Source organism: Thermochaetoides thermophila, assembly GCF_000221225.1.
Source record: "Thermochaetoides thermophila DSM 1495 unplaced genomic scaffold scf7180000011820, whole genome shotgun sequence".
In the NCBI taxonomy this organism is placed as follows: domain Eukaryota; kingdom Fungi; phylum Ascomycota; class Sordariomycetes; order Sordariales; family Chaetomiaceae; genus Thermochaetoides; species Thermochaetoides thermophila.
Genome location: NW_006383036.1, coordinates 2,240,119 through 2,345,662, shown reverse-complemented (window position 1 = coordinate 2,345,662; position 105,544 = coordinate 2,240,119). Strand labels below are relative to the sequence as shown.

At 52.1% G+C, this 105,544-nt stretch overlaps 21 protein-coding genes and 1 pseudogene across 22 annotated transcripts in view; 16 read left to right on the top strand and 6 right to left on the bottom strand.

The window, feature by feature from the left end:
* CTHT_0056280 (uncharacterized protein) overlaps window positions 1-1,774 on the top strand; it is a gene marked incomplete at both ends in the record, with an annotated part of 2,290 nt that extends 516 nt beyond the window's left edge. The window contains one exon of the mRNA XM_006695890.1: window positions 54-1,774. Coding sequence (XP_006695953.1) covers window positions 54-1,774 — 1,721 coding nt within the window. The remainder of the gene's footprint in view (window positions 1-53) is intronic.
* A 5,004-nt stretch (window positions 1,775-6,778) lies between these two features.
* Window positions 6,779-7,339, top strand: CTHT_0056270 (uncharacterized protein; the record flags this gene model as incomplete). The annotated part of the gene is made up of 1 exon (XM_006695889.1): window positions 6,779-7,339. The coding sequence occupies one exon, from the start codon at window positions 6,779-6,781 to the stop codon at window positions 7,337-7,339; it is 561 nt and encodes a 186-aa protein (XP_006695952.1).
* Window positions 7,340-12,752: 5,413 nt separating this feature from the next.
* On the top strand, window positions 12,753-14,630 carry CTHT_0056260 (uncharacterized protein; the record flags this gene model as incomplete). Its single annotated transcript, XM_006695888.1, has 1 exon — window positions 12,753-14,630. One exon carries the CDS (start codon window positions 12,753-12,755, stop codon window positions 14,628-14,630), a length of 1,878 nt encoding a protein of 625 aa, XP_006695951.1.
* Window positions 14,631-15,046: 416 nt separating this feature from the next.
* On the bottom strand, window positions 15,047-16,834 carry CTHT_0056250 (uncharacterized protein; the record flags this gene model as incomplete). The annotated part of the gene is made up of 1 exon (XM_006695887.1): window positions 15,047-16,834. One exon carries the CDS (start codon window positions 16,832-16,834, stop codon window positions 15,047-15,049), a length of 1,788 nt encoding a protein of 595 aa, XP_006695950.1.
* A 7,842-nt stretch (window positions 16,835-24,676) lies between these two features.
* CTHT_0056240 (uncharacterized protein) lies at window positions 24,677-27,251 on the top strand (the record flags this gene model as incomplete). Its single annotated transcript, XM_006695886.1, has 6 exons — window positions 24,677-24,741; window positions 24,805-25,169; window positions 25,255-25,898; window positions 25,954-26,829; window positions 26,893-27,091; window positions 27,148-27,251. 6 exons carry the CDS (start codon window positions 24,677-24,679, stop codon window positions 27,249-27,251), a joined length of 2,253 nt encoding a protein of 750 aa, XP_006695949.1.
* Window positions 27,252-31,015: 3,764 nt separating this feature from the next.
* CTHT_0056230 (uncharacterized protein) lies at window positions 31,016-32,436 on the top strand (the record flags this gene model as incomplete). The annotated part of the gene is made up of 5 exons (XM_006695885.1): window positions 31,016-31,262; window positions 31,338-31,568; window positions 31,623-31,690; window positions 31,756-31,925; window positions 31,992-32,436. 5 exons carry the CDS (start codon window positions 31,016-31,018, stop codon window positions 32,434-32,436), a joined length of 1,161 nt encoding a protein of 386 aa, XP_006695948.1.
* Window positions 32,437-48,779: 16,343 nt separating this feature from the next.
* On the top strand, window positions 48,780-50,535 carry CTHT_0056220 (uncharacterized protein; the record flags this gene model as incomplete). Its single annotated transcript, XM_006695884.1, has 4 exons — window positions 48,780-48,831; window positions 48,898-49,136; window positions 49,199-49,969; window positions 50,029-50,535. 4 exons carry the CDS (start codon window positions 48,780-48,782, stop codon window positions 50,533-50,535), a joined length of 1,569 nt encoding a protein of 522 aa, XP_006695947.1.
* Window positions 50,536-52,328: 1,793 nt separating this feature from the next.
* CTHT_0056210 (uncharacterized protein) lies at window positions 52,329-53,609 on the top strand (the record flags this gene model as incomplete). The annotated part of the gene is made up of 1 exon (XM_006695883.1): window positions 52,329-53,609. One exon carries the CDS (start codon window positions 52,329-52,331, stop codon window positions 53,607-53,609), a length of 1,281 nt encoding a protein of 426 aa, XP_006695946.1.
* A 591-nt stretch (window positions 53,610-54,200) lies between these two features.
* CTHT_0056200 (uncharacterized protein) lies at window positions 54,201-56,742 on the top strand (the record flags this gene model as incomplete). Its single annotated transcript, XM_006695882.1, has 5 exons — window positions 54,201-54,287; window positions 54,373-54,645; window positions 54,698-55,455; window positions 55,522-55,679; window positions 55,847-56,742. 5 exons carry the CDS (start codon window positions 54,201-54,203, stop codon window positions 56,740-56,742), a joined length of 2,172 nt encoding a protein of 723 aa, XP_006695945.1.
* A 1,575-nt stretch (window positions 56,743-58,317) lies between these two features.
* CTHT_0056190 (uncharacterized protein) lies at window positions 58,318-58,824 on the bottom strand (the record flags this gene model as incomplete). Its single annotated transcript, XM_006695881.1, has 1 exon — window positions 58,318-58,824. The coding sequence occupies one exon, from the start codon at window positions 58,822-58,824 to the stop codon at window positions 58,318-58,320; it is 507 nt and encodes a 168-aa protein (XP_006695944.1).
* Window positions 58,825-60,886: 2,062 nt separating this feature from the next.
* Window positions 60,887-61,754, bottom strand: CTHT_0056180 (uncharacterized protein; the record flags this gene model as incomplete). The annotated part of the gene is made up of 3 exons (XM_006695880.1): window positions 60,887-61,330; window positions 61,418-61,467; window positions 61,526-61,754. 3 exons carry the CDS (start codon window positions 61,752-61,754, stop codon window positions 60,887-60,889), a joined length of 723 nt encoding a protein of 240 aa, XP_006695943.1.
* A 406-nt stretch (window positions 61,755-62,160) lies between these two features.
* Window positions 62,161-63,871, top strand: CTHT_0056170 (uncharacterized protein; the record flags this gene model as incomplete). The annotated part of the gene is made up of 4 exons (XM_006695879.1): window positions 62,161-62,197; window positions 62,304-62,635; window positions 62,694-63,632; window positions 63,695-63,871. 4 exons carry the CDS (start codon window positions 62,161-62,163, stop codon window positions 63,869-63,871), a joined length of 1,485 nt encoding a protein of 494 aa, XP_006695942.1.
* A 1,962-nt stretch (window positions 63,872-65,833) lies between these two features.
* Window positions 65,834-67,833, bottom strand: CTHT_0056160 (annotated as a pseudogene; the record flags this gene model as incomplete). The annotated part of the gene is made up of 8 exons: window positions 65,834-66,155; window positions 66,211-66,524; window positions 66,577-66,778; window positions 66,880-67,158; window positions 67,210-67,320; window positions 67,376-67,481; window positions 67,556-67,627; window positions 67,797-67,833. Coding segments are annotated over 8 exons (1,443 nt in total).
* Window positions 67,834-70,774: 2,941 nt separating this feature from the next.
* CTHT_0056150 (uncharacterized protein) lies at window positions 70,775-74,282 on the top strand (the record flags this gene model as incomplete). Its single annotated transcript, XM_006695878.1, has 2 exons — window positions 70,775-74,123; window positions 74,188-74,282. 2 exons carry the CDS (start codon window positions 70,775-70,777, stop codon window positions 74,280-74,282), a joined length of 3,444 nt encoding a protein of 1,147 aa, XP_006695941.1.
* Window positions 74,283-74,905: 623 nt separating this feature from the next.
* CTHT_0056140 (putative splicing factor) lies at window positions 74,906-75,535 on the bottom strand (the record flags this gene model as incomplete). The annotated part of the gene is made up of 1 exon (XM_006695877.1): window positions 74,906-75,535. The coding sequence occupies one exon, from the start codon at window positions 75,533-75,535 to the stop codon at window positions 74,906-74,908; it is 630 nt and encodes a 209-aa protein (XP_006695940.1).
* Window positions 75,536-78,309: 2,774 nt separating this feature from the next.
* CTHT_0056130 (putative lipid-binding protein) lies at window positions 78,310-85,375 on the top strand (the record flags this gene model as incomplete). Its single annotated transcript, XM_006695876.1, has 8 exons — window positions 78,310-78,474; window positions 78,538-78,838; window positions 78,901-81,596; window positions 81,648-82,868; window positions 83,324-83,387; window positions 83,679-84,637; window positions 84,704-84,918; window positions 85,015-85,375. 8 exons carry the CDS (start codon window positions 78,310-78,312, stop codon window positions 85,373-85,375), a joined length of 5,982 nt encoding a protein of 1,993 aa, XP_006695939.1.
* A 662-nt stretch (window positions 85,376-86,037) lies between these two features.
* On the top strand, window positions 86,038-88,407 carry CTHT_0056120 (uncharacterized protein; the record flags this gene model as incomplete). Its single annotated transcript, XM_006695875.1, has 1 exon — window positions 86,038-88,407. One exon carries the CDS (start codon window positions 86,038-86,040, stop codon window positions 88,405-88,407), a length of 2,370 nt encoding a protein of 789 aa, XP_006695938.1.
* A 1,511-nt stretch (window positions 88,408-89,918) lies between these two features.
* On the top strand, window positions 89,919-90,662 carry CTHT_0056110 (uncharacterized protein; the record flags this gene model as incomplete). The annotated part of the gene is made up of 1 exon (XM_006695874.1): window positions 89,919-90,662. The coding sequence occupies one exon, from the start codon at window positions 89,919-89,921 to the stop codon at window positions 90,660-90,662; it is 744 nt and encodes a 247-aa protein (XP_006695937.1).
* Window positions 90,663-92,724: 2,062 nt separating this feature from the next.
* CTHT_0056100 (putative sugar:hydrogen symporter protein) lies at window positions 92,725-94,543 on the top strand (the record flags this gene model as incomplete). Its single annotated transcript, XM_006695873.1, has 3 exons — window positions 92,725-93,743; window positions 93,947-94,343; window positions 94,415-94,543. 3 exons carry the CDS (start codon window positions 92,725-92,727, stop codon window positions 94,541-94,543), a joined length of 1,545 nt encoding a protein of 514 aa, XP_006695936.1.
* Window positions 94,544-95,046: 503 nt separating this feature from the next.
* CTHT_0056090 (uncharacterized protein) lies at window positions 95,047-95,604 on the top strand (the record flags this gene model as incomplete). The annotated part of the gene is made up of 1 exon (XM_006695872.1): window positions 95,047-95,604. One exon carries the CDS (start codon window positions 95,047-95,049, stop codon window positions 95,602-95,604), a length of 558 nt encoding a protein of 185 aa, XP_006695935.1.
* A 2,632-nt stretch (window positions 95,605-98,236) lies between these two features.
* On the top strand, window positions 98,237-99,197 carry CTHT_0056080 (uncharacterized protein; the record flags this gene model as incomplete). The annotated part of the gene is made up of 2 exons (XM_006695871.1): window positions 98,237-98,904; window positions 98,969-99,197. 2 exons carry the CDS (start codon window positions 98,237-98,239, stop codon window positions 99,195-99,197), a joined length of 897 nt encoding a protein of 298 aa, XP_006695934.1.
* A 381-nt stretch (window positions 99,198-99,578) lies between these two features.
* CTHT_0056070 (uncharacterized protein) lies at window positions 99,579-99,886 on the bottom strand (the record flags this gene model as incomplete). Its single annotated transcript, XM_006695870.1, has 2 exons — window positions 99,579-99,799; window positions 99,856-99,886. The coding sequence occupies 2 exons, from the start codon at window positions 99,884-99,886 to the stop codon at window positions 99,579-99,581; spliced, it is 252 nt and encodes an 83-aa protein (XP_006695933.1).
* Window positions 99,887-105,544: the final 5,658 nt, after the last annotated feature.

Sequence of the window (105,544 nt, the reverse complement as noted above, 5' to 3'; positions counted from 1 at the left end):
AAAAAAAAAAAAAACAAACCCATCTCTTGAGATGACAAGTACTGACCATCTAGGCCGCGCAAATGCTTCGTGCTTGCTCGCGTGCTACATGGTCCTGATCCAGTCATGGCCGCCGCACCTTGCCCTAGCCCCAGTGGCGCAGGTTGACCCGCCGCTTATGCCGTTCCGCGACGCTGGCTATAGCCAGGCTGACTACGGCATCACTGTCCAGGATGTCGTCTACGGCGTCTGGAAGGCAAAAGAGGAAGGCTGCTGCATTCTCGAGAACTTCGACCTCGACGAGTACGAGCGCTTTGAGCGTGTAGACGAGGGCGACTTCAACTGGATTACCTCCGACTTTGTTGCCTTTGCTTCTCCCCAGACGACTCCCTCGGCCCGGACGCCAGAGGGCACTGACGGCTGGGAGCTGCTCCCCAAGACGCTCGACGCGGTTGACGCCGATCCGAACATTAACCAGCCGTTCAAGAACGTCTTGAGGCACTTCGTCGAGCGCAAGGTTGGTCTCGTCGTCCGGCTGAACTCGGTTCTGTACAACGCTTCGTACTTCGAGGCCCTTGGCATCCAGCACGTCGACATGATCTTCGAGGACGGCACCTGCCCGCCCTTGTCGATGGTCCGCAAGTTCATCCGCATGGCTCACGACATGATTACGGTCAAGAAGAAGGCCGTTGCCGTTCACTGCAAGGCCGGTCTTGGTCGCACAGGCTGCCTGATTGGCGCCTACCTCATCTACCGCTATGGCTTCACCGCCAACGAGGTCATTTCCTTCATGCGCTTCATGCGCCCCGGCATGGTCGTCGGCCCGCAACAACACTGGCTACATCTCAACCAGGGCGTCTTCCGCGAGTGGTGGGTCGAGGAGAAGATCGAGCGCAAATTGCGCAAGGAACTCCAAGCCGCCCAGGCCGCTGGCCTTGCCAACGTTCCGAGCACCCCGGTCCGCGGCGTCAAGACTCGCAGCAGCAAGCACGCCGCCGCCACGCCGAGCCGGGCCGCCCGGACCCCTCTTAGTGAGATCGACCAGGACACCCGTGATAACGGCATCGGCGTCCAGGAGGACTACTTACCCGCCCCGACACCGGGTCAACCACGCAAGCGAGCCGGCGACAGGCATCACCCGTACGGTCGGCGCACTAGTGTTGTGCAGACCGTTGAAGAGGAAGCCCTCGACGAGCAGATCCAGGCCGAGATCATGGCATCCCAGCAACAACAGCAGCAACCTGCCCAGGCGCAAGCGCAACAACCCCAAGGAGCGGATTCCGACGAGGAGTGGAACCTCCGCATGAGGGCTGTGCGCAAGGCCTCTGCGCCCGCCTCCCCGGACCGCCGCGACCGCGCCGTGAGCTCCCAGTACCGCGTCATCGACCACGACGACGCTTCTAACGACATCGAAAACATCGGTGCTGCTGTGGCGCGTACAAAGTCGTACGACCAAGTCCAGCGCGCCACTGCCAACACCCACAGCAACTCCGGTTCGGCATCCGGCACGCCGTCCGCCCCGAACTCCTCTGGTAGTGTTGGAGGAGGAGGAGGTGGAGGTAGTGGTGGTGGTGGATCATCGGCCGTGTTGACCAAGGTTAGGGGGGCTAGCACTAGTCCGTCGTCTAGGAGGGGCGCTGCGGCCGGAGAAAAGCCTGTTGCCGGAGGGCCCGGGGTTAGGGAGGCTGGTGTTAGGAAGACGAGTGGACGGATTGGGAGTGCCGGGCATCATGGCCATGGACATGCCTCGGGGGCGGTAGCACAGGCGGTTAGGAAGTTGAGTGGGGTTTCGTAAGGGACGGCGGGGTGTGGAAGAGAGGAGGGGGGGGGGGGGAGGCGTCTTGGAGGAGAAAGATGGGGAATGGCTCCGCACCCTCGACGGCGGTTCGCCTGGGGAGGGGCAGCATTGCCGGCTGGTTTTGGTGATATAGTACCTTGCTGGTACTACTACCTTGTGTTGTGTTATGTTGTGTTGCTTGTGGGTTTGTCAGTGTATCCAGGGCTTACTGCTGCTGCTGCTATTGCTATATTAGGCGTTATGGGTCTGGGTTGGTTTTGGTCTTGGTTTGGTCTGGCTTGATGGTGGCTGGATTGATTCACACATCATAATGGAATGAAATGAACCAAAATGCGAAGCAGGTTTCGTGATGGACTTGGGTTACTTGTTTACTGCATTAAGTGACTGGGATGAGCAAGAGAAGGTCTTTAGTCTGCCAGGTTTTGAGCCAGATTCTGTTCCTTCTTTTTGGGGAAGATGGCTTTTGAGCTTCCTGCCAAGTGACTCTTGACCAGGCGTGAACCGGCTGAAGAGAGCTGCGCGGTGGTCTTTTTTGCTTGACTAAGGTGCATAGACACATAATTACATTGCGTTTGATGAAGTGCATGTTCCATTTGGAAATAAATGCAAAAGATATACAATCCTTTCCGTAGTCATGACGTTGAAAATCTGGCCCCCTATTTTGTGGAGGATCTAGGTTGTCCTCTGCCACCAAACTGTATACCTGATCATGTACGTTTTGACTTTTGCATGGCAAAAAATTCCAATGTTTTATTGCTGTGATTCTATTTCTTTGCCTTTTTTTTTTTTTTGTCAAGTGCACACATTCATTCAGCCATTACAATTACAACTGATGGTTCCTATCACATCTTGCAACATCCAAGGCTTGAATGGCTTGCATAGAGATGACTACCACAGGTTCTTCTGAGTCAGGGACACTAACACCACTCACTAGGGCTGTTATCTCCCGCCATCTGTTTTGGATTGTAATTGGTCAAGTTTCCCCGAACTATGTAGCATAGTTCTCAACACAGAGTGAGACATGGAAAAGAGTGTTCGACCTAACAGTTTTGGGGGCTAAATTTTCCTCTGTATAACCTCTTTTGCAGGTTATGCCATGGGAAGAAACGCTTTTCAGCTGATGTTCGATTGTACGCTGAGCCATATCCGATCTATCGAAGTGCACTACCTTCCTCTTTTTCAGACACGTATTCTATCATCATGTCTGCTTCTTTTCCGTTTCATGCTGGTTTTAATCTTTGCTTACCCGTGATGAGCTGTCAATATAGTGCATAGCCTAGGTAGCTAGCAAACACATGGTGACTCTTAAATCCCATGGAAAACACATAAAAAATCAAAGAGCACCCTGGCTTTTCAAGGGCTCAGCTCGTATTCCATCACAGAACCAAAACACCCTTGATCAACATCATTGAATCAGCCACGCTTCGGTTGAACAAGTTCCAGTGAGCCAAAATGTGCTTGCTTCTTTTTCATATTTTCTTTTATGGCTATCCCTCTTGTTTGGCAGTGCTTTCACCCCGAGCATTCCTCATTGGGATCAGTCACTATCCATGATTGAAAACACCGCGAGGTTCCCAAATTCTCAGCTTCCAGGCTCTATTGAAGGCCACTTTATCGTAGATCTTCTGGAGCAAAACATAAGCAAGAATCACATCCTGCAGTCTTGTGGACAGGATTCATGCGTGTCACCAATCTTCGTCAAGCATGGAAGTGAAGTACCCCCTTTGCTGAGCACTTCCTGCAGGTCATCCGCAATATCCGGGGTGACCCAAGCACGAGCTGGCGAGTCTACACAGTTTCGGGCCAACACACCATTACGCAGCATCTAGTGCCACACAGGAAGTGTTATGAGGCATCTCTTGAACTACTTGGGAATATAACACTGCTTCTGGGGTATGATATATAGCGAACAGACTCTCCCACGAAGCTCAGTTGTCGATCTAGTCTTCATTATCTTTCTTTTCATCTTTTGTGTTTCTTGTCCTTATTTTCGTCGCCGTTCACTTATCACCAAACTGGAGTTATTGAGAACATCTCGGTTGGAATTGTGAGGATCTCGGACAGGACAATATTGTGTGTGTGAATGCATCACTCACTAGCTTTTGCTTGTTCAACCCTCCGGTATCCAAGAGTGCCCCGACACCGCTTCAAGGTCGGAGCCAATTGTAATATGCCAGGCCTGAGACTGTGACGATATGTCCGAGTCGATGATAAGCAATAGTTCAGGTTCTGAATGTCTTCCGTGCTACATAGAGGCCTGATAAATTTGGAAGGTATATAAAGCTTACATACCTACCCATCTACTTGAAATCTATTTAAGAAATTCGCGATCAGTAATAGGTCCTCATATCCCTAGGCGGAACACAGAACGAGTTAACTGCGGTCATCTAAATACAATCGAGATGTGAGTGTGCTTTTTTCCGAAAAAAAAGTCTGCGGTTTAGCTGTCTTGGATCGAAGTTATGGTCCGTCATTCCAAGAGGTAAAGCATCTGTTTCAGTGTCTCAAAGCCACGAGACAGATAAGTTCGGTGCCCTGTTACCAGGTAACATGCCCTTACATACCTAAGTGCAACAATATTGGCAACTTCGGAGCTGATATAAGGTGGCCTTTGACCATGGAAAAAAGTATATAATGACTCGATAACTTCTCTACAGACTACAGACCAAGTGGACACACAACTCACCACAACCAACTCAAAAAGCCACTTCGTTAACATTTCAGCTTTCAGATTGAGTAAAAGTGGCCATCTAGGACAGCCAACATGCCGCTATTTTTGTTCCAGATCTTCCTTTGGGTTCTTTGGTTGTCGTTTGGCAATACTTTTGCCATGACCATCCACCCTCGGGCCCAGTTGCACTCTACAAGCAAAGAACGAGCCACGGATCTTATTGCCCAGCTTCCGCAACCCAACAATGATCACAGTGTCTTCAATGAATCCGCAGCTTGGAATGTCAGCAACTGGGTTCCAACTGAACACGATGCCTTGCGTCCCCTTGTGAATCATTGCGGTCCTTCTACCTTCATTGACCAGACTAGCAATGCATCGCCTTTCGCCAACCATTGTTTGCAAATCGTACGAAACATTCAGGGTGACAAAAAAACAAGTTGGCGAATTGCGACGGGCCGCCACCGCACAATTGCATCGCATGCAACCTGTCATTTTGGTGTGGAATCCAATGGCGGAGGGAACAATATTTTCTTTGACGTTGGAGGAGAAGATGTTGAGGACCTCATCAGGGATTCAGTTAGAAAGTTCCGCAGATCGAACGGCAGGATTGGTGCTAAAGGCGTCATGTCTTGCTCGGGAAGTTTTGGTAGAGAAGAGGTGCTCTGGGGCATCTTCTGAGCAGTCGAATGCAGGACCAATCCTGCTCATTTTCTATACTGTTAAGGTCGATACGTGGTAGTTCAAGGAGGATGGCGACACCTCATGCGACATGGAGCTGGTGCTGTGTTTGCATGTCTAACAACTTTTACACATTCTCAAGTACCTAAAAAAATGCTCCAGCGTTCATTCAAGGTCAAAATATACCTGACAGAGTCGCGAAAATATCACCACTCGCATCATGAGATCTGTCCTTGCTTACCAAAGGATGTTAGTCAGATCTCTGTGGTATAGACTACACCAGCTCCTGGCAGGATTCGTTACTAACCACAGCTATTAACATGTACACTTGAGCAGTACTCCTCTCCTATCTATTACTTTTTTCTGCAGCGTTGTTCTTCAAGTTTCAAGATTATTCATCATCACAATTGTGGTTCACATCCTTATTGTCAGAAATGCTTGGAAGGGGGATGGAGATAGGGCTTGCGTCCATTGCACGAAGTGCAACTTGCTCAATTATATTCTGCATTTGACAAACTTGAATGCTATGTCTCGCAGTTTTCTACCGAGGACATGTGGCTTGAGTCCTCCAAGTAGAGCCCCTGTTGCCAGAATGCTGCAAGTCAAGTGATCAGGATCCTACTGACATGCCTTTGATATTTCCATGTCTCCTTACACAGTCGGATTTAGCCAAATTGGCCCACTTTAACCGATCCATCACAATTGGCATCTTGCATTTAGAAAATCCTGAGCTGTGTCTGTAAGATCCCGGTGAACAGGATTTCGCGCCGCAAAATGGGAACATAACCTCGTTTTTAGGTGAGGAGCTCGTTGAGGTTTTTCAATATAGCCGATACGTTGTGTCTGTATAGAAATCTTTCAATGCCACTCTCCTCTGTAGATCTTGGTGGTAATGGAATGCTCGGGTAATACTGAATTCCAGAGGATCGGGTGCCTGGAAACTTTCTGACTCAAAAATGGACTATCAGAACATTGATTCTTTTTGTTGCGGGCTGTTCTGTGGGTCACCGCCAAGATATCAACTCATCAAGGTTAGAGTCCTCCATGGTATCACAGGGGATGTACCTCATGATGACTCGTACTGCTTATGTGTGTTTATATTCAGATACAATGTATTAAGGCCTAAACACCTGAGTAACAACGTTACATAAAGCTGTATATAACTCCTTGGCCTCTTCTACCAGTTACTTAGGGGGTTTACTAGCTTCCTCCGTTGAAGCCTCGTTCTATCCTGATCTCAGTTTCCGGAATATACTTACATGGAGTCGTCACTTCGAGCAAGAATAGAAGTAACAACGATTCTTGGATGCAGATTTTCTGTGGGCTAGAGTGTACTTTCCAGGAAAAAAGTGTTACCCCGCTTACTGAAATAGCATGCGAAGATCCTTCATTTCTTCCTTTGAGAAGGATTTTTCCCAAGGAGGATTCAATCCTTCAAGTGATGATTTTGCTCAGAGCCATTGAGTTGACCTCGCAGTCGGCAGTTCTCACACCTGACTGGTGGTGGCTATAAGAGGATTGAAAAAGGGATATAAGGATGAAGAGAATCCTCTACAGCTGGGATCAACACACAGCTCGTCACGCCGATCTCAAATAACCATTTTGTTTCAAAATTCTGACTGAGAAAACTTGGCCTAGCGAGGAGAACCAAAATGAAGCTGCCCCTGTTCCAAATCGGCCTCTGGGCTTTCTACCCCTTGTTCACCAGCACCCTCGGAATGTCTATCCCCGTTAGCGACAAGTCCCTCCCTGCCAGAGAGAATTCGGTTCAGGGTCATGCTGATCACGTTATCCGTGACGATTCAGCAGCTTGGAATGTCACAGAATGGGGACCGACTCGTCGTGACGCCTTGAGTCCTCGTGCTGTGAACCATTGTGGTGCCTCGACCTTTGTTGACCAGACCAGCAATGCGTCACCTCTCGTCGACCACTGCTTGCAGATCATCCGCAATATCCAAGGTGACCCAACCACTAGCTGGAGAACTTCGACAGGCAGACACCGTACCATTGCATCACATGCAACCTGCCGTTTTGGCGTTGAATCCACTGGCTCTGGATCCAATATATGGTTCGATGTTGGAGGAGAAGATGTTCAGGATCTCATCAGGGATTCGGTCAGGAAGTTTGCCAGAAATGGCAAAGTTGGTGCCAAGGGCGTCATGTCCTGCTATGCGAACAACGGTAGACAACAAGTGCTCTGGGGCATCTTCTGAGGACCTCAAAGACACAAGACATGGGGGGGAGAGGAGGGAGGAAAGAGGGTGAAACGTCTTAGGAACTCGGTTGTCAACCTTGCCCTTGCTTTCTTTCTTCTTGATAACCTGATTATTCAGGAGTTATCTGTTTCCTATATCGTTGTGTGTGGTAGCTCGGGGAAGACTGTACATCTTTGAGCAAGCTAACGTTGTGTTTGGAATGAACATCTATGGCTGCTCAACATTCAAAGGAACACCGATGTTCATTCATTGTCAGCAAAATTGACAGGATTATCCAGGCTACAAAGTGTTTACTGTGCATGCTGTACATCGCTTGCTTTTGCAGCAGCTGTGACCATGGATGCACTTCGCATATGCTCTCCCCCCTCCTTCCCCCCCCCCTCCCCCTTACCCAGGAAATGATCAAGTGTAGAAAAAGATGGTAGCTCACTGGACTCCATGTTTAACCAAGAGTTTCTGCACAAGAGCATCAGCTAGCCCGCCATGACAGTTCTGAAAGAGAGTACTTAGAGAGAACCCAGGAGATAATGCCGACTCATGCCTTGGTTACACGGCTGTGTGAGCCACATTCTCCAAATTCTCAGGCCCTTAGGATTATTGTGTCAACTGTTGGAACGATCTCAGTCATTCAGGATGCAAAGCAGATGCTGGATAGAGGAAACTGTCTGTCCCTCACCAATTCAGGCATTATCCCTGGCCAAGTGATGCTCGGTCAAGATCCGGGAAGGGGTTGCCTAAAGAAGAGCGATATAAATGGCAAACAGGAGGTTAAGAACCTCAGCGATTCAGGTTTCATGCATGAATTGAATGCGCAGGTTGGCAGGAAAAACGTGTGTGGTCTCTCGTCCTTTCTTGACCTGATATCAAAGGTATCAATTCTTGTTCAGGACTGCCTACAGACTATCACAAACTTTAAAGATAACCAATCCATGAAGTGGTAATGTTTTGCTTGACTGACTAAACGATGTCACACGATTGTGAAGCATGCGTATTGCAGTTTTGGTGTCAAACCAGTCGGTCTGGTGACACGAAACTCGTTCTTCTGGGTTGTGGCAAGATGTCTAGATGTCTAGCATATTCGTAATGACGTGTTGGAGAGGTTTTGGCAAGACTGGCCAGATTGGTGCTTTAGGCATCACGGATTGCATGGGAGATGTGCAAAAGCAACTGGCAAAATGGGGACTCTACGAGCAGCTCAAAAGCTAGGAGATGGAGAAGCCAAACATTGACCAGCTAATCCCGTCCAGTGTCTCCTCTGGGCGCTCAACTGCTGACCTGTTCCATCCTTTCTTCCTACGGCTTTTTGCAGGTTTCCACTTCCTTACGTACTTACAAATCATCTGCGAGCCTATATGTAGTCAGAGCAATTTGTAAAGATTTCAGCTCCCAGGTCCTTTCACGGTTTCTTAGATATTCTTGAAGGAATCTACATGAACGTGCAATCTAAAGTTGTGCCTACATATTCCCTGAGACCTCTTGCTATTGAACTCCAATGATTACGAGTAATTGGTGGCTTGACCAATTCTAAGACGGATTGGCCACGTGCAGGTATGCTCCAATGAACGATAGGGCCGCTGTTCACCAAGTTAGAAATAAGAAATGTCTCTCCACGGAGGTTGGACTGTCAGAGCAAACATTATACTTGCCAACGGCTATTAACTGGCATTTTCAGCCATGTTCAACTTGCCGTAGAGAGGGGAAAAGATCATCGAGGCTGATAGCCATAGTTCTGCAGATACACCCCCAGTGAAAAGGTGTAGATGAATCATGATGATTGGGATGCCTGTTTCGGTACCGACTACTCGGCTTGCGGACCTGGGCCTTGCTGTTGGTTTGTTGGCTATGGATTAGGTATGTTTACTGCCGGGTATCCTTCTAGACCTGGCAAAGGAGGGCTCACCTGCCTGCCTAGCTTGCATAAGCACGAAGCTTGGGACGCACCAAGACTCGATCTAACGGTCCCGCAGCCGTGGTCAGGAGCCGTTGGAACACTCAAGCTAATCTTAACCTAATCTTTTAACACTCGACTCTCCTCGTCATGCAGCGAATCACCACTGCGCAATGGCTCGGAAACTGATGAGATGCAACTGACTAGTCTGCTGTTGGTTCCATGTTAGCGGAGGCAGCTTCTTTCTCCAGAATTGTGCGTACTTGGGGTCGCGTATATATTCAGCCCCTTAACTTCCCAGCAGGTCGATGTTGGTGCTCTTCTCCGGTCAAGCTCTCGAACGGATGGTCAGTCCAGTTCACCCAATCCTCATACTCATACAGCCAGCCTCACTGTTAAACTATCTTGTCACCTTCGTCGATCATAGGTGCTTGAGCTCTGACCGGACTTCGAGCCAGCCTCCTCTCCTCACACTACACCGATGTTTGCTTGACTCGGACACAAACCTCGAACCGAGCCTTTCTCCCTACCTCGAGGCCCTTCCTCTCATAGCCTTTTCACCGCTTCTTTCGGCAGACAGGCTAAAGGAGAGAAGGAAGACATGGGCAGGTCTGGCTTACAAGTACGGAAATGTCCTCATGCATATGCACGGTGTGCTCGCCGTCGTCCTTCTCGAGGAATCTGTTGATGTCTTTGGCCAGTCTTCTCCCCGACTCGCCCATCGTCAACCGCGTCTTGCCTATTAACCCCTGGGTACAGGTCAAGAACGTGTATGTGAGGATTAGGGTGTAGACCACGCAATGATCTGCGTTTCAACCCTCCAGTCCCTGACGTCCGACGCCCGCGGCGCCATGTGGCATTGCCTCGAACTTGCATGCACGGGCCCCTCCCAAATTTCCCCTCGCCCACCCCCATTGTCCCCTCTCTCCCCCTGGCATCCGCTACCGATCCAAGCCAACCAAACAGAATGCTGATTCTAGAAATGGAAGGTGGGGCTTGCAGCCAGGAAGGCCAGAAAAACATCATGCGCGTGGCTTGATGACAGGTGTGTTAGCCATAACCGTAGCATGTCCGGCACATCCATATCCACTTTCTCCCACATCGTCGGCACAAACTTGCGACTGTCTCCCTCTGACGGTTGAAATGGTTGCATTGTGGTCGAATATTGCTGTTTGATAAACCAGATATCTTCCTGAGAAGGCATTTTGACGAGAGCAGGTGTTGCGAGAAGACACTGGCTAGTTGCCTAACTTGGATATGACAGTTTGTGATGGAAGTCCTGCTGAGTGAGATGGGCGCTTATGCGCTTTATGGAAATACCGGATATGAAGAGAAATCGAGGTGCAGAGCTGCCAGCCACATAGACACCTACTCACTTTCACAGAGACTACCGACATCACCTATCTAAGGACCTATGACAAGATCGACGGATGCCGGCCCGAGAATTGTTGCTTGCACCCATCTAGCCGATAGCTTGCGCGACGGCTTGATATTCTTGGAAAGCCAGGATGAGCTGGATGTTCGAATGGAAACATAGCCTCGGCCTCGACAACCGGCTGCTCGCCCAGCAACGTGCATCTCTCTCAGTGCGAGCCAGCCAGACAAACAATCCTAAGTGGATGAGCCGACACCAATCAGTCATCTTTTGTCTTTGTTGGAGTTTGTCCAGCCAGTCTGGCCGTCCGAGCTGAGTCGGGAAGCCATGCCGCGGACAGAAAATCATTGTGTGAGAATATGCCAAATCATCACACGGGCCGATGGCACCGATGCGTCCAAGTCATACTGTGCACATTGACTGCAAGTCCCAAGCGCTTCAGCTATTGTGAGAAGCATGCGTCTAATGTCCAAACAGAAGAATTGACAAGCTTCACCTTGAAAGACATTTCGGTCTGGCGCGGAGCAGTCTCCCTCGCTATGCGGGGCGACGGCCAGGCCGGGTCAGCGAGAATATGAAATCCTTGGACAACTGTGACTGGGACGGGACCACGAAGCTGCTGCCGTCTCTTTCGGTAAAGATGCTGGTACCAAGACTGGGTACAATATGTACATCTGTGACATTCTCGAGCGGGGCGCAAGGCTGAGGTAGCGTCACAAACCAGCCAGACTGTGCCAACACAACAGAAAGACCTTCTCTTTTGTTCAATTGACGGGAATATAAGTGCAAATGGTTATACGACTGTTGGATATTGTCAGTTGGCCTGGGAGAAGCCAGAGGCAGTGCCTTGGTTAACAGAATTGAGCTGGACTCAGGATCAATTGACAACAAGCAGATGATGGAGCACTCACCCGGGCCGCAGATGTGGCCGCATCGAGTTTTAAAAATTCATGACGAGGCGGAGCCGTTTGAGCAGTACTGTTGGCAAGGCACAAAATCAAATTGAAAGGCGTGTGGACATTTTGAGTGGGAGATGTTCGAGAACCCGCAGGGCTGTGGCTGAACCAGCCAATCACAGCACATGCCTTCTGTGGCGCAGATGAAGCCCACAAAAATGGGCCTCCCTGGCAGTGAATCCGCATCCTGGCTCCAGGCCAGTGAACAACGGCCAAAGGTTGGTCCAAGCCACAAATCCACTGCTGTCGAACTTTGCCAGTGGGTCCATTGTCTGTGGGGTTGTGTGTGGTGGATCCGTTTGGCGATTATACCTCTCAATCGCGGTCCAGACTCCGGATGAAGCTGCGGCGGACACAGTAAGAAGGACAGTCATTGGACAACACCCGGCGCGCGCTGCTCTCTGATCGTGAATCTGAGCTTCATACATGAACCGCAGCCGGGCAGACGTTTCCCTTCCCGGATGATCGGCCAACAAAGGGTCCCGCACCTGGGCAACGGGCACCAATCCGTATGGACCGTGTGCCACTAGTCGCTATCGGGGTTGACCGTTGAGATTTATCGTGCTGATCGAGTGACACGTTGGCCGGCGCGAGGACCGCAAACGGATAACGCATGAGTCTATTACTACACTTCGTCTCGGTTTTTGCTCACCAATGCACATGCCCAAGTTCTGTGAAGTCCCAAAATAGAGGGCCGCATCGTGTACTAGTCGTGCTCGCTGCTCAGCGCTCAGCGGCATGCCGTCTCTTGTCTATTTTGCAGGTACTGTCCTCTTATTCTCTACTTACGGTAAGCTAGGCAGGACTGCACTTGCGTCCCCGTGCCTTTCCTCGCCTCCCCCATTCTGAGTCCCTCCCTATTGCTATCATGGCTCCCATGGACCATGGCTGTGGCTCGCTGGCCAAACAATGAGGCCCGCATCTAATTTCTGATGGCGTCCCCCTCCGCCATCCCCTGGACCTCCAGACTGCCTGATGGATTTCCCGCCTCGATTTCGCCCATTCCTCTGCCTTTCGGCATGCAGGGCCTTCCACGATGCCGGGGACGGGCTGCCGAGTCGGTAAGTGGTATATATACTTGCTGGTAGACGTTTCTCATCATGCCACGGTCCTCTCATCTCAACCCACGTACTACCCATTCCACCTCTACCCATATCATCCTCCTCAATGCCAGCCCTCCCGACAGCAGACATGAGCAGACTTTCTCTCGAGTCGGATTCTGACAGCATTCGGGAGCATTCCTGGGTGCCATCACAACGCTCCAGTCCATCCGAGTGGCAGCAAGATCCAAGCGACTGGGAGAGTGGTGAGGACGATGACGAGGAGGAGGACACAGACATCGTGACTTCTCCATCCGGCTTCCGCTACAACATCTCGCGGCTTTCTCCAAGGACCAAGAAGGTGGTCAAGAGCCTATTCAGAGAATCCCCCTCACGAGACCCCCCGCAAATCTCTCTCGAGCTCTGCGGCATCCGACAAGAAGACCCACACGGCAACGGCTACTTTTACGCCTTCCAACTACACGAAACAGTGCCTTGTTCCGTCCGCATCGGTGCTAAAAGCAGTGGGCGCTTTGCGATCCCCCGTTGCGAGTGTCCCGACGCGCGTTATCGGCGCGTCCGGCCCTGTAAACACCTCATCTGGCTGTTTGACCGTATCGCCAAACAGACCCTCTTCGATCATGACCCAGACTCAGAGCTCACTCTGACCGAGTACGGCTACCCACAAGAGCTGGGCGACCCTTTCGATCAGATCTCCCAGCTCCGTCTCGACGTGCTCGCCGATGCCCTGCGCTGCAACATCTCGGACCCAGACAGCGACTCCTCTCCGCCTAGCCTGTCCCGCCTCCGCGAAGCTGCCGACATTGTCGCCTCCTTAGCTGGCATCCCCCCTCACGAGGTGCCTACCCCCCAACCCCCTCCCTCTTCCGACAGGTCCCTCATCCACCGCGGCGACCTCGCCTCGACCCTTATCTCCCTCCTCCTAGCATCCCACTCCCTAACCGAATGGCTCCGCTCAGCTCTCGACCCCCTTCTCGACCCAGCCGTAGACCCCTTCCGCCAAATCCAGCACCGCGTGGACCGCGTCCTATTCGAACTATCCTCTTACCCATCATCATCCCAGCGCAACCCTCTTAAACAAGCCGAAGGCCCTCGCAACGCCCCCTGGGCAGCAACTCAAATCCAGCGCTGCGTCAAACGCATTGAGACACTCCTCACTCGCTCGACAGCCCCGTTACCCCCCGTCTCACGAGCGTCAGCCGCCCAGGCGTTGGTGCATATCCTTCGCAGTGTGGCGACGCACTCAGACCCGGAGTTATACCGTCTCCTGATCGGCGATGCAAAGGATACAAGTTTCGCCGTGAACGCGCTTGCACTTTTGCCTGAGCAAAGCCAGTTCGCCGAGGACCTAGCCGGGGTCATGGAGGTTATCGGTAAGCGCGGGGCAGGGGGAAAGTGGGCTGAAGAAATGAGCGCTCTGGTCGCGAGGATGAGGCGGTACCGGCCTCCGGAGCCCGAGCCGGGGACAGTCGGGTCAGCCAGCACGGTCAGCGCCCCATCCATGGGTCAAACTCCGCCCTTGAACATCTCTCCGACCGCTCAGTCATCCCCAGCACCCGTCCAACTTACCCCCTCAGCCTCCTCCACCCAACCACAACTCCATCCCCACCCTTCACAGCCCCAAAAGAAGCCCTCCCCCCCACCTAAATTCACCACCCGTACCTCAACCTCCTCTTCCTCCGGAGGGAACTTCCACTTCCTAGCCCCCATAACCCCCAAGACCTCGCTCACCCGCGGCCGGGGAGGCCGCGGTCTACGAGGCCGAGGACGGGGCAGTACAGGGACCAGCAGAAGCAGTAAGACATCTGGTCCGCGGGGGGGGAAACGGCCTGCTCCAGGGTCAGCTAATGATGAGACACGAATTTGGGATACGCCTTCGGTTGGAGCCGGTTCAGGGGTTGTGGCTGGAGGGCGACGAGGGAGTGCCGAGTTTGCAGGCGGCGGGACGGTGGAGAGGATTGAGGCTGAGAGTGGGAGGACGTCGCCTAAGAGGCCTAGGGGGAGTTGATGTCTATGAGGGAGCTTATCGGTTGGGGTGGAAATGTCTGAAGGGTTCAATAATTAAGAGATTTATACTTGGAGAGTTAACAATGGGAAGCGACTGGCTCGCACACTCATCAACTCATTTTGGGGAAGATGTAAAATTCAAACAGATTTTGTTTCTTTCTTCTTCGAGAATACCATATTTTGGACGGCCATAGTTGGGTGAACAGGAGCTCATTCCTCGTCTGAGTCACGATTGGTCACATTTGCATACAGGCGCTCAGAACTCCCACAACAGAATGATGAATAGTTATTATTCGATATTTTACCTCCTTGAGTTCCCAGTGAATGCTTTTGACTTGATCCACAGCTCTACAATACCAGCTCGTCGTTAAGATTCTCGTGGTTACATGCACGTCATCCAGTCGCTATAATGCAACGTCAGCTGTACGCATCACGAAATGCCTGCAACTCACGAAGCACCTCCCGAAGTCGTGGCCGTCCAAAATGATTACCGTCCCATGCCCCCTGCCGCTTTCGCTCCTCCCTCAACCACACGAAGCGCTCTGCCTCCTCCACCTCCGCGCGCCAGTACTCCCTCGCAGCCTTCATGACTTCCTCTGGGCTGCTCTCCCCCACTGTCCCACGCAGCACCAGTTTGCTTTTTTGTCGGACAATTAGACTTGACAGTCCCGGTCGCCTACCCCGTGTGCAGCGATCGATGAGATCCCTCAGCACAACCGGTGTGTACCGATAGGCAGGGAATTCAATATCCGGCTCACGGAGGTACGATTGCCAAGGTGTCACGTGGTGAGGAGCACTCTGTCCTTCAAAAATGCACCACAGAACTCGACCAAGCATAAACACTTCTGCTGCTTCTTGCTCTCGCTCGTCAAGGCACAGCCATGGGATGATATAGCTCTGGTATGCGCCATCTAGTGGGGGATATTCCTCGCAAGATTGAAGTTTCTCCCAGTCGGGCATGAGCTTGCTCAGAATCGAAGCATAATACTTGCGGGTATCTTCGGGGATGCCTGTCTCGTTGCCGTTGTTACCACTGTCACCCACGCTGCGGGTAGCCAGGATGCGGATGAAGTCGATCGCGTTGATTTCAGGCGCGGCAAACTCACACCACACACCGCGCTGCTCAAAGTCAACCATAATAAGGTCGCCGGTTTCCGATAGGATAATATTGTCGAGCCGAAGATCGGGATAAAACATGCGTCCTTCCTCCCTTACATGTAACACAGCTGAGGTTAGCTGTATCGCCCATTTGAGCCGCATATCCATGGTCAAGCGGCCATTGATCCGCAACAGAGGGAGCATATCACGCAGACCTCCGCCAGAATGGTAAGGGAGCATAAACCCGACCACTGCTCTCTTTCCTCCAAAGCTGCAGATCTTGGTGACAAGGTAGTCGGGCCTCGAAATCACATTCGGATGCGGCTTCATCAGCAGCAAATTGCGCAGCTCAACGTACATATACTTGACACCGCTTGTCAAGGCCTTTAGAATCCATAACTTGTCATTGCCATGCGCTGTGCCGTCGTCGGTCTTCCCTGGAGACAATCGCACGATACACACACTGTCGGAAAGCTGCTGGACAATAACAAGGTTCTTAATATCCACAGCCTGTGGGAGCTGCTCAGAGGGGACCCCAAGAGCCTTGTCTAGCTTCGCCAACGCGAGCAACTGTTTCTCGAGATAGTATGTGGGGGCGACGGTTATGCGCATTTTGCTCAGGTCCAGATCCAGGTTTTCGAGAATAATGCGAGAGCCGAACGGCAGATTCTCGTACAACGACTTCAGCTCTCCCTCTCCTGCCATCCAGGTTTGAAGCCGACGTAGGATGTGGTTGGTAATGCCAAGCCTTCTTACTCTGTCTGCATCTTTGGTATGAAAGGCAGCGTTCAGGCTTAAGATCTCCCGGAGCCGTGGCGATAGGCCTGCCTCTTCGGGGATAAACACGTCGAAGCGCATTGGCGGCAGGGGGCCAGCATTGAGGGGCAAGGCGTAAAACTGGGTCCCCAGCCCTGTAGAGCCGTCGATCCGCCATCGCGGGTTCTGGGGCGGGTCGAGACTGTTGACACGATTCTTCGGGTTCAGCTGGGACTCTGACCAGGGAACCTCCTCGGGCGGGTCTGTGGGGTGATTAGCCGGCGGTGAATTCTGCGAGAAGGCAGCTGTGGGGTGGATGACGTCGTGGATTGATGCTGAATTGAGGTCCATGGTTGACACACTGAAGAGGAAAGGGGGCTGTAATATGCAGCAGAAGCGGACAAGGCAAATGTCGCCGGTAAACTACAAGTAGACACAGTGCTTCGAAGAAAACAAGACACAGGGTCAGGCTTCAGAAAAAGCAAGACCATGGGGGAGCTTTTGGAATCGGGGAGTTCACTGTCGCCACTAGTTAACAAAACCAGACTGCTACCCTTCTGCTTGCCAGCACGTTGCCTGTCAACAGTAGCCGCACAAAAGAGGACTCTGTTCTCCCAAGCACTTGACGCTTGACGCTTGACGCTTGACGCTTGACGCTTGACGCTTGACAACAAACCCAGCAAAACCTTTCATGTGCGGCTGCAGATCCATCCATTGTTTTACTTTGGAGCGAGATTCGATGTATGTACTCACCGGCTGCAAGCTCCCGCTCGCCTGGATCTACGTCATTCAGCGGGGACACTAGATTGAACCAGGAGCCAATGTCCGTGGCGGTCAGCTGGTGTCAAGATGGTGCTGTTGACTTCCAGATTGTTGAGATGACTGGCTGCTCGAGCGTCCAGGAAAATCGAGAAGACGAAGGACCGTAGGATGATCCGAATGACAGCTCCGACGCAGAACAGTCGGGAAGCGCGCTTGCTGGACCATTCCTCTTCCTGCAAGAACAACTTTCTGGCAGGTTGGAGGACGACTTGCTTTCCCTGATTGGCTCGTCTCTTTTCCTCCATCCAAGGGAAACCACAGTCTCTCGGTTGATCTGGCTCATCAGTCCAAACCGAAGCTGTCGAGAAAGCGGGAGCGCCTGGAGCGGGCCTGAGACGGACGACTGGATTGTTCCTGAACTCCTGCTGCTCTCCTCCACTCTAGCCTGGGCTTTGATCACGAGACATTGCATTCGTGGTTGCCCGCGATCGGAATTGATGACTTGTCCGCAGACGCTGGCGAGACGAAGATGACATTTGGGCGATCGACTCGAAGCTATCCGCCGATAACAAGTTGAGCGTCCTGGAAGTTGAAGTGCTGATTAGACGTTGGACCTCGGAAGACGCCAAGAGGATGGAGCTCCCGGCATTTGGATGGAGACGTGGAACGTAGGCTCTCCACCAGTCTAGCTTACCCTCATCTGTCCTTTGGGATCAGTGTGGCCCAGTTTGGGCACCCAAATTCTGGGGCCAACGCATCTGCTGCATCTTTCTTGCAGGTTCCGTCGCGTCCGCTGTGGGCTGAACTGGACACGGGGCTTCAGCTCTGTGGTAGAGGCTACACAGGAAAGGCCCGGGGAACTTAGAGAGATATTCCGGTCTCCTCGAGCGACAGGGCCGCCGATAAAAGGACAAGGATTATCCTTGTGAATGTCTCCAAGCTCCGGGAAAGTGATGGGTTGCATCTCCGCTAGCGGAGTGGATGGACTGTGTTTGCTCCCTTGTTTCAAAACCCGAACTATAGGTCCCGCCAACATCTCGCGTGTGTAGGTTAAGGATATACTGCAATCGAGTCAGTGGACAAATGAGTCTTGTCATGCATGTACACAAGTATATCTTAGATTGTGCTTGCTGTAGACGTGACCTGCTTGGCTGGCTCGATCATTCATAAATTAACAAAGGAATTTGGGAGGACGTGATCGGTGAAATGGCAACAGCTCAGGGTTGCCTGATGAAGCGATGGACACCCTCTTGTGGTTGTTTCCATCCACTCTGGTATTACCGAAATCACACAGTTCATGTTTTGATCGGTTCAGCCGCAAGCTGCCGACCTAGTGCAACGTTTGAGGGGCTCGATAACCCAAAGGGACCCAGGTGACTAATGGCCTAGGAGGATAACCAAAGAATAATCTATAGGGAATGTCGAGACTATTTCTTGGTCCACGATGTCACCCTCCTCATCTTCCGTCTCTGGGCATAGATCGGTGCAAGGTGAGGGGTAAGAAGCTTAATTCATGCACAAGGGGCCCGAGTCCATATTGCTTTTCCATCCTGTTCTGGGTTGGACCCAGCCAATGGTAGCATGGGCGGCAGCATGGTGCAGGCGGGGCATTATATTGAGCCGAAGCAGCAGAGGTTTATCAATCTCACATCTCTTCTAACCTTATCCATCACCGTCATGCTGTATAGTATCAATCAGGTAAGCTGAAGTGTCAACTGATCTAGGCGCAGTCGGTCACTTGCGATTCGTAAACTTGCATTCAGTAAATCCGATAGAGGGATAAATCTGCACGAATGATAAGGTCTATCTGCCAGCTTCCAGAAAAGGTCACCTGACACATGGCTGATGTTCTACTGGAGAGAACTGTGGGCATTTATTGCGCTACCTTTGCTGACGTCTTGGAACAGCCTGTAGAGAACACGTATCGACATCATACGACGTGAACGGCAAAATATTGCTTGGGAATATTGATGATGTGGCAAATGCTAAGCATCGGTAGTTGGTTTATTTCAGTGAAAATACGTGTTGTTTTCGCCGAAGTTCAGGGAATAGGATTAGCACATGCCTCGGTGATGTTGGACATGGCACTGTGTACAAGGAGAGGGGCGTGCTCGCAGGAGCATCCAGGCATGGTACCACAAGACTGGTCAGAGGACTTGTTGTTCATTGCTTGACATTTAGCTCACAAACCATAGGCAGCATGTCGAAGATTAGCATGAGAAAATAGCAATCTGTTTTCGCTTCTTGTGTTGCGGTTCCGAGCTTCATGCCCACAGTGCCATAGAAGTAATGGTCTGCATGGTGGTGTAAACAGAAACCAAACACTATAAGCATTTCACAAACCAGGGACTACCAGATAACTGTATTGGCGTGCTTAGAAAGTAGGTTGTGCTCACAGTCCATTCGAGTTCAGATACCTATGTTGAGATGGAACTCCAGTGGGCTCTGAATTAACGGATCCAGGATTATTGGAGCTAGCCAAGAACCTTGGAATTCGTGACGCATGTGCCAGCGGCTAGATCTGCAAGATATTGACCGGTGAAAAGGGGAATTTTGAGTTAAAGTAGGCTAGTCGCCTCGAAGGCATCTCGGCATGTCAAAAATGAACCATGAAGCAGTCTACCTAGAAATAATATCATGTCATAGCAGAATTGCCACTCAGGAGTGAGTGTGAAGACTATAGCCACTAAGGAGGGTACTGCTGTGGGAAAACAAGGTCGAATTCATTCCTTGGAACGCGAGGTGTTCCGGTGCTGTAATCAACTGTGCTCTGATCAGTGTCGTAATAGGTCTATTGATGACTATTGTGAAGGTGCTGAGGTAAAATTGCATCAAACATTTGGGTGCGCTGTCCAGACCTGACCAACTGTCCGCCGGACATCTAGGGGGCAGATATACTGCAACAGCAGCGATGCTGAATCGGGAAGAGGACAAGGCTCGTACCCATGTTGAGGCTGAAATCTATCATGATGGGTGTACAAAGGGACCAAGAGCCTACGAATAAACCTGCCAACCAATCACCGCTCCGTTACGATTGGGAGATATAGCTGGTTTCATACGTTTGACTTATCGCTGGACGCTACTTACGATTTTGGCATGTATTTGCAGGGTAACGCGGTGTAAGTTTTGGGGAAATCACAAAGTGCGGCAGCTCAACAAGCTTGAAAGATTTAAGCAGAGGTGCATGTGCGGTCTTGCATTTCCGCTGTAATGGAATTTCGCGCTGACACCTACCTGTCCCAGGAATCAGAGTACCTCAACATAGCTGGGAAATGATCCGCTCTGATCGACGACAATGTTGAGCCTCAGCTGACAACTAGCAGAACAAGTACGCCGTGGATAATGTATAATTGACTACTACTAGAGTCTTTGAAGAGCTAGACTTAACCATTAACCTGCCATAAGGACTTCTGATTGTATCGGTATCCTGCTCAGTTTTGGTCTATCGGGCAGATCGTTGCTAGTTGGATGCGATGATAGGTCATATAGCTACGATTGTACAACCACATAATCGAGTAACATACTCTAGCGCGCAGTCTTTTTGTTTGGCCTTTAAGAGGCCGGCACAGAATGTCTACAGTCATGAGATGTATGGACATTGTCGAATGATCAAATCGTGGGGTCGCCAAACTTGCATCTTGTGCATGACGATCTTCTGCCGGCTTCGGAACCAGATGTTAAAATATCGATAGTGCCGACGACAGCTCTAAGGCTTATTGCTTATTGGCACTTTTCCAGTTTTTTTTTTTTCTTGTAGCAGATACCTAATGTGGAAGGCACATAGGTAGGCACCTAGATAACTTAGGAAGACAGGAAGACGCAACCTGATCTGTATAAATGTGGGGTGGTGTATCGCAGGGGTGATGACCACGTCTGCAAAGACTTGGAGATGATGACCCCCACGAAACTCGGGAGGGTCCCCTGCGTTAGGACAAACGCACCTTCCAGAAGCCGGACATTAGAGCCTGAAAGTTGTTGGCAGATGAAATTGCTCCACTTCTAGAAGCCAATCGACCTGGCTCCAGCTCCTCTCTAACGTGAAATGCAAACCTGTATCATCACAGCGCTACTTTCTCACCTCTCGAGAGCAGCTACGCTCTTGAAAATCTCATCAATTGGTCGCTTACATATGGCTAAGATCTAGCTGGGTCATGAGGGATCAAAGGGGATCTGGCTGGATAGATCAGAACCGAGCGATCATCTTTTAACTGCGCCGGGACGCGGATCAATGGAGCTGCGAGGTACGGATCCATACACCAGGCTAGCGAGGGGTGCTACACAGCCCCCAAGACCCTGAGCACCTTCTCGTTCAACCACAACCTCAGGCAGCAAGCTGGCTTCAGAGCAAGAGCAAGCTGATGAAGGAACAACAGGACATTATGCACACAAGTCAGTTGTCCACAGTCGTGTCTCATTGCAATTTCCCATCAGCGGCTCGGAGATTAGGCCCTTTTTGTATTTTGTGTCGGGAGAACTTAAACACATCATAACATTTGCATGATAAGCTGCTGCCAGCCAGGTGTCTGGTCGGTCACTTGACTCTGTAACAACCCACGACCAGACGGTACCAAGGCTCACATGGCGAAAGTGGGGTTCCTCGTTCGAACGTGGAGACCCAGGGAGCATTGGCCTTTTGTCACAGCTCTCATCTTGTTCCATGCATGTCTGTTGCCCAGCAGCCTACCTAAGCAAATCAAGCACAACAGATTCTCATTGACATCAACCGAGCGAACCACATCGCAGAACCGTTGGAGCCCAACTTTCGAGCAGCGTTTCGGCAGCAAGTTACCGAATGTTCTCCATGGTCGTTCCGAAGCCAAGCACACCCTGTTTGCCTGCTGCGGATCACAGCCAATGACGCGCCGCAGCCCATGATATTGCTGACATACCATTGGCTGCGAGGACGGAAAGGCCGCAGCCTCTATGCAATCATCATGTCCCCGTGGATGAACCGTCCAGCTTGGCGGTGCGAGCGGATTGTCACCCTGCCTATTTGCCGGCTCAGAGCTTCGGAAGACGGCATGCTGAAGGAACTGTGTGAGCGAGCCTGGGGAAGAAATCAATCGTGGACTCGACTCGAGCAGCACTTCAAGCAATCGCTGCGTTGCTACAATGACGTTGACAGTACTGTTCGCGTACATACCCACTGCCCGTTACCTGGTGGTCCAGGCTCCAGGCTCCACAGAGCGACGACGCTAGTGCAGCTTGCTACCTATCCAGCCGGGCGGATTGTGGGGAGGTGCCGTTTGATGAGAGCCAAGTATGACATGCGCGGCTGGGAAGGGTGAAAGAAAAGCCAAAGAAGCTTCTGCTGAGCTTTGACAGCGCACTAGCCACGGATGGCCTGATGGCCGACATTTTCGCACCTCATCAGCCTTGTCAGGTCGCATTTTCACATTTTCCCACACGCTCTTTTGCCCATTTGCATTGCAGCGATTAATCCGTACCACGTCTTCCCACGGCGTTGGCATGCTGGTGCTCATGCTCCGCTTGTTCCAGAACTTCCAACAAGGCTTCAGGGTTTCTAGCGCTTCCCTGGTCCCCGCAGCCCTGTCCCTGTCCCACGGATTACCCGGCTAACCCGCAGCAGCAAGGAGGCAGCAGGGTCCTTGGGGCCAGCCCACGCCTTTCCCCCGCGACCGGTGAACCTGGAAACTCTCACTCTTCACTTCGCATCTCCTCCTGCTTCTTCACCGATTCCTTACTTTAGCGGCAAACGAGACAATACTATTCTTCACCGGCTCTCCTAGACTCCACCGAGCAACAACCACAAGCCTGATCTTGGTCTGTACCGTGAAGCAGCACCACGCGTGTTACCAGAGAACCAACCCTGCCCTCCCAGGACGCCGAGCCTCTATTTTCCCCGGGCCTGGGCAGTACAGCACAAGACCTGCGATCCATCGCCCCCGCCCGCAGCACCGCGACAGTGTCGCGCTGAAGAGGGCGTCGACAGTTGTCGCATTCTGATATTTGTTAGCCACTGTTGACGATACGGTGCGTTCGCGCATCAGCCAGGCGCAGCCCATCGATTTGCCCTGAGGTGTGTTGGCGCGTTCGAAGTGCCTGCTTTTTTTCGGCACCCCGCTGGATGCTTGTGTCGCATCAACTTATCCCTCCAGCGTGCCTAGCTGCTCCTCACTCTGGCCGAGAAGCTACAAGTTCTGGCAGAGTGAAAAAGCTTCGGAAGCAGCCGCTTTTTTCAGAGCTTGTCTATCTGAGTCTCTGGCGCCACAGCTCCTGCGAAGAGACGGCGGAGATCCGACTTGTACTAGTTTCCTTCACTGCTCCTGCAGGTCGAGCGAGCTAGCGAGCAACCACTCAAGCAAGCGAGAAAACAGGCGCCTGAATCCGGCAGACTTTGGGTTCTCCGACACAAGCCAGAAGAGGGATGGTAGCAGTCTGAATCTGTACCTTGTGCTACCTTATCCTGTCTGCCGATCTTGTCCTTAGCCCCATCTGCCCGCCCCTTGCTCGCCGTCTCCTCACTCACCCGTTTCGGGGCTTTTTGCTCTCACACGCCTGCTCACCTCGCACCGTCACGGCCCTTCAGTGAACATCCGCCCCGGAGACTATTGTCTCTTGAAGCAGACAGGTCTCCACAACGTCTCGTTCTTCGGCCTGCCAGCATAGCGATGGCAACGGCGCACTCGTGAGATGCTTACGTCTCCCCATCACACCCCTCCCTACCCTCCAACAATACTGGTATCACTGTTGAGCCTCTCCACAAAAAAAAAGGCTCTGTGTGTTGAGTCGGTCCTGCTGCTTGGAGACTTCCGACTGCTTGCCTAAGTACTTGTCTACTACCCCTTGCATTCCGGGGTGGACCTCTCGAGCTGCCGGCCAAAGTGCCATACTGGTCTGCCAGTCTCTCCCTTCTGATTCCCCAGACGGGCCCTGGGAGGGAGTTCGTCTGCGCTTGCTTCTGGGTCTTGGCCTGGACATTCCATCCCAATTCTCGTCAATATGGTAAGAGTTCCCCCGTTCTTCCCTCTACACTTGCGGCAGCCTGCATATTGGACATGGCATGCCTCTTCCTTCTGGTTACCTTCTTTTCCTTTTTTATACATCTGCTTCTTGACAATTTCCCTGGCCTCAGTCCTGCTTCTCTTATTACCCCACCAACTCTCAGACAATGCACCCCGTGACCCTCTCTCCTCCCACCCCCTTCGTGTCACTTAGACACAAGCACTCTACACCATTTCAGCCCTTCTCGGGGAACAACATCAATCCCCTGTCAAATCTTTGCGCTACCCCATTCCCCATCATGGGCCATCTTTCACCGGTGTTTTTAACTTTTTGCCACCGCCCCGTCCTCCAATTGTCTCTCCTTGTGCTCATAAATGTGCGGTGAAATTGATGATGTATGTCTAGAATAATATCAATATCAGGAAACGGCGGGGGTACCCGGCCGAGGACAGCTCCTCGGATCCAATGTTCCAAAACTTTCCTCCTCCGTCCCAATTCGCCTTCAACTCGGTCCCATTGTTCCCTAATCAGTCCGAGTATATACCGATTCCGGATCCCTCGACACAGGTAACCATCACGATATCTTTGGACAGGCTCTTGAACCTGGGTGACCAACAGAACCAGCAGTATATTTTGCAGCAAGTTGCCAACGGGGTTCACCAGCCGCTCCCCGACCTTCTGGGTCTCACCAATGCTCCAGGTCCCGTACACAAGAGGCCGCGTCTGAACACAGACTTCTCCATGCCAATGTCATACTCAAATGGACGGTCAGGGCAAGATACGAAGGAGAAAGCCCCTTTTGCCAGTTCGTCAAATGTCGGTTCCCATACTGGACGGAAGGCGTTTGGCTTTTTCCCTGACGACGGCATCCCATCCGGATGGACCAGCTCGCGTCTGGCCGAGTGCTTTGCTAGTTTCACTATGTGTCAGCCATGTTCTCCGTTTGATTCCTCGCCTGGTATGTGTTTCCATCCTTTGCCCTGTTATCTCCTGATGGGGATGTAAACAAACCAGATGTTGACCAAATTGGCTGTGCTGCCCAGCATACCAACCCATTCTGACACCACCGTCCTATGACTTTGACGATGCCGGGTCGGCCTCCACAAACGCAGTGACCGCGGCGCTGACGTCTCAGAATCCAGCATCGCTGGCATCTGCACCACTCACTATTGCTGCCAGCCCGGCCCAGCTGTACCCATGTGATACCTCGCTCCTTCTTGACGCATATTTGCCCAACTATCCTCCAATGCGACCAACCTCTGTGACTGGAATCCAGCCACCTACTGGCAGAGAAGAGATGATCTACCCGGTCACGTCTCCTGTCACTGTCACAGATGGTAGCAACGGGGGAAGTCCCCAAGCATCTAGCCTGGAAAGTGTGTCGTTACAATCGAGCAGTCTTGGGAATGGCTATGCTGCCAGCGCACTGCCGACAAACTATGACGAGGAGAAAGCCCTCATGAGTCTCGCTCCTCCTGGATTCCCAATTCTGAATCTTGAACTGGAACAGCGCAGCGCTGGAGCTCTTCCAGATAACCAGGACAGAATCCCATCCCTCAACTTCTGTCCACCACAAAGGTCAACGCCCGTCAAGCGTGGGCCTTTTAAGGACCAAGATCAGCGAGAAAAGACTGCTCTCACCAGAAAGATTGGCAGTTGTATTCGGTGCCGAATGCAGCGAATTCGGGTAAGCATCGTGTTCACTACTCTGGGGAAGGGCTTCTTGCTAACACTGCTGTAAGTGTAACTTGGACCCGGAGAATAAAAGGGGTCCTTGTCTGTCATGCAAGAAGATAGCCATGAACACAAGGGTATACCGACTAAACTGCCTGCGCTGGAAGATCACTGATGTCCGGCTTTTCAAGCCCGGCCAAGTCAAGGGGCAAGAGTGGACCCGACGCTGGCAAGACAATGTCATGGAAGAGATTGCCACTTGGGAGTCATCTGAGATCAGGACAATCCACGTCACCGAAGGCTACACGGGTCAGTCTGTTAGGTTGCGGGTGCGGCAATTCAAGCCACTGCCAGGTGACAGTCTCGAGAGGTCGTGGGTGTCAAATGGTGTGAAGAAACGCGTCAAAATTCCCCCATACGCGATCGTCAACATGGAGGAAGCCCGCGCAGCGTTTGATCGGTACATCAAGAATCATATGTACGAATGCTGCAACAATCTTGTGGCTTCGAGAGACCCCTTTCTCTGGAAAACTTATGCTCTGGCGATCGACATGGCCAAGGATCAATCGACTCCACCGGCGGAGAAGAGCTTACTCTCAGCCACGCTAGACCTTTGGATGTCTGTCCGGCTGACGACTAAATCGTTCGAGATTGTGGGCGAAGATACACTTGGCATGCCGCGCAATATTATCGACGATGAGGCCAACCCGCTCTATGGGAAGATTCCGTTGCCACCGGTCATGGGGGCACAGATCGATTCTGTTCTAATTCACCAAATCCAGCCACGACTACGACGCAGAACGTTAGAAGAACTTCAAAAGATGACACAGGAAAAGAAGCAAAAGACATGGCTCACTACTTATCTGGTCACTTTCATTCTCCTACACAACATCGCTCTCATTACCAAGCACGACGCCGAGTACGCGAAAAAACATGACCTGAAGGTTGGTCTTCTGCTTCATAAATGGGCAGCATTAGGCATACTAGTGCTGACATGGTCCCTGTAGCGTCGGTTCGCGCGAGAGGAAACAGTTAAGGAATACAATATTGGAGCGAACACCTTGCTTGCCTATTACCATTACTGTAACAAAGCAGTGTATCCTTTTTCTCCCGAGTGCAAGGATCAGGACCTGCAGAGCCTCGCCGAGTTAGATGACAACGGCCTCGACTTTGTGCGTTATACGCGACGCATTGTTGCAGAACACAGTAAGTTCTTTTCTCACTTTTTTACTATCCAGTTAGTGCTGATACGGGACATTCAGAGAAAGAATGGGCGCAGCTGTGGGAGTCAAATGCCTACGAAAACGAGTATTACTATGTCAGCCAGCTCTACGAGCAAAGCTGGCAGCCCCGGACCATGGTTTAGAATGTCATGAACCGGGGAGTTCCCAGGTTTTCACTACTCGGCATACTGGGCAGGGACCACAGACTATTGACAACACTGTGATAACATCGGCATGGACTGAACATGGACATCGGCGTTGGCGGTTTGGCTCTCGACACTTGCAGATTGTTGGATGCATGCGTACAAAAAGAGGAAGGCGTTGGTTAATCAGGCGCGCGATGGATTATTCTGGGCATACAAAGGTACATACACATCCTTTATGGGTACACCACGGCGTATGACGTCTCATCACACTGGAGGTTAGACTTGGGTATTGTTCGGATGCCTTTCCAAATTTACACTATGCTGATCGGCCTGCAGCGCTAGTTGCATCCTTCCCGGAGATCCCATTGGCGTTGTTACCGGAAGCAGCGGAAGAAACCTCGGTCAGGACTTCCGATAGTAGATTGATGGGCCTTGTCCAGACCAAATTCAGGACAGGTATGCAAGATGTGCCAGGGCTTGTTTTGTTAGCACCTTGGTAAGAATGCTTACCCAAGGGCGTCCAAGAACGCCACAAAACCTCGCCAAGGAGTTAACAAAAACCCGGCATGCCTGTACAGTGCCGCTGTGCTCGTAACACATTCCCCACAGCTCGGAGGGCCAGGCTCGGACTCCAGCCAGGCGCCCAGGCCAAACTTTGGCTATAAACCTTTGGGCCAATGGCTGCCAACTGCAATCTTCTATCTAAACCACGACGTTTCCTTCTGCTCTTGCGACTGCTGCTGCTATTCATGACATCTTGATTTCCCCCCCCCCCCAGGCTATTTGCCCAGTACGCAGTTTCTTGGGGAATTCTCCCGCGTCCATCCATACATGCCCAACGACATTTTTGCCCTTCCGTCACACTTTGCTCCCGTGCTGTGGAGTCGTTGCGCCTGCTATATATGTCCGGCGACAAGCACACAGCAGTCGTATCCACAGATTTCTCTTCTACCCTGTTAAAACTACAGAGAGAGCGGCTCAACTAGCCTGTCGCAGTAAGAGGTGAAGGATGGGGTCCTCCCATCAAGCAGAGCTCCTCGCGCCCGGAGGTCGCTAGTTCGGGCTCAACCCCACTTGCTCATCAGGCTTGGTGGCTTGCCCACCCCCATGCTCCACCCACGCCCAGGTCCCAAAACCAAGGTTCTCCGCTTCCATAGGGCAGAGACGTGGAGATTCGGCGAAGTTGATGGCAAGGATTTAACGAATCAGCCTACACGGCTCTGGGGTTAGGTACGCGAGGAGATGGCTGATGATGGAACCCCGCCCCTTCCAGCATTCCTTGTCACAAGCAAAAAGCAAGTGACAGAAGCAACGCAGGCATGAGAATTTGCAGCATGTCGGCTTGTTACTCCCCTCGCCTGGCGTGTCGCGTGCTGCCAGTTTCCCCAATGCAGCTCATCAGATCTGAGATTTCTTTTTTTTTTGTGTTGGAGAACGTGTCGCGTGTCGTATCCCTCATTCCTGATGCTGCTTCTGCAGCATTGGCCTGGACCCTCGCAACGGCAGACAACAGACCCGGATGGCGGTTAGCGGCAGAGGACCGCTGAGTCGACCCGAACTCTTTTCGCATACCTCCGAGGTGCTTCCATCGGTTGTACTCAGGCCGGGCTGTTGATGCTTTTACTCCGGGTCTTGCTCCCTCCAGGCTGCTTTGCTTTTAGCCCTTCTCGTGGTTCACGGAAGGGATCAGTTCCAATCTCAGCATGGCCTTCTTCATCCCCCCCTCTTCCCCGCATCCCATCCTCTCGCTTCTCCTTTCCTCCTTTTTTCACGCTCGTATTCGATCGTGCTCTTCACCAGTCAGCACCCGACTCCCCTAGCAGAGTGTCGGACCGCGTCGAGCAAGCAACCAGCGGCAACGGCAATTGGAGTCTGCTCGGCCATCGGGCAGCCGTGCTGGCTGCAAACGCTTGCTCAGCATGGCCCTACATCTACACATACCCGCCATTGCCCAAGACCCGTTGAACGCTGACCTCAGACTGTTTCCCTAGCGCACCAGTGTGCAACCTACTCGGTGGACATAGCTCTCGTCGGCGTGCATGCCAGCGGCCTTTTTTTGCATTCTTCTGCAGGTGTTATTGCGGACAACAGACGCCTTTGGGCATTATACTGTCGTACAAACTTTGATGCCAACGAGATTGGGTATAGATGGCTCAAATGGTCATGCTCGCGTGTTTGTTGGCTAGACTCGAATAGGAGCCGGCTTGCTTCTCTCCTCGTCTTTCTTAGACACTTGTCGTTAGTTTTGAAAACGTCAAAACCATCGATCTGGTTCCTTTCACAGTCCACACCACACACACATCCCCCAGTTACCGTATCTCCCATGATGTTTTGGGATCATCTCCACTCGTTTGCCTTCTCATTCGAGTTGGATGCAGCCGGAACCGTACGATGGAGAGCATAATGGCTCGCTGTTTATTATCCACACGTCATGTTCGCGTCCGGCGCCCGGTATCAGTCTCATCCAAATCTCTCTCGGCGTAGATCCCGCTAATGTAGCGGCGATCTCGGCCTAGATCTCTGTTCCTGCTCGAACAGCCTGGCTGGGCGGATGATCCTAGTTCGCTTGGCTTTTTTGGTCTGAACAAGGGGGTGGGCGAGTCCACGAGGGGGACGTAGGTACCCTAAGTGGCGCGGACGCCGCTCTCGCCCAGACCATCTACGCCGCTTCTTGTCATGCCAGGTCCCTTCCGCGTGTGTTGAAACTTGAAAGATTCTATCCTATCCCAGTTGCCCTCTAACCTGTCTGAGCGTAGTGGAGCAGCGCCTGGCACTTCTGATGCTCGCAGCATAGCCCGGAAGTGCCTGCTTCTGCCCCCTACGACGCTTACTCAGTGACCCGGACAATAAATTGGCAAGCCTCAAGCTGCCCTCTGCGACTCTTTCCCCAACTGGCGGCTCCCTTTCCGGCCCGACCAGCTCTCCCGGAGGCAGTTAGCCGTTTGCTAGCCAATTCTCAACCTCTTCACACTCTCATCACTTTCCATCTTTCATGCCAAGAGGGGACAAGAGGGGAAGGGCGTGTGACTACGTGAGAAAGACCCGACCTGCAGTGTGCAAGTGTGCGCATGGTGAGCCTCCACTTCAACCTCTCGCACACTCCCCTGGATTAGGTATTAGGCAGGTAGATAGTTAGGTACCAGGTAGACATTGGACATGTTGACCGGTTACAGTTTATGACCATCCGTGCCCTGCCCGCCATGTAGGGAAAGCACCCATCCCGAACCTGAATGTTTTTTTTTGTTGCTCCTCACCGGTCAGCAGAAAGGCTTTATCCGCGGCAGCCTTGCCATGCCCGGCCCGTCCGTCTCTCATTCCTCGAGATGAACACAGGCACCGCAACGGCCACTCAACCAGCATCGTCACCATCTCAACCTCGCTCTAGGATACTTGCTGCTGGCGGTCTTGCTTGTGCTACCAATCGCCAAATCATCGCTCATTCTTATCCTTACAAGCTCTTATAATCTTGCTTCTTCCTCGATCCTGAGAGCTCTCCTCGGTCCCTCCCGTCTTCTCACCTCACGACAAGACAATTAAGAACTGCCACCCCCTTCTCCCGAGGCAACGTGGCATTGCTTGTCCTTGATGACATCGTTCTTCCCAGCCCCTGCGCACTTTACGGCTCTCCTTTTTTCAGGTGAGCACTTACACGGATGCTCAACGGGCAGAAATGCCAAGTCGAGCAATCCTCCCCTGTTCATGCACCCCAGCCCAGTGCAGGCTGCTGAGCCGCATATTAGAGAATCCACCTGTCCGTCACAATGTCGGCTGTTGGCGCCGGACCCATCCTTGCTGCGGCTATTGCCCCAATCGCTGGCAAGAGCACCAACTTGGCCCATGCTGTCAATGCTAGTGCCGACGTTACCGACCTCCCTCCCGGCTTCCCGGCCGAGCTCAAGTCAGAATTGGCCTGGACTGGTGCCGACTTTGACAACACGACCGAGCATATCTTCGTCTTGACCGATGCCCACAAGGCAGAGATCAAGGCTGCCGTTGAGGCTTATAAATGTGAGTCCCAGCTCCTCGCTCTCATTTGGTTGCCCATGGCCTCTTATCATTCCCGGCATTAACATATCTGCTTAGTGCTCGACCAGGATGGCGACCTTGTCGGCCCGTCCAACTTCCCACTTCCAACCTTGGGCCCTCAGCTCAAGCAGATCAGTCGCGACGTGCACGATGGACGAGGATTCGCCGTGATTCGCGGCCTCAACCCAGCCGAATACTCGGTCGCCGACCTCACCCTTGCTTACCTCGGTGTGCAATCCTATGTTGCCGAGCAGCGTGGCCGCCAAGACAAGTGCGGTAACATGCTTGGTCAGTATCCTCAATCCCATTTTATGCCCAATTGCTTGCTGACAACATTAACAGTCCACATTGTTGCGGACAACAGCACGAAGCAGGCTGCCGACCATCACCGCCACTCTACGAAGTCGATTGTGAGTAGAATATTTTCCAACCCCCAAGGGATTTTTTTTTTCCTTTTGCACTAATCAGTTGTCAGACATTTCACAATGAAGAAGCTGGCGACGTTATTAGCTGGCTGACCCGTAGTACCGCTGCTGCTGGTGGCAAGTGCATTATTGCATCCGCCTACACAATATACAACGTTCTGGCCGCCACTCGGCCCGAGCTCATCCGCACTTTGGCCCGGTCCGACTGGCCGTTTGCCATGTATGTATCTTAGACCCGGGCTTTTTTACACCTGGGGTAGCATCTAACTTCATGTCATTCCTGTAGGCCGCGTTTCCATTGTCGCCCAATCATTTTCTACGAGGGCGAGAAGCTCATTATGAATTTCGGCCGGGCTCCTCTTCTGGGGAATGAGGCTCATCCCCGCCCAAAGCATCTGCCCTCGGTAACTCGGCGGCAGTTGGAAGCTCTGGATGCCATTGAGGCCATCGCGCGGGCCACGCAGCTAGAGATTCAAACTCAAGCAGGCGATATCCACTTCATAAACAATTTGTCCGTTCTTCACCGCCGAGATGGCTTTGTGAACGGACAGCTGCCAACAGAGAAGCGCCATTTGGTTCGCATGCGCCTGCGCAGTGCCGAGCATGGCTGGCCTATCCCCGCAGAGCTTCAAGACGAGTGGCACGAGGCCTTTAGGGCCGACGGCATCCGGCTTTGGCACGTGGAGCCGATGCCCGCCTACTACTTCCCCCTTCGCGACCAGCCGAACTAATCAACAAATCTCGTGTGCAAGCTTGCTTTTCACTGATATCTTCGCCTACTAATGTTTGTTGTTTGTGTTCTCCATTTCTCATCATGTGGGTACAAAGGGAACCGGTGGCACAAAAAGAACTGTCATAGCGGCGTTAACGGTCAACCTTGGCATTTCCCCATGATGGCAATGCATTTGTAAGGGTCGCCTGGCCGGTTGAAAAGAAAAAAAAAACATGTGGAGAGACGGTGCGCAAATATTTTGAGCATTTGCTAGCATTGCTGGTAAATTTTCCAGCTAAAAGTTTTCTACGCTTGATGCCCTGCAAAGGGAGCGCCACTGGTATGCTTTTGGACAAAAAGGATATACGAATACTAAACATGACAATCCTGTCGAAGTTTTCTTTCTTTCCTCCCTTGTGATGGTATGTTGTCAAAATACTGGTGACACTGTACGATGATCCTTGAGGGATGCCTGGAGAAGTAAGTACCTGTACCAGTACACAATGTTGCTTTTAGGCCAGAAATTGGTCATCGCATCCATTACAGCTGCGAGTCTGCAGCCAAACGGCGCGATGCAGTGTGACCATTCTCTAGTTGACCCCTGTATCTGCATACTGTGGTGGACAGCAGAAAGCTGTCACACTCAGGGATACCAGCTTAGGTACTCCGCACAATTGGCGTTCATCCCACAAGCATATATCCTCCCTGTGTTGCTGTCGATCGAACTTGTCTCCTGGATCAGAGACAGGGGTAGCATCTTGCAATTCGTAATCGGTAAGGTTGGAAGCAATAGGCAGGTAAAGATCACAAACGCCGTGCTACCTTCGACACGGAGGTTCAGATATGAGCTGTATCAGTGGAGAGTTGTTGAAAATCTTGGTATTAGGATAGCCTAGCCTACTGAGCCTGGACTTTTCTATCCCTCTTTCGTTCTGTTGTTATCCTTCTCTTACGGATTCCTTCAATGCATGTACCCGCCGAAACAACTTGGACAAATGCATTCGGATCAGAGCCACACCAGAAACAATCTGACTCGACTGCGGCGGCTAGCTGTATGCTAGTCCTTTTGCCGCATCCCCGGGGGGGGGGAGAGCGTATTTTGTTTTTTTTTAAAAAAAAACCCAACTTCTACCTAATCTATGGTACTAGGTCGTGCCTATGATGGCAGAGGGCATAGGTCATCTAAGTACAGTGCACAGTTGAAACCCCTTCTTTGGCAGAAAACTCTCGCGGAGGGTTTGCCCGCTGGCCCAAGCGGAGACATGGTGGGTCAACTGGTCAGAGACCAGAAGGTGAAGGTATTTGGTCTCGAAGATTTTGATTAGCGCTCCTCCTTCAAAAAGGAGGTGAGGGGAACCAGATTCGAACCGACGACCTACCGGGTCGTAGGCGGTTTTTCCAGACGCAGCACACTCCTGCCGCATCCTAGTTATGCCGCAGAAGATGCTGAAGACTGGTTGCTTTGCTTTATAAGATCAATTCTGCTTGACTCAATCGTTCATTGGTTTGTGGTCTAAGTGATGATCAGAGCTGCTTGGGGACTTCCATTCGGTTAGGACTGCGCCGCTGCCTTGATCTCTCGGTTACAGTGGAAGCATTCAAGATGCAGACTACACAGAGCCAGTCAAAGGAAAGAATGTTGAAGTTGACAAAAAGGATAGCCCGAGTTTATGCTCGTGATGGGTCTCCAGGTTGGCCACAGGTGCGAATGACGGATAAGTGCAGGACGTGGCTTGTGTGCAGGTGCATTCTCTTGGAGGAATTCGAGCTCCACTGTGATTGCACCGAGTCTTGACTGCCAGCCGTGCACCATGATGAGGAGAGCATCGTGCATCCAGGACAGTGTAGGTCGTCCATGTATAAGATGTTCTATGTGTATCGGGCATCTCTTGTTGGCGACGCTACCTCCCTAGGTACAATATACCCGCAAGATTTCCGGTTTTGGGCTAAATTACGATATTGTTGTTCAGAACATCACACGCAGCGCTACACTGGCTAGAAACCAATTTCAGCTGCCGGAGCTTCGCTAATTCACATCTTAGGATATTGGCCACAATGCAACACAAGGTCGATATCACTTGATGCGGGATGACATCCCCGCCATCCGATCGATCTGGCGTAGAGCAGTGGGGCTCACCCTAACCCCAAGCTTACCCCACTTTCCTGTTTAGGATGTTAACCAGGTTTGTGTGGGTCAGAAGGCTGGCTGCGGTTCCACCCGGCCCTTCCCACTGTAAGGGCCTTGTGCAACCACTTGGGGGCTGAGAGCCAAAAAAGCAAGTCGGCCCCCAGTCGACAGAACCGAGAGAGACTTCGGAGCTGGGGAAACTCGGGCGTTGCGGTATAGTGTTTGTGATGAAAGCAAGGCACATTCAAGAATCGACCGATTCTGCTTCGCGCAGCAGTTGAGGGCGGTAGAGTTTTTCCGCGCTCCTACTATCTTCTTTCTGTTCCTCTTGAGCAAGTTATGGATGCCTGCTTCGCCGCTCAATACAATGATGTGCAGCTCAGTGTAAGTTGAGCCATCACGGCTCCTGCTGGATGTTAAGATTTCAACTTTTTTTTCGTGCCTACCGCCCTTCCACAACACTAGCTTGATCACAACTACTACCACCTGCTGTCTGTCGTCACACCGCTTCGATTCGCCGAGGCTTTGCTGCTGCTATCCGGCCGATGACGGTGAACAAAAAAGATCAGGACTGATGGAGTGGTGCTGTTTATTTCACTTGCTGTCTGCCGGATGCACACCTTCACACCGAGTGCGCCATCCGATACAGGCCTCGAATTATGATGAGATTTCTGCGGTAGTTTGCCCAGCCGTCCTTGGCTTGCTGTGGCTTTTTTTTTACGTGCCAGATCGGCTATGATGGTGCGCAAGATATGACAACTTGCAGCTGAGTCCGTCCTGTCCCAGCCTAGGTTTTCCAAGTTTTTTTCCTTCACGCGTTTCTTCTCGCCTGCTTATACTGTACTTGATCACAAGTGGTCTGATACTGACAGCATATATCTTCTCAGCGGCTAGAAACAAGCGCTGGAGGGTCGCCGATCTGGTTTTTTATGGCCATTGCATGGTGGAGTGGAGCCGTGGTGGCCAGATCCGACAAGTGCCGATCTATCAGATCTGGTGTAACATTGCCCACGTTTGGGGCGCTAATGCTTTACGATGGGGCCGATTAACGCTGTTTGAGACAAGTAGGTTAAGGTACCTACATATATACACTTAGTACGTACATAAGGCGGGACAGGTTGTCGCGGCTGTGATGCGGAGTGTGTCGCACCGTATGAGCACAATCATACAGCCCACGGTTGAATCAGGGCAATGTGCTGAAGTTCTTCGAAAGAAACGTTTCCAGCGCTTAAGGCGCGAAATCCGGACCGAAGGTTCTACTCCATTTTTTCTTCCGTAATTATACAAGGAATACGTGGGCTAGCGGTAAGCCTCGAGAAGAATACGGATCATTTCCCGCCCTTTGCTTATGTAGGCTGCTGTCGCTTTGCGCTTCTATGTCCAACGAGAAGCGCAGACCGGCCCGGTTATTTCAGTGCTCGGCATTGCTTCCGAGTCGTCTGCTAGGATGAGGGGCTGAAGATTTCCGTTCAAGGGTAAGGGGTTTTATAGACCGAAGCAGAAGATCTACCCATGTAAGACCGCACAACTCCTCATCACAAGTACAGCTTGCTGGGGGACTGAGCCCACAAGAGGTCAGGAAAGCGATACGAATCAAGAAAACATATAGAAATTATGTACAAGATGTGTGAATTGATGTACTATTGATCGTATTGTGGCAGCTGTTTAACGGATCATTTAGCGACCAAGTTGCTGAACTGACGAGCGCTGACGCAGCCGATGTCCGACATCGCTCGGGGTTGGTGAGATGTCGCTTTTGGTTCATGCCAAACAACGGGTGCTCGCAGACACAAAACATGCGTAAGCTCGTGTGTCGTGATGTCGTTTGTCGCACACTCGGAGGCTGGAATGAGATCTGGTATATGATGCCAATTGGTCTGGGGCATGTAGCACGTTCGGTTTCATGCCGTTCAAGTGGAGCTGGTCACATTAACGGTAGAAAGTTCTTCCAAATCCGATAAAATGTGTCTGCATTAGCAGGGCTCCACAGTCCGACTAGCAAGAAGTTTGGCACCTAGATGGCTCCAACCCTTAGAACAGCGAGGATCAAAGAGAACAAGCTATATGTATACATATTTTCATGATCTCTTCTGCACATTTGGACTTACTATTGTTTTCTTCCTTTGATTTTGTCATATGATGTAGATGAAGCTTGTATGCTAAGCCAAAAACACAATGCCGAAGCTTAGCGGCCTGGACAACCCATTCTAAAGTCTTGACAATTGCGGTTAACTACATGTGAATTGAAAGCTCCCAGAAGTGGGCGTTACCGAGCGCTACCTTAATTCCCACTGCAAATGACCTACGAAATGACTTTTGTACTTAGCTGATACTCAAGACACCAAAGTTCTCTGCAAGTTCTGGATCAGAAACACATATGTGAGCTTTCAAGATATCCGGTAAGTCACAAGGAGGGCTTGGTGAGTTTTGTGGACTGGCTGTAGCATGGCAGCCGGAACGGGAAAGCAACTTCCGGGGGCTTAATAAGTAGGGAAGATGGATTATAGTTTGATTGTCAGATAAACTGTGCAATATTCGGATTCGGCTTTCTGCAATTTAATTTATTAGTGCAGTTCAGTTCTACGGGAGACGAAAATTGAATCCAATTAAATTGTCTAGAGCACTGGAAGCTATCCCAACGGAAGTGTGACGATTCCACAACCTCTTGAGATGGGTTCGAAGGTAGCGACCAGGTCGCAGAACCTGAGGGACTGGGGTCCTCACACAGCAGTGTATATGATTTACTGTGGTCACCGGTTGTTGGTTGACACTGCTGCTATTGTTGACTGAGGAGTCCTCGTCATTACTCAGGGAGATGGGTGGTTGTAAGTATATATTTTTATTCGAAGCCGTTACTATGCCCGCCTTGTTGCCATTGGACCTAGATAATAATTTTCTTGCAGTTGTCGCAGCGTATTACAGTGTAAGAACTGCAATACCTGCGCTTCTCCGTCTGATTGGCCCTCCTCTTTACCCCATTTGGGGCCTTCCCATTGGTCCCCTGCTACATCGTCTATGGGACAGCTGCCAACCCCTATTATCAGCCGTAACAGGAAGTGATCAATCTCTTCAAAGTTATATCAGTGGATGATACGTGGTCAAACTCAATCATGGCGAAATGGGAATAGCTAGGATGTATCTTTATATCTTGCTTTGCTTACCAAAGAATGCTGACTGGGATGGTAAGCAGTAACCGCAACTTCAGCAAATCTAGTCACAATCGTCCTTTGAATGTAGTACAGAACCCTTCAGGTCGAAACTTTGACATATCGTTTTCCTCATTGGCATTTTGTTCATTTATGCAAAAGAATGGAGTTCATTTTTATTCTATAAGTGAGGGATAGGCAAACTCCTCAGCAGATATGTGCAAGAATCCATAAGTTGTTCATTACTGTCACAACCAACAATGACTCTATCTGGGAGAGTAGCTTCCGTGCACCTCACTGATCGGAGTAGAAGGGAGTTGTGACCCATCAAACTCCAATATCCGCCCCCAACAACCGAACATTGGGAAAGTGTTCCTCAATATCCAAGGATGTTGACTCTCAACAGTACGCGCTGTTGAGGAAAAAGGAAGGGAAGCCAAAAGAGTGCATGAGATGCATATAGATTCCAAGTAGGGCCATCTGGCCCAAGAAACCTCTCTAGTCAGCAATACAAACAGTTGCTTACCAACTGGTGACCACAACGGAAACTTTGGTCGTGTGAGAACTCCTGTCTCTCAATCCAGCAGCCTGGCAACCATCAAGCCCATCTCAGGAGGTCTGTCTGGATCGTTACGCTGACAGCACCTTGTTGTGTATTTCCTCTCCAAATGTGTCAAATGACTCTGTTTAAACAATGTTGCTACCATTAGTTTCTACACCTGCCTATTTATCAATTTCCAGGCTCTAGGTCAATGTTGTCTTCATCAAGATACTAGCCAAATTCAATATGACACAGCTGTTTTCGTTTAAGACTTCAACTAATCATGGTATAGGCTGTGGCTCTTAAAGATCTTGACATATATCAGCACAACCCTATGGTTTCTGGCCTAAAATGATGAAAATGTCTGAATTTTGTTCTATACTACTTGCTAGTCTGGCTGGGTAGCTGTATGTGAACCCAGTCAAACCGATCATGCTTAAACGGTGACTAAAGACTTCAACTCTATGTCAACTTGCCAAACTTGGCATGCTGTTCATCCAGGAGTCTATCCGGTAGTGTCACCAATTGAACATATAGGGGAATAACTTACGTGGTCTTATGTTTGTGCATTGTGCTTAAAGACCGCCTTAGAACTCACTTTACCGTTCGAGCAACTCCTAACTGATCACAGTCAATGACTCGGGCAACAACGGAAACTTGTTGAAATAACTAAGCTCTCTAAGAGACTTTCTTCTCAAACCATAGCATCGTATCTCGAAATTGTAGGATATTCTGCTAACAATCTGATCTCTAATACGTGCTCCTCTTTTCCTCCCTTTGTGACCAATGTAACTGCAACTAGTTTCACAACTCTGGTATCACGGTTCAGGTGACGTGAACAGCTCTCCATGCTTATGTTAGCACTCTGCTAGTAGTGGATTAGTCTTCAAACGAAGCTCTTTCAAGACTTGGAGTTCTATGTGGAAACATGATAAAGGAAAATGAAGAACCTGAAACAGATCGGGAATATATAACAGACGACATGAACAAGCATACCCCTAAGCTTTAGGGTGATTAGGCCTGCAGTATATAGAGACCCTCTCTTCTCTAACAGGACCCAATATTTTATAGTTCGAGTCTCGTGTGCAAACTTGAGCCATTCCCTAAGGTCGTTTATTGATTTGTGAGAAAAGGAAACTATTCTGAGGAATATCAGAATGGTGTCACAGGACTCCATTTTTTATAGCAGATAGTGAAAACACGAAGATCTCCTGATATTCGTGCTTTTCCCTCTCTCTAGCAACACAAGGATAAATGTGATTGCTAAAAAGTCAACATAAAATCATCAGACCTCATAAAAATCTGGTACTTCCCTTTAAGCTCATATGCTCAGTCATTACTTTGACCGGGCCAAGGCTTAAGGACCTGTGACTTGTCTTGAGCCAGAAAATAAAATGGTCTTGCAAAGCAGCAAGCCCACCACAAGCCCAGAGTAAGTCAGTATATCTGAAGAGATATACTACATAATTAGCAAACTCAAGACAGGGATTCAACAGAAATGTATTGCTGAGTGATGCTCTATTATACGATGATCTCAAGTCGAAAACCCCATTCATGGGATATGGAGCAACTTCCAGAAAACGAGCTTTGGAATGCGAGGCTTCTCTATCTTGCCCGGGAAAAGTAAATGGATAGAGGATCAGTCACGCCGTTAGGCTGGCAGCCAGAGATGGTCACCTGCTGAAAAGGACAAACTCCTTGAATGTTGGCTAGGCTTACTTCTGAACACCCATCACAACACCTTAAGCTTGGTGTCAACAACCCTATCAAGTTGTAATCTCGGCCTATATGACATATCACATCTACAAGGAGTCTGAGCTGCGACTTCTAGTTCTGTTAGGGAGGAAAATTAGTGGATGTAGGAGAAGGTCATGGACACTGGTGCAGTATGTATGCCCTGCTTGAGCTCTGAAACTAGGAGGTATTGTGACCATACATCGAAACACTCTCCAACGTAGATGCTCTTATAAGTCAGCTTGTGCCATTCTATAGCTCGTCTAGAAGCAAAATTCCATGAACTACCTGGACATTGATTTCAAAAAAATTCTGAGAACATAAAAATAACCATATTCTGTTAAAAGACCGGCTTAAACAGGTAGTAACACTAATGGATAAGGGTGGCTTAGATGCCTCTTCATTCATGCTCGAGAGCCCATCACTTTTCTCGCAGGTCAAGTGCTTCCGGCAGATGCAAAATAAAACTCTCCATTGCATTTTAGGTTGAGGATAAATACTCATTCAAACGTTTAGGTATCTTCTCAGAACTCTCTTGAGTTCGCTGCTCATAGTTATGCTTCCTCCTCTCTCTGATGTTTCTTAAGCCAGACGTTTTTCCCCCGAGATATCTCAACCTAGCATGTAACCCCAGAGCTCCGCCCTGACTTTCTTGCTCTTGTGTCACCCCTCAAGGCAATTCTACCCATTATGATTAATTGCTCTGGTACTGACCCAGCAAAACTCTGCCTTTTGGCAGAAAGGGCACAAGTTTGAGGGATTCGCATCGGGTGTTCAACTGCGTTTTTCTCGTGAAGGGTTTATTCATAGATTTCCCGTGCTTTTCCTTCCAGTTGATATGCGCTGGTTATCCTTTCATGCGCTCTCCAAAGCAGAGAGATAAGTCAAGTTGAGCTGCAAATGGTTGCCGTCCCCGCGGTATCGGAGAGACCAGCAAGTTCCAAAATCAATCATATACAGGCATGTCTCATCTCAAAGATGTCCTCTTTTTATTTGGGCATTAGAGTTGCTCAATGTGCAGAGAATTCCAAAGCACCTTGAGCAGGTCTGTGGGCCTCGGCATTTGCTCTTTCAGGTCAAGTTTGCGACAACCCAAGGTGCTCGTGATGGATGAAGTAGCCGAACTGCAACAAAATATATAAACTGCGTTATTGGCGACTTGTTTCCATCTATTTGAATTATTAGATGACAGTCAAAGCCGCCAGAAACTGTGATAATAAAGCCTTGGCCGGTCTGCCAATGCTGTCCAAAGCTGGTGGATATGCTCGATACGCCTGGTTGCAAGCATGGAAAATAGGAAAGACTGCCCATTCTACAACGGTAGCATCTGACCCCTGACGGCGGGTAGCTAGCCATGATATGTGGTGTTGCAATGTCATTACGATAGTGCGTTAGACCTTGTATTTAGCCAACACGGTACCAAACCAACAGCCGCCCTACAGCAAACGGTTGAGACTTCGAGAACGCCCGCTGCAGTTTTTGGTGACATTCGAGAACTTTTCTCCCCGGCTTTCTCGGATGCAGGATCCGGCACTGCACAAGAGCGGCAAAGCTGGGTCTTTGTCAAGGAAACCTGCAACACAGACTTTCACTCATCATATTGTGGCTGGCTTCCTGTTTGGGCGCGCTGCTAGCTCTCAAACAAACACCATTGACATTTGAAACAGCCATTGGGCTCGACACTAGACGCACACGACGCACGTGCTTCTTGCTCGGAGCGAACCATGGTCCACACGTCGGGGTGGATGCTAGATCGCCAGCTATCTAAAAGCCTCGACCCAGCCGAACTTGTCGCCATGCAGTGCATGCACGTCACGGAGGCTTGAGTTTGAGACAACGGTTTTGAGCTTATTGTAGGGCACCTACCGAACCGGGATTTGACTGCGCTATGATGATCTGATGCACGCATGCATGATGCCAGTCCCATTCCAACATTTGACGATAAGGTAACCGCTGAAATGTGATGCCAACTCACAATCAGATCCAGCTCGAGCACAACCTGTATGCAAGGATTTGACCTAGAACTTCTGTGTCAGTGGGGGGGGCAAGTGAAAGGATTTTGAGAAGATGGAATGCCGAGATGGCTAACCGGCGTGCGACCTGGTGCTGGAGTCCATGTTTTGCTCTCAGACTTTGATGTTGCGATGAAAAGGTGGAGAAGAACCGGTCACCCAAGCAGTGCTCGCAGTGAAAAGGTCCACTCAAGCAAGGGTTCCCCAACCCCACAGAGCTAGGCCCAGTTGGTTGTGCCTCACTTCAAGGTCCCCCGGATTTTGCGCGCACGAGGGAAACAAGAGACGCACGAGGGAAACAAGAGAAAAAGCAAAAACTGGCAGGTTAAAGAACAGAAATGCCCAGCTTTGGCGTCACTCTTTTTTCCGCCCCTGGACTTGCCCTATTTTCGGACCTTGAGCCGAAAGCCGTTAGCGCGTCCCGTCCCGGACGCCATCTTCCAGGATGTGGTGATGATCCCATGCTGCATGTCTCGGGAAACCGGCAGGGGAGGTGGCTGAAGAAAGGAAGGGTGCCACGAGGAAGAGTGTCTCTCGGAAAATAAAAATATGAAATTTGATGAAGACAGAATGGCCGCAAAGCTGGCTCCATCAGAAAAAGCAAGAAAGAATCGCGGGGGAAGTCTGTCTCAAACCACTACTTGCACTGTACCCTTCTGTTCGAGCATTGAGAAGTTGGGTCTCACAGGTGTCGGTTGTTGCGCGGATGAGGACCCTTTGCCGAGTCCACAGATTGGCAGAAGCTCTTACATACACTATTGGCAATGTTTTCGTGGTTCCATGATCCATCGTAACGAGACCTTTCCTAGCTGTGATGACGGAGTTCGCTCTGCCTTAGCTTCAGAGGAGCCATAGCGTCATTGTCTGAACTATATTGGGCCCGTTGGCTGCTGTCGATTCGAAGTTGGAAGCTGATGGTTCAAGTGGCCTTGGTTGCTTATTCGGCAACCGGCTAGCGAAACATAGGTCTAAAGGGAGATCTGCCGTTCACAACGATGCACTACGACGCTGTGTTCAGGAAACATCGAACCGCCGTCAGCACCAGAAATGGAATGGCAATGTCTGTGCGAAGGGACATGATTCCATACAAATGCAGGGTACGAAACAATCGGATGTTAGCTTTTGTTGGGAACGCAACTGACAGGACCTCGCCGTCGATTTTGCCTGTTTTCAAAAAAGTAGTCCTGTCTTGGTGTCGAGCTCTGTTGAAGACATCCTTGTTAGGCGTTCGGCGTCTCTCCGAGAACTGGGTCGGCTCACCGTGCCGGCGCTTCTGCTTAACAGAGAGCATTTCCTCATGACAGGGCATCTTCTCCGTCAAGTCTCCTAGCTGGATGCCCAAAACCGGGCTGCATTCGGAGGACCGAAAGTTGTTAGCACCAGCAATGAGGTCGGATCATGATCATGACAGTTGGTCGTGCAAGATGTGCAAGCACAAGTCGCCGACGACCCAGACGTTGCATTACTTGTGGAAACCGCTGCCTGTAGGGTTCAGGGGGGATTCGATGCGAACACGGTACATGCCCAATGAGCGAACTGTGTTCGTGATCTACCTCTATCTCCTATACCCTATATTTTCGGCTGATTGGGGATCCGTTCCACTGGAACTTTTGCCACGCAAGCTGACAACCAGGCTCCAGCAAACCAAAAGCCAGGATTCCGATGAGAAAGAAGTGGTTCTTGTTGGTGACCAGCATATCAAAGAGCATAACAATGGGCGTGTCGGCTGCTAGCCCTTCCGGTCATTACCGCACGCAGCTGCCTTCCCGTTTAGGGAGAGGCCAAGAGCCCCAAGGTCGCAAGACTGCTGGTAAGCTGGAATGGTACATGTCAACCAAAAGCACGCTCGCGATGAGAAGCGAATGTACGGGTGGTCCACTTAGACGAAATTGCCCAGCCGCAAGTCAGCAGTGCTGCAGTGCAGCATCCGAAGGCGTGGGTAGAATGGAAGAGAAAGCATGGCTGAACGACAGGCCGTATGCAGGATTAATTTCTCGCTTCTTCCTCTCGACAGCGTGAGAGCTCGGCACTGGGTCAGTCCCCTATAATATGGCGTCTTAATGCGCCCAAAGTTGGTAGCGACAAACTTCCAGAGCAACAAATCAAACTTGTCAATGGCACACTTTACGGGACAGCGATGCTACTGCACAAAATACTCGTACAGACATCACAACAGAATTGAGTGTCTGCCGCCGTTTGGGGGCTAGCGATCGCAATGTATACATTGCCGAAGCTGACTTGCTTTACCTGTTAAACACCGTCTTACGGAAGACGGCTGCTGGGTCGGCATGGAGCCCTCGGTATTTGGTGACTTGAGCACACTTGGCTAGTGTAGTGTACATGGAGGTGATATCTTCAAATCGATCGCTTGGTTGTTCGTGCTAAGTTCATGCTGTGGGCGCATAGAGACCTGCAGTCGTGGTGTTCCCGGACCACGCAACTGGATCTGCTTGGCTATGTGCTGGATGAGATCTGCCGTCCCTCCATCCGTCGCATCCAGCCCGCTGTGCGACCCGATTACCAAGGCAGATTCTGTTTGGGATAGGTGTAACCCCGAGAGAAAGAAGACGACATTTGGAAAAAAAACAAAAAAGAGGAGAAACTGGGTGTGCAGGATCTGGAACATTGACGTTTACCAAAGCCCATTTGCTAGCGTCATCGACGATCTCTCCCCTCAGCCCATTCCCCGATCTCGTGACGCCGCCATCCAGCCGGTTGGGTCGATCGCGGGGAAATGGAATCTGGGGAAGTGCAGGCAGCTGTCAACGATGGTCAAAGATGGGGCGCCGATGCGGAGAGGTGGACGGTGATCTTGCTTTTGGTGTCTAGCATCGGCTTCACATGGCGAGTTGAGCCTCTCCAGATTCCGCGGCGTTCCCTCGTGAAAGCCTGCAAGGGTCATCAAGACCGTTGAGATCTTTAGAATTGGCGTGAAGCTAACCCCGCATTTTCCAGCCTGGCCTGGTTTGATGACCGTCGGCGCCGGCTTTGGAGCCATGCAGTTGATGCAATTGGAGAGATCGGCGATACCCCAAACGCATCGAAAACAGCTGATCGGCGCGCAGTGTTTGCTCGAATGGTGATGTTTTCTCCTTTTGCGACCAATGCTCTGATCGACTGTGAGAGCGAATCTCGTTCGAGCTCATGATTCAAAACTCAAAACTTCACGAGCTCAGGATGTCGACACCGAGTCCACCGTCAGTCACATACATCCTAATACAGTAATTTTCACACCATGGGTAAATTAACCAATCACAGGCTTTTTTGACCCATAACAATTACCCACATTGGATACCAGGGGCACATCATGCCACCTACCCACCCAAACGAAGCGAGGTGTGCTTTTGAAGGGGCGCATGGAATGCTGAGCGAGTTGTGATTCGTCGTTTTTCCACAGAACATCCTCCATCTCGACCGTTCGTTAGCCATTGAGAAGATTGGAGCTGCTGTTACCTTGTTGGTCCTCAACATAAGCGGGGGAGCAAAGAATGTACCAAAGCAGTAAATAGTCGGCGAGCGTCGAGGATGGCTAATTTGATGACAACGATAACGACGAGACCTTGGGGAACCCCAAGCCTTTTGTCTCCTGCCATTTTGGAGACCGCCGAGATGTACAAGCCACGTTGCCAAGAGCGGATGCGGCGCAGCCAGCTCGGGGAAGGACAGCGAATACAGCGTGGTTTTGAAGTCTGACACTGTGTTAGCGTCTGCGTAATCCATATAGTGAGAAGCCATCTCTTGGCCTGGCAGATGGATCGCTGAGGGCCGCTACACAGCAATGGCTTGATGCCGGAGGAACGGGGCGATCGTTAATCAGATACTCAAGAATTGACATACGCACTTAGTCCTATTCTTGTCCGACCTCTCGCTGATGATTGGGGGGCTGTGATGTCAGCCTTCTACCTGCACAATAACTGCCCTTGCGTTTAAGCAATTGAGAGAGCAGAAGCCTGAGCACTCGCTATGAGTCGCAGCGAGGACGAAAAAGAACCGCGGGATCGGTGCAGTCCAGCAGCTCTGACATCAGCAAGCAATCGGTCTTCATCTCTTCGTACGCCCCGAATGGTCGCTGTGTATCGTCAGACGGCATCAAAAAGAAGATAGGGGCTTCCTTGACCAGTCTAAGCATCGAACCGGGTAGGGTTCTTACTTATCGACACATATCCCAGACTTTCGGGAGCAGCATTCCGAAAGAGACGCGCACAGACATACCTCGAATTCGAAAATCCGGAACATATACAGGTAGGATTCCTATGAAACTAGTGTAGTGTGAACATTAGCTGCGATGTCAGCACGGTGCTTCGGTAGCCAAGATGCCACGGGAAAAGCTGCATTCATCCGTCTAGTCTCTCGGAGGAAGCGATGGCGTCTAATCACGTTGTGAAACAGCCGCCACTCGTGGCGACGTCGTCTTCCAGCTAGCTTCCTTCGGGGAGACAGAACACTTTAGAACCGTGAGGCTTGTTGACTTGTAGATGCAGCTGGGTAGTCGGAGACGTCCGAGACAGCATCGCGACCTCACTGTTGGGCTGCTATGGCCGGCACGCTTACACTAGAGGTGGGACTGGATAGTTTCCTTCTCGTCCTCTCATGAAGCCGTAGAAGCCGTGGATTGAGTCTTGGGACAACTAAGATGTTCCTTGTGACTCTTTGCATTTCACAACGCTATCGTTCCAAGTTGCAGCAATGCTTGTCCTCCCTAAATACCGGGATACAGATGACATACGTGCGGCCTTGCCCGTCGGAGACGGGCGAATCGACATGTACGTTGCTCATGTTGTGCGCCGGCGTCGCAAAGCTGCTTGATTCCTGCGGTGGCAATTGCCTGGACAGCTGTCGGCGTGGAGGCCACGCAGTCCAGATCGATAGATAGGTCATCAGCCTTGAGAGAGGCGCGTTACTTCTTACTGCGTGCTGCATGACACCTGGGAGCTGATGACAGTGGTGTGTGCAAGGGGGCGAGCATATCATCAGGACCCCATCGCCTGGGCGATATGGATGGTGCAACACAACCAAATCTGATCTTCATCGCATCCGTTGCGATCGATTGTGTAAGTGTTACCATCGTTTGGTGATGGCTATAGCAGTGGTTCTTCATCAACGGTCTTGTCAGCATCGCAGATTCGCACCAGCGGGCAGCGAGTTGTGTTGGCGGCGCAGGTCAAACTCGAACCTCAGACAGTGCGAATGCGTCAGCCAGGAAGCAGATTGAACACTTGAAAAACAGCGAGTCGGCGGGCATTCCATAACGAACGTTGACGAATGAGAGAGAGCATGGCGCAAGAGCGGGAACGGGATTGAGCACCACCAGCCAAGCAATCCGGTGGACCAGGTTTTCCTCAGGCAGGGCCCGAAGAGGCCAAGACAGGGGGGCCGCCCGCTGCAGTCAGCCAGCAGCGAGCAAAAACCCTCAAGGCCTGCGCTGACTGGCCCGATAGGGCAGGAAGCCTGCGCCTTGACTTCCGAGCAGGGGGTCGTCTGGCAACCGTCTTGCACGTTTTGACCTTCCCGCAGCCCCTCCTACTCCACCATCAAGGCTGGGACCGACGGAGCCCCTGCTGGGACCTTGATGGACCCACTCGGACCCTGGTTGCACGGGCAGACCCTTAGCAGCCAATCAGAGAAGGGCTGCAGCTTCGATCCAACCTCGGAGTAGTGCGGTCGACAGTCCTCATCGCAAGCTCTCCGAGCCCTTCTCCCTTTTCACTAGGTCGTGTCTTCCGTCTGGCCCCTTGCAGGTCGGTCCACATTGGGGAAATGGCCGACAGTTGGACGATTGGATGTTGCAGGACGGAGCTTCGGTGCTTGGCTTCTTCCTCGCCAATGTGGCCTAACAACGGCGTAACCAGTGAAAATGCATGGGGCGACCCAACGCGCACACACCACGCACGTCACATCGCACACACACCCCCCTCCACGGTCCATGGAGTTCTTCCTCGTCTTGTCGTAGCTGGGCTAGCCAGCATGTAGGCGAGGGCGCCAGATCTCGACTCGATGCGATGGCGCCGCCATCCACACTGTAGTAACCGCGGGCCCACGAGGACAAGTCCACAAGCCCAGCCCACGGTCCATGATGGATGATGGCCATGGCAATGCACCGTGGTCTCCGGCCGGGTCCCATCGAGGCCCATCCTCCATTATGGTGTAGCGTCGCATCGTTCTCCGTCGTCTCCTCCGGGGCTTCACCTTCTGTAAAGCACCCTACCTTACAAATGTCCCACACCCCCCTCCACTACCCTTCCCTGACCTCTTGTTCATACTCTCTTTGTTTCTCTTCTGCCTCACCTTGTATGTAACCTTACGGCGGTCTCCTCGAAGTCGCTCCCTGTTTTGACGTGTAGATCTCGCCTTCTATCTCATCGAAAGACCACCATCCGCTCTTTCGGGCTGCCCTGGAGACGCCTTGATTCTAGCATCACCGCTGAAGCAGACACACCATACTCGAATATCGACACAAACGATCAAGACACGAGTTGTAATTATTCCTTTGGCGACACAATCAATTCCACGATAACATCCCACATCCCTCCTTGCCAGATTCGAGTAACAGTGTGTTTGGGTTGGAATGGATTCATGACTCCGTGCTGAGCGCATAGCTCTTACTACGAGAACCGATTATCGCTGCCAATTCTTCAACTTCAACCGATTTGGTGATTGTGCGTGGCTTGATACGGGTCTTGGAGCTGGGTTTCGAGGGACGGTCGGACTGAGGCCATCGATTTTGGGATCAACTGTGAGGGTAACGATTACGTTGAGTGACGTGTTGGAAGGCTGAAAGAGCCCAGAGGGGCCAAGATCACGATGGATTGCCCCGCGCCTTTTCTCTCCGATGAATATTTCACCAATGAAGGCTGTAAGTAAACAAAACACTCCATCTGACCCCCAGCTGGCTAGCTCGGACTGCTGACTCGCGCTCCAGTCGTGGACGGGAGGATATGCTCGCCCCTGGGCAACCTCACTTGCTGCCTACCATGCCCCATTACACAATGGGCCTATCCTGATTCATTCACCGCCATGAGCACGGCGGCCAACTGGGTCGCTGTTGCGGGCAGCGTCTGCTGCATTTTCCTCCTACTCTCATGGGCCGTGCTGCCGGTAGACAAGACCTTCCGGCACTACCTGAGTATCTGCCTTACTACAGCAGTCTTGCTGATGAACGTAAGTTTCACGTTGTGCCCTTGTTTTTAACCTTGTCGGTATGAGGATACTAAGTGGTATAGCTGGGCTTCGTCATCCCCTTGGCCTCGAAGCCCGAAGAATGCTACGACGCTATCACGCCACACTCGATGAGCACAAGCTCGATCTGTGCCGTCTCAGGCTTCTTCCTCATCGTTGGCGGCTGGGCCGGCGTGATGTGGGTGTTCTTGCGGTCTTTGTCGCTGCACCTGCAGATCTGCTGGCAGCTCGTCGTCGGGCGCAATTTCATGTGGTTCTCGCAGGCCCTCGGCTGGGGCATCCCCGCAGTCGGCGTTGTGTGCGCCCTGTTCTTGAGCGGCGTGTCGTTCCGCTACGGCGCCACGTGCCACATCAACCACAAGAACAGTCTGGCCGACCTCTGGGTTCCCCTACTGGTCTTTGCCGGCTTGACCATCATAATCCAGATGACGACGTTCGGCTACTGCATTAAGGTGTACCTCGCCTCGCTGGCTGACAACAGTGCTTCGACCGAAGGCTCCGGCATGCCCTCCTATACAAACAGCATCCGGACCATGACTCCGAAGCAGGCCTACCGTCGTGTTCGACGCGTTATTGCTCTTCAGTGGCGTGGCATTGCCATTGTGCTCATCATCATTGCCGACGTTATCTTCTTTTCAATCGTTTTCGTCTATCAGGACACGACTGTAGAACGAGTTAAACAGAATCCAGGAGTCGCGCTCCCCTGGGCGCTCTGCCTCATCACCAACAAAGGCGATAAGAACGCGTGCCTTAACGAAGCCAGTGCACTTGCGGTCAGCATGCCGACGGTTGGCGCTGTTTTGTTCCTGCTAGGGGTACACCACTTGAGCCTTTATACACTGTCCATAAGATGGGTTGCTAACACTGTGTACAGATGAACGGCATCTGGCTTCTCTTCTTCCTCGGCCGCTGGTCGATGTTTACGGGATGGCGTGATCTCATCATTTCTGTTCCCAACCGGAACAAAAGGGAATTCGTCTCAGTCGATGCTCGGCTGGATGATGTTAAGAAAGATACACGTTCGTACGAGATGCTGTCCCGGGATTCCGGGAAGACCATGGACAGTTCAGTAACACCATCCGCAGTGACTCCTCTGTCCCCGACCTACGCTAGGTCGTCGCCGGTGGGGGGCCCAGCGCGTCAGAACGATTATGTGTGGAACAATATCCTCGACAACAACAACAACGGCAACAGCGGGCGTCGTACCCCCGACTTCTTCGGCCAGACCGCGCGGTACAACGCCCCCGTGAGGTCATTCTCGAGCCCGCGTCCGCCACAGTCGGTCAGATGGGATCCCTCCGAAACGTTCGCGAGACCCTATTCCCCACCGAACGCCGGACCCGGCGGTTATGTGAATCCACTGGGCATGCACAAGGTCTGAATGGCCAAACGAGGCCGTAAATGATCTAATTTTCCGGCCATTTGTTCAAGTCGTTGCCAATCCGCCGAACGTGTAACCACAAGCAAGCGGCTACAGGCGCTGCCGAACTACCAACCGCGTTTTGATTCAGCTTACACATTTACCTTTTCACCGGACCGTTGTATATAACGCCTGTTTTCTCCAGGGCGTCACGTCCCAATCGCTATAGACGAGATCATAGCACTCGCTTCAACAATGAATTTCCTTTCTGGTCGGTTGAATAGGTCAGGATATGGAATATCAGCGGGGTCAAAAAGGAGGATAGACCAGGCTGGCGTTTGGGGAAATCGAAAGAAGGACTGGCTGAAGGATATGCCCGGACAGTTAGGCAAGAATGCAGAAGCATGAAGCATGCAGGTTTGAGCCTTACTCTGCTCTCCCTTGCCTGAATGGGGAAGCATGAGATGATGCGGGCCCAGCTGCCAATGTGGGAAACAGGAGTGGTGGGAGGGGTTGGAAGCCTTCTACCGACCAATTGCTCTGGCCTGGGCCGGCAGGGCTGACCAGTCACCGATGATTACGGCCGGGAGGGCGGCATGCAGCACCATGCAAGTTCCGGAGAGGCCGAGTAGGGGATTAGAGCGGCGAGGGAGTGATTTGACTCGGGCATCCACGATGTCCGACATCGTGCGTCTTATCATGTAGGGCACTCTTTCTACGTGGGAAGATTTTTTCGGTCAGTGAAGTTTTTGTGGGGGCTCTTGTCTATAATACCCGCTGCATATGTATGATACCATCCACGGCTTGGGAATGTTGGACGGCGGCAAATGTTTGGTTACAATTTAACACCACCGGATCTTGGTTTGATGAGCATTACTTGGTGTATGTGCTTGTGCCACCTTGATAATGAATTATCCTGGCTGCTAGCCTGTTAGAAGACCAGAGTATCGGAGGTATCTAAGAGCCACATCCAGACATGTCAGGTTGTAGCTTTCCGGTGGCCTTAAAAAAGACGTCAAGCATCGATACCCAGGGCTTGATATAGCACTCTATTTTGGTAGCGGTAGAGCTGCTTGTGAAGAAGATGTCGATCGAGAAAGATCCAACAATAAGTAGTCTTACTCAAAGCTCCCATCAATATGCCAGTGCCCTTGCCAAGACTTGTAGCCAAAGTTCCTTGCAGTTGTTCTTTATTGCCTGAGGTACTTACTTCCATAGGAGGTGGCTGAGCGCTGTCAATCGGCCAGGCTTCTAGGAATCATCAATTAAGTCACCAGAGCCACCGACAGGGACCATTTTGGGTGACCTTCTGGGGCAACAGGTGCTGCACTCGAGGCTTCCCTTGGAACAGTCCAGGCCACTTCACCGTCGGTCTTGCCCAGGTGACATACGGTTGCCGATGCTTGACCTGAGGCCAGACCAACAAAGGGCCGCTGACGGTTTAGAACTTTAAAACTCTATGGGAGATCTTCGCCCGCTCAACCTGCGGGTAGCATTAAGTACTGCACAGGAGCGGCGGCACAGCTTCTGGCCAGATTACTGGCTTGTGATCGGGAACCGTTTAGGCTTAAGCAACTTGCTTCTATTGCTATCCTTGCATCTCTTGAAAGTACCCATTATTTTCAGCATACTTACCTTTTATTGCTTGGCTGGCCACCGGATTTCTATTCCTCAAGCTTTGGATGAGCCCGACAACTCCTTCGTCCCTCTATGGCTCTCCAGATACAGCTGCTGGCCGGGTGTCTACGCACTTATTTATCTAATATACTGTGAGGACCTGCTTACAAGGCGCTAGCCTGCCTGTCAAACCAACAATGAGAAACCGAGTTAAGCGGTGGCTGCTCCTAGCCCTGCTCGCAGTCGCAAGTGTCCTCTTCCTCCACATATATCGCGTCGAAGCAGTACTCTCCGTTCGCTGGGTACCCGACCGAGCAGCCCTCCTCTTCAGCCAGCGAAAATCCCTGCCCCAGCCTATCACCGAGTCCTTCCCGGACTCGACCTCCCCGCCCTACCAGCTGCCACTACGCACAAAGGGGCGCTACATCGTCGACCAAACAGGCCGCCGCTTCAAGTTGGCCAGCATCAACTGGTATGGAGGCTCCGACGAACTGTTCGTACCTGGCGGGCTGGACACTCGGCACCGCGACGAGATTGCGCTCGCGATTCGGCGCATGGGATTCAATTCGGTGCGCTTACCGTACAGCGATGAGATGGTCATCGAAAATCCGGTCGTTGAAAACAAGACTGTTGCTGCGAACCCAGACCTGCTGGGTGCCAGGGCGCTGGATGTATTTATTGCCGTGGCTGAGGCTCTAACCGTGCAGGGAATTGCCGTGATTGTCAATAACCATATCACGCGGGCGACGTGGTGTTGTGGTTTAGACTTGTGCGATACTGGCTGGGCGAATGATTACCTGCCGAAGTCAATCTGTCGGGTCAGACAGACAGAAGAGGAATGGATCCAACACTGGAAGACAGTGATGAGCCGCGTTGTCAACAATTCTCTGGTTATCGGAGCCGACCTTCGCAACGAGGTCCGCGGGCTCTGGGGCACCATGCCCTGGAAAAAGTGGGCAGCAGCAGCAGAAAAGGCCGGAAACGCACTGCTCAAGCTCAACCCCAACTGGTTGATCATCGTCGGCGGCACTGAGTCTAACAATGACCTCTCCGGAGTGGCTAAACGCCCCATCATGCTGGCTGTGCCCAACCGCGTGGTGTACGAGGCGCATGTGTACTCGTGGAGCGGATGGGGCAGTATTGAGGGCTCTTATTCTCGGCGCTCCTACGAGTCGTTTGCGCGATCCATGCGGAAGAATTGGGCTTATCTGCTGGAGGGCGACGTTGCGCCCGTGTGGGTAGGGGAGTTTGGAGCGCCAGATCATCCTAATAAGGGGGATGCGAACTACTGGGCAAACTTGGTGCGCTTTCTAAAGGAAGTAGATGCAGATTTTGGGTATTGGGCATTGAATCCACGAAAGGTGAACCGGAAGAAGGATGAGAGGGAGATGTATTCGCTGGTGGAGGATGACTGGATGACCCCGGTGCTGGACTACCGGTTGAAAGATCTTACGGAGATAATGGGCGACCGAAGTTGAACAGCTGAGAGGCCTCACTAACCAGTGTACTTTTTTTGGACACCCCGTGGTCTGGTTGCAGATTCAGTTGAGTTGGCCCGTGATAAAACCCTTGGGCAGCTATAATGTTGAGCAGTCGGTAGCACTGTAACTCCATGTTAACCACGGATCTGTTGCTTGACTGTCACATCAGTTAGAATGCATTAATTGTTGGCTATGTTACCACTTAGCGAGATAAAACTTGAATTTTGTCATTTTGCTGCTCATGTTGTCGATTTGTCATGGACCAATTGCATGCTTACCTGACTTTGACGAAGCTGTCGTTGTGCTGACCCCACGATGACGTCGTTATTTTGATCTTGCATCCTTATCGATAAGAGCCTCCGTGTGGCTATCTTATCGGATGGTCCCCTCCTTCAACTCCCACAACCGACTGATCATTTCGCAAGCTCCCGCAAGCCTCCAACTTTCGCGCGTCTACCTGCACCCGGTATATTTAACTGCGCGCGCATTCTCCAGCAAGCAACCCACGCTTTCATTCATTACGCCAAGATATGATCTGTGGAGATAGAGAATACTTCGCAGCGGGCAACGGAGCGTAGCGCGACCATAATGGCATCGGACAGTGCAGATACCCAGGAAGTCTACCCCGAAGTCTACGTAGGCCCTAACTGCTACGTGCAGACTGCAGAGGACCGGGTAAGTTGTTTTTCTATGTTGTTGATTTTCATGCTCATGTATCTTCCCGCGATCGATTTGCTGATTGATACCTTTGTTCCCCCAGTTCGGTCCTAAGGTGAGGCCCGGTATTCGCAGTTGGCTCATGCAAGGCTTCGACACCGATGACTGGGCGGACTTGGACTTCCAAGAGTTCAACTCAGAGACAGACGAAGATACAGACGAGGGTTTGTTTGACGACGACTACAGCTATGAAGAGGAGTCATTCGACTCGTCTGCTGGTGACGCGTCGGATAATTCCTCGAATTCCCCGAACGGAAACTTCCCGCGCATCGCGTCGGCCAGGAACAACCTGACGGCGCTTTCGCAGCACTTCAACGTACGTCAAGATTTAAACTACCGAGTCGAATGGTAGCTAACTGCTGCCACAGCTTTACTTTGTCGCCTATGGGTCCTGCATTTATGTGTACCAGCCCCGGCGAGGGCCGCAGATTCTGCCTTCATCTCCTTCAGCAATTCTCTCCCCATCAGCCTCTCAATTTGCCAGTTTGTGTCGACAGTCCGTCTTCAGCAACCGTCCCCACCAAATCAACCATCTGATTGTGGGCGATCTTGGCAACCTTGAAATTGTACTGGCTGCCTATGATGATGGAGATGTGGTTGCTTACTACTCTGAAACCATAGTCTCCTACATCGAAGCGAACGAGGCAAAAAACCGCAGTCCAACAAAGGCTCGGCGTCGCTCCATTCCTGTACCGAAGCCCTTCTTCCATGACAACGTACAGTCAACCGCATGGGGCATAGCAATTCACAAGCAGTCCCGCTTAATTGCTGTCAGCTCGAATCAGTACGAAGTGACTGTCTTCGCGTTCGCCCTCAGACGCAACGGCGCTGTGAATGATTCCATTTCTCAGAGGCCAAGCGCAAGTACAGATCAAAAAAACCAGGAACTGCAGAGTGATCTCAGATCGCGGAACAGGACCTGGAGGATTGTGATGAATTTGTCTAGCAAAGGCCACAACATCCCCAATATTTCCTTCTTGGACGACGAGCATGGTGAAGCGGAAAAAGTTGTTGCCATCGACATTTGGGCAAATGTCTGGTTGTTGGATATCTGGACGATCGGTGCCCAGCCAATCATGCTGCGTAACCAGATGGACGCACCGTACCTCCATGCAGAAAATACATGGTACTCTTTCTGGCCCTACCCAGGAGGACTGACTCAAGCAGTCGCTAATGGCGTGGTTCTTTCCAGGCGCCGTGCCGAAGGTTGGGGCATTATGGTGCTCCCAGACAGCGCTTTCCGACCGACAGACAATATCCGTGAATGCCTGGGGCTCCCCGCGAAGGAGGTAGCCTTGAGGCCGCCTCCCGACGATATACCTGATGCCAAAGGAGGCCTGGACATTACTTGTGGGTTGTGGTACATCAAGAGTTGTCCAGTGACGTTCGGCGACTTCTTCGTGACCGTCCAGGTCCTCCTCATACCAATTTCATACAACTTCACGATGACGCCTCCAAACTACATCACGGAGGTGAGGGTGAGATTTCAGATCACTCAGATGCTGATGAATTGTCAGACACCGATGACTCTTTTGGCTATGAGCATGTTGATGAGGATGAAGACACGATGGTACAGACAGATGACGAGCTAGCTTCTGAATGTGGAGCCGTGTCGGAATTCCCAGTCTCTAGCAGTCTATCTCCCGATGAATCGCTCCCTGAAGAAAGCCTGGAGAAGCTGGATGATTCTCGGCTTGCGCGCGTTATCGTCCCACTATCCGGTGAGATCACCACCTTAGAAACGGAAGAGGATTGGACTAGCTTCAGCACCAATGGGCTTGTGAAGCGAAGGAGGGCCGTCCGGCCGATTGCATTTGCCGATGCAGAACTTTCGCCACACTTAACCAAGAACTTTCATCTTTTGATTGGCAATCCAACTGACATTCGTCTCCGCCCGCTCAAGAAAACCATGTCAACGGTCGACTTCCGACATCTTCTTCCGCATCAACCACCCCTGAAGCTCTCAAACACAAATTATCTTCCTTCATTCCCTTACGATTTTAGTTCGCATTACACTGAACGCGTCAGCATGTTGCTGCGTGTTCCTGAATTGAATCTCGTTATCGCTGGCTCGCCCACAGGGCGCGTGGCTCTGCTCACCCCGACAAGCTCGCAGAAGCACATCCACGAGGTCCCTGTGCGCCGCGCTTTCCGCGTTGACCGTGTCCTGCCTCGCAGGGAAGAGGAAGAGAGGATGCTCAGGCCGTTGTGCTCTCTCATCGGCGTGGCGTGTTCACCCGTGCCGCATATGCGGGCCCCGGGGATGAGGTTGGCGCCTTCAGCAGGTGCCAGAGCCGGGCAGAGTTGGCCTGCTCTTTGGAGGTTGATCTTACATTATAAAGATCATACCTTGTTGATGTATGAGCTTGCGAGGAGCAGGCCTGGAGGCGAAGATGAGCTAATGATCTTCTGAGAATTGTTAGGCTGTTTTTTTTGTACTGGCTGCATTTGTTCACTTGTGCTTAAGTGTTCGGGATTTGGCAAGGTCACGGGTGTGGGTAATGGTAATGAGCATGATGGATGATGAACGGACATACGAATGACAGGGACGGCAATGGTTGGGACAGGATGGCATAGCATGGGCGTTGGCGTTGTTTCGTCCCCCTTTCACCCCTTTTTGCTTCTAAAATTCTCAGCTGCTCTTTGGTTTCCTCTGCTACTTTCAGCTAGAGTCACTTGCCGAGGCGTCGGGTTTATGATGAATTAAGCAGAAGAATGGTCTACTCCATCTAGGTACGTATGTCGGGAGATACCCCTTTACAGAGATTTACATACTCGTAGGTAGTTTCCTCGGCTATTTACCAGCCATTTGAAATGTACGACTGTTCAGCACTCATCTGACTAGTCTTATCACCAACTTCACCAACGTCCCAGTCTCTGGTGTAGTTTATGGCATGTAAGGCGCGATGTTGTCTGTCTTGGCTGGCGTTACACACATGGCTGTCACGCGATCGCCCGATGCGAGATAAGAGACAGACCCTCCGATCTCACATACGGATGTTTCTCGATGGGTCTCTTACTCTCTCTCTATCTCACTGCGGCCGCCTCATCCACCAGATAGGCTAAGAGAAAGGGCCTCTTTCAGGCTGGCCGTTAGAATTTAAAACCGACGGGAAGTGGAGGACACGCGCCGGAGCGAAATGGAGCTTGGCAGACATCACACGTATCCAGAATCCGTACTTATCAGTGACGGCGTGCCGCAAGTGATGCATGTTTCATGCAGGTACCGATCCTACCTACCTCGACCCAGGGGGTAACTCTGGAGTCTCCGGGCCCCGATCCCACTTCATTGCTTCAGTGGGTACAAAAAACGAGTAGTTATCCAACGTCATCGTCTGATGGGCCGCGATCCGTCCCTCCATCCCCGTGAAGATGACGCCAGAGCAACGAAACCTTAATAATAATAGAGATGGTTTCGAGAGGGAAAATAAAAAAATTCGGACTACGCTACGCTTGCCAAGCTGGTTGGGTCGGTGTTCGTATCTAGTGTCGGTGAGGCTGATGAGCATAGTTTCATTCAGCTCGAGCAGACGGCGGCTCTTGGCTCTGCTCATCTTTAGGATCCAGAATGAGCGAGTTTATGCAGCTCTTTTTTTTGGAGATAATCATCGGTCGACGTCGCCGTTTTGGGAGGCCCAATGCGGTCGGTGATGAACATGCCCGCGGGGGGCCTGCTGGCTGCCTCGGCGTTCTGTTTTGGGTCCGGGAGAGTGCCGGGAGGAATATGATGTAGTGTACAGTCCTTGAATTTCCTTGTTACGGAACCGGAGGTTGGTGTTAATCTTGACTTGGCAGAGTGTGTGCGTATCAGGACGTCAAGATGGCGATTTTACCAAGGAGCGAGCAAGAGGCACAGAGCCCGCCCAGAGGATATTCTCTTGCTTCCAAATCGGCCATCTCGAGCTTAACTAGCCACTATCAAGACAATCAGGAAGTGGGAAACTTGTAAACTACGGCTCCAGAAATTAAGGCATGCTGAACTTGGGCATCAAAATGTCGTCATCTTCAAGGCCGTCGTTCCTCGCAGTTGCGAGGTCTTATTGGAGGGCCCCGAAATTCTCTGGAAAAGTTCTCCATAAATGGTGGACAACCCCAAGTTCCCAAAATGCACAACTGCGCGCTGGATGACGCTAACGCTCCCAACACTTCTACGACTCGAATTTTCATCTGGCGGTGGTCGTGCTGCGCACCGAGTCGGTCGCGTCGACGCGTCTGAAACCGGTGGTCCCCTGCTCCGATCCGGCGTGCGGACGTGCCGTCCGTTTTCGGCAGCCGGACAGCCGAGACTGCCGGATGAAGGCTTGTCGGTGGGGGGCGGATCGGGAGGAACCGTATCTGCTGGTGTGGAGAGCGTCGTCGGCATCGGGTGTGAGTGTAGACTGTAGGGCTGGGAACCGTTGGCGTCAGGGTTAGGGTTATAGGCGCGCAGCACCCAGCATTTGATGGAATGCGCCCAAAACCATATTGGTTGATCACGGTTTTCCTCATCTGCCATCTCGCACAATATCATTGTTCCCTTGATCCGAATCTAGAGTCAGAAGAAACAGTCGACAAGCGCAAAGACGTCATGATTAACGGCCAGCAGGCTTGAGTATAGTCCGGCCGTGGAGCAGGATTAACAGCGAAGCGAGCAAACTTTTGGCACTTGGCGAGTCGTCGTCGCGGCCGTCGACTCTCATTGGCTGCGGGTCCAGATAAGGTTGGTATCTGTTTGCAATTTTTTTGGCATGTTCCATGGTGTGGGGAAGAAAGTGCCGCGCTGCCTCAGCAGCTTCTCCACAGAATTTCCCTCGGGCAGCCAATGTCTAGGCATTTATGAGCCCGAAACGGCAAACCGACACAAAGGGCGACGTTTAAACCGCGCGCAGTACCTTGGCTCTTTTTCTCCAACTCGTCGCGGCCAGGAACCTGGTACACGGGTTGCCATGGGTGCTGCACATCTCCGCGCGACACAGCCCCAGGGTCGGGGACCGTGGGCCCGCGCGTGGGAGGATTTTTTCACGAGGGTGGACGGCGTGGACGTCATCGTCATGCGTACACCGTAGTCACGTGGAGGACGTTCTTGGCGTGGACAACCGTTGGCTGAGGGATGAAGTTCGCTCTCAGGGTGGCGTGTTCTCATTTCCTATGGCTCGGGCGTTGCAACATACGACAGCGGCCTGGTTGACTTAATTTGGCGTCTTACACAAAGCTATTCATTGCAAAACTTTAAGTCAGTGCCGTGATTCAAATATTCGCGAGTATCACAGAGTCTGTTATCTCTATCTCAGTAAACGTGCAAGGGTGACCTTGCTAGGAACCCACTAAATCCGGTGGGTCCGAGATAAGAAAGATCCTGTTTGCTAATTGGCCGATCGCGACCCCAACGTTATGGATGGAAGTGTTCCTGAGGCTGCGGCTCTTGAGAAGCCATTTCGTAATGAAAACTCAAGGGACCCACGCTTCCCGTCTCGGCCTGCCGCTCGCCGCTCGCTTGGTTTCCCCGTTCCAGCTGCGCGCCCTGGGGAAACGCGATCGCCGTATCCAACATCAAGACATACCGATGACGTCCATAGCAATGTCAATTCGCGCTGGGAGACAACAGTTTGGATAGAGACAAATTGTATCGTGGTAATGACAGTCTCTTCAATACTTCCACGGTGTCTGGAGAGCAGCGAGACAGTGAGATGCCACAAAGAGCTGCGGTGATGAAAAAATTCCGGCCGCGTTGACCTGCCTGATCTGATGATTACGCATCTTTCTTTCGGCTAGTCGCTCGTGTGCCAAGAACAAGGCGAGCGACAGCCCAGCCCTGCAGCAGGAAACAAAACCCGATCTCCAAAATGCCATTGGCCATGCAACCGGGGACATGGGAGAGTACGTACCTGTGTATCCCGCGCTTCCTCATCAACGTCGAGTTTGGGGTGAACTGCTGACTGACGGAGTAACACTGGGTTCGTAGCACATCATGAACGCTGCCTGCTACCATACAAGGGTGCCACATCTTCTGTTTTGGACCCCGAGATCGCAGTCGGTGGTTTTGTTCTGTCTGGGCCCGACGGCGAGCTCTTGCAACAAAATCGACCACTTATGGACAAGACAGACGCAGGTAGCTAAGGTTCACCGTCTGCAAGGTTGCCTCTGCCAACACACTTCCAAGCTCATAGAACTAACTGCGAGCTGCGCTAGACTAGAGTCCCGCAGCCAACTGTCTAGCAAGCAACGTCTTGATAGACAAGTGGCTGTCGCGGCAAAAAAAAATAAAAAAAATTAAAAAAAAAACGCCCAAAACGTTTGTATGCAGGCTGTCAACGCGCCGGCGAGTGTTAGATGTCCAGATCATCCTCCTACTGATCAGTGATCAGCTTGACCAACCCACGACCCCCACCCAGGGCCAGAGACTGCCGATCCGGATCGAGCTGTCCTCGATTTTACACATTGCCCCGAGGGCCGATATGGCATGGTGGCGCAAGTCAGGTGTTTGACAACAACTCAGACGAGATTTGGCGGTTATCAAGGATCAGTCGCCAGACGTAAGGTCTGATCTCAAGATTGAGCTGAAGCAGAAGCAGTGGAGATTACATCTCTCGTGGCGAGGTGTTTCGAGCTTGATTGGCTTCGTTAGCCCTTGCCTTGGGGCCAGAATATAACCCCGCTGGCTCCATCTTCACACGTTCGATGAGCGAAGGGCTCACCCAACGCTCTGGGACAGTGGAATCCGGGTCTGGAATGTCAGGGCATGCAACGTCTGGGCATATTGCTGCATCGTCTTGCATGAGGTGTTGAGATGCAGCGCGGGCGAGCCACACCACAACGTTGCCAAACTGAGTATGGAGGGTGAAGTTCGTGGTCCCCAGGAATGCCAGAACCTGGATCATCTCAGATTTGGCCACCCCCAAGGCGGGGGTCGCCTCCACGCTCAACCTGCCGCCACCGGTGAGAGTCAGCCAAAGGTTCCTGGGATGACCCGAGTGCGGGAGGGCCAGGAACGAACTGCGCGCCCAAAAAGGGACGTACCCGTTCTGTGTGTCGCATGTGTGGATATGTGTGTGTATGTGCGTATGCGAATGTGTAATGAGTTGAAAAAAAGCAGCGAAATGATTGCTTACAACAAACCATAGAACACTGCCCAGCTGCGGTTTCAGAGGCGCACTTCTCCCTGAACAACCTGTTCAGGCAGGAAGGGCACCTTGTTTACCCCTGTAAGTGGTACGTACCCCGTCCGTTCAGACTGGACCCATCAAACGGGACTCCTCCCGCGCTGGGGCAGGGCTCCGAGTTCTCGACAGGCTCGCTCCATTCATCGATGGTTCCATGCTCGACAGGCACCAGTGCTCCAGGGCGCCATGCCGCAAAGTGTGTTGTCGCGGGCGATTCCTTCCACCCCTCGTGTCTCCCGAGAACCACCTGAATGTGAACCGGGCTCCCCACTTTTTCTTGCCCCATCGCTGATAAGGAAGTTCTGGGGCGTTTCACTCGACCTGACGGCCTTGCCGTACAATCCTTTTACTTTCTTTTATATACCCATGCGCTGTCCCACCACCAGCTGCCATGCTTCTCTCCGTCACTTCCACAACACCTCCAATCCTCGCCTGGAGTTCATCCTTTTGCCCATTGACGGCTGGAGACAACTCCGACGTCTCCTCTCCATAGATTTGGGATCGACCTCCGCGTCAATTGACTTAGAACATACTAATTCGACTTTTGACTCCGACTTCGCCGACCACACACGCACACATAGGCACGCACACATAGACACGCACACATAGACACGCAACCGCACAAGCCATTATCGACGAAGCATATATACCACTCGACAACCTATCCCTGAACTTCCAAACAGACCGTCAAGATGGCCGACGTCATTTCAGACGATGGGAAACACTCAGGTAAGCCGCGCCAGCGCTTTCGAAGACCCGGCTCCAGCATCGCCCATCACCGCGGCCGACCAGCAGTTCGAAATCAAGCGTGCTGACAAAGCTGTCCCTCGCACAGCCAAGGACAACCTGAACATCGGGTTCAATGAGGGCGACCAGGCTTACATCATTGTCTCGGCCGCCATGGTCATGATCATGGTGCCGGGTATCGCTTTCCTCTACTCCGGTCTTGCCAGGAGAAAATCTGCTTTGTCGCTCATCTGGGTTGTCATGATGTCTTACAGCGTTATTGTCTTCCAATGGTACTTCTGGGGTTATTCGCTTGCTCTCAGCCCGACCGCAACAAACGGCTATATCGGTAACCTCGACAAATTCGGTCTCAAGGGCGTCCTCGGCGATCAGTCTCCCGGTTCTCCTCTCGTGTCGGAGCTTCTCTATTCGTTCTACCAGGTAAGCCATATTGAACGATTGGAGGATGAAGTAGCTGGCGGCTAACTGGGAACCGTAGATGCAATTCCTGGGTGTGACGGCTGCCCTCGTGATTGGCGCTGTTGCTGAGCGTGGTCGTGTCATTCCTGCCATGGTCTTTACCTTCATCTGGGCCACTCTCGTCTACTGCCCACTTGCCTGCTGGACCTGGGGTGCCAACGGCTGGGCCTTCAAGTACGGCGTTCTCGACTATGCGGGTGGTGGTCCTGTCGAGATTGGCTCCGGTATGTCGGCTCTGGCCTACTCGTGGGTCCTGGGTCGCCGCAACGAGAAAATGATGCTCAACTTCCGCCCGCACAACATCTCGCTCATCACCCTCGGTACCATCCTCCTCTTCTTCGGCTGGCTCGGCTTCAACGGCGGTTCTGCTTTCGGTGCCAACCTGCGTGCTACCATGGCTTGCTGGAACAGCGCTCTCACTGCAATGTTCGCTGCCATTACTTGGTGCATTCTGGACTACCGTCTTGCCAAGAAGTGGTCGCTCGTCGGCTGGTGCTCGGGCACTATCTCGGGTCTCGTCGCTGCAACTCCTGCCTCCGGTGTTATCACCCCCTGGGCTAGCGTTATCCTCGGTATCACCGCCGGTGTCGCTTGCAACTTTGGTACCAAGATCAAGTTCATGATCAAGATTGACGACGCTCTCGATGTGTTCGCTGAGCACGCTATTGGTGGTATTGTCGGTCTCATTTTCAATGCCCTCTTCGGTGCCGATTACATTATTGGTCTCGACGGTGTCAACATGGAGCTCAAGGCCGGCTGGATCAACCACAACTGGAAGCAGCTGTACATCCAGGTTGCCTTCATTGTTGCCTGCTGCGCCTACACCTTTGTCGTCTCTGCCCTTATTGCTAAGGCCATCGACATGATCCCCGGCCTCCACCTGCGTGCGTCGTCCGAGGCTGAGCTGCTCGGTATGGACGACGACCAGCATGGCGAGTTCGCTTATGACTACGTCGAGGTATGTATTTTCTTGCTGGTTCCCTGGTTTTGCATCACAGAAACTAACATCGCTGTTCCCAGGTCCGCCGTGACTACCTTGCCTGGACCCCCGCTGAGCGTGAGCCCAAGGCCGACGGCGCTGTCATCATTCCGCAGCACGGAATTGAGGGTCACCAGGCTCTTCTCGAGAGCACGCGTCAGAACACCCCTACCCCTCAGGGCAGTGCCCCTGCCACGCCGCCAGAGAAGACCGTCTAATCTACTATTGGATATTTGCGTTGAGTTGCGTTGCCTAGGAGCGTTCCGTTTATTGCTTTTAAACCGTCTCTTTTTTTCTCTTTTGGATGCATGGGAAGCGGTAATACTTTGGTTTGAGAAAGGGAAGAGGAAAAAGCTAGACGCGGGGGGTTGTCTGCTCGCTACTAATCCCCGACACACGCCACATACACTGGACCGCAGCCTGGGCGTCGACTCTGTCGCTGACTCCCGATTTTTTTTTGGTTTATACTCTTATTCCAGTATACTGTTTTGGATGTCTTAAGTTTATTCTTGTTTGAGGCTGGGCATATCGTTGGTTGTATAATACCCCAAGGAATGGTCGATAGGTGAAGGAGACGATGAATACATTATAGAGGTTGAAATCCAAGCTTCTCTGGAAATGTGCATGCTGCACATGAAGCCTCTCTAGACAAGCAATTTAGCAACGTGACGCCACAATTGGCGGGAATTTCACTGGTTCACAGTCAAACATCGAAACAACGTCCTGTCAGCGTCCAAATCTAACCTTTCTCTATGATACCTACTCTGGCGCAAGTCATTCATTTCTTCCCCGGAATTGACAGCCGCAGCATTCCGGCTCTTCTCCGTCATGCTTGGTGATATTACCGGGCTTGCCAAGACGGAACTCCGACTGGGCATTGTAAGCCAAGCCGCCGGGCCAAGACCGAGCCAAGACGGAGACGGGCGGCGTTGCGACCGGGGTGATGGGCTGGACTCTGAGCGACGGTATAGAGGGAAGGTTGAGCCTGTTGGATTACCTGAGGAGACGAGTTTTGTCTTGCATTTGTGATTTGTTGTTCGGGGGCCGGGGGTGTCTTGCAGTTGATCATTTGATGAGGACTGGGGATGGGAAAAGAAGGAGGGTACTAAGTGCCAGGGGTGGCCACAGAAACGGGAGCTCAGTCCGTATCCTGAGTCTACCGCGGTGCTAAAAGTTTATCATGACGATAGAGATGGGAAATTTTAACCTGGTATAAGGTTATTGCGCTCGGCGGGGTTCAGGATGTTAGCACTGGCCTTGTTGGGTGGCCATGGGCCAGAAGGCAATGTTGGCAAGGGGGATAGGGATGAATTATGGCTTCTTGGGTGGCAGAGATGTGGTTTTGCTATGGGCGCAAGAGTGAGGAAAACAAGCATAAGTGAGCCTTGTCGTGGTGGCTGCTGTACCAAGCCGCCATACCGTTTGCATCTAACTGCTGAGCTTGCTCATATGGCGCAATACATCAATAACCGGATGCCTGCTCCAGGGAAACAATCGAGCCTCAGCATAACCTGACTGAGTTTGTGTGTTTCCCTTTGGTTCGAAACATTCGTTCTGAACTCCTGGACAGGGGCAGGACACAGCCTGCCAACATTTTCTTTGAACATCCTTCATCACTTCACCATCGAGGGCAGATCTTCCGAAACACCATGCAATCATCCAATCCATTGTGGCTATCTTAGAGGAGTTGATCCATCCAGGGAAGCCAGAAACCCAACTATACCAAACCATGACCGGGGGTGAGCCCGTCCGTAGTACAAGTGTGTGCAAAGATATGTGATAGATAGCATAGATGAGAAATGCCAGCGCCGTCCAACTTGCCAATCCCCCGTCCTGTATATGCATCCGTACCCGTCCAAGGTATCACACATCTACCTATTCGTCCCTTTTTGCCAGAGCCGGAAACACCTCTTTTCACCCCTTCCCCGGCTTGATCAAGGATTGAGAATGATCCGGATACCCCTACCTCATATGCCCTCGTTGTCATCCGCCTCGCCCTTTTCCCTTCCAGCTAGTTGAACAAACGTGGCATTTTGATGCAAATTCCATTTCCGTTCCCATTTTTGGTTGATCCAACCCTCTACCGTTTATTTCGTTGCTCCGACCGATAATAAGATGGAAAATGTATATGTGTTTAGGGAGGGTTAGTGATGAAGAGTTGCTGCTAGGTGGGTAAGAGTCTAACCCTCGTGCGCATCGTGAAAATCGTCCTCGTCGTGTGAGTCATTGTCGTCGGCTTTCTTGTGCTGGTTTCTGGCGGGAAGGTCCTTCTTGAGGTCTTGGAAGTCATCCAACGGCCCTTGCTTGTCAGTGTTTGCCTTGGCCAAATTCTCCCCGAAAGTAATATCAGCGTCGATCAGATCGCTTGCGTGATTCTCATGCTTGGACTGGCTCTTGGAGCGCCTAGGGGGAATCACCATCTTGGGGTCGAATTTCTGGCCCTTGACGACAGGGTAGATAGCCATAATCTGAGCGGCCTTCTTCTCGGCCGTATCGCCGTCTCTACCATGCCGTCAGCACATATCCTGGCATATTCAAATCAGATCCGAATTCTCACATTTGCGCATTGATGATCCACTCCAAATCCTCTTCACCCTCCTCCAAGCCACCAGGACCCCCTCTCACTCTCCGGAAGAGCCTGGGGTGCCACTCAATGCCTTCATTCGCTCGCATGGCCGCCTCTTCGCGTTGCCTATCCTCGATTTTTGTCTTTTCCTCGGTTGCGGTGTCATGATCTTGCTCTTTGATGGCCTGTACCGTCTTGTACCAAAGCTTTTGTGATTCCCTTTCATCCTGTTCCTCCAGCGGCCGAGTCAAGGGCGGAGTTGGCGTGGCCTTCAGTCCGTTGAAGAACATTTCCTTTGTGTGCGTCTGTATCTCAATTAGCCAGACTCGGCGTAAGTGCTAGTTGACTTAAACTTACCCTCATATCCTCAATGAACATCTCCTTATTCCAGTGTCCGGTAATCTCGTACAGGACGTTGCCCGTTTTCTCCTCAGTGATCTTGCCGTAAATGGCATTGTACGTACCACTGATCCAGCCCTTGGTCTTGAACTCGATGTCTGCGACGAGACCAATCTCCGGGCACTTTACATAGCTGTGGTCGCCCAGCTCGTACAACATCCTACCGAATAGTACACCTCGCGCGTACATGTTAGGTTGTGTGAGAATGCTGCAACCCGTCAGCTCATTGCTACAAACAGGCCCTGCCACATGGCTACTCACTATCGCTCCCCCTTAGCTGGATCCTTGCCCCTATTCATTAGCGTCAGGATGGCGATCCCTTCCATCAAGCTGGCAGCCGAATTGCCAAGAAACTTGCTCCTGGGCTTGAGAGTGCCGTCTACGCGAATGTGATGGTCGGGAGCCATGTAGAAGTAGCTTGACTTAGGAGGGTGATGTGACGTCTGCTCCGAGATGTAGTAAGCTCTGGTATTATCAGGAAAGTCCCAGTAGCAGGTGTATATCTCGCCAAGGATTGGGTTCAATGGCTTCTTTACCCCACTATTGCATGTTAGAAACACGGTCGTGGTCTAAGAACACCAGAAGACTTACGGGGGACGGATATGCCAACCACTAAGGTAGAACTTAACCACCGAGACGAACCTCTCAACCGGATCGTCGATCTTAGGGATGGGCAGGAGCATCTCTGGATGGCACATGAAGCTACGGCGGTTTAGCACAAAACCCTCGAGGATAGCCTCCAACGCAATAAACGTACTTGGTAATGCGTTCCAGCATGCTGCGTGGTTCGAGGATGAAAGTGGGCAGCGTCACCCTGCTGAGGTCGGCACCGGGACGGAGCTGGCTGACGATGTGCATGAGTACTGGGGAAAGGAGGCCAGTCAGCTCGCTGTCACTCAATTTTTTGACATCTTGGGGCTGGTGAAGGCTGACTGACCACTTCCTTGTGCGGGATCGAACGTCTGCTCGTCCTCCTCATTCGCCTCGAATCCATCGTCATCTCGAGTGCCTGTCAACCAGCATGTGTTAAAAATCGGCCTACTTCTTGTACGATACTCCAAAAAATCCATCTCTTGCCTCCAGTCTTGTGCCGGAGCATCTCTGCCGAATCCCTCCCTATACCAACACCTTCATGCTCAAAATGTGCCCAGAAAGGGGCGGATTCGTGCGCGACTCACTGGCATTGGAGCCCGCCCGAAAGCGGGAAGTAAGCATGTTCAACATCACGGCCCAAGCGGAGTAGGATATAGGCCTATTCGGAGTTGACCGGCGCGCTCGCACTCAAGCTAGCGGACGACTCAAGGACGAACAAACGGGTGGGGCAAGAAAATAAAAATGTTGAGGAAGAGCAGGCGTTGAGGACGAGGCCTTTGCGTCACAATGGCAGGCTAGGGGTGCAGGAATTAGCCCTCCTAAGCAGCAAAATACCGGGCTCGGCTACGAGAATCTCCGAGAGGACAAAGCGATCAATTTTTGAATCAAGTGGCCGCAGGGCTGGCTGGGGCGATTAGCATTACGTCGTTGTCAAAAGGCAGCACCAAACTTGAGCAGGAATGGTTCTGGAGCAATCCATGCCATGCAGCGCGGGATTCAAAGCTGCCCCAACACCTTCAGCGACTTCGGGCGGGGTGCTTGGAGGGGCAATGACGAGGGTCCCATGTGCTATGCCAAGGTACATGTTGTGCCATGCTTGCGCGCAAGCTACCTCCATGTGACAGACTTGGTTTGATGGAATAAAAAAAAAGCTTCCCTAGATCTTTTCTGACCAAGCAATATCATGGCCTTCTTTGCAGACAAATCATGACCCCAATTGGACAAAGATCTCATCCCCCAGTTCTTGATACTTGTCAGGCATACCGAATCTTAACATACCAAATCTTAATCCTGAGATATTACCAACCCAAAGTGGTGGGGTTCGAGATGTAGCTTTGCTGGAGCCCACACTAAGCGACAGCCATCCCCCCCACATTTGCCCTCGAGCTCCAGCAGGGGACTGTGCCGTTCCTGGCCGAGAGTCAAAGCCCAGACTACTCGGTGGGCATTTTTCTGAGCCGCACCTTAAGTTTCCACGTTTGACAAACTTTGAAGCACAGCTTTAAGAGGCAAGAATTGTAAATTGAGTAAAGATTCCTTTTGTGTCTTAATGTAACAATCCCAGGATATAGATACAGATGGTGGTATGCCTGAAGGTTTGAGACATGAAATGAGTTGGAGGTGTATGGCTGAAAAAGAATCTCACTGAACTGCACAGTTAGTAGAGAGAAGGTGAGAAAAGTCACAATCGTTCAAAAATGAGTATATCAAGCAACCAATGTTTGCGAGCTGATTCTTAGATAGTATTCGCATGGAGTGAAGAAGGTGTGCGTGATCTTTCAGTTGACCACTCGTCATTCAGCTTTACGTTTCATTGGCTCCAGAGCAGAATGACAATAGTTTTCTACGCACCCTTTGTGGCACTTGCCACCAACTGGGATTCATGCAGCCCGAGTCAGCCTCCTTGAAGCTGACCTCAGTCAAGAGATCCCAACATATTATCAGTAGTTTGGGAGCCTCGACATCGATGATATCCTTACACACGGGAACTGGCATTTTTGACACCAGCACAGGCCAAGGTTGTTGTACCCGTGTCCGGGCTGTACGCTGGCCGGTGATCAGACACAGGGCAGGGAACCCGAACCCGCAGATTACCAAAAGGTTGCCCCGCCGTTACAGTTTCAGATGTTGCCACCAGCCGCCAGCCGATAGCGTTTTCCGCTCTATACCAGGGTTTGTTAACACCCAGGATGTCTTAACTGTCCCTGATTTCATGACAATACGGATCTACTGCCATGTTCTCTGTGCAAAATAGCAAGCCACACTGGCCTATGAAGTTGCATGCAGCAACGGCAGTGGGTACTAAGCGGGAGACCTGGCAATGATGAAGGGTCACTATGTGGCCCGTTCAGCGTGGCTTGGCCGACGAAACATGCCGGCTCCCGGGGGCTGCTCCCAGGAGGCATGTGGAGAAAGGCTGATGCGGGAAGTGGCTGATCTGGGCGCTGAAACATGAAGCAATTGAGATCCATTCCAGAAACAAGGGAATGAGAGGTTTGGTTTTCTTAAAAAACGACGAGTGTAAGGGGCACAGCAGCATGACCAATGCAGCAAACCAGGCCCAAAAGGAAGAAAACCATCTCTCCGGAATCCCAGGAACGGGCCCGACTGTGCTCAAATCACCGGCGTCAACGTGTACAACCCACAGGCACTCACGAAGCAGCAGCACCTTATCGAGGCCCCATCCAATGCGGATGCAAGACTCGGTCGCTGTAACCCTGATTAGGAAGTCGATCCTTCGCTCAGCTAGCTAGCTCCCTGTTGCTTGCTGCTGGTTGATGAGGTGCTTGTCGCCCCGCCGCGATTCTGGGCACTCGACACTGGAGCTGGGCATCTCCACGCGGCATCTGCGCCGTCTGGGCAGCGAACTCGACCCGACACGTCTGCTCGTCCAGTTTGTCTCCGTCCGTCTGTCTGCTATCCATCTCCTTTTCGGTTCCCCGGCTGTACATTGGCGGTTTGGCTCACTGGCAGGCCCAGGCACGGCTGCAGAGACGTGCAGTTGCACTGACAGTTTGTCGCTTGCAGCAGAGCTCCCCCGACCGACCCAACCATTCAGTGTTCAGCCACTGCTGACACACACACCTCCAAGCAAAGCAACGCCAGATTCCAACCTTCTTCTCTCACATAGCCACAAGCTGTTAGTCTCCTTGCAGACCTTGCAGCTTCTTGTGTCTGCATATTTGTCCCACTCTCGTTCCCACGCTCCTGCGCTCCCACATTCCCGCCCCTCCTACATCCTCGCTCTCACCGACCGACGTCGCAACCTCATCTCGACTGCTCGATTCCGCTACTTTTGCCTGTCCTGATCGAGCCACATGCGGCTCCCAGAGCCCAACAGCAACGGGGCTCACTGGCAGCTCTGGTCGCTTGTCGGGCTACCCGACAGACTCGGATAACAAGCGTACGCTTTGTTCGCATCGCATTGTGGTCCAAGACCCACGCCCATCACAGAGCTTTGTGGCATAGCCATTGTTGAGGACAGATCGTGGATAACGCGTGTACGCACATCGGATTCACATAAGAAGTATCGTTAGCATAACTACACGAACAGATCACTATGATGGAGAACGACCACTCCACCGCTATTGCCGTTCACGATGACGGCCGCGTCTCGAAAAGGGGTCGTTTGATGGGAAAGCTGTTTGGTCGCGATCGCAAGACCACTCATGACGAATCAACCGTTGCCGCTGATCTGAATGACTTCTTGCACGGTTCGTCGCCCGACAAATTGCAGGTTGCCCATGCAAGCCCTCCTGTGCTGTCGAAGCTCGATACTCAGAGCGCTACTCGATACCCCAATTCCTCGGTCATCAGGGCCGATGGCGATACCCAACAACAGGAGCTCGCAGTTCGTCAGCGGCCAAAGAAACCCAGGAAACCATATCCTGTGAGATTTGTGGAAACATATCCTGAAGTCATTGGAGAAGGGGGAGACGAGTGTGATATCCCGCCCATTGAGGTGTCAAGACGTAAGAAACAACGGCAACCACCCCAGACGCCCGTGACTGGACCTCGAAGCGCACCAGCAGAGACCACACATCCGCAGACACCAGGTGGTTCCTTTGAACCGGCTCCTCTCCGCCGTGTCCAGACAGGCTTCTCTCCTAGCTCGAGTCCTGCTGACCCTGGTAGGAATGCTAACAATAACAATGTCCGTCACTTGGGGATCCCACACGCCGGGCAGGAGGAAAGGCGGAAATCGCTGCTGGAGATCCAGCAGGCTCAGATGCGCGAGGCTGAAGGTCGAGCCTTTGCCAATGCTGTACGAGCAGCTTCGGGCGATAAAGCTAAGCTTGGTAATGGAACATCTCCATCACCTGACAACGATGACGGGTCACCGACGACTGCCTCCGTAAACTCTTCTGCGCAGACTCTGCAGTCGAAGTCATCTACTCCGTCATCGTCACAAGCTCCTTCGATCCCCCCGAAACTATCAGCTCCGGGGCTTCAGCCTTCCCCTATCCTTCCCACGGATAAAAAACCACCTACCCAACCTCAGAACAACCAGCTACTTTCGTCGGGCTCTATCATGAGTTCTCCCGAGCGGATCAGAAAGCCAGGCCAAGTTGACACCAGCCCCACGGCTCCCGATTCCGCGGCCTCTGCAAATTTCCAACATCCGTTTGCATCTTTGAGGCAATGGAGCAGGGGTTCCGATAAGGACTACCCAGCTACAGGCCAGTCAGTGCCGTCTGCACCAAGCATGCACGATGTCGTGGTGGCGGCATCGGAAGAGGCTTTCAGGGCCTTTCTCACTCGCACTAAGCACTTATTTGAGTTGTTCCGTCTGCATGCTGAGAGCGTTCGTCCGCTCCTCCAGTCAGCACCCCAGGATCTGGCGCGGGCAGCCTTGTGGTGGTTCTTGACAGGCAGGACTGCCCTTGAAGTCGTCATCCGAGACCGCCCTACGACAATGACTCCGGAAATAGAGATGAGGGTTGAGAGGGCGAAGCAGCAGGCATTTACAGACCTGGCCAAGGGTTACTGGCTAGTGGAAGAAGCAATGCCTGAGGTTATCAACAGCGGTCGCAGCCCCGTTGACCGGGAAGCGGAGGCTGTTCGGACAACTCTCGTCTCTAGCCTCAAGAAGCTGACCGTGTCGATGAAGAGGAACGATATCATGCCCCCAGAAGAACTTTTTCTTCCGCAAGTCGTCGACAGGACCATTTGGCTTGAATATCCTCAAATTAGCCAGGACATCAAGACGTTGCTCTGGGGATTGCCCGGACTGGCATTTGCTCAGAACCAAGAGATCAGTTCCGGGATGACCATACTGGAGACATTGCCTCTGGGAGATTCTGCGACGACGTTCTGCTTCGCCCGCTTTCAGGTCGAGGCATACTTGATGGAACAGGGAAGGGAATCTCAGCGCCTTTTCCTCCCGTGTTTCTTGTCGACCGTCAGGCCACAGACTCAGTCGGACATTGTGTTTATTTTAGCAAGCCAAAACGGCGCCGTCCAGCTGCGCATCTCGGGCAATAAGAGTCACGGTCCGGTGTGGGATGATGTTCGGTGGCACCCAGAAACATGTCATATGGAGGTTAAACTGCCCAGGGGCTTCCTCCTCGTAATTAAGTGCCATCAACAAGCGTATTCGACACTACGCAGTATGTATGAATTTAGTGTGAAGGTGCATTCTACACTCTACCCTCGGCAAGACGAGAACTGTATCTTCAGGACTACCCTGCGGGCGTTCCAGTACTTCGACAATGATCCTCAAGCGAGGCAGTTCCCGAAGGAATCGACACCCAATTGTGAGGTCGCTCTCTTTGAACGGCTTCACAGAGAAGGCGCAGCGACTGGGCCGCGCACCTGGCACAAGGGCTACCGCATTGCGGTCGTGACAGGCCCTCGAACCAAGACACTGAGCGGCGTCAACCATACATACTCGCCCCAGCAGCCTATTCAGTTTGGCTTCCTCCGAAACGAGTCAAATGACCCAGCTCTCTCGCTCAAGTTCGACAATGGTCGTTTCAAGGGGAGCATGGTGCTATCGTTCGCTGAAGACAAGGAGAGATCTCGGATGCATAGCCAGCTTGTAGGCACAGCATTGGGCCGAGGTGAGGAAGTCTTTGGCGAAGTCCCGCTTCAGGGCGCCTGGTTCTCGGAGCGGTTCGGGGACTCCCTAGATAACGGACTTAAGGGACTTTCGTCTTTGCCTTGGACGAAGGCCCGCGTCATAAATCACGATAATGATGGAGATCGGCCTAAGTGCGTTTTAGCAGATCGTCTGCGCGTTGTCTATGAGTTCAAAGACGGCACCTTTACGGACCGCATCAACGTCGCTCCTGGTGAGCTTAAGATCCGCCTCGACGTCCAGAATCCCAGCTGTCTTATGGTCTTCCGCCAGCCGCAGGCCGATGCAACGCTTGCTATCACAGAAGTCAAGTCCGTACGTGATGTAGCCAATGGGCTGGCACAGGCTCTTGACACCATCCGACGATTACCAACCTTCCGGACTTTTAAGTTCCCATCTCTCGAGGCTCTGCACACTTTTCAAATGGCTATCACCGGCTTCAAGGTTCTCTTTGATGGCATCGCATCTGCCTTTGCCATATCTCGTCGGCGCATGGTCGTGCCGATTCATAAGAAGTGGGAAGCGGGCGCCACGCGCATTCAGGTCGTGCAGCAGGAAGGCGTCGTGCAGATCTTGGCCTTCTTCGAAGATTTTTCACACGGTCAGTGCATGGGGTTCCAGATCAAGGGGACTGATGTGTTTGAGGCGTTTACCAGAGGTGGCGGGAAGGCTGGGCTTAAGATTGTGGATGCCAAGTTCCCGCTGCCAAAGGTGCTTGCTCCTGAGGCGCAGGACGCGCAACAAGTTGCTGATGCGGCGTTCTTGTGTTTGGATTTGCCTGAGCTGCCGGGAGAGCATGATGATATTTCGATTGTATTTGATACTGATGCTGGTGAGCAACCCCCTTCCCCTAACTAGGATTCTCATTGAAGAGTTCAGGGACTGACTGGATGCAGAGCGTGACAGGCTTGCTGCATGTCTACCGGCGCCAGTCAAGGGCGCCAAACTGCACAAGCTCAAGAGTATCGGACGAGATAAGGGTCAGGATTAAACGGGATGGATGAAACGGCGCTGGCTCACCCAAACGCTCCCAAGTATCATGGAAACGAACTTCGGGCACGTTTTGGGGGTTTGTAACCTGCATGCATGGCGCGTGTGATACCCTCTTGAATGTAATTGCTGACAGGGTCAGGTGTCATTCCATACGTTTATGTCGGGATTCTTTCACCGGTTGCAGGCATACATATATACGTGCATACAACTGGAGCAGGAAATGATAAGGGAATGGGCAAATGCTACACCAATGGTACCGTCTGTAGGGTAACTGTAGATGGGCTATGGACTACAATTTATTTTTTTTGACTCTTCAGCAGGTGTGCAAATCATGATGATCCAGGGTTGACGGTGGTATGTGGATCATGAATCTATTCCATACAAGCAAGCACTCATGTACAAGACCTAGTGCTCAAGAGCTCTTGCCCAAGAAATAAACGCCTTAACTCCGTCCCTAAGCCTGTGCGCCTTATTGTACTTTTCATGTCTTTGACCTTTCTGGAATCCTGCCAGCGATCCCCGTCCGCCGTAGCTAAGCAACCACCTCCTAGCCATTCTCCTCGAAATATCAATGAGAAAGAACGACCTCGACCGGGTATCAAGCCAAATTACTTCGAGCTCTCAGTCGCGATACCTCCTCCTAGGCTCCGGGCTTGGCGAACGCGTCGGGCTGCGCGAACGAGGCTTCATCTTGAGCCACTTCTTCGTCGCCAGTTGCAGCTCGCGCTCCAACTCAGGACTGGGATTCTTGCGGTGAATAAAGTTGCAGAACCCGCCGCGCACACATCCTTCGCCAGAGTTCAGTCGACAGCATGCCTCGCGAAAATCTGTTACAGGACTCAACTCGCAGTAGACGGGGCGCGCAGCGTACCACCTCGAGTTGAGGTCCTCGCAGGCCTTGGCCGCATCCTCCTCGTACTTGAAGCGAGCGTACACGTTGCCGATCAAGTGGTCATTGTTGTTGTCGCAGACGACAAGCTCCTCGAGCTCGCCGTATTTGCACATCTCACACCAGATGTCCTCGTAGAAGGCATCGAAGTGGTTTTGCAGCTGCTGCTCGTTCATGCGGCACTTTGGATCGTGTGCCGGGTTCTGATAGAGGTTCGGCATGAGTATCGTTTGCGAGTAGGACGGCTTGACGTGCTTGCGGCTGCAGCGGTCGCCGTGGCGGCAGGCGCCGATTTTGTAGTAGAAGGAGCAGTTGACCTTGTCTTGCTCGGTGCCGAAGATTGAGGCGAGGAAGTTGGCCATTTTTGCTACTACGAAGATGTCTCAATCAAATTGGATGGGGGGTCGGCGTGGTTGCGCTGGGTAACGACGTTACGACTTTAAGCACGATGTGATTGAGGACGGCTCAGTTGGCGTGGGTTCGATATCTCGATGTTCGAGAAATCAGGGCTGGCGTTGTCAAAGCGGATGGCAAAGATAATGTGATCCGTGCGTAAAGCCGCCACATGTGGCTTGGCCAGCTTTTTGGGGTCCGTGCAGTGCCATATCTAACCCGAACCCGAAGAACTGTGGCTGAAATTTCCAGAAGCTCAGAACATCCACTGCGTCACAAGCTTTCGGCACCGACTGACCCTCAGTGGATGAAGCGATGAAACAGCCCAATGTTGCATTGTCCACAAATGCTATTGTTGGAAACTCTTTGATTTCGGCTCCCCCTCGCTTGCGACGTCCAACGTTTGTCATTGATGTGTGACACACATCACGATGTTTATCATTCAGACTCTCCATTTCCATGGAGTGTTGAACCTCAGACCGCCCATGAGATAGGGATATACCCAAATGTTGGGAATTATTGAGGATTTTCGAAAGCTGTTGAGCATGCCGCGGCTCTCGGTCTACAAAGAGCCAAGGTATGGTTGCGTGTCATCTTGTAAGGCGTCCTTCCATTCATCACCTCACAACAGCCGGAAGCATACCAGCATCAGCCTATTCCAGCAAGGGCTTGGCCAAAAGCAGCATCCACGAGCGTTGCCGAGACACTCAGCACAAGCGAGAAACATCGTCTCTGTCCTAAACGGGAACCTCGGGAGTTGTGTTTTTTTTGCCAATTTCACTACGTACTCTCTTGGGCAACGCACATTGCTCCGTATTCGCAACGTGGGAGGATCTCACACCAGTCACAGCCACAACCACATCTTCTGTCGCTGAGGTCAATTCAATCTGCACACGCGTCGCTCCACCGATCCACTTAATTCATGTGGTGGACAAAAGTCAAGTGATTGGCAACTTCAAGTGGACCAGATCGATTTTTTTGACGGAAACTCACCGGTCGGCCGGCGTTGCCGTTGTCCGGCGTCCATTTTGCCTTCGGGCGTTGAGGATTCGGGCACGATCATGGCGCTGTCAAGCATCTGGGAGAGCCTTGTCGTCTTTTCCATCTCGGAGCTTACCGACGAACTCTTATGGGACCTCTGACCAGTCCGGCTGCGAGCAACCGGCATTCCTGCGCCGAAACAAAAAAAAATAGCATTCAAAGTTTTCTTGGTTTATCCGGGAGGCCAACAATCGCATCGCATGTCGCTCATGGCTTATCCTCTTACCCCTCGCGCTCGCCGTGCCTTGCGCTTGGAATGCAGTTTGCTACCTGAGATTTTCAGCAGGCCATGACAGACTGCGAGCGGAACACCCCACTTGAGGTTTGGGAGAGCGGCCTCCCATTGGTGAGATGATGCAATGGGAGAGCGAAGCAAGCTGGAATGTGGACACGGTCGCTGTGCTTTGCAGCAGCCTTTGCAGCAGCGGCGGCGGGGTTATGGCAAATCCTACTCGGGCTAGAATCAGCCGGGCAGCAAGAATACTAGATAGCACTGGGGCTTGGGATGCACAGCAGCAGATTGGTGCTGCGGGAGATGAGAAGATATACCTCACAGTCAATGTGTCCGTGATCTGTGATCTGTACATAGATGCACTTCACAATGGCTGACACAAGCCACGAGCGCTGCGATCTGGCAGGGAACTTTTAGGGCTCTGGGTTGGTGATCAGCGGGCCGTCTTCAGGAGATCCCTGTCCAGGGCAAATTACGCAATATCCTGGGACATACAGGCCGCAGGTCGCATTCTCGTCAAAACGAATGCTGAGCAACAGCCACATCGCAAGCCCAAAAGGCCAGCTGTTCTAGGATGTTGCAACGGAGAACACAGCTTGCACAGCTCGTCGTTACATGGCCAGCCCGTCTCAGCCGACGGCTTGCGTCGTTGTGCGGCAGCAAATCACTGTCAGGCGCGGCCCCGCTCCGGCCGGTCTTCCCACGCTTCGCAGGCTTCTGATGGGTCTGACGTAGCAGTCCCGATCGCTGATGATCGCCGGCCCAGCGCCATTGCAGTGGCCACGGGCTGACCACTGCCCTCTGTGCCCGCAGTCCCAGCTGGACACCCTGGCATCCTGGAACCCCCATCTGGAATCCTGCCCTGGTTCTCCACCATGTTCCCACTGCTCCAGCGCCCATGGTGCCCGCTCGCTGGGGCATGCCAAGCCGCTAATCGCTGTGAACAAGTCGACTGGTCTGGGATCGCCCGCTGTCTTCTTGTGCTCACCTCCCACCAGACCAGCTCCTCGCTTCGAGCTGCTGCTTTTCCTTTCAACATTCCCCTCATTCCTGTGCTTTTCGAGCTCCCATGGCTCGTCAACCCGCTTGCTGTGCTCCTATCATCACATCTAAAGCCGTTGGAGGAGTGGCAAACACAGTGTCATTCCATTGATATCGTCAGCATCAGCATCAGGGTCCAGTGCCCCTATTGCCTCTTTAACTTGCTTAACAACTTACATTCCTCGCTATCTGAAGTGAGTGAGGTGCTCGGTCTCATAGCTCTCTACCTTTGTGCCACACCAACCGCCATCTACACAAAACGGAGCTCCGGTCTTTCACCACCCACCCTCAAACTGCCCCCTAGTCCTCGCACCCCCAACGACGAGACGTTCTTCCCCCCTGAACGTATACGAGGGATCCTGATATCACCATTGGACCACACCACGACCCATATCAAGCTGCAATCCGCAGCATCGATTGCTCAACAACATGGCGTCTGAAAAGGACGCCAGCGCGGGGCCAGTACGCTCCAACACGCTCGAAATTGAAGCAGCCGAACGCAAGATCATTGAGGAGAGCAGGGCAGCCGGCGTTGCTGCCTTCTCCTTCGACCCCAATGCCTCACACGAACAGAAGGTTGCTCAGGCTAGAGCAGTATGTTAACTGACCTTGTTCCCCTCGCTGGAGAAATACGTGTTAACCCTGCTGTGTTGCTAGGCCATCCCCCCCGGCTTCCACAAGCGACCCCATGGCGTGGCCGTCGTGACCGATATGGATGATGGCACCAAGGCTGATATCGACCTTCCAAGTCCAACAAAATCTGGCGTCGTTGACTTTCCTAAGGCCGAGAGCAAAAAGGGCGCTGAAGGCAAGACAGAAGAGAGTGAAGATGAGATCTGGGCCAGGACCGGCTGGGCTCCCAGGTTTGGCTGGCCTACTGAACCTATTATTGAGGCTGAGAGCATGCTGGACCACCAAACCTGGGTCGAGACCCAGCTTCCTGAACAATTCTACGGAGGTAAGCGTCTACAAGGTGATGATGGCAACTTTCGGAGACCTGAGCCTGACACGACCACACAGACTGGTACCACAACGCCGCCATTATCGTTTTTGCCTGTCTGGCATCTTGGTTCGTGGCTGTCCTTGGCGGCGGCTTGGCTTGGGTATTCATCATCATGGCTATCTGCGCCACGTACTACCGTACCTCGATCCGCCGCGTACGCCGCAACTTCCGCGACGACATCACCCGCGAACTGGCCCTGAAGAAGCTCGAAACCGACAATGAGACTGTCGAGTGGATCAACTCGTTCTTGGTCAAGTTCTGGCCCATCTACCAGCCAGTTCTGGCCGCTACTGTCATCAATACCGTCGACCAGGTCCTGAGCACGGCGACTCCGGCCTTCCTGGAGAGCTTGAAGCTCAAACACTTCACCCTGGGTTCGAAGCCACCTCGTGTCGAGCACGTCAAGACATACCCCAAAACAGAGGATGACATCGTCATGATGGACTGGAAGTTCAGCTTCACCCCGAACGACATTGCCGACATGACAGCCCGCCAGATCAAGAACAAGATCAACCCCAAGGTTATCCTGGAAATTCGTGTCGGCAAGGCCATGGTCAGCAAGGGTCTGGATGTCATTGTTGAGGACATGGCCTTCTCAGGTCTGATGCGCCTGAAGATCAAGCTGCAGGTCCCGTTCCCCCATGTCGAGAGAATTGAGATGTCCTTCCTCGAGCGGCCGACAATTGACTACGTATGCAAGCCTCTTGGTGGCGAGACCTTCGGTTTCGATATCAACTTCATCCCTGGTTTGGAGAGCTTCATTCTCGAGCAGATCCATGCCACGCTTGCTCCCATGATGTACGCTCCCAACGTCTTCCCCATCGAGGTGGCCAAGTTGTTGGCCGGCACGCCCGTTGATCAGGCCATTGGTGTGGTTGCGATCACGCTGCACGGTGCCCAAGGTCTCAGGAACAACGACAAGTTCGCCGGCACTCCTGATCCATATGCCGTTGTCTCTCTTAACCGGAGAGCACCACTTGCCCAGACCAAGGTCGTCAAGGAGAACGCAAACCCGCGTTGGGATGAGACCCACTACGTGCTCATCACTTCCTTCAGCGATTCGCTCGATATCGACATCTATGACTACAACGACATTCGCAAGGACAAGAAGCTTGGTGCTGCCTCGTTCCCCCTCGAGAACCTCGAGGAGATCTACGAGAACGAGAACGAGCGTCTGGAGCTCAGCCTCGATGGCAAGGCCCGTGGTGTTCTAATTGCCGATATCCGGTTTTTCCCCGTTCTGGAGCCCACCAAGCTCGAGGATGGCAGTATCGAGCCGCCGCCGGAGTCGAACCAGGGTATCCTGCGCTTCACTGTTGAGCAGGCCAAGGAGCTGGATTCTTCCAAGAGCATGGTCGGCCTGCTCAACCCGTATGCGGTTCTGCTGCTAAATGGCAAGGAGGTTCACACTACTCGGAAGCTCAAGCGCACCAACGATCCTATCTTCAGCGATGGCTCCAAGGAAATTCTCATCACAGACAAGAAGCATGCCAAGCTTGGCGTTGCTATCAAGGACGATCGTGATATTGCTGGTGACCAGGTCGTTGGTACCTACCAGATTAAGCTGGAGGATATGCTCGAGCTTATGGCGCAGGGCAAGGACTGGTACAATCTGGCTGGCGTCAAGACGGGTCGTGTCAAGATGACTGCCCAGTGGCGGCCAGTGTGTATCACGGGCATCTCGACTGGTACTGGCGGCTATGTCACCCCTATTGGTGTCATGCGTATCCACTTCAAGCACGCCAGGAACCTGCGCAACGTCGAGGCTCTGGGCAAGTCGGATCCGTACGCGCGTATTGTCATGTCTGGTATCGAGAAGGCTCGTACTGTCACCTTCAAGAATGAGCTTAACCCCGATTGGGACGAGGTGCTGTATGTGCCCGTGCACTCGCCGCGCGAGCGCATTCAGCTCGAGGTTATGGACGCGGAGAACGTTGGCAAGGACCGCAGCCTGGGTCTCACCGAGATTTCGTGCGCCGATTTCGTGCACAAGGACCCCGAGACTGGCGAGTGGCTCGTCCACGATGCCAAGGAGGTCCGCGAGGACGGCCTGCGCATGCATGGCAAGGGTACGCCCAAGGGCACGCTCACCTACACTGTTGCCTTCTATCCGACCCTCAATGTGGCCGACCCCGAGGAGGAAGAGAAGGAGGAGCAGAAGGCAAAAGAGCAGGAGCAGCAGGGCTCTGAGAAGACATCCGACACCGAGGGCGACAAGGACAAGCCCTCATCGAACCGGCCATCTTTGGACGGCCGGGGCTCGGCCAGGCCGTCGCTGGATATCGCCAAGGCCAATGGCCTCAAAGAGCCCCCGACGCCGCTTACGCCATCGAGTCCCTCGTCAGCTTTGCTCTCTCCTCGGAAGTCCCGCGAGGAGAGGGAACCTCCCAAGATCTATCTTACCCCTCAGGAACTTCTCAAGTACGAATCCGGCCTTATTATCTTCCGGCTAATGGAGGCCGAGCTGCCCAAGAGCGGCGTCCGCGTCGAAGTGTTTGTTGACGATATGGCCTTCCCGTCTTACGTCTCTTCGGCGGCCAAGTCAAAGTCGCACACCTTCAACGAGATTGGAGACTGCTTCATTCGCGAGCTTGAATTCTCCAAGCTGCACGTCAAGATCTCGGAGAAGTCGGACAAGCAGGGCGAGGACAATAAGCAGAACGTGCTGGCTCGCCTAAGCGGCAACAGTATCGACGTCCTCAAGCAGTGCTTGGTAGGTTGCCCAAGACATGTCAATTCCATGGCTCTAAACTAACATCTGCAGAACAACCCAACAACACTCAAGCTGCGCGATGAGGATGGCAACACCTATTCGCTCAAGGTCAGCCTCAAGTACGTTCCGGTCAAGATGACTCTCGACCCAAGCGAGAGTATCAACAACATGGGCAACCTTCGTATTGATGTGCTAGACGCCGAGAACCTGCCCTCGGCCGACTCCAATGGCAAGAGCGATCCCTATGCCAAGTTCGAGTTTAACGGCCAGGAGGTCTTCAAGACTAAGACGGTTAAGAAGACCCTCAATCCGGAGTGGAACGAGAATTTCAATATTGCCGTCCCGTCCCGCACGGCAGCCAAGTTTCGGGCCACCGTATGGGATTGGGACTTTGCCGACAAGCCGGACTACTTGGGCGGTGTCGATATCGATCTCACGCAGCTCGAGCCATTCCAAGCTCGGATACTCAAGTTGCCCTTGGACGGCAAGTCGGGCACGCTCCGTTTGCGCATGCTGTTCACTCCAGACTACGTTACGCGTACCAGGCATGGTACGTCGACCCTTGCTGGCACCTTTGCCGTGCCTGGAAAGGTCCTTACGGGGGTCGCCGGCGTCGCCAGCATGCCGCTCAAGGGTGGTGCTACCGTCGTTGGCAAAGGTGCCTCGCTCATCAAGCGTGGCTTTCGCGGCAAGAAGGACGATGACAAGGACAGCGACTCGTCCAGCAACAGCTCAGCCGATATCCCGGCCATCGTCACGGAGAATGCGGATGATGACAGGGAAAATCGGCCGTTGCATCACGTGCGCACCCGTAGCGCGGGTGCCTCGTCGGTCCACAGCGCCATCATCCCCGGCGCTGCTTCCGGCACTGCTTCCTTCACGGTCGTCTCAGCCGCTGGCTTCCCGCCTTCGGCTGACGTCTACGTCGTTATCACTCAAGTGCAGGATGGAAAGGCCAAGCAGGTCGGCAAGACCAAGCACCGCAAACAGTCGAGCGGGCCCGTCCGGTTTGACGAGACATTCCGCATCAAGTGCACACCCGACGCCACGTTCAAGGTCGAAGCCAAAGAGCACCACACCTTTGGCAGCGACGACCACCTTGGCGAGGCGCTTTACTATGTGGATGACTCGAACACAGGCGCGGAGAAGACGCTTAACGTGGGCAGCGGCACTGTGGTGATCAAGAGCTCGTTCGTGCCCGAGGAGAAGGAGGGGTACGTTAGCGGCGGGAGCAAGGGGCCCAGCCTGAGCGTGACGGACAGCCCGAAGAGCGTAAGGAAAAGCTTTCTTGGCGGGGGGAAAAGGGTCCCCTCAAGCAGCCGGGAAGGATCATCTTCATAGGTGGAAGGAGAAGATCCAAAGGCTGAAGAGAAAGAGAGAAGAAAGGGGGCGGAGCGGAAAGCTTCAGGGTGGTCCATTTATTCGTTGAAATAGATGTGTATAGCTTTTTTCTTTTTTTTTATGGGCCGTCCTCGGTTTTTACTACTTGGTAGTTGGTTTGGTAATGATCAGGTTTATTCAGCGAATCGCGTATCTTTCGGACTTGCCTCTGTTCTTGGGCTGTTCTCCGTTCTTCGTGTACTCCGTAACGTTACTTACAGTTTGCCCCTGACATGTATTGGGCAGCGGCTGGTTGGCCAGTTGGTACCTAAACCTTTGGAACGGCGATCTGCTTGCTAACTCGGGGATTGTTTATTTGGACACACAACCTGATGTCAAATGTGTAGCAACTTCCTAGCCTCGGCACTATCCACTGTCCACGGCAGCCGCTGCGCCCCATGGGAGAGAGAGGTGTGCAGAAAACGGCTAGTCAGTTGGCTGCCAAGGCTCAGGTCATGGTAGCGTTCCTCTTTCACTTACGCATACTCTGCTGGATCCCATTCAGACGTCTTACTCTTGCACTTACAGCACTCAGATCGCCACTTGATGCAACGCTTCGCCTTCAACACTTTTAAACACATTCTCGGGGTTCCAACAACACACAAGCTTCAATACATCCCACATCCCTCACCATCTAGCGGCCGACAAGGATACTAGTAACCCGTACTCTAGCTTGCTCCCCGTTGTTTCATTTTGTTTCAGGAACTGTCAACGTCAATCTATCTTCAAGAGCGCAAATGAATACGACCGGAATACCTACCCGCCACAATGCCACCGTCGGTGCCATGGCGGCTCGTGTCCGTCAGTTTGCCGCCACTCACACACCCTTCCGGGTCTACCATGGCTCAAGCAACAGCACGCGGCGGTCAGATCGCCACGAGGACAACATCATCGACACGAGCAAACTGGACCAGGTTTTGAGGGTTGATCCTGTTAGGAAAACGGCACTTGTGGAGCCGAATGTGTCCATGGACAAACTAATCGATATCACCGCGCATTACGGGCTGGTTCCGCGCGTGGTGATGGGGGTCCCGGGGATCACTGTTGGGGGGGGTTTCTCGGGCACGTCGTGGGAAAGCAGCTCGTTCAAGTGGGGCCCTTTCGATGCAACTGTGAACTGGATCGAGATCATCCTGCCGGATGGGACGGTTCAGATGGCGAGCAAGACGGAGAAGCCGGACTTGTTCTGGGGAGCGGCGAGCGCGTTTGGCACGATGGGGATTGTGACGCTCTTGGAGGTGCAGCTCATGAATGCGAAGAGATATGTCGAGTTGACATACCGTCGGGAGGGGGACTTTGGGCAGGTTGTTGAGACTCTACTGGACCAGACTGCCCTCGGCACGTCCAACGACTATGTGGACGCCATCGTTTTTGCGAAGGACTCGACGCTCATCTGTACTGGTCAACTAACGGACGCTCTGCCGAGGGGTGCCGTCCCCCAACGCTTCCTGCGGGCTAGAGACCCGTGGTTCTATATTCATGCAGAACGGATCGAGAAGCAATTGAGGAGAAGCCCTCCGAACACAAAACTCAGAGACTATGTTCCCTTGGTCGACTACCTCTTCCGATACGACCGTGGAAGTTTTTGGACAGCACGTTATGTGTTCCAGTACTTTTTAACCCCCCTCAACAGATATACACGTTTCGTCCTCGACCCCCTGGTGCGTACCAGAGTCGCATCCCGCACGTTACACCATTCTGGGCTACATGACACCCACATTGTCCAGGACGTCGGCATTCCGGTTCCGAGAGCCGAAGAGTTCGTGGAGTGGGTGGACGCAAATCTTCACATATATCCCCTTTGGCTATGTCCAGTCTTCGTTCGCCGTCTGGAGAGGAACTCCCAGTACGGGTTACACGCGGATTTTGGAGCACCGGACGGACCGGACATATACCTGAACTTTGGTATTTGGGGTCCAGCATCGTCCAGTCAAGGCGACGCGTGAGTTATCCTAGTCCCATTTCCTTCCCCCCCCCGCCAAAAAAACTCCCCCCTTCTTCGCTCCAGAATTTCATAGCTAACCCCACTATGAAAAAGTTTACGCAAAAACAGAGCTCTTGAGCAAGAAGTCGCGCGTCTGGGCGGTAAAAAGTGGCTCTATTCTCATGTCTACTATCGGGAGGATGAGTTCTGGGAGCAGTACGATCGCAGAGCCTACGACCGGGTACGGCGCAGATATGGCGCCGACTACTTGCCGAGCGTGTATGAGAAAGTGAGACTAGACAGTGAAGCTGAAGATGCAGCGACACGGGTGACGTGGATAGCCTGGTTGTTTGCGATTATCTGGACCATCTGGCCGCTAAGAGGACTGCTCGCGCTGATTCGAGCCGTGCTCGGAAGGGATAACTTGCTGCAACAAAGGCATAACGGACTGCGTAGGCTGATAGGATCAGAGTAGGGACGCTAATACAGAATCGTCGAAGTAGTATATGAATTATCTAGTAGAACGGAAATGGAATTCCTAATGGCTAATGTACTCGCACTTGGATCTGCGCCTTCGCGATGAGAAATGGACATTGAGAGAGGCATCTAGGGTCAAGTCGATCTCACGGCGATGACGGATGAGGTATCGAAAAGCATACCTAGGCAATTGGCCAATGAAACGCTCACATCCCGTGTATGATGGAGACGACAGGCTCGCGGTTCGTGAAACGCCCCACATTCGATACATAACCCCACAGCCCCACACCCCGGCTGGAGCTCCACAACCTTAGCGTGTCCATTGGGACAGGGGCGCGACAGGGGTGGACAGGAGCTTTCGAGCTGCGAACTGCAGTTTCCCAAATACACTTTCACTCCCGCTTCCTCAAAATCTTTTTTTTTTCCTCGACAAACATTCACCATCGCCAGTCCTCGAGCTGATCATCCCATCGACTGTGGCATGCTGGAACATAAGTCGCGTCGAAAATATCGCAGTTGAATCAGCAACCGATACCCCGACCAAGCAACCACCACTGACACCCATTGTCTGATCCGGCGCAAGCAGCCCACACGGGCCGCGGCGCCATCGCGAGAGAAAGACTCGAACTCGAGCATCAACAACGACCAAACTCTCCGATAATGGACCAATCCGACATCCCCGCGCTTCTGGCGCGCCTTGCGTCCGACGAGGATGCCTCTCGCAAGATGGCCGTCTTCAAGCTGCAGTCGTCTATCAACGATCCCGCCTTCGCTGACGTCTTCATCTCCTCCGGCGGCCTAGCCCTTCTGCGTCGTCTGATCATGACCACGTCCGGCAACACCCTCGCTTACTCGCTGCAGAGCCTGACCCGTCTGCTCGAGGTCGACATGGGCTGGGAGATCTTCGAGGGTGCCGGGTCGGGCGAGCTTGTCGAGCGGGTCGTCGAACTCATCGTCACTAACCCGCTGGTCAACATCCTTCGCGGTGCCATGTCCATCCTCGTCTCCCTCGTCAGCAGATCCCAGTCTGTGCCGCCACCGCCGGCTCCGCCGCCTGTGTTTCCCTCTGACCCGGCTGGGAATGGCTCGCGGATTGCCCCGTCGGCTGGTGCTATCCGCACCCCTGGTACATACGGCTTCCGTGCGCTCAAGCCTGCCGTCGCGGTCTACCCGCAGTTCTTTGAACTGGTCATCCAGCAGCTGCAGAGCGCCGACCATGCGCTGTGCGCAAATGCTTTGATGCTGGTCAATGCTCTGATACGCGACGCTGTGTCAGGCGACGGAGGCTATGGGGGAACCACCAACAACGTGGCAGGTGCACATGGAGGCAAGGCCCCCGGCGGTAGCAGCAGCACAGGTGAAGAATGGAGCAAGTTCATCAAGAAGTTGCAGGACCTAGGGCTGATTCGCGCGGTGTACAATCTGCTGCAGAGCTCAGCTCTCCAGGACCTGGCTGCGCCGCTGCTGGAGTTTCAGAACCTTACTAAGATCCTACTGCGGAAGTGGAGGGAGGTCAGGGTTGATTTGGAGAGGCCTGAGCATAGACGGGCGCTGAAGGGTCTCCATCTGGCTAGTGCGCCGGATAGGAGGCATGCGAACGGCGTTGTGGCTTCCTTGACTACCACACCGACTACGTCGAATACGACGCTTGCGCCGCCTCCTACTTCTGCCGGGGAGGATGATGCGACGAAAAAGAGCAGCAGGAGGCATAATCCCGAGAAGTGGCGTCGGCTGGGGTTCGAGACGGAGTCGCCTGCATCGGAGTTCGAGACGGCCGGGTTCCTGGGCATGATGGATTTGACCGACTTTGTGAGGAAAAACGAGGATGGGTTTCAGAAGTTGCTGTTGGAGCAGTCTACACGCCCATTGAACGAGCGGTGTCCGATCGCGAGAGCCAGTCTGGCAGTTACCATGATTTTGTACGAGCATTTCGAAGTCGACAAGCCCGAACCGGAGGATATCCGCGGATTCCTAGCCCTCAGCGACCCCAAGTCCTACGACAAATTGTTCCGCCCGCTGCTGCTGCAATGGTCACGGCTGCACACGGCTGGCCTACAAGCATTCTTCCGCCTATGGAAAGCAACCAACGCGACGCGCGACGACTTCGACAAGGTCGCCGACCTCGTCCGCGTGTTGATTGAGCAGGTCGTCGGGCAAGCCAGTCGCACAAAGGACGTGCTCGAAGTCGAAGACGAGCTGCAAGAGTACGACGCGCCGCGGTTGCGGCAGCTGCAGATGGAAATGCTTGAGAACGCCTTCGAGGACCAGTGGGGTCCGCACCTGTACCAGGTGCGCGAGGAGCTCAAGCACGAGGCGCTCCAGTTTGTCAAGGAGCAGCGCATACGGTGCCTGCTGCAAGGTAGCTGGTTTACGAAACCACAGCCGCCAGCGCGCGCCACAGACGGCAACAATGGGCAGCAGAAGAGGCGGCTGTACCAGCCGTGGCGATTCGCAAAGTTATCACATAATCGCCGGTATCTGCACTATGCCGATTTCCCCGAGAAACTGCCATATGATCCTGGCTTGGATGTGCTCACGGAGAAGATCGATCTGGGGACTATAAGTAGTGTTGTATCCAACGTTTCTGCTCCGGGCTCCGAGCCGGATGTCGATGTTAACGGCGTCGAGTCTGTCGCGAGCACGCGCCGTTCCGACGGCACCATGTCCATCAAGCCGACGACCAAGATCACCATCTACAGCTTCGTCGACCCATCCAATCCCTCCTCGACTGACGGCGCTGCCAACGGAGATGTTGTCGCGACAGGTGGAAAGGAGCATCCCGTGCTCACGCTCTACCCGACCAGCCATAGTCTGGCGTCGGAGTGGCTTGACGGGCTGCTCATGCTTTTGAACCAGGCGCCCATCACGGCCGAGACGAATAAGTTGGTCTCGCTGGTGAGCGAGTATGGTTTGCGCATCCGACTGCTGAATGTGAGATTAGAGAATATGTATGGCACCGAGCAGCGCGAGGGCGTTGGCATCGTGCCCAGTCGGGAGGGCCTGGATGAGGATTACTTCTATGAGATTTAGTCCCTTTATTTTTAGCGCAGTGTTGGCTTTCACTTCATTCATTCATCCTTTGTTTTCTGCGCTAGCGATCCTGCTTCGCACTGTTTCCTCTTGTATACCCATTTTATACCCAATGCTTTATCAACACTGCTTTATTAGATGTACCTGTGTGTATGCATGTATAGGGGACTTGTTATAGTCTTGCCTTTTTTTTTTAATGTGATGAGATGCAGGCAATGCATTAGTCCAAGCTGATTCTGTCTCTTGTTTTCTTTGTCTTGTGTATCTGGTTGGTGGGCAGAGGCTCACGGTTAGAAAGAAGCCTTGACTTCTTCTTGTTGTGGCTGCTACTAGGACTTCAGGCATATCATGTTCTGCAAGGCCAGGATTTACACAGCACCCGTAGACTACATGATTCTAGAAAATACGTGCTGCTACTTGCCACTTGAGCATCCCGTGAGTTGATGACAGGAGAGAGCCAGTAGACCCCTTCCATGTCTGTACTAAATCCCTAATAGACGCCTAGACACGTAGCAGGTACCCTATATCCATGCAGCTCCTGATTCTGCATCCTGCAGAGCTCTTCAAAAAATGGATTAGTCGCTCAATGATCGGCTGACGTGTCCTATATAATTGGGTGGCAGGCCTCACCTCTTGTCGCGTTAAATACTTATGCGGTTCCCTTGAAGCACTCTCCGTTTTCTTTAGCGCATACTTCAGCCCTTTTTTTCCCCGGCTCAACACCATTGTAAAAGTATCCTGGTTGCTTGTTTGCTCGGTCGGATTATACAGGCTGTTTTCCTAGCTAAAGCCGAAGCCTGTAAAGCGTCCTCATCCTTCTCAAGTATAACTGGCTCAACACTTTCGCTTTGAGCAGATAAGACCAAAAAAAAAAAAAGAAAAAGAAAAGGCAATAACCGAAAGCTTTCCAGTCATAAGGCTTGCAAGCGACAGGGACTCTTCAACCGTCTTAACCTAACTTTCAGGTCGATCCACCTCCCCGTAAGTCGTCACTCTTTTGATCATGTCCGTCTGCTGAGAGCCAGTCGGTTAATTTTTCCGGAATCCCAGCCACGCCTGCTGTTTTAGCCATAGAATTGTTGGTCTTCAGAATGGCTACAATGAGTACCAACGATAAACAGAGAGTGCCAACTTTTAACCATGGGTATTTCAGAAATGGGGAATGGTATTGTATGCTAGCTTCCCTTTCTTGACGCACCCCCTGAATCTTGCTCTTCACTGGGTCTTGCAGTCTGGACTCAGAGGTATCGTCGGATTAATTCGATGGAGGAAACACCATTTTCTTACCATGTTTTTCTCACTTGTGTGCTTTGCCTAGCCGCAGTTGACAAACTTACGCCACAGGTTCCTGTAGACCATCGCGGAGAGCAATAAAGCTCGAGATTAAAAGGGATGACGGTGGTAGAAGCCGTTCGTACTGGTTGTGGTTAGTCTCTCTTAAGAGGACTTCTTTCCAGATCTTATTTTACTGATAGAAAGTTGATGAAAGCGCAAATGCACGACAGAAATGCATGTTTTACTTGCCGGAAGAAGAAGCGGACCGCCTCTGCCGGGAAGCTGGTGTTGTGCCCCCGTCACCTCCAGCCTATGATGTTGCCCAGACCAAGGGCAAACGAAAGGCCGGAGATGAATCCGTAGGAGTGGATCTCCTAGATTCAGAGGACGAGACAGCTCTGATAGAGTTGACCAAGGCCACCGAGGAGGCTTGGAATACCCCTAGGCATCCTCGGCCTAGCATTCTGTATAACAACCTGCCCACACCCAATACATCGACCACAAGACAGCCTAATACAAAACGAATCAAGACGTTCCATGAGCAGGCTCTGCCATCTACTCCGACGCCAATCCGCAGCCGTGATCCATTGTTGCCTGCCCAACACCAAGTACGTGCCAGTCCCCGACCCGAAGATGATGATGCTGCGATTACCTTTGAGATACTGCAGGACCTCAAGCCAAGCATCCAACGAATTGACCCTGGGGTGCTGGAGAAGATCCGCTTTCGTCTCAACCAGTTTGAGGCAAAACAGAACGGAATTAAGAAGAGTTTGGCTTGGGCGAGAGACGCCGTGAAGATGAGAGACAGGCAGATAAACGGGCTCAAGCTTGACAATGGCAGGTTACTAGAAGAAAATTTGAGACTAAGGGACCAATATTTGGGGTTGCGAGAAGAAGTTGACCGGTTAAGGAAGGATAGAGAGGTGCTAGAAGCCTTGAAGCGCTCCTATCCAAGTATTGTAAGGGAGTTGGGTGGTTAATGTCATGAGTGACTCTCCTATCTCTACGCTTACTTGGGAATGCTTCTCATAACAATCGAGCGTAGATCGAAATATCTTTGTCTAGGCATCATATGCTTCAATAACTCCATAGGTATGGAACATACCGAGATTGTCTCTTCTTCATTCCCTTATTCTAATAAGCTGTATGTCGTTAGCAAACCTCATCAACTGTCTTCTCACAAATACCTGCCAGTTGTATACAGCTCTCAACGTCCTCTGTCAAGATTGGATCACGGTGTCTATCATGTATCAGAGCAGGTATAGACAGTACTGGAGGGGTGTAACGTACAAAACGAGGTAAATGCATTAGGTATTAGTATACAACCACTGACCGGAAGACACTGCGTCAGACTCATCACAGTCAGACTCATCGCCACCCAGCACTTCCCGCCCTTTTCCCGAGATCATCAAGGAGATAGCTGTCAGCCATTTCTCAGAGTAATCTTCGCCTTCTGTGCTGCAATGGAATCCATCTGCTCCCTCGTTACCAGCCGAGCAGTATCGCCTTCCTCCAGCAGCCATATATCCAGCCGTTTGTCTCTATTTCGCCACAACTTCTCCACGAGGGCATCAAGGTCACCGCCTTGTGGTCCTCTGGTGGATGTCCTTGAGACCTTCTACGGCCAGCTAGAAAAAAAAGGAAAGGCTTAAATTGGGCTGCGTTGGTAACGGATAGTCCCGAAATTAATCCATTCATGGTCCTGAGTGGTCAGCTATGATGATGAAATAAGATCACCATCCCTTTCCTCGTCATCCTCTATTTTTAAAACATGATGCTTGGCCGCTAACAGAAGGTAGGTCAGTCAGAAGTTTTGTGAGATTAGCGAGAGATAAGTGGCATAGCAGGATATATGCCGACAAATGTAGTCTATTTCGAATGGAGATAATTAGGGCCATTTCTGTCAGCATCCTGTTTGTTTATCTTCAGAGAGCGCGGCGGAGTGTCCAGTCCCGAAGTTGATCGTGGAAGCTTTCTTCGATTGAGCTAGTTCGGAGACTGCGATATAAATTCTCCGAGGTTTGCAGCCAGCCATTAATGGAAACCATAGTTGCAACTACATAGATTCGAGTCGATTGTATTTTCCAACGCTAGAACTGAGATGTCGTGCGGACAGACGTGAGAACGAGGAGGGAAGAGCAAGAGGTAAGAAGTCGCGGTATAGCACGCGTCTCCTATGCGTCTTTACGCAGCAGGTGGGTGGTCGGTCAGGGATGAAGGAATCAACGAAAAGGCGTCGAGGCGGTCGGAAGTAAAGGAAAAGCAACCACCACGTGGGTTTCTACAAGATGAAGATGGTATCGCAGGCCACATGAAAGCCTCTCACACGAAGCTCATAGACCTAGGAAGAAAAGTCGAGGTCTGTCATCACTATTCAATGAGCTGCCATACATCTGACGAGACGGTGTACTGATACGGATTACCAGCCCCACATTCAGCCTGTTGACGTGGAAACCCCCCTTTAATAAATGTCTGGGGGATTTAATGTAAACAGTGCAACTGCGATTCTCGGGGGGTTGGTTCACCAATGACCGATTGACAATGGTCCAGACAGTCATGGTTGCCCGGAAGGAAATTGCGTCGGTACTAGCCTTGAAGATGAAGGGCATTGGCGCTCTGTCACTAGTTGGTCGTTGCTCTTGCCTCTCGACTAGACTGCGATGACATCAGTGGTCCAGGAACACCATATCAACCGAACACACACACACCGGATTTAGCCTTCCCATTAGAGTTTTACTCATCTCATGAAGCTGATAAGGCGTTTTCATTTTTAATGCAACAATCCTCTGGACACTAAAGCGATACTTCACCCATAAGGCTGTACGACTTACAATTTAGGTCTCATTGCGCTGCTCGGGGGCGCAACAATGTCTGTGGCCCGAACTTGTGTGATGGGGAGATTGGCTCCCATTTGCTTTTACAGACAGTACACACGCTCTCAGTAATACAAACCCCTCTCCCCCCCGGCAGCGAGGGAAATTCAACCATCGGCCCGCATTCTTCAATCAGTAGCAATAACGAGCAGTGGACGAGTTGGTCACCATGGTAAATGCCTACAAAAGCAGCAGCAACGCCGCCCTGGGGCTGAGCAATTCCCCTATCCCGTTCGACGTGCAAGACGGCGAGTCAGTAGCCATTCAGGATGAGGATACGGCTATCCCATCCGGTCAAATCGATCCTGTCTACGAGAAGAAGGCTAAAGTGTTGAACCGCGCAGTAAGGCCCTACCAATCGGTGATTACCCTCGGATCAGTAGGAGTGGCGGAATTTAAAGAGGCGCACGTCCTAACGTACTCTCAGATCCAACAAATCGGCATGGGTGCCTATCAATGGCAGCTCTTCGTTGTCATCTCCTTCGGCTGGGCCTCCGACAACCTTTGGCCCGTCACGACATCACTGATACTCCCTCCTTTAATAGTAGAGTTCCTCGGCCCTTCCCCAAACGCGTCTCGTATCGCCCCACTTCTCACGCTGGGTCAGAGCATCGGCCTATTACTCGGGGCTCTCTTCTGGGGCTTCGGCAGTGACGCTTTCGGCCGACGCTGGGCGTTCAGTCTGACATTAGGCGCAACGGGAGTTTTTGGCCTCGTGGCAGCAGGGTCATCGTCATTTGCGGCTGCGTCGGTTCTCGTCGCAGCTTGGTCGTTTGGTGTGGGCGGGAATCTTCCTGTCGATTCAGCAATATTCCTCGAATTTTTGCCGGCCTCACATCAATACCTGCTCACCGTGCTGTCAGCGGCATGGGCAATTGCACAAGTGGTCGCCACACTTCTCGCGTGGCCCTTGCTTGGGAGGATGACGTGTCAAGAAGAGGATCCGAACACACGGTGTGAGAAGAAAGACAATATGGGGTGGCGATGGTTTTTGCTTGTCATGGGCGGCATGACGATGTTGATGTTTCTGGCGCGGTTTGTGCTGTTCACAATGCATGAGTCGCCCAAATATCTGATGGGAAAGGGAAAGGACGAGGACGCCGTGAAGGTTGTGCATGAGGTAGCCAGAAGGAATGGCAAGACGAGCACCCTGACGGTCGAAGAGCTGAGGGCGTGTGAGCCAGAGGGGTATGTGATACACAGAGGGGTGTCGTCGGCTCTCCGGCGTCGGCTCGAGGTTCTCAAGGCAGAGAGGGTGCGAGCTCTGTTTCGCACAAGACAGCTGGCTCTATCGACGGGATTAATGATGACCATTTGGGCGTTTATAGGTTTAGGGTAGGTTGTCGACAGAAGATAAGACCAGTGCTTCCCGAAGGCTGATGTCGAGGCAGGTACCCCCTCTACAATTCATTCCTCCCTTACATCCAAGCAACACGCGGCCTTGATTTTGGCGATGGATCGACGTACCTAACATACCGGGACTCACTTATCATCGCGGCTGTTGGAGTACCAGGCGCGTTTGTTGGCGCCCTGCTGGTTGAGCAACCGAAGCTGGGCCGAAAGGGCACGCTGTCGTTGGCGACGGTGCTTACTGGGGCGTTCCTGTACGCGTCTACGACGGCGGTGAATTCGAACGCCTTGCTGGGTTGGAACTGCGCATACAGCTTCACCAGCAATATCATGTATGCTGTGCTCTACAGCTTTACCCCCGAGCTGTTTCCAACACCACAGAGGGGCACCGGGAATGCTCTGAGCGCGACATGTAACCGGGTGTTTGGAATCATGGCGGTATGTTTTAAGAGTTCCTTTGACCACCTCGGGTATGCTTGGATCTTCCGCTAACGCAGGACATGCAATAGCCGCTCGTCGCCATTTTTGCCGATTTGAATACTGCCGTTCCTGTGTATATTAGCGGGGGGTTGTTCATTGCCGCTGGTTTGTTGGTCCTCTTCTTGCCTTTCGAGTCGCGAGGGAAGGCGGCTTTATGAGGGCCAACACGCAAACAAAATGTAAGGCAGATGGGCGCCGACGAGGAGCTGTGATTGGAAGTCGGGCCATTAGATTAACCGATGTCTAGTCCCAATAGCGAGCTAAATTTCCCACTCAAATTACAGGAGCCCACCGCGTTACGGTCAGCCGTATCAGTACCCAAGAACGCCCACTGGAAACTCGCTCAGGGGATCTGGTAGCGGGTCCCTGCGCCAAACTGTCAAGATGGTTCGGCACACAGTGGCCCGCCGCCTGACCGTCCTGTTTGGCGTGTGCTAGCTCAGATGACGTCGTCGGACATCCCCCACGCAAACGTCTACATCTCGTTGACGATCTTGTATATTTTTGATCCCGACAGTTCGCCTTCCTCCCAGCCAATCCGGACAGAGGCTCATTTCCCCCCACCAAGGCAACTTATATCCCAGGCCAAACGGCTCTCTAATTTCACCGTCATCTCATCCATCAACGCTCACTAGAACTCAAGTGATCACCACTTACAGCCATGTCACCTGACTCAACTCCCGTCCGTCTTACTCAAGGCGCTGCCATCCTCATCTCAGGCGTCTCCACTGGTGTATCGCTCACCCTGTCCACCTTTCTTGTCCCACGCCTCCTGGAGTCTCCAACTCCCGTGATGCTTCGCCAATGGCTGTCTACCTACCGCCTTGGTGCTGCGACCATGCCTCTTGCCTCAGTTGTCAGCGCTGCAGCATATATCTGGCTCGCCGCATCCCGCGCCGGCTCTCTCAAGGTCCTTCTCACTACCGCTGCGGGGAGGACCGCCGGTAGAGGCTATCTCGCTGCTGCGGCGCTGACGATCGGAATCATCCCGTATACGATTGCGTTCATGAGGAAAACGAATAATAAGCTGATAGAGCTGAAGGAGAGGTTTGATAAGGAGGAAGTTGAGGGGAAGGCTGGGGCTGATGAGGAGGGGGAGGTCAGCGTGCAGTGGGCGACGGGGGCGAAGTATTTGGTTGATTTGTGGGGGTTGTTGAATCTGGGTCGGACGACGCTTTTGGTCGCAGGGAGCGTCATTGGATTGGCGTCGACTCTTTAAGCCAGGTGAGATTACGCTGCAAAGGCATTAAATGAGCAGATGGTGCATTGGATGTCATGGCGGTGAATTTGACATGGAATTGAGAGAGATAGGACCTGCAGGTCGTCATTGTGCTATGTATTATTAGGATATTTGTGTAGTAGTCAAGCGGATGTTGTCAAATTAAATACCCTCGTCTCTCTGTGCTCCCATCGGCTTCTCAAAGACTAGACTCCATCGTATCACTATGCGATCCCTTAAGGCATGCTTGATCGGAAGTTGATGGGTTTTTGTGGGGTAGTGAATGCCTTGCAATCTTAAATGTTAGGTGCCTGCCAAATGTCCTTGCACTTCCTAGAATCTCGGACGATCATGGATTCGGCTAGTCTGAGTCCGAACCGTACACGTAGCTCGACCCAAACCCAGAGATATTATCATAGTCTCAGGCTCGACCATCGTGATGATCTTCCTCGTGAAGCCTAACGGATTCTTGATCACTGCTGTATACTGGTTTGGAATCTCAGAATTCGATTCCTCTTTCCCGTCGTAGACTGACCTCCTGAAGTTGCAAATGCTCGGATCCAAACTGCATTCACTGCTGGAACACACTCTCTCGTGGGCATTGTTATTACCATTGCTTTCGGAAACACCCAATTCCTTATCCGTTTGGAGGTCGCTCTGGCTTCCTAGTCGGAGTCATCGCTCGGGCCCCACTTTGCCCCCCCTCACCAAGGGATGCAGTAGTCTGAGCAGTGCCTTCGGCTAGAAGCCCAGTGAACGATGATTGGGAACTTTGATGGAAAATTCTCCAAAACGTGTCCTCCCATCCATTGTGGTCCCAGTCTCAAGACCTGATTCCGCATGAGAGAGAGGAGTTCACCACTTCCAGAGGGCTGGTCATGACAGGAGTCCGGGTGTTGGTCATTGTTGTGGAGCTGGAGGTTGGAGTTGAGATGCCCACGCTAGTATATGACCACTCAGCGCAATGCTCTACGAAGCTATGGGTAAAATATCGTATGGCAATGCATTGCTGGGTGAGCAACAGCCCTCAAGGTCATTGGACTGGATGATGCCTCAAGAGTTGTCGTAGTATCCTTTTTAACGGCCATTGTTTTCGATGGCGTATGCATAGTCACTGTTGCATTCCCATGCTAATTGCTTTCTATTGGACTTCCATGGGGAAATGGAAGAGAGGACTCGCTGCTAAGTCTCATAAGCTGTTTCCATTGTATAGTGTTCTGCAGCAGGAATAAGCAAGTAACCAGGGACATCAGACTGACCTAAGGAAGGGCAAATATCAGCATTACTGTTGAATTCATGGAAGTACAAGTGGCTCGCACCATGAAACTACTGCATTAAGTCAGTCGTCTTTGACAACGATCTGTGAAGACATCAGAGGTATTCGGATAACAACTTCCTTTCTGCTAGTGCTTGGCTCAAGATTTGAGAAAGCACAGCAAGTGTACATAATTCTTGCTGCTTCCTGCAATTGCATGTGATGATTTAAGATCACTCTTGGTGCATTGTGAATAGAAAAATTCCTGCGTGGGGTGCAGCAAAGCAAAGTCATCCGTGAGAGACATTATAATTAGGTGATTAGCATTCACTGTTCAGAGCTCGTTCTGCGGTCCTAAGGAGGAAACGATGTGGGCACACTGCTGCTTTGAAGCTGCCAACTCTTGTCTGCAGTTGCAGGCTGTCGATAAATGGTTTTACTATTTTTTTGGCTTGTTACCAGGCTGATTTCAACATAGGCCTTAGGAGGTACAGCTTTGAAGTGGGTGTTAGACTTAAATTCCCTGTCTCTGCTGGGAGCTGACGTCATTAGGAATGAGTGGAGCCAGAAACTGCGCCACAGCCTTGTGGTGGCTTTCTGCTTAGTCATCTGAGCTCCTAAGGGGCAAGATATTGGTTGACACAGCAGCTAATTTGGCGGCAGCCAATTGCAAAGGTGAAGCGTGCTTGGCTATGTAATTTCACTCACTTTCATTTGTTGTAACTTAAAAGCGTGCGTGGATAAGGTAATGTTCCTCTGTTAAGACCTTTGAGACGTCAGCTCAAGCTTTGTCATGGAGAGGCTTCGAACATCACCTAACCAAAGTTTCCTTGACACTTGGAACCGATGAGCGTAGAAAGATGCTGCGAAGGAGCCACAAAAAGTCTCGGGCTGGTTGCCTAGAGTGCAAACGCCGTCATGTCAAGGCGAGTCATCCCATCGTCTTGGTTTCTGTTTTCTTTCGGTTATCAGTGTCCACTCCACCTTAGCTCCCGAGTCTAACCCGTCCGGCTCTTCATCCACGCTTGCTGGAGTGGCCGGTATTAGTGCGACGAACAGAGACCCAAATGCATCATATGTACTCTTTCCGGAAGGGAATGCAGCTACCCCTCACAGCTCGTGGCAGCTGCCCAGGTATCGCCGACGACGCTATCACCCCAGGTTGTGTCACCATCGATCCCAAGTACAACACTACCGGTGCCTGTTGGGCATGGCTCATCACAAAGTGCCATCTTCCCACCTACCACAGCAACTGGCTTTCTTCATTCAAGCGATCCTCAGGCTGCTCCTGTTGCCGGCGTTCCGCTTCCTGATATTGCAGGGAGAGGGGGAGACACGGCAAGCCCAAGCCAGAGTATCCCAGATGTCTCGGTCAACATGGAGCACATGGAACTGCTCGTACGCTTCAAATTCGAGGAGCATGCTCCAGAGCTCAATGTCGAGATGCATGAGTTCTCCTCGAATCTTCTGTTCAAGTGTGCCCTGGAAGCCCCCTACCTGATGCACCAGATCCTCGCCGTCTCAGCTCGGCGCCTGGCAGTTCTTGAACCACACAGGGCGGATTATTTTCACCAACATGCCATTCAACTGCAAACCAAGGCTGTCTCCATCTACAACGGGACAGCCGCGAAAGCTCAGATTGACCAGACGAACTGTTCAGCCCTCCTGCTCTTCTGCTCGCTTCTTGGTCGCCATCTGTTCGCCGACCTGCTAGCCAGGCGTGACGCCGATTTTGATATCTTCCTGACCCACTTTCTCGAGTTTCTGTCTATTTCTCGCGGCCTCAAAGCCATGTCGGTCTCCGCCTGGGACCTTTTGTTGCAGTCGGACATCAGACACCTGGTAGTATGGGCCTTAGATATCTCTCAATCGACCCCCGAGGGCACCCACTGCAGCGAGCTGCAGCGTCTGGTTAAGGAGACAACCACCCTGAACCCCCTCTCCAAAGAGGCCTGTATGAGGGCAATTGCCTTCCTGCAGGTTGGGTTCGATAGCTTGCTCGGGGCCGACGAGCGAAACCAAAAGTATTTGATGGTCTTTATGTGGTAAGTGTAGCGAAAGTCTAAGGCAGACATGGGCGGAGTGCTAACCGGGTGACCCCTTCGCTAGGCCTGCTGCTGTGCCCCATGAGTTTACAGAGCTGCTGGCTCAGAAGCGCCCCGAAGCGATTGCCATTATGGGATATTGGGCATTGCTGCTTGACTGCAGCAAGGCCTTGTGGCACATCGCCGATTCGGGGTCGTACTTGCTCAGGAGCATTTCCCAATACCTTGGGCCACGTTGGGCGCACTGGCTCTCCTGGCCCCTTTCCATGCTCGATGCCAAGGAGCCTGTATAACGATACCCAGAGTTTATTCCAACTTCCGATGCTGGGCCTGCAGGATGTCTCACATCTGTCACAAATTGCTATCACTGCAGAAGGTGAGTATTGACTCAGAAGTTGAAGAAGTAGCATATGAATCCTAGCTAAATCTGACATCCAACAATGGACAAAGTCCATACCGATGTTCAACACAAATACGAAGTCAGATAGCACCATCTGACCATAGGAAAACAGTCTTCCCATGCATAAACTCCTACGATATGCGACCTCTCAAGCTATCTTGCCACATGGTCCTAACCCACCTATGGCATCAGTTTGAACGACAGACTTGCCCTGTCTAATCTCAACGGTCAATCCTCTCCTGGCCGGCAGTTAGTACCCGTTGATCCCGATCCTTCATGTCCTACGGCCACAAATAGGATTCCATGGAGCATCCCGGGCCGACTCGCGGATGAACTTGTCGATGCCTGTATGTCCGCTCAGCCTGGATGCTGCTGGGTCACTGATGAGAATCGACCTGGCCCTATCACGGGTCATGCCTTGACCCTGGTTGCCATTGGCGTGGCCATTGTCATTGTTGTTGCCGCCACTAAAATTGGGGGCTTTGTTCCTGGTGGCTATACAACCCACTGTCAGCAAAAGTTCGTTATGGCTTTTAGCCCGATCATCTTACTGTTTTGACTCTGAGAAGTGGAGGAGGACATATTGTCCTAAAGAAAAGACGGCTGTTGGCGGCTAGGCGTCTGGTTTAGCTTAGCAAGTGGTTAATCTTTTGAGGTATGGAGACTTTGAGAGTTGGATGAGATGCTTTGCTCGAGCCTGATTGTTTCGACGATGGGCTAGCCTCTCTTATACACGAAAGGGGTTTCCAATGTCGGTGTCAGCTTGGTTGACTTGGCACTCCCAATGAAGCTCTACCCTCCATCCAGATACGAGGCGATACTCGGCATCATCTCACCCCCAAGAGTCGTCCAACCATCCTATGGAAGGTGACATCCGCTCGGTTTCAGATGGCTCAACAGATTGGATGGCATCATGATCGCAGCGTTTGTCACGTCAATGGCATGACTAGCCTTTGAGTTCAACAGCCAGCAAGCATGGTTGTGACATCAAGATTCTCACCGCCGGCTTCCGGATGACTTCCCCGCCAGTTCGGGGCTATTTCTGTACAACATCGAACATCTCAAGCTTCTCTCAAGACTTAATTGAACATTGCAAGCCTGACCCCGGTTACCTGTCAAGTTCCAAACCATTCAAAATTCGGGATATATCCGCGTCGCTCGGCCGCCCGGGGATAGCCCTGTCATCATCACTCTCCTGACTGGCACGTTGGATGTCTATCAGTTAACATCAAGTGTATTCAGGAAGATAGTAGGTAAAACTTCTCCGCGCCATAGCCCGTCAGTGTTGCCATTGTGCTAATGGCTCTTAGAAGCATCGCCGCCTGTAGCTACTTACCTAATACTGCACACATGGTGCCACAGGATATCGTTCCGAGGGCGCAAGTTGCCTGCTCGAGGGATCGAGTCTGGATGTGTTCATCTTGCCTTGCTCCTCACTCATGCCACTATTTGCGTCCGCATCCGTCACGATCATGGAATCTTTCGAGAAGGTGACGACGAGTGCCGCTTCGAGGATCACTAAGCCCGCGGTTACCTGCAGCTATCACTCTACAAACAGGCCGCAGGATGCTATGGGATTGGGCTCGACTTCCCCTTGTGGTCTCTGTTTACGCGCAAAGGTCCCTGCCGGGAGACATTGAGGTTAACGGACGTATTGCAGCTGTAGCTTCTCAGCCTTTCTTGTAGAGGGAAGGCCGATTTCTGAACAGTCACAAAGATATTTGGTCCTGCACACCGTCAATATGTCCAACGAACTGGCGCAGAGAACAGTATGACCGACTGAATCGGTGATGCCGCCAATGCGAGAACCCGCATCTCTAGCCATGCCTTATGGCTCAGTCATCGTGACGGGATGTCGGCACTTACAATGTTTGGAGGGTCAAGGGAACAGAGTCACAGTACCGAGGTTGGATTACGCTTGATCAGACGGACGATCATCTGCCACCGACCCAGTCTGTCTAACCATCCTTGCCTGTCTTAAGTATCTGCCCCGGCTAGACTTGTACCCTGCTTGGTCTCCTTGGGCCCTTCATATTTGTGTGTTACCACGTTCGGCTTCTGGGAAGAATCAATGATCCCGCTGTCTTTTTGCCCGGAATGGATACTGATAGATCAATTACTCTCACGGGCGTTACTCACACCTATCTCAAAGTCTCTTGCATCAAATTAAATTGGTTATGGCACAGTCCCATCTTCTACATAGGTAGCTATCTCCTTTCCTCAAGGAAAACACCAAGCTTCTACCGGAAACTATTCCGATCCGCCCCCAGAATGTTGGATCCGCTTTGCTCGTGGAAGGGTAATTGCAGACCCTGCAGGTCTGGCCGACGGCAGGTTGCCTCGTCTTCTTACAGTCCGACACACCTTTGACTGTTGCACAGCGCCGAGAAGCATCGTGGGCGGCGCAGAATGGTTCGTTTCAGCAAATTACGGCCAACGACTCTGATAGGTTTAATTTGGACGTGTATGGGTGGCTGAGGGCAAGCTGTCAACACTGCTGCTCTTCCTGAAGCTGGTATAGATAGACTGTGCGGTGTAGATGTAAACGACATAGCCCCATTCGAAGGACATGAGGATTAAGGGGTGGTCACCCCAAAGCCTGGCGACGACGTCATTTTTCTATCGCCCGTAAGCCCTTATCTAAGCTACCGCTATCTCCACGGACCAGTTAAGTGCACGAGCAAGTCCAGGACTCGCACTCTCAAGTCCCTTTTGAAGCATCCCGCTGGTTGCCTTCTTAAGCGCCAAGAAAAGGCGACCAGGTCCCAAGTCTGGGGAAGAGTGGCTGACTCAAACGCACGTCAAACGTGGGAAGTTATCAGCGGATTCTCCCCGATACGCATGCTTTGCGGCTCGGCCCATCTCTATGTACCCAGTCGTCCGTGCGTCCATTCATCTCCTTGGCTTGGCCGTATGAAGAGTTGGGGCAGAACCTCGAGGGACCTACTGCCTAGCCAGCAGGGTAGACGACGTAGGGAGCCAGCCCCCTTTGTGCCTCCCTCCCCTCGACGCTGTGCTCACTTGTGCTGGGCGCTCATCACCCCATCAACGCTACCATGACTGGCTCCGTCTGATGGTTAATTTCTTGACCGCCACTCTAGCCTACCACGAGGCGCCCATCATGCTTCTGCGTGTGCTTTTAGTAACGGCCTGCTTCTGCTTCTGGACAGTCCGCTGGGTAAAGATGAGCTGTCTGATTTCCCTCTCTATCGTTTGGTTTCCCTTCTACAGAATCTTGCATCAGCCATCGGGTGCATGGGTGGAAAGGCCTCGGGAATCTTGCGAACGAGGAACGGGCTCCATGGCAGCGGTATAGTAGGGTAGGGCAAGATTACGGGACAGTGTAGGCCGGAACGCATATTGGACGAGGACTGGGACCCTTGTTCCATGGCGAATTAACAGTGGTTCGGAGAAGAGTATGGCTGGAAATGGCATTCCTGCTGTCGACAGCGACGGAAGCCCTGTCCAACAGATAGATTTCACATGAGAACGGCCAGCGGGCCGTTGCCGCTGCGATGGATAGCTAAGAGAGAGGGATAGAAGCCAGCCATATAGTCGGACTGGACTCAGGGGTTGGTCGGAAACCCCGATATGGAAAGTCCGAATTGCTTCTTTAGCCTCGAGCACTGGTTGAGGTACCCATTTTCACGTTGATGGACCGTTGTTTGAGACCCAGCAACTGTAGGCATATTTTATGACCTTCTAACTCCAAATCCCAGCCATTCGGCAGTGTAACTCGTACCTGTGCCACGCGTTGTGCGATAGCGACAAACCCAGTAAGCAACTGACTATGACATCTCTATTCTCCTTCATGACGTAAGCTTGAAAGGGCTTCTAGGGAAGGTGACAAACCTGAAAAACTTGGGCTTTTTCTCATCCTCCCATCCTGTCCAAGATAGCAGTTCTGTAAATCTCCACGGCTCACCGCCTGTGTCACGTTTCCTAGAGTTGTTAATGATGCCGACATGCGCGTGAATGGCTCATGGACGTAAGGAAGTTTGACACGACAGATCAAGATAGCCTGTCACCTGAAGCGCAGAGGACGTTGAGCGGGCTTATCAGCCACTTGTTCCGCATTATAAAGGGGATTTCTGTAGGTGGTTAGACAGGCGAATTCAGCATGTCTCACTTCGAGGAACACCACTTTTACTGGCGAGCAGGTTGTCAAATGGCGGACTAGATGGGCTGATATAGGAAAATAAGGGGGCAGCTGCAAGTGAAGGAGGCGAGGTGCGCCATAGGTCAAAGAGCCATATCGAAATCGGATCGTACACTGGGGGCCGCATATATATGGTGATCACAGGAGCAGACTTGTGCTGTTGTTCTAGTTGATAAGGAGGCCACGGTCAGTACTCGGCCGACAACAACTGTGTCGATCTGAGTCTTAGAGAGGAAGGTGTCGAGCACTTGTTGTGATTGGAAGCAGCATTCAGCTTTCCACTACAGTTTCAAGAGGTCATGGGCCAACATCATGTCATTCCCCCGGCGTTGATAATACATGAAGGACTCCACCAGCATACTTACTGGCCTGCCTAACTCTGCCGTTTTGTTACCTTTTGTGATTCCTTCCTCATATCTCCAATCAAGTATTCTGGACTCTCGCCTGTCTCCGGGTCTGTGGCTTTCACCAAAATGCTACCTGTAGTCCAACCTGTTGAGATTTGGCGTTTGTCTTGGTTTTGTCAGTGTGTCCTCTAGGAGAGTTGGCAGCATCGATATGGAGAAAGGAAAGATTGCCAAAAGCCTCCAAGAACCTGTTGTTGCTCACCGAGCAAACAACTTGGCCAGTGATTCTGGGTTTAAAGATGTTCATGTAGCTGCGACGTTACGGTACATGGCAACCCATATACATTGGCACCCTTGACAGGTAGGTGGCGGCTGCCGCATTCAATATTAAAAACTTCCATCCGTATTTATGGTAGGTCATCGAGCGTACCAAGCGTTTCTCACGCATGTGCTTCGACGAAGTGGCAGGCAAGCCAGGTTGTTTCTGCACCACAACGCGTCCCTTCTGTTCAGCCATAATTAGCCAGTCAGACTCTCGTCCAGTCTAGCAGAGCTCTAGGTTAAGAGCTCTCTCATTGTAACGAGTGACTTGGTCTGGTGCAGACAGGAATCGACGATGGGTCAAATGGATTAGATGATGGCCACTGACGATGTGGGTGCACAGCGAAGTCAATTACTACGTGTAATAATCTTTTTTGGTCCTTGTGTTGGGGAGGAGAAAACCATGAGAAATCCTTCATCGTGCGTAAGCAGCCCCGTTTATAAATCCCTTTGCCCTTACGAGTACCTCGCGGTCTCCTGCAATCTTCAGGGGTTCTCTTCAGCGTGGCAAGGTTATCTAACTCATTCTTGCCACCCCCTCATATTTCCCGGGCTCTATCAATCAGATATGCCTTTGCCATTCTCAGCTCTTATGTCATCGGTATTCTATATGTCGGCTGTCAAGGATATTTCTTCTCCTTAAACTGTCGTATCCATGTGACACTCATATTATCGATCTGACCACTCGAGCTTTTCATTTCAGTAGATAGCGGTAATATATCGTTTCTCCATAACTGTTCCTGTTGTAGCCTGGTTATGGTTGATCCCGTTGGGGTCTCTATGGTTTAAAGGCCTTCTTCGTCTTCTATCCAGCCGACGTGATCCAACTAGAGTTGGCATCATTTGGATAAAGGCAGTGTGGTATTCCCTTTGTTATTTTTGCAATATCTGATTTGTTAATTCGAAATATCATAATGGATATCTTTCCTTATCCGTCGAGTGCTTGCTCGCTAATACGCACACTTAGGACCTTAGCACTATCTTATATCAATGCCTTCACATGGTATAAACCAAAGCAGACCTGTTTCTTAAGACATCTGATCAAAGGAAGTCGAAACGAGAACAACAGTGCCAACTCGATGAAACGGCCAAGTGTCTGAAATACGCTACCATATTTGTCCATCAAGTGGCCGAGGTCGCTCTGTTTATTGGGTTAGGTAAGTTCTCCAACAGCATATCTCACGATAAATCGTGTCACACTGGAGGTCTTCCGAGATTTCTCTCTTATCAAAGCTTCGACATATCTCATTCTGTTGGCGTTCTTTCTTATTTTCTTTGGCAACCATTCTTGGTGTTGGGATGTGGATAGTTTTAGGGCTATTCAACGTTTGACGCAACGTTTGGCCCGAGTTACAAGAACTCTGCGATTACACAATAGCTGTGGAGACTACAATATGGATAAGGATTATTTCG